Source organism: Embiotoca jacksoni, unplaced genomic scaffold, assembly GCF_022577435.1.
Source record: "Embiotoca jacksoni isolate LCO1_2020_lvr unplaced genomic scaffold, fEmbJac1.0.p SCAF_15, whole genome shotgun sequence".
Lineage (NCBI taxonomy): Eukaryota > Metazoa > Chordata > Actinopteri > Embiotocidae > Embiotoca > Embiotoca jacksoni.
In genome coordinates this window covers 11,945,421-12,058,694 of record NW_027185285.1, presented here as the reverse complement: position 1 = coordinate 12,058,694, position 113,274 = coordinate 11,945,421, and the positions used below count along the sequence as shown (strand labels likewise).

At 40.3% G+C, this 113,274-nt stretch overlaps 6 protein-coding genes and 1 pseudogene across 10 annotated transcripts; 1 reads left to right on the top strand and 6 right to left on the bottom strand.

Moving 5' to 3' along the window:
• Positions 1–34,440: 34,440 nt before the first annotated feature.
• Positions 34,441–59,874, bottom strand: LOC138198312 (myocardin-related transcription factor A-like). 4 transcript variants are annotated; one of them, XM_069149663.1, is made up of 20 exons: positions 59,570–59,874; positions 59,297–59,442; positions 54,225–54,290; positions 48,920–48,975; positions 48,425–48,536; positions 48,174–48,335; positions 44,839–45,005; positions 44,519–44,635; positions 43,916–43,978; positions 43,601–43,785; positions 43,258–43,438; positions 42,550–42,835; positions 42,119–42,288; positions 39,571–40,464; positions 39,144–39,341; positions 38,393–38,479; positions 37,102–37,251; positions 36,902–36,985; positions 36,585–36,633; positions 34,441–36,441 (listed from the first exon to the last, which is right to left on the bottom strand). In XM_069149663.1, exons 2-20 carry the CDS (start codon positions 59,424–59,426, stop codon positions 35,879–35,881), a joined length of 3,720 nt encoding a protein of 1,239 aa, XP_069005764.1. In that variant the 5' UTR covers positions 59,427–59,442; positions 59,570–59,874; the 3' UTR covers positions 34,441–35,878. The 4 variants fall into 4 exon arrangements, with proteins under 4 accessions (XP_069005764.1, XP_069005763.1, XP_069005765.1 ...); XM_069149662.1 differs by having other exon boundaries at positions 59,297–59,874; XM_069149664.1 differs by having other exon boundaries at positions 48,461–48,536; positions 59,297–59,874.
• Positions 59,875–69,120: 9,246 nt separating this feature from the next.
• Positions 69,121–73,531, top strand: ccdc97 (coiled-coil domain containing 97). The gene is made up of 7 exons (XM_069149660.1): positions 69,121–69,545; positions 69,667–69,843; positions 70,320–70,479; positions 70,722–70,810; positions 72,074–72,260; positions 72,424–72,544; positions 73,307–73,531. The coding sequence occupies exons 1-7, from the start codon at positions 69,393–69,395 to the stop codon at positions 73,437–73,439; spliced, it is 1,020 nt and encodes a 339-aa protein (XP_069005761.1). The 5' UTR covers positions 69,121–69,392; the 3' UTR covers positions 73,440–73,531.
• A 47-nt stretch (positions 73,532–73,578) lies between these two features.
• LOC138198309 (uncharacterized) lies at positions 73,579–78,833 on the bottom strand. The gene is made up of 14 exons (XM_069149659.1): positions 78,787–78,833; positions 78,672–78,688; positions 78,347–78,566; positions 78,092–78,154; positions 77,393–77,526; positions 77,246–77,299; positions 77,113–77,155; positions 76,776–76,967; positions 76,571–76,653; positions 76,065–76,110; positions 75,530–75,898; positions 75,298–75,447; positions 75,036–75,147; positions 73,579–74,952 (listed from the first exon to the last, which is right to left on the bottom strand). The coding sequence occupies exons 3-14, from the start codon at positions 78,552–78,554 to the stop codon at positions 74,784–74,786; spliced, it is 1,623 nt and encodes a 540-aa protein (XP_069005760.1). The 5' UTR covers positions 78,555–78,566; positions 78,672–78,688; positions 78,787–78,833; the 3' UTR covers positions 73,579–74,783.
• Positions 78,834–80,167: 1,334 nt separating this feature from the next.
• LOC138198311 (GTPase IMAP family member 7-like) lies at positions 80,168–82,717 on the bottom strand. Its single transcript, XM_069149661.1, has 3 exons — positions 82,663–82,717; positions 82,327–82,557; positions 80,168–81,525 (listed from the first exon to the last, which is right to left on the bottom strand). The coding sequence occupies exons 2-3, from the start codon at positions 82,373–82,375 to the stop codon at positions 80,564–80,566; spliced, it is 1,011 nt and encodes a 336-aa protein (XP_069005762.1). The 5' UTR covers positions 82,376–82,557; positions 82,663–82,717; the 3' UTR covers positions 80,168–80,563.
• A 1,181-nt stretch (positions 82,718–83,898) lies between these two features.
• LOC138198308 (uncharacterized) lies at positions 83,899–88,147 on the bottom strand. The gene is made up of 4 exons (XM_069149657.1): positions 87,893–88,147; positions 87,662–87,730; positions 86,321–86,613; positions 83,899–85,205 (listed from the first exon to the last, which is right to left on the bottom strand). Exons 1-4 carry the CDS (start codon positions 88,122–88,124, stop codon positions 84,342–84,344), a joined length of 1,458 nt encoding a protein of 485 aa, XP_069005758.1. The 5' UTR covers positions 88,125–88,147; the 3' UTR covers positions 83,899–84,341.
• A 996-nt stretch (positions 88,148–89,143) lies between these two features.
• On the bottom strand, positions 89,144–101,327 carry LOC138198306 (autoimmune regulator-like). 2 transcript variants are annotated; one of them, XM_069149655.1, is made up of 17 exons: positions 100,798–101,327; positions 99,395–99,569; positions 97,957–98,202; positions 97,254–97,439; positions 95,795–95,914; positions 95,421–95,554; positions 95,277–95,321; positions 95,123–95,162; positions 94,142–94,222; positions 93,895–94,023; positions 93,609–93,748; positions 92,221–92,289; positions 91,792–91,925; positions 90,955–91,072; positions 90,779–90,853; positions 90,443–90,586; positions 89,144–90,304 (listed from the first exon to the last, which is right to left on the bottom strand). In XM_069149655.1, the coding sequence occupies exons 1-17, from the start codon at positions 100,939–100,941 to the stop codon at positions 90,206–90,208; spliced, it is 2,079 nt and encodes a 692-aa protein (XP_069005756.1). In that variant the 5' UTR covers positions 100,942–101,327; the 3' UTR covers positions 89,144–90,205. The 2 variants fall into 2 exon arrangements, with proteins under 2 accessions (XP_069005756.1, XP_069005757.1); XM_069149656.1 differs by lacking the exon at positions 97,254–97,439.
• A 1,518-nt stretch (positions 101,328–102,845) lies between these two features.
• LOC138198307 (extracellular serine/threonine protein kinase FAM20C-like) lies at positions 102,846–110,921 on the bottom strand (annotated as a pseudogene).
• Positions 110,922–113,274: the final 2,353 nt, after the last annotated feature.

Sequence of the window (113,274 nt, the reverse complement as noted above, 5' to 3'; positions counted from 1 at the left end):
CATTATCCCGTTCAAAAATTTCAAAGCTCTTCTGCAATGGGTTCGTCACAAGCTCCATCTCCACTTTTCACAAACAATCTGTGAGATCCTCCTTTGTAGCTAGTCGGCTTATTCCTCTTCCAGCTCGGAGAGGAAAGAGATTCCATTACTATTTGGTTTCATTTACAGTCAGCTACACTGAACACATGTTTTTTGTATGTAAGATATTGACCCTGACTTCATTGAGTGACTTGAATTAACCTGCTCTACAATACACCTGCACGTAGACATTTCAGTCTGACCCCAGGTAGCTGTTACCTCAAAGCTGGGGTCGCGTAGGGTTACAGTGCATGAGTCAATTTACGCGGCAGCGGGACAAAAACATATCAGGTTCCATTAATCCAGCCGTGGTTACCGGGGCACGGCTGATGGAGCATTGACCGTCATGTCATCCAGGATGTCTGAGGCAACAAAGGAAAAACAAAAGCAGCAGGCTGCTGTACCTGAGCGGAGGCCACCAGTGATGCATGGATGGTAAAGGAAAAGATAAGAGTCAGCAATGATGAATTAAAACAGAAATGAGGAAACATTAATACAACAATCAGAAGGGAAGTAATATCGATCATTTTTATTCAGATTTTCTTCTATTATTTCTTCTTGTTTAGACTATTTCAAAGCTCTTTTTAGCGGTTTAAGTCAAACCTCTTTGAACCTTCTCCAAACTGTCCAAAATACAGCTCCTCGACTTTTAAGTGGACACATGGACATAACAAGAGATCACATATCACTCCGATTCTATCTTTGCTTCACTGGCTTTAATTAAGTTTTGCATTCAGCTTACTTGTTTCTAACTTTTGAAACTCTCCATGGTCAAACACCTCATGCTGATCTCCTCCTTCCTTATACTGTACGCCCAATCGTGCTCTTTGGTCTGCTGATAAAAAATGACTGTCCGTCTCTTTTATTTTGATAAAACTACAAATAATATGCTTTAAGGGTTAACTGTTGGGGGTATTTTCTGAGCTTCCCTAAAGGATTCCCCTGTTTTGAAAATGAAAAAACAAAACAATAGTCTATGGGTCACATCTGTCATTCAGCGAACCTAAAGCAGATGTTTTTTACAGGCAGACTTAACGTCTCCCGGTGGACCGCAGCACCAACACATCACAGAGATGATTGAAAAAGAATCTGACAAACACAGCATTAAGATTTACTTGGCTTGATAAGATCTATTCAAGTACCAGATCTCATTATCCTATCACACATATCTCAGTCAGTGTTCACACCCACACACAGCTTCACAGAGACACTCACACCATATGCCATTTCTATATACAAAGTGTAGGAAGGTATTTTAATGCTGTGTGATTTCACCGGCTTTTACCACAAAGAAATTCAGATTCAAAGTGTCTGTGGCGAACTCATTAACTCACCAGCACATAGAGTACTACAGTATTTGTCTCTGTCCCTCTCTCACACTCACACTCACACTCTCTCTCTCTCACACACACACACACACACACACACACACACACACACACACACACACACACACACACACACACACACACACACACACACACACACTCAGACACTCACACACAGAGTCACAGTCTCTCTTTGCATCCAGTTAACCCTTGAGCCATAACATCATTAACGGCCTTTACAAGGTCATTGTAATGTCTGTAGAGACACTTGACACAGAGACACTGTCTGACACACACACACACACACACACACACACACACACACACACACACACACACACACACACACACACACACACACACACACACACACACACACACACACAGTTTCACTAACGAGTGAGGCCTTAAATTTTATACCAGCACCATAAAGGTTTATCTGAACTGCGATCAATAGTGTATGACTTTCATTATCTTTGTGGTTGGTAATGTAATCACACTGAGAACTGCAGCACAATCCTTTATTATCATAATCATTGCTGTAATTGTTATTGATGTAAGTGGATGGATATTTAAAGCACAGTGAGGCACTGCTCTCATCCTCTGGAAGATCATTCAGTGTGAGAATCTGTGAAGACACAAACTGTGGCTGTGTCTCAGGCTATGCATTACATTAAACATGACTGAGCAATGTCAATAACATACAGAACTTCTCATGTGCAAATTGATTTATCAAAAAATGTGGTTTAACAAATTATTACCTACTGTTCATTATTAAAGTCTATTCATATCTGTGTTGAGGACCTACCACACTAATCATAATTACATTTTACTTTGCTTTGATAATGAGCAGTGCAGGTGTTAACCTCTACTTTCACTTTAAATAAGTTTAACAATTTGGACGTAAGTTTCTCTTTTCTTTCATGGGTGAAGTTTAGGTGCGTTTCTGGTCTCTTCACCCCGGTCATAAGGGAGTAGTGTAATAAAAGTGACTAAGCTAAGAGGACAGATGGGTCGCTGCAGTTTAAGGATCGTACGTACTCAGTGTTGCCCAGCGTCCCTTTTTATGATGTATTTTGAAGCGGTTGGACAAAACGTACTTTTAAGTGTGAATATACAGACACAGTGAATGCTTTTTTTTGTTTGGATGTAAAAAAAAAACATTAAAAAAAAAAAAGAAAGAAAAGGGAGCAGCAATGTGTATCAAAAACGCAGAAAACCTTAAGTAGCAACACGTATGAAGTAACTTTTTTACTTCTTGAAAACAGAAGCTATTGACTGACTGTGGGAATAGTGAAGGAGAATCTATGCATCTTTTTTTACAGTCAGAGTATTTTTCTATCATATCTGATCATTTAAAAAAATATTAGGGTGCGATCATAATTTTATCACAGCCAAACAGAATGTTTTAATCCTAATTAGCTGGAATAGTGTGTTATAAGGAATTAAGTGAAACTGTTTCAGTCGACTGTATTACACCTTTTGTTACTTGAAAATTGGTGTTGTGGAGTTATAAATATGTGAGCTCCTCATCTCTGCAGGAATGCATGTGATCAAAAATATGATATCTCTGGTTCTGCGGTATTGATTTCGATCCTCTTATTTTTCTTATAGTGCTTGATTTTAATGAGACCTACATTCAAAATATTATAAAAGTAGTATAAGCAAACACTCTTAAAGTGTCAAAACTGTAAGTAATTATGCAGAAGGGTCAAATGTGTTGTTGAGTATTTTATTTAGTTTAATCAGTAATGATACATCATATTTAATGTAGTTAAAGCATTTATCTGCAAGGTAACGTCCAAATGCAACAAGATTAGCTGGCAATTGAGCAAGTATCTCAAAACACTATGGCTGCTAAAGTTCCCAATAAAGAAAGAAAATAAGGGGGCAAGATAGTCAAGTGTTTGATGAGGTAGCTCGTGATTGTTCCAATTATCCATAATGTCTGTTGTCATGTATAGGCTCAAAGAAGTAAAGGAAAACAGTAATGTGATGTGTGAAATAGACTTCATAGAAAAAATATAACACTTTGGGTCTCTGTAATTAATTTAAGTCAGTCAAGGGTTCATGTCTGCAGCTGAAAAACTCTCAGCCAGTCGCTAACCCAGGGTTAAGATTAACTCAGGCTAATGTGTTTCAGTGTGTGTGTAAATCTCTATGACTGTTTTCTACATACAAGTAGATTCCACTGCAAAAGCAAAACAGTATTTTTTGTTATTGTACATGTTATTATCTCTTAATCCCACAGCATCCCCATACATCTGCCTCCTGACTCATCAGTCAACATATGGCACCGTCACAAAACAGCAGCTGGGCATCAAGGTCCATTTCCCAGGCTAAGGACTGCTATTTTCGGTGGATTTCTGTCTTGTCAGGCAAGTAACATATAAGGAGATGATGCCTGACAACATAATTACAGGCAGGAATGTAAAGCAAGTAATCGGTTCCCATGAAAGTCGTGAGTCATCAGAAGGCATTTTCCTGTAAAACAGTTGTATTTTTAAAGATAGAGATGATCTTTCTCATCAAGTATTTTGAAGTTGTATAAATGCATAATTGGGAGCCATTCTGCTGATTGTCAGTGTGGGAGACGAGAGGTTGTATCCTATGAGCAGAGTATGGTGTAGGGATTTAGAGTGTGATTGTATTTGACATCCTGCTAACAATCCCCCTGTTGGTGAAAGCATTTAAAGGTACAAATAGCAAGATGTTTCACTTTAAGCTGGGGGCACATAACACAATAATAGCATCAGCTGTCAGCCGTGAAGACACTGTGGGGAAAGTGAGCTTTGGGCTTGTTGGAGGAGCTGTTGAATTGAGGGAGGCAACACAACACAAAGATGGAGAAAATGTAAAGAGAAGAGGAGCTGAGGGACGGAGAGGACTGGGTGAAAAGAAGGTGCCTTTCAGTTTAATTAGCGGTGGCAAATTAATTAGCAGCAGGATGTGAATTAATTAGTGTTCCAAAGGCAATTTAAAGGTAGTGCCATAAGGAGCCACTGTAGAGGTCCCATAAGACTTTACAGTTTGTTGCAGCCCAAACATTATCCTATTAATTAGCAATTAAATGCTTCTTGAATCCCCCTTTCTATCAGTCTCAGTGTTTTTCTGCTCCTCTATCTATTCTGTTTGTCTCTGCTTTGTCTCTATGGCACCTTGAAGAAAAAGAAATGCCACACTCCCGCTGATATTTACAGTAGGAGTCCTCGTTGAGTGCTTGAATCTGTGTTACGCATTTGTGCAACTCACTAATTTTCTGTTATGCTTTTTTTCTGGTAATCCATTGCAGCATTAAAAACTAGTTCCCCTAGGGTCTTTTTTTTTTTCCACCGATAGAGACACATGGGTTTTTAAAAAAAGAGTAAAAAGATAAAGCAACAGATTTTTAAAAGCCATCTCCTGCCCAATACTCTCACTCCTTTACTTTCTGCTGCCTGCTTTATACATCCAACCTAATCAGGTTTGTGTAAGTGCACAGCACAGTGCACAAAACATTGTCGGATTTGGTTTTCACACACAAAATAAATAAAAATAAGGACCGCACTGTTGCATGTGTTGATGCTGAAGCTCAATTCAATCACTTGAATTTATGTGATTCAGTGCAGTAAAGGAGCACCGTGGGGCTTCTCCACACTAGTCATGTCTCATAGGGACATGACTGTTAAAATGTTGTAGCTTTTTGTATCACATAATACCCTCCTCCTCTCTTCCCTCTCAGCAATATATCCTGCAATATTCAAGAATGTGGAGCAGATCCGAACATAAAAAAGTGTTTTCATAAGGAGACTTCAAATGCGTGTGATTTTTATTGAGGTTAGCAGCAAAGGACTGCAATGAGATTCCATCAATGGAAAGCCTTTTCCTGAACTCTTGGCAAAATCTCCTTGAGGTAAGGATTTATAGTTGGCCTGAAAGACAGAACGACAGAATTGTAATGGCATATTAGGAAGACTAATGGTGTGTTTCAAGTGGTGTACTTCCTGTAGTACACTCACATACAGTACTCTTACATGCCAGTATATTTAAATGTGTAGTATCTATTTCGACAGAGTTGTGTTGTCTCAAATCACAAATTGACGTTCTGCACTTACTGGAAATAACTCTAACATTTGATTGCCTGCAAATTTTTCGGCAACTTTAGTTCATTTACCCAGAAATAAACACGTTTTCTGGTTTACATACACAAAAAACATGGTGTATGGTGATACTTAAATAAACACTTGTGAGATGTTCTATAACAGCTGCAACTTCCTCAGACGCCACAGTTTGAAATACTTTAGGTCGCTAGTTCCTCCCTTTCAGCTATGTAGCCAAGATGGCTACCGTTGAGGGACAAAAGTGTTCATTGTTTAATACTAAATTTGTAAGCGTTTTGAGTGCACCATCCGGGTACTTGTAGTGCACTGCATGTTGCCACACTTCTTAGTGTAAAAGCATTTATGCACTCAAAATGGTGATTATTAGAATGGAAGTACGCCATTTGGGACAAATATAAGAGTCTAATGCCATGCTGATCGCCTGTAAGGCTGCATTAAAGCACAACGGTGCATTCAGATATATACTAACATGAGTATGCTGACATGCTCGTAGTGACAATGCTAGATGTTTACCAGGTATGTTACGCATCTTAGTTTAGTTTATTATCATTCATCCTGAAGGAAACATGAATGTTGTTACCAAATTTCATGGCAATCTGTTGAACAAAGTTCGAGCCATTTTACTCAACTATAAAGTTATCACTGATGGAAACCTTATTGGATCGGCAAAATTATTATCATATACAGTATCATCTGGCAACCTTAAATCACCAGACAAAATGATGTGCTTATAGCAGAGAGATATTTCACTGGATGTGAAAACTTTGTTTTACAGTTTAATAATGGTTGATGAATAGGGAGTAAAAGGGGAAAACGGAAAGTTAATCCTCAATAAATGCCTCCTCAGAATTGCAATCCATGAGGGCAGAAAGATCACTGACACAATACCTCATGCTCGTTGGATTGTCTCTTTAGAGTAGGTATGATAACGTAGGTTGATACTTTTGTTTGACATAATGAATGTGGAGAAAAAGACGTGGCTGCATTGTTGTAGCAGCCATACAGTATATACCACATGGTATACATTATTTTGTCATTTCAAGGTGCACTTCCTGCACTGTCCATCCCCTTTACTCTTTAGCCTTTGGCAGCATTAGCTTTTTCAGGCATGTTGACTCTTTTTTTAATTATTTTTTTTATCCTCCTTGATGATTATTCTCTTTGGCCCCGCTTGGCTCTCGGAAAAGCAGCTCAAGCATCATCCATGTTAGGGTCAGCGAGTTGAATCTGTCGTCTGTTTTCTTCTTCTCTTCCTGACTGAACCTGCGGAAGCAGCGCACCCTCTGCCCTTCAGGCCAAGACATGATTGGTGGCCCTCCAGTAACCATGGAGACCAAGACAATAGAACCAAAGGATGAGGTGTCTCTAAGATGAAACAAATAGAACCATGAAACTAATTGTCATCCAGACTTTTAAAAAATACTTCTTTCCATTTCTTTCTTTACATGTGTGTTTTATATGACCTTATCCTGTTATTGGCGATGTACCATGTAAACCTTTTTATACTTGAATGTTTCCACTTATTATATTTCTGTGATCTCTGTAAATAAATCGCATTAAATCATTAAATGTAGAATAGACAGAAAGAAGTAAATGTGCAGGGGCAACCTGCTTGAAATACTGTTGACATCATGATCGTTATTTTAAAAAATAGCAACAGCTTTTACACATGCAGTTTACCTCAGCCTCCAGCTACATGTAGTCTCCTTGTAGACGGCTCATCAAGATGAGAGGCGAGTGTCGGGTTGTGAACCAACTGAGCAGAGTCTCAGGACTAACAATGTACTTTCTGCCCCAAGGCATAAAGCTGCATTATTCTAGCTTTTAATTCCTAGTCTGGCAACTCTCTGCTGACTTTTCAGAGAAAGTGAAAAGCAAGCAGTTTTTGTTTATTTTTCCTTTCTGGACTGCAGTCAATTTGTAGAAACTCAAGAGGCTTCTTCCCACACATTCGTGTAGCTTGTCAGCAAAGCAGCTGGCTCACAGTGCTCTCTCTCCCTCCTGGGTTTACAAAAATCCAAGAGGAAATACAAAAATGATCAGACTTAATGGGCCTCAGTTTTCAGTTGCTGCTTCATCCGCCAACTCAGAAGTATTACTTTAAGACGCAGCAGCAGGACAGTAAAAGCCCTCATGTGGCAACACGGAGGGCTTCCTTCATCTCTACCAGCTTGTACAGCGTCAGGCTGTGGCTGACAATCGATTCTTACAGCTGACTATGTGGAGTCATGCATGGTCCTCATTCTCACACAGCTGCCACCCAGCCATTGACCACAGTAGACTTTGATCAATGTTAAATACTCATCATGTGCAACATTGCTACACCTGTTACATAACTTCCACATTTTGATCATTTAGCACTAAAACATGACACGAAAATGACTGCTACACTATTTGTGAGCAGAGTATTTTTACTCCACTACACTTTTCTGAAAACGTTTAGTTGCTGGTTACTTTGCACATAAAGATATTATGCAGTATTACATGTTAAACTACCCACAAGCGTACATAGAGTTCAAACGAGCACTTTAAAATGCTGCTTCAATGCATCACCGCATGCATCATCAATGCATCAATAATAATTTAAAATTGTCATCATATTATGACACTCTCGGAATGGCTCACTCTACTTTTAAGATTTATGAACATAACTTTTAGTTGAGTTCAGTACCGTAACATTGAAATTTTGATTACATCTGACACTAAGTGATCACATGCCCCTCATCTGACTGGAAATGTTTCAGTCCAACAAAATGTTTTTTTTTGTTGAATTCATGAAATATAAATTTTATGTAGCTTTGACTAACAGTCATCTAATTATATAGAGTAGAAAATAACAAATGAGTGAAAAAGTACTGTCACCACTGTTCTTGGTTAAATATCAAAAAAGTAAACATGAACTTGAAGCATGAGCTGGAACATGTTTACTTGTGAGATATCTAACCAAAACTTTTCCTGAACACAGTATTTTAGTTTATTATAAATACAGACATGAATCCAGGAACGTGACAAAAGCAATGGCAGTTTCCATTTTACTGTCAGCTCAGATGTTTTCAGATCATCAGTTACTGTATTTGAAGTTTAACCATCATATTTCCCCAACCTGTAAGTGTTTTTTGTTTGTACCTCACCAAACCTTGTCCATAGTGCAAACGTACATGCATGTTTGTCTGGAGGGAAATTAAAAATAGTGTGTTGTTAACCTATGACATCTGTAAGCTACAAGAATGAAACACTTCCTGGTTCTGAAAAAGCCTTTCCAGTCAATAGAGTCCAATTATTCAACAATTGTGTGAACTTTAAAGTTTTATCGCAAAGCCATGTACTTGTGTACAATATTAACATAAGTTATTTATGTTAGATAAAATCATGAAAAAAAAGAACAAAACAAAAAACCTGAGTGTGACTGTTCATATGTGTGGGTCAAGATTCTCCTGTGATGTTGTTTACATGGAGTCTCAGGATCCTCATTAAATGATTCTGATGAGATACAGATATGTCGGGCCAGCAAATCTGTGAGGGGAGGATAATAATACCGCGCTGAAGTCAGCAATAAATCACAGACTGATAAGGTCAGTGTCTGAATAATGATCATAATAATGTGATGAGTCCCAGTCATGAGACGGAGCCGGCGGACATTTTCTTGGGCATAAAATGGCTAGAGTGGAGCTTATACACGGAACACTGGTATAAATACATGTATATATACTGTATGTGTCTGTCTGTGTGTGGCCGGGTCTGGTGCATCTGTATTTGGATTTACATGTGCATGGCTTCCCTGGCACCCACACACACAGACACACACATCACACCCAGCCAGAAAACAATAGCTCTGCTGAATATAGAGCATCTGCATTTTACCTCTTTCCTTCCTCTCTCAAACACTCTCTTGTCTCTCTAACATGTTACAAGATTCCTCCTCACTCTTACTATTTGTCCTTGCAATCTCTCATCTTTTCAGCTATGCTGGAGGCACGGCTCCAGGGAAAGTTAGTCTGAATCCAACACTTTGATCCTCTTGGATTGCCATGAAATTTGGGTCGACTTCTATGATCACAAGCGGATCAGTCCTCATGACTTTGGTGATTCACTGACTTATCTGCTCAATTATACATCCCTTTAGTTCATGACTAGGCACCTCAAGAAGTACAACTTACTGAATGCTGATATAAGCCTTAGTGTCCAAACAGTAGTGCTACATGTTGTTAATCTACAACAATCTGCAATGAAATTTCAAATCCTTTTTATTTTTAAAGAAATATGGCAAACATTCCTTGATTCCAAATTCTCAGGTTTCACGTTGCTGCATTTGACTTTCTTGTTGTGGATTATTTTTCAAAGAAAATTGTTTCCCTTTTTTATGACATATAATAGATTAAACCAATTAATTGTATATATTAAGAACTGTGTTTTCTATCTATCTATCTATCTATCTATCTATCTATCTATCTATCTATCTATCTATCTATCTATCTATCTATCTATCTATCTATCTATCTATCTATCTATCTATCTATCTATCTATCTATCTATCTATCTATCTATGACTTATGTTAAACTAAATTCAACAAGCACATCTATACCTCTTAAGGGACAAACCTGTTGGTCTTGTCAACAGTTGCTTATTTAGTCGTTGAAGAGGAAGATTATGGAGTCCATATACTATACTCTATCATTTTGTGAGGTATTTATCTAAATGCTCCATTGTGTTCCACTAACTGTCTGTCTACTATTTGGTGCTGACAAGATGCTGCACACAGCTCTGTGCTGCAGCCAAAAGTGACACTTTGACATCTTAATGGACCAGACTGCTAATCAATGAGCTGAAACTCACTAAAGCTCTTTAAAACTAAAGGTACTGCAGATTCAGGTGATAATTCTCTGTAGGTTCATCCCTCATATTACACACATTATCATTCTAAACTGATCATTCATTTCATGTATTTGAGTATTTTAGAGTTTCTTGACCTTCATGGGGTTGAAGCTGTAGCTATAATATTGACATGTTATGATAAAAATGTTGTGTCCTCTGGTTGTTTCCTGCTTTGTCCTGTCCCTTTCTGTGCTGTTGCCGAGTTACAATTATTAAAAGCTCAGCTTGTCGTCATAGCAGCCAATGGGGTCACGCTGATGCTAATAGCTTTAATGCGTGTTTTTTTGTTGCTCTACAATCGGCTCCACTGTCCCATTACCATGCTTCCCCCCACCACACACTGTCAGCATTTTCTCAGCCTCTATGCCGCATTGGCATATGCAAGAGAAATGTGTGTGTGTGTGTGTGTGTGTGTGTGTGTGTGTGTGTGTGTGTGTGTGTGTGTGTGTGTGTGTGTGTGTGTGTGCGTGTGTGGGCGTCTGTGCACGCATGGGCGGAAATGAGTTCATTTTACTGTCTGTCGATGTGCATTGATTCAGCCACATGTCATTTGCATACTGCTTTGTGTCTGTCGACTCTGTGACTGGTGAGTTTAGATATTAGTCTGCCAACTGCTCAACATGAAAAACATGCAAAAATAAAAGGCAACCAATTAAAAACTGTTGTAAGTAGGACACTCTCTCTCATCTGTGCTGAGAGCTAATGCACATGAATGTGCTGATGTGGTGGATCTCCATTTTATTTTTATTGAATTCCTGACTGGTACAATTTTCACTTGCTCTCACTGAAGGTTAGGTAATAAGATAATACGAACTGCAAGCCATAGGCAGCAACCCATTTAGTGCTCTTTTCCCTCACACACAAGACTACCAGCTCAGACAGATTCACTTCTACCTTTTACCATTTAATTTTAAAGTCTAAATAAATGATCCTAACACCTTCCACAGAGATACAGATTCAAAGAAGGAAGGCATGTTTAAGAAGAGATTAAAAATGATATTTGATTTCTGATTAAAAGTAATATTGTACATTATTTACAGTTACATTGTTCATGCAGCCAGTTTTATTTCAATAAATGTTCAAACAATCTAATAGCTGACCAAAAATCATATTGAAAGAAAAAAAAATCCAAAAAGATATTTGTTGATCATAACCCTTCACATTTATCTGCTGTCCCTGGATATAAAACTGGATATAAAGTAGATCAAACCAGCTCCACCTGCAGCAGCTACAACAGTAACATGCTGCTTACACACTGATACTTTAGTGTTAATAATCTAATGATTTCATATATGATATCAGTTAGAGGGACCAAACCATTTAACTGCAGCTTCCTGCTTGCTCTCTGCTTTAGCTGTGCTTTGTGCTTTTTCTCCAATCTGCTATTTTTAAAAATATTCTAAGAGAGGTACTATTAAGCACAGGAGGAGAGAAACTTTTGCTCACTACCAACAGGATTTTGAATCATTTTTTTTGTTTTGAGCCGAGCTGAGACAGACTAGCTCACGCTGAAGGAAAAGCAATGCCTCAAAATGCACAATCGGTAAGCTGCGTGGAATGTAAACAACTGCACGACAAGATAGAACAGCTTGAGAAAAATATTGAAACGATGCATCAAATACGTGAGAGTGAGCGATTCGTTGACTCTGTAGCAGCCAACATACAAAATGAAGATGGACAGACAGAGATTTTTATACAAATGTCGAGCCTCCTGCCACAGACATGGCTGACACTCTCCCCTGGATATGTTCTAATGTCACTGGACCAGCTGGGCAGGCTCCCAGGATTTATTCTGACGCCGTCCAAAACTCTGGATTAGCAGCTGAGGCAAACTGACTCAGAATGAAGTGTGTGATAACACTAAGTATGTGGAAACTGATAATTACATTACCAGCAATAAGGCAAATCGAAGCAAGAGAAACAGCCCCAAAATCACCGCTAGATCGAGAGCCAGAAGAGACACAGTTAAAGTCAAACAGGAACCAGGCACTATTTGATAGGGGATACCGTAACCAAGCATGTTAAAATGACATTGAATTTAAGGTCCTCCTCCTCACATACAAAACTCTTAATGGGCTCGGACCGAGTTACATCACTTACTCTCTGGTGAACTATGTGCCTTCAAGAACACTGAGATCATCTGCTGCTGGTTTATTGCCGGTTTCCAGCAATGGCTGAAATTGTTTTGGGGATTCAGCTTTTGTCAGCTCCGCTCTAAAGCTGAGGAACAAACTACCTGTAGATATTGGGGAAGCTGCTCAGTTAATACTTTTAAAAGAAAGCTCAAAACATATCTCTTTACATTAGCCTTTAGATAGTTACTATTGAAACTCTCTTGCACTTGCCTGTACTTGAACTACAGCACCTTTGAAATGCATATTGCTTATTTTATATTTTACCTCTATTCGTGTTTAATTTTATGCATTTTATCTGTTTCCTATGCATTTTATCTGTTCTTATGCATCTCATTTATTTTCTATATTTTAAATGTTCCTTTCTGCTAATACTTTTGCTTGTACACTTGGTTTCGTGGATTTGTCATGCAGGACATGGAAGATTTTTATATCTCTGTATTGGTATTTTACTTAAGTGAAAGAGCTGAATACTTCTCCCACCTCTTAATTATAAACATTTCAATTTGGGTGACATTTAAGGTAAACTGTGCCAAAGATGAAGAACAATAAACTTATGAATGGTGTCATAGTGGGAATTATATATAATTATATAAAGTGAAACAAAAGTTGCATTCCCCTCAATTAATCACCCGATGAGATGAACTATGCCCACGGAGCACATGACCAACAGGTGCATTCGGGTTGAGCTGACTTGTTCATCATCATCATCATCATCATCATCAGCATCATCAGCATCAGCCTTCAGAGAGGTGTTTACCACTTTTACACTGTTTTTTTTTTGTTTTTTTTTACTGTTACTCTCTGTACTTTTGTGACTGTGGAGCATCATTCAACTCAGAAGTGACTGAAAACTTTGAGGAGTTCAGTAGGACAGAGAAGTTGAATTGACATTTTGCACTAAGAATGACTGAACAGAGAAGACAGGGGCAGATTCAGGAGGACTTTGTGGTGCAGAATGAATATCTTTCATTGGGGTATTTACCACTCTTCGGAAATAGGTTGAGGTCCCCAGAGGTAGAGTCTGCTTTTTGAGCATTAGAACTTGTTTTTAGGTTTAGATTTAGGTTGAGGTCAGGGTTAGGGCAATGCTTGAAGTTAGACATTTAGTTGTGATTGTTGTGAGGGGCATTATCTCAATGAAAATTGCCACTGGGATAGTGAAAGTGTGTGTATGTGTGTTAATAAATTTGTGTATCTGTGTGTGTATGTGCATGCACATCTGTGTAACCTTAATCTTACACTAAAAGTGCTAGAGGTGAAGCTCTGCGTCTTAGGGAAAGTGGGATAATAGGACAATTTGTTTGGATGTGAGTCTCTCTGGTAAACAGTCCCATAAACAGGCTTTATTTTTAGTTATAATTTTCCTCAGAATAACAATACTTTTATTTGAGTTCCTCTTATCTTTCCATCCCTACCTGAGAGACCATGTTAACATCTTTGAATTATTATTGTCCCCCTTTGTTCAACATTATAACAATAGATGCATTCATCCCATCACTGACAATTATTTAGCAGAGATCCCTCTGCAATAAAAGCACCCCTGTCTACAGGGGGAAAAGTACCAGACAGTAAGCAGCCTTATTTTTTATTAACATATGGACAAACAACATTTGCTGAAGACAGGCTCCATTAAAAAAGTGATATTTTGTTTGCAATGCAAACAAGGGTATAAAGAATGGTCATTTGCTTTTGAGTCATTTGCATTTTCAATGTACAGCAGAGCATAACAGAAAATTAGTATATATGGAGAACATCTGTTAATAACAACGGGCTCCTGGAAACACAAGGAAGCTTACTTTTAATGATGTCTAAATAGAGGCAACAATGAACAACAACAAAAAAGCCACAACTGAAAACCATATTTTGTTATTTGTTATTGATGATCTGTAGTGTGTTTTCACATGGATCAGAAAGAGAGAAACTCTCAGTTGCGTAGTTCTGCGTCTTTCTGTGCTCGTCTGATTTTGAATCAACTCTAGATTTTAAATAGATTTCCTTTTACAAAGAGCAAACTTAGCAAGCTGGTGGCAGAGAAGATACACATATTTTATTCTTGCCCGGAGATAACAAGGCTTTGGATATTTCTCTGTGCAATTTTGTTTAAAGCTGTTAATGTTGTCACAAATCCGATTCCCTTAATTGTCACTTTTTGTGTGATAGAGCATTCAGCTAGTCTAACTGAAAGAGATATTGTGGCTTTTTCATCACTTATTGCTTGAAGCTGTATTCTTCTTCCCTGGAATAGGCCGAATTCACACTCAGCTTTTTTGTTTCTCAATGTTATCATTATCTTGAGAGATGGCTGCAGAGTTCAGTGTGACTGAGGATGCGTGGGTGGAATGTTTCTGATTTTACAGGGCAGGTAATAAAGGAAAAAAAGAGACGAACACAGATCTTTCTTTATTGTGGGTTAAATAATGTTAATAATACATGGTGAGAAAAAGAGCAGAAAGGGATGAAGTGTGTGCAATACTTTGGTTTGCTGACAGATCCTGTTTATTTATCCAGTTTCATCTCTCTCCTTGTGGGCACAAACCTCCTTAATTCAAAGCATGACAGCAGCATTTTTCAAGCCAGTATTTGCAATATTTTGATGCTGTGCTGGTAATCAGGATAACAAGCAGATGAGAGAGGAGAGGAAAAAGAAAGCAGGGGAAACATGCATTTTAGGCAAAACTGTTGGTTACCTCAAAGAGTATCACAGAAGTAGGAAGCAAACTCTTGGAAAAAAATACTTGTTTTAGTGCAACAATAAGTTCTGCGAGTGCAGCTGACGATCCAACTTGGTGATCGGAGAGTCACCCACATGTAATTATTATACATATAAACATATTTATAAACATATAAATGATCCATAAAAGATTCCCTAAATCAATTCAAAACCACTGAAACGTACAGGTGACATGAGACACGTTTCATTGCAGAAATCGAAACAAAAGTCTGCTGTGTGCTAATTTACGGCATCGCTGCCTGCTCTGTATTCACATGCTCTACTGGAGGTGTCTATAGGCCTGACACTGTGGTCCCAAGTTAAACAGCATGCTGCCTGGCACAAATTCCCCTCTCTGCTGACGCATGTATTGGAAATCAATTGTGTGCAGGCAAACTGGCACCGTAGTGGGGCTTTCCAGCGTCCTTACTTCGACTCATGTGCTGAAGAGGTAAATACTGTTTTTTATACCAAACAGAATGACTAGAATTACTGAAACATGACTAAAAAAATGGACCAAAACAATTTACTTTACTTTTAGCCTTCCCTTTAGGGTTGTAATGTCCAACTACAACTGATTTATAAGTGATCAGTGGCCCTGTGTACAGCAGATTGAATCTCTTTGATTGCCTTCAGTTTTGCTTTACAAATATGAAGCTATCAAGATGATGTGAAAAAAAAAAAGGCATACCACCAAAAAAACCAAAATATTGACCTCTGTTTTTTCTTTACTTTACTTAAGCCATAATTTGGTCTAAGACATGTGGACATTGTACTGAGGATAAGAAGGCATGTTTATTTTTGCAGCTTCTCAGAGCAGTTGTTCCTAAAGGATAAGGTGGCAGATATTTTACAGTTCGTTGCGAACAAATCCCACAAAAAAAGGCCCAAATCAGCAATCCATTCGTCTGCCTCTCAATATTTACTGACTTGCTCAGTCTGTCTCTGGCCGTCAGCACCAAGGCCAATTGTTCCTACTGAGGATGTAAATCTTACGCTTTGGAAAAGTAATTTCCTGGAACAGCTGGGCACTGCAGTTTTTAGCAAAGGTTATTCAAACTGATGTACACTGTGTATTTGTTGGGGACTGTTTTCAGCCATGGGTTGTGTTGAACCAGTGAGTTATACATGAGCGTGGGAGTGACTCAAAGCAAACTATAGTGTGTATGTTCGTTTTAATGAGGGAACAGTGTAGCTCACTGATGTGTTTTTTTGTAGAGCCCAATGGATATTGGACATTTGGGGCCAATGCTGATATCGATATGAGGAAGGTGAAAAATGTGGTTATCATAATATCAACTGACATAGATTTTACCATTCAAAATGACAGTGAACGTTGGGAGTATGATAATTATATATAACTATAAAATTGAAAAATATATACAGACCAGTTTCTAAAATACCCCAAACATCTTTTTATGCACTGTTTTGTTAAAAAAAAAAAAAAAAAAAAAAAAAAAAAGTTTATGTGATAGGTAACTCAGCCAAGCAATCAATTTGTTGGACTCTAGTATTTAGGCCGTAGAACTGTTGGCAAACTCATCACTTTAGTCCTGACCTACAAACTGAAACTTCAAAACTTGAACATTTTGTAGAAGCTGACATTGTCCCCAAAGGTTTTCACCTGTCATCTGAAAACCTAGCCATGAAATTTGGAGCACATATTTGTGTGCTCCTCTGGATGAATTTTGACTGCTTTAATGATGCTGTAACCTTTCAAGTAGTAGCCTCAATGGGCCACAATTTCAGTTTATCTAATATTTTGTGTTTGAATATGTGCCAAAGTTAGTACATTCCCATCCACTGGTAAGCTCAAAGGTATATTTTAACAGTGTGATTGCACATACATTTAATAGAAAGACAGAATTAGATGCTAATCTTGCTGAGGCACTCCACCTGACCTGCTCCTTTATGAATTTGAGTTCAGAGGCTGTACTAAATACACACAGGTAAACTGTACCATTTGCCATCCTGTTTACAGCAAATACAGTTAGTTTGTACAGGTGGGACATTTGCTGTTCGTAGTGAATAAACACAGATAGCTTTGATCCAGAGGTCAAATTTGTGTGGATGATACAAAATTCCTGTCTAAACACACTTTTTTTCCCCTTGTAAACAGTTTGTGGTCAACAATAAAAGTCTACAGAGCAATAAACTAAATCAGACTCTGGGATTAGTTGGTAACAGAATAACATTATTGACGGTTCTGGTCTTTGTGGAGAATTGTCTCCTTTGTTAATCTTTCTAAGAATTTTTGCTCAAATCATTTGCTGCAGTCGAGTAATTCATTTTCTGTAAAGGTCAAACAAGACCTTAGTGGGAAAAAGTGCCATTTTCATTGTCATGCAGACACGAGTTTTACAGCGTCCCAGTTCTGCTCATGTTCAGAAGTTATATGTTACCTGAATTCAAACATGCAGGATGAACAATAACAATACGGTGGGCAATCTGCTGTTCAGTTATATAGTGCATTTAACTGAATGTGCATCATTTCACATTAAGTCTTACCAAACATTTTTGGTCCTCCATTCATGACAGTGATGCATGCAGCAGACATTGACCTTATTATTCATTGTTATAAGCACTGAAACGCATCATATTAAAGTTGAAAAAGCACAAAAAGGTCAATTACAGTGCATGTGTGTACACGAGGTCTCTGTATTCAGAGGATGACTCCAATTAACTCCTGTTTCTAATTAATGATTTTGTCTCTTTCTCAAAATAACTGATTAATTCCTGATAAGTGATTTCAACCTCTGACATGAACATGTGCCACAACAGTGACCCTGGTTGGTCAGACTCACTAATTCTCTTTCCCTCCTCAAACCAAACTATTCTCTTTCTGCACTGCAGTCTTATCTCCAACAAAAGGATTTAAATAATCTGCATGGAACTGGACTTTTGACGACGACCTGTGTGTTAACATCTGACGCGATCATCTACAACTCTCTCAAAAAAAGGAGCTGCTGAAAGGAAAGAATCATTTGTAGTCTGACCGATTTAGAACTGGTAAAGACATTAAAGAAGAATAACTGAACTGTCATGTGGATTCAGTTTAATAAGAATAAATGCTCGAAATGGAATTTTCATATGTCAACAAATGATTCAACATCATCTCCTGCAAAGCCACCTGTGGTGTGTGCGGGGAAACGCTTTGATGTGTGCATATTTTTTCTCCAATTATAATGCAGAAAGTAAAACATATTGCTATGAGAAGTATTGTTCACAATAATGTAATTTTCTATTGTTTCCCTCTCATATTTTTTGTCACTGCAGCTTACAGTCATTTCCTTGATTTCCATATCATTTCACCTCAGTACAAAATCCTCCCAGTGTGTTGTTCTAGCAACGTTGGAACCTGCAGGTGCAAACTTGTTAAGAACGTTTTTTTTTACAAAGTAAAATTGAAACGAATGCTGGTGCACATAGAGTGAAAAAGGGCAAATGAGGTAGGAGCGGCTGAAACAGGAGCGAGACTGAGAGAACATGAGGTGCCTGTAAAGATAAGAATTTTTAAATTATAAAACAAGGAAATTATAATTGGCTGACATGAATAAAATATTGAAATTATTATGGAGAGATGCATGAATTGTTAGATAAAAACTGGGAAAAATTTAACTACAGATTAAGTTTATGCTGTATTCACAAAAATGTGCAATTTGATTTATAACCAATTTGATTTATGTCCTCGTTCAGCCAGATGCAGCCGTAAAGATATAAAAGAAAATAATCTGTCCGAACGAGAGCACAACAAAATGATTTGTCAGTATGAATAATGACTGAACTTCAAATGAAGGTGAATATACATGAAAATCATCTAGTGATATAGTTGTATTTTATGTGCTGCAGCTTCTTCAGAAGGACTTACTGCACTTTTTACTCTACATTTATTTGACAGTTTTAGTTATCACTTCACAGATTCACATTTTTTAAGCACGATTATTTTATAAGATGTTATAGTTTGTAATAAACTAAACTCCCAACAACGTATTCAATAGTTAAAGTTAGGTCCACTTTGACCGCCTCTTTGTCAGCACTTCAGACTTGCTGCTGTTTTAAGGTTGTGCTAATGTTTACTGGGGGGGAAGTATGACAAGTGGAAATGTTAATGATCTGTTATAATTTTAGAAAAGAGTGAATTCATACTCCTTAAAATCCTGTAAAATGGTTAAAAAGATCACGTCATGATGAAGAATGTATAAAATGTGTTGAAAAGGGGTTTAAAACAGCAAGAACTGGTAGTGTGCTGAAATAGTGTAGTGTGTTGGGATAGGTAATAGGGGTTTTCCCAGAATGCCCTGAACTAATGTGTTAATGTTTCGTATTCGGCACCATGAGTGATGTGAGTTTGGCGTTATGGAAATGTCCTCTTGTGTATTTATTTGTACTGTGAGAAATGTATATGACAAGTTTTGAAGTTAAATAATTAGGGGATCCTTTGGGTTTTGGGGTGTATGGGACACAGGATCTGTACTGAGAGTTCAACTCTCTGCCTGGTCTTTGACTGTTGATAATCCTTACTCAATACAATAGATTCAAAATTCTGAGAAAATGTTATCCACTCATTGTTTATTTCATTCATTTTTGTTAAAAGTTAATTATTGCATCGATACAATTACATTATCAATCATCTGCTAAGTAGCCTGATCAGCAGCACGCGCGGAGATTTCGCGGTGTTTTCCTAATTGCAGTAAATGCGTCACCACATCACTTGTGATCATTTTCTCCCCGTTTTCAGGTATGTTGTTGTTGTTTTCGAGTAGTAAAGTGACTGCAATAATTTCCTAAGTGCCAAAAAAAATGTATATGTCCTATTTTGAGTGAGTTAATACAGAGTTTTGTCGAGCAGTGGAAAGTGTATTCGCACGTGTGAAGCGCGCTCCTTAGCTCCGTTCAACCCGGAACTTCACCATTTTGTCAATTCACCTGTAGACCTAATGTATGCATGTAAAAGTGTTTAACACAGTTTATATATTGTTAATGTAGCAACTTTAAGACGTTTTGCATGAGCTAATTCAACCACAGCTGCATGTTAATGGCCAGTCGAGGGATGTAATCCAAACTTTGTGCTCTGCTGTAGCCACGTGTTAAATATTTAGTTAAATTGTATATTGTAAATGTATGTAATTGATTCCAGTAAATGCATTCGCTGAGGAAACATCATCACATCACTCTCCTGATTATTTCTCCCCGTTTTCAGGGGCATAACAGAAGCTTGTGATAACAAGACCAGGTCAAAACATTGTGTACGGCCAGACTGTGTATGAAGTGTTGGAGAGCTTTCAACTTGGAAATGAGGGATTTTAAGATCAAAACTCGAGCAGTATCCAAACTCTGGAATTGTCTCCAATCACTTGAATAATAGCTCGACTCCTGCCCATGTAGTCTGTGGTGTCATTATGAAAAGCTGAATTTAACTGCGCAACAGCTGCCAGCATTCCCAACAAAGGTCAGCAACACTTTCGTAATTCATTACCCATGTTGAAATAATAACCGGTAGTCAAAGCTGATGTTCTTTGTTTACTTCAGGAAAACGGTCATGTGATGAGTCGGTGACGGATTGGTCATGACCGATGAGACCCAATCAGGAAGCGAACGTGGGTGTTTGCGTCAAAGTCTCTCTGTGTTTCGGAATCGAATACTTTCCTGACTATTAGTACGTACTGCGACGACCCTTAAAAAGTATGTTCTGTTTTATGCAGCATGTAAACAATTGGGACGTGATATTTCATCATAAAGATGCACTTTGACCCCTCTGGTCATATCCGTTGCGATCCGTAGCAAGAAATTTGAAGTAAAAAGACAAATTCTGTAATTTGGAACGAGTACGCTTCCTTTCGATGCGTAATCATTTTGTTTTTCCTCTTGCGGGCCGAGCATTAGCGCCACCGACTTGCTCAGCGGCTCAGTCTTTTTCTGGCATACTACAGTATGTTCGCAGTGATATTGGAATGGGTCTGCGTTCACACATCCGGACTCAAACACAACCTTGGGAGTTTCCAGAGTGGAGCTGGATCAGCAGCTTTCTCAGAAGCCTCGGTGTGGTTGTGGGTCAGCTGCAGGAGGGTCTGATTGGGGGAGTGTTTCAGGGAACGCTGCCAGGGAGAGAGTTAATTAGCGCAGGTGCTTGTCTCTCTCTGCACATATACTGGCGGTAGCACGCCGGACGCAGAGCAGCAGGGCGGCTGCAGACCTGCCACACTGTGAGAGATGGTTGTGTTGTTAGAATAAACACATTTGCCGTTACTTCAGCTGTTGCATGTGTCTCTGTGCTGAGGGAACCCACGGAAGTACCAGACCGTGCGTTACACTGTGGACCAAAGTACGTCAGCACACGGAGGCAGACGCGCATCTCGCTCCGGGGCAGATGCTGGGTGAGATTGCGGTCATGCAGCGGGATCACGCCGAGTCCAACAGGCAGTTGTGAGGTGTGTAAACAGTTGTGTATGTTGGTGAAGTTCACCTCAGTCTCTTGCTGCTTAACCTTTTCCCTAGCCTTCCCCATCTAGGAGGATGGATGAATCAGTGCACACTGACATAAACATGCATATGAAGCAAAATGTGTATATAAAGGATATTACAATAAAAAAGGAAAAAAAAAAATCGAATTGTTACATACTTCTTTGAAGGTTCGTAATAACTACACAACACACTTTCATCATGCCGTCTCACTACAGACCGGCCCCATGTAACCATGTATACTATTTTTAAAAAAAACATGACACCTTTCTGTATTTACATGAAAAAGGAAAAAATTATCATGATTTAAACAACCATATAGGAGCTGAGCAGCAGCCACAGAAGCTAATTAGATTTGTATTTAGATTTTTGACTTTATTGATCCCACAGTGGGGAAATTCGGTCGTCACAGCAGCATAGAAAGAACAAAAAGGTGCACACAATATGAAAAAGAGCAATGAATAAATACATAAGCACAGGAAGTAGGACTGGAAATTCTGGCCTGTAGGAGAGAGAAGAGATCTGAGGGAGAATAATAAGATCTGAACTCCACCTTCAATCTGTTGTCATGGGAAATGTGCGTTTGCTGAACAAGAGGAGGATAAGCTCACCGCCTTGATCTTTACTCTCTGGGAATATCACAAATGCCTCCTAATATGCTTGACTGAGAGTACAGCAGGAAACAACGGGCTCATTGATCACGCCAGAGAGTTGTCAGGCAGTGTGGGTAGACTGAGGCTAAAACTCGTATCAATGTGGTTTTTCCTCGTGTTAATTAACATGGTGTTTGCTGTCAGAGGGGCTTCGTAAAGAATGTGGACATGGAGATAAGGTTTTTTTTTAATTTGATCTTTTTATTATTCTTATCAACAATTCCCCTTAAAATCAACAACATATTTATCCTGCCTGTGATGCTTCAACTTGAAAATCTGCTTCTATGCAGAATTTATTCCAAAAACAGTGAAAGTGAAAGGAGAAAACGTACTGCTGTACTTAATAATTGAACACAGTTGATTAGGTGAACTGCAGCACCACTTGAAGTGCCAGTTCATAAATTAGCTGGGCCATAGGAAAGAATTTACATTCTGGGAAGGGATCTTTGAAGTGTTGTAATATGTCTTTAAAAAGTAGTGCACTACCTTTTCTGTTGATGCATTAGTGTGAAAGTGTCCACAACACGGACCATTATAGTAAACTGATGGTATTTACCACTGTTTTCTTGGATTTGTGAGTCCCTGTTTTTATTTGAAACAGGCGTCACCAGTAGTGACAATTTCTTTCCACATATTTTATGTCTACTGTCCAGAAGGTCTTAGTATCTTTATGGATACTTGGTTTTGATTGTCCTATGGTTAGATGAGTTACTGTAACACGTAGGGCGTGGCTCTGGATTTTGATGTTTAGGACTCTCACCAATAAGGGGTAACTGAGAAACCTTGACTGGATATAAACAAATATATCCCAAGTACCCTTACCAAAAAAAAACAACAACATGAGTTCCCTGTGTTTTTCACATGGGACACATGTTATCACGTGTTTATCACATATTGCAACATATGATAACATGGGGGAAATATGTGGAAAAGTCTTCACATGGGAATCTACATGGACTTCACACATTACACCATGAAAATGTTCCAAAACCACGTTTCACATGTGCACAGTCACATGTGTATGTGGTCACGAGTTTTTGTACATGTGAAAGTTTTTTTTACTGTAAGAGTATAGACGTTGTTTGTAGAATCACAATCAATGGATAAAGCAGAAAGTTTACAAATTTGATTGGCTGATGAGAAAGCTGCACAAAGATAAGCAGTTGTTACCTTGTTGGGAGCTCACACACTGGCCAAGTGTGTCATTTTTATAGTAGGAAATAGCAGTGACTTGTTGCTCTTCATGGTACAATAAGAATAAGTTACACATGTCAAATGACGCAAATTGTTTCAAACTGTATTTGTCTTCCATATGGAGCATTAAAGTACCCAAATGCACACTCGGCATAAACCAGAAACATAGATACAGCTGAAGCCATTCACTCCACAACCAAAGAACAGATGGTTATACTGAGTCATGAGCTCAAACACAGAAACCTGACAGAGACCCTGAAAAGGAAAAGTGCACATCACTGTAAACAGATGGAACCCAGAATGCATTGCTGCATGCCTCTGTCTCTGGCAAGGGTTCAGCGGTTTTGTTGAGCAGAGGGAGAAAGTATGGAGGCTGTCAGGGGGCATATGATGCTGCCTCTGCAGTTTACTCATGGAGACTGACTGGGAGATTGATGCAAGGACACAGAGACATAAAGGGTTCTCTCAGAGGACAACGAATCTCAAACACGGGGTTGAAGGAGGACATAAAAGACACAAGCCAGAGTGGGTTCATATATTTTTTTTTAACCCCTTACTTAATACCTGTATTTTGTTTTTTCAGGTAATGTGTGTTGTATTTGATAAAGGTCATTATTGTCTCCCATCAGTTGGCTGCCCTAGATGGTGTGTGTGTGTGTGTGTGTATGTGTGTGTGTGTGTGTGTGTGTGTGTGTGTGTGTGTGTGTGTGTGTGTGTGTGTGTGTCTCCTGACACTGTCTCTGTATAATCCCTCTGGTAGCATTTGGTTTCAAGCATAATTCATAGAACAGCCAGAGACTCAGTTTGCAATACGCCTGACCTACATCGGCTGCTCGCAGTGTGCTTAAGACGACACATGAAGTCACACTTAGTGTATCTTTCTGCAAAATGTCTGCTTTTAAGAGTGTGTGTGTCTGCTTAAACAAACACAACACACACACACACACACACACACACACACACACACACACGCACGCACACACACACACACACACACGCACACACACGCGCGCACACACACACACACACACACGCACACACACGCGCGCACACACACACACACACACACGCACACACACGCGCGCACGCACACACACACACACACACGCCTACACACACACACGCCTACACACACACACACACACACACACACACACACACACACACACACACACACACACACACACACACACACCAGGCTCAACAGTTTAGTAATGATGGGAGTTTCACAGAAATGCTGCTGTCACATTAAGGCAAGGATTAGATTCTCCTTAAGCTTCTCTCACCAGGCAGCCTCTCTCCAGGTGGTTAACAGGAGAGGTATAATCTCCACACACATACACACAAACACAGACACACAAAGAATCACAGGCACTGAAACATCGTGACTCGACACGCAGAAACTGTCTTGTAAAGGCACAAAAGGGGGAGAAAAAAAACCCACATCTTACACATGAATGCATACTGTACACAAATACAGCTACACAAGGACAACACGCGCACACTCACACACACACACACACACACTTGCCCGACTGTGCGCTATTCGCAGCAATGTGGCAGCAGTAATTAGAGGTGCGACAGCCAGACAGGTAGAGGTGATGATAATGGGCCGCAGCTATTTCTGTTCTCCATTCTCCTGCTCTTCACCTCGTTGTCTTCCTCCTCTGTCTCTGCCTGCGAACATTTCCTCACATTTTCAAACACTCGACTCTGGTTCAGGTGAAACTGAAATGTTCCTGTGCGCGCGCACACACACACACACACACACACACACACACACACACACACACACACACACACACACACACACACACACACACACACACACACATCCTCTCGCGTCTTATCAGTCTCCGTTTCATTTATCTAAACTGCATAGTCTTTGTTCCCTTTGCGTGTTGAATTGAAGTGATGTCAGCATTTCCTGCATCATCATTACATTTTCCAGTTATTTAAGTTTTACAAAGGGCCAAAAGATAGACACTGAGGTACATAGTATTAAAATAGAAACACTCTGTGTGTCAGTGACTATTGAGGTAATGTCACAGCCTTGAACAGAGGCCGACTGGCAGACAGAAAATATGCTCTGTGCTTCCAGCAAACACATGCTCAACATGAGATACTCTTATCAAGGAAATTCCTGTTATTGCAGCATGTTGTGACAAAATGACACAAAAATGAACCCAACTCACAGCTGAATTTTACCACAGTGTTTCAAATGAACACCACCAACTTTTAAAGGATGTCATAATTAAAAAAAAAAAAAGCCTGCGGTGTGAACACAAGTACCAATGCTTTGGTAAAAACTTAAATATATTCAGGAACTCATTAATCTTTATAATTGTATATTAGTGATGACTTTAATATTTCATGTTGAAACCTGTAACGATTTGGTTTTTTGTCCATTTCTGGGCAACACAACAAGCAGTAAACACAACATTGCCATGTTATCACCTTCTAAAGTTGATATGGTGAACGTATCAGCCAACAGTTTCATATGTAGAGATCTGACGGACGAGCTCAGAGCAACGCAATCATTGATCTGATGACCTGTTTCTGTCCACCTGACTCATGCAAGTCTAATATTCCCTTTCTCTTTCCTGTTTTTTGTCTCCTAAGGTAAATATCCATCTCTTTAGCTGTTAAATGCTCCACCACGTTCACCAGCTGGTCTCCAAATATGTCTGTGTGGTGCTGGGCAGGTAAGTGTACATACACTAAACCCTGCGGCAGCTGGCATCAGTAGAGAGCAGTGAGATTTAGTAAAGTTGTCTGCCATAAAAATAAGTTAAACGATGCCCATAACACATCTGATCTGTTGCTAATGTAAAAATATTGCCTGATTTTTTTTTTTCATAAATGGTTTAATAACTGTTGAAATTAGGCCACTAATAATGTGACTAATTGAACTAAATAGAATGAGTTAGAGGGCTCTTACACACAAAATGTTCTGTGTCATCACTGCTCATTAGCTTAGTGTAACTTTGCATTTGGCTGGTCTCTTTGTCACTTGAGCCGTGCCAGGGCCAATGAAGCCCGCAGCTACATGTGGTGTTTCAGCTAATAAGCCAATTAAGAAAAGCAGGCCTAACTATAAGAGCTGCACCTGAACTCATTGATATGGATTAGACACATTAATAGGCACTCATTACCTATGATTTAGCTTTAATTTTTCTTTTGTCACCTCTACATGTCTTTAGATCACCATGTTGCCATTTGAATTAGCTGAGGATCCATGTGAATAAGGCATTGCAATGAAGACATTCTCATAAGTCTCATAATTCTAATTCTATAAGATCAAATGTGTGAGGCAATTGGCTGAAATGATCCCTCATGTAACCAATTCATGAAAATACATTGCATGTTTATGACCCCAGCTCTTTGTTTCTGCCCTTACATGAGGCATTAATCTAAAGGCAGCTGTGGAAACCGCTGGCAGAGCCGGGCTGAAGCATCTGGGTGCTCGTTTCAGCCAAAAAGAGGAAATAATAGTGAGGATTCATGTTGGTTTGCATCAATGATGATATATTTTCAAAATTGAACTTAAATGCATTATGTTCATCATGTCTAGCATCATCAACACAGAAACAATTCAAACCCTTAACCCCTTAATTAAAAACTGAAATGATGTCATTTTCGCTTTGGAATGAGGACAGGCTTCACCTTTCTCTGGAACCATTATTATTCAATGAATAGTACCATGGGTTATTAGCTAACATAAAAACATATTAAACAATTACCTCAAATTAAATTAACAACGACTAATGACATATTTTGCTTGGGAATGAAAAAAAAGTTTGAAAATACTGGTATTTCACAATCAACTGCGCTGCACTCGTTCAGCACCATCAGCTCTACGAGCCTGTAGAGACAGATTGGAGAACTAGCAGAGGGGGATTGCTGGAAAATTAATAAGTGGGTTGCTGCCTCATCACGTTAAGTGAAATACGTCGTTTATTTTTTAAATATTTTTATTACTAACTTTATCTCTGCGTCGACTTACCGTTGATTCAGTCTGAGATATTCCTCTGTCTGAAACTTCAGCCTTCTATGCTGGAGTGCTGAGAATACTCTAATAAATTCTTCTTTGTCCAACGATCTCTTGGTAATCTGAGCAAGAGCTGTGTGTCATCTTTGAATGAAGTAACCACAGCAGTTCATCAGTCAAAGACAACACAATGTATATTTTTTAAAAAGCTGGGTTGTTCAGTTGTTCCATGTCAGTCGGGGCCCTTGGAGGCGCAGGGCCTGTTTCAGCTAACTCACTGCGAGCCCTCAGTAGTCACTCTAAAAGCCTTCACCTTGGTCCAAGCAATAACACATCAAATACAAGAATATGTGTGTATGCTTGTGTGTCTGTGTGCGTGCTCATGCACATGCAAGCACATTTTACTCGTGCACATGTGCATCTGACAGCCAGTGTCAGCAGTTTTGTCTGCCCGTGCAGCTGGAGCTGAAGTCTGCCACTAGTGTGTGTGTGTGTGTGTGTGTGTGTGTGTGTGTGTGTGTGTGTGTGTGTGTGTGTGTGTGTGTGTGTGTGTGTGTGTGTGTCAGTTTGAACATTTCATCACAGCAGGTTGCCATTAGAGCGCTCCAGATTTAGCATATTATCTGTCATCGGGGGTGAGATGTCTTTGACCTTGAGGATGTCTCTAAGAGTACATGTTGTACAGTTTTCTACTCTGCTGCTCTTCTTCTCCTCCTTTCATCTTTTCTTCTCTCTGTCAATCATTTCTACACCTCAATGTGTGAGCTTGAAATAATGACGCTTCAATAGTTCAATCATTTTTACTAACTAGGAATTAATTTCACTGTCATCCATTATGGAAGTGTCATGATGTTTTGGGCTGAAAATATGAGCTTTCAAAGGACTGGGAACGATTTTGGGGTGATGACTCATGGAACCAAGTTTGACTGAGTCTGGCTGAATTAGAGTTGACAGTCTGCAGATCAAATCATATATACTGTAGTGTGTGATATGTCTAGCATCTGATATCCTCAAACGATGATGTCATTTGTAGCTGAGGGAGAAAAACCTTTGAAAAAAAACAGCTACCTAAACATCTTCGTCCTTTCACGTCTAGTTTCTTCTGTAACTTCTACATTCCTACACAAAGTCCGAGCAACCGTGTCTGATCAACTCTGAGCTTGTTTCCTCTTTCGCATTGTCATGTAACCAGTTTAAACTTCACTAGATAAGATGCACAATTCTCCTTCGTGTGTGTGTGTGTGTGTGTGTGTGTGTGTGTGTGTGTGTGTGTGTGTGTGTGTGTGTGTGTGTGTGTGTGTGTGTGTGTGTGTGTGTGTGTGTGCATGCGCGCGTGTGTGTGCGCCTATGTTTTGCTCTGCTATTCTCCATCACAATAACACTACTTGCTTTACTGCCAATAATTTGGCCTTGGATTGTTTTCGATTTACAGTAACTTTCCCAAAAACACATGTATGTGCTTGTGTTAAAGAATAAATCCCCATTTAGATTTTCTGTATATTTGTGCACACGCATGTCGTGTGTTTGGAAACATTGACATACTTCCACATCACAGGCAGACCCCCCACTGTACTGCCGAGATGCATCAAAGCATGAGCAGTGACTTCGGCCTGTGATGGCAAAACTTCCTCTAAGCTCAGTCCAGCTTTAGAATGCTGGATTTAGTAGTGTGCGAGTGTGTGAGTGTCTGCGTGTTAATGAATTTGTGTATATGTGTGTATGTGTGCATGCACATCTGTGTAACCTTAATCTTACACTAAAAGTGCCAGAGGTGAAGCTCTGCGTCTTAGGGAAAGTGGGATAACGGGACAGTTTGTTTGGATGTGAGTGTCTCTGGTAAACAGTCCCAGAAGTGGAGCCAGTGGTGTGGTGTGAAAACACAAGCTGCTTGGTGTCAATCAAAGCAGATTAAAACTTGAACCAGGATTTAACACGGCTTTTGCTTTAGTGTATTTCAAAACTGTTGATTAGATGTTGCTCAGCGCTTAAGTTACAGGAAAAGACATGCATGTCATTAACTGGAGGGAGAAGAGAAAAAAACTACAAGAAGGCATATAGAGTTTGTTTAAGATACCTCATCATAATGTGCATGACTACTTCAGATAGTTGAGCTTTTATCTTCCGGCGTTTTTCTGATTGACCTTAGAGCTAAAGTTTGCTTCTTTCCCAGAACGTTAATGAAATGAAGCAAGAGTATATAAAGAGCAATGAAGGTGTAGGCTTGCCAACCTGTTGTGGGCTTCATTGGGATTCCCACTGTGGAGGAGATGTTAGCCCGGCACCTCCTGCTCACATGCCCACACATCTCCTGGTCTGGCAATGGTGTGTGTGTGTGTGTTTGTTACTTTTCATAAGCTGAAGTGTGTGTGTGTGTGTGTGTGTGTGTGTGTGTGTGTGTGTGTGTGTGTGTGTGTGTGTGTGTGTGTGTGTTTCCCCTCCCCAGAGCTCTAACTGTGCAGTCATCTAATTTTACGCCTTGTTGTAACTATTTTCTTACAAAACTCCACTTCTGTCATCCTCCTCTTCAAAGCATGTTTATACCAACCAAACGTGTGTGTGTGTGTGTGTGTGTGTGTGTGTGTGTGTGTGTGTAATGAATTCTCGTGCATGTGTGTATCACTTTGTAGTGACAACATATGCATGTTGTATTGCTCACTCTCATGCAGGCTTAAAGCGGCGTGAGCTTCTGTGTCTGTGACTTACTGCATCTTTAAAGATAAGCAGGAAGGTTGTGGGTGTGAAGATGACTATAAGTTGGCATGCAGTTATCTTTCAATGTCGTTTGCTTTTCTAATTTCACAGAATATCACTCACAAACAGGAACCAATCACACATAGATCTCACGGACAAATTATTTTGTTTGCGTTGCGTCTTAAGTGATCGAAATGTCAACGTACGTTAGTGATTATCTCATCAAGCAAATCCTTATCTGTGACGAAGCCATCTTGTAATGTCCATGGAATATGCTTTAGCTTGTCCCCACCAATAATGAAATAGAGGTGCAAAGTGCTGTATCACTAACATACAACATGGAAAAACTGAACTAGGGCAATGCTTTGTTGAAGTATAGTTTAGAAATTATTCGTCTGTTTTCTGTGTCTGTTGGATTAATTTTTGCAGACAGTTACCTTCCTGTCTTTTAGAAACATCCACAGTGTTCACTTTGTAGTTAAATTAAGGCTGGATGACAATTCAGTTATGATGGGATACATTGTTATACCAGAATCACCAATATCAATACCATAACTGATATTGTTAATATTAAAATATGCTAATGTGGTAACGTAGAGGAGAGCGGCTGGCCATAATTTATGACGTTAATGCATCATTAATAGACTACTTCTGACTACTACGTCTGTGCCGCAGAACATGAATGTTACATGAATGTAAAACGCAGGAAAAAGTCGGAATAGGAATTGTAAATAACAATTGTTTTTATGTGAATTATAATTAATTATAAAGTAGGTGATGGAGCAATGAGAAGAATTTCCCTCAACCTACAAGGTAAGTAATGGGTCACAGATTATTATTGTTTGTATCTTTTCGATTAACTTAGTATGAATATTTTCACTATTATCAGTTTATCTGAAGTTACAGGAGATGAAAATAGACGAGACAGCACATGTCCCATCCATGTCTCACTTTTAAGACATAACAACATGGCAATGTTTTTTTTAAATGTATTAATAAACTCCTCTTTTCGAAAAAAAAAAAAAATGCTGCATTAAGAGTACACAAAAAGCTCAAACAGTTTGTCCTAAAACTATCCAGGACTTTTCTCAAAGCTTCTGGCTCACATTAATTCACAGCATAAACAGCCTCATTTCAAAGGCTTCATAACTTTGACAGAGCTGAAGTGCTCTTAATATCCCAAGACAAACACTTCAAATTAATGAAAAGTTAAAACAGAACTTTACATGAGAGGAGGACATGCGATCACAGCTGTTTTACTAACTGAGTTTACAGTATTTAGCCTTGGTTTGTTGTTCAGTAGCACAGTAATGATAGTGTTAGTTTTTTTAAATTTTATTATATACCTGTTGTACATAAAAAAGTAACCGCTTTGATCCTTTAAGTAGACAGAAATGTACAAGCAAAATTTTAAAATCCGGGAGGCTGCACTGAACAAACAATATAAACTTATGTGACTGTTATTCCTCAGAGCAAAACAAACAATTAGAGATAACACATCTGCAAAATTCAGTAGCACCATTTGAATCACATCACATTGGGAGATGATCAGTAAAACCTGTAAAATATGGCGACCACTGAAAGCAGTAATCTCGTATAAACTCTCTTAGTTGTCTCTGAACTCATCATCTATTCAGTACAAATACAATCACAAAATGTACAGTATGGGTCAGTATGTTTGTCCTGAAAAATGAAAAGATGTGTATAATGATAAATGAAATTGCAGTAACATTTTTCCTCAACACGTATTTTTTTTTTGTCAAAATATGAATTCACATAAACCCGTATGACCACAGTGTTACAGTAAAACGGGGCAAAACAAATCTACAGACAAGTGTCCAAACTTGCCTATTATCTCAGCGGCAAAACACTTGAAGTATTTCTTCAGTACTGATACAGAACAGGGCAGCCAAAAAAAAGTTACAACAATTTTTTTTATTCAAGTCCCTAAATAGAAGGCACCTCATCAAACGGAAACATGTCAAGAATCTAAGATGCAAGAGTTTCCCTTTCATTATATATTCTGTGTGTACTTATTAATTAGAACCAGTGCAGAAAGGGAATAAATAAAGTGTAGCAAGAAATCCTCTTCAGCGCAGAGAGCATCCAGTCATCCTGAAGTCACAAGAACTTATGACGCAGGACACCACAGATCTACAGATAAACTCCAAAAAGCTTTCACCGAATAAAACTCCAGGCCGAATAAACAAACATCAACTCCCCTTTCAGCTGACCTCTGACCCTTCCATCAGCCCAACAAGGGGAAACTATCCAGACAACTAATGTCTGCTGCCCTATAATGAAGAATTGTTACAACTCCACAATGACAAACTCAGTATTCAAGCTGAAACTATAATGCGCATATAATGTTTTATTCTGTTTGTTTCTCATGCAAATTAATAACACTTGTACATATCATAACATTGATGTTTATAAGAGAGTCTGCAGATTAACTATATAAGCATTTATATAGTTAATCTGCAGACTCTCTGCCTGTCTTTAGTCACTCATATTGGCTAACAATATAAACTTGTATTAAGTATTTGTGTTACTGATAGCAACGAGTGTTTAACTTTAGTCATGGTGGACGAATAATAAACTTTTATTCTTCGCCGTATCAAAATTAATAATTAGCCCTTTTCTTAAAGGAAATATTGTCCCTCTTCTCAGAGCGGGCTCATTGAATGGTCATCGGACACTTGACTCCGCCTCCAACCTGGACGTTCATAAAAACTGTATTGCTCAGACTGAAAACGGGCTTTTTCTCTTCTGATCAACCTTAATATTGATCATTAGTCCCGCTCTGTTTAAATTAATCTCACACTTTTCGATCGTCGTAGAGTTACCACACTCTATATTTGTATTAACCACAAGTAAACTTTAAGCCAAGTGAAGAACGCATACTTTTAATTGGACTAATTGAGTTGAATTAATAATTATTACAATGCCGTTGTTTTATTATTTTTCTCTCTCGGCTCACAAGAAGTATTTTTGATAATTTAGTAAGGATAAGTCAAGTTATCTCTCAACCCGAAGAAGCTCAGAAGATCCTTTTTGCCAAAGCTGACAAGTGTTGCATCACTGCACCCTGGTAGTCGATCCTAAACGAGACCCAACGGTACCAGCAGAAGAAGCCTGGACGGGACGACAGCTGCGGGAATCAACACCCACAGCACGACACCAAACTCCAGACCCCTGACATCTGCAGGAGGTCCGCAGGAAAGAGGCTTGTCTGGACGACTGGGACCACCCTCCTGTAAAGATAGGACCACCCTCCAGTAAAGATAGGACCACCCTCCTGTAAAGATGGGACCACCCTCCTGTAAAGATGGGACCACCCTCCTGTAAAGATGGGACCACCCTCCTGTAAAGATGGGACCACCCTCCTGTAAAGATGGGACCACCCTCCAGTAAAGATGGGACCACCCTCCTGTAAAGATGGTACCACCCTCCAGTAAAGATGGGACCACCCTCCTGTAAAGATGGGACCACCCCCCTGTAAAGATGGGACCACCCTCCTGTAAAGATAGGACCACCATCCGGCAGGCACAATCTGTCTGAGTACTTTGATTCATTGGGTTGATGTCTAATAGTTGATTTATCCAATTCTAAATTACTTAAATCTCTAATTTACATCAGGAACTAGCTCCGTTTTCAATAACCTAACTATTATTCTTCCCACCATCACTCCACTGTAGTTTAGAAATCCTGTTCATCACATCCAGGATCCATACACTACAATATATATTCATATAGTTTATTCTTGGTTTAAATATTGTTCAATAAATATCCTTATCGACCAAGCACTTGTTGTTGTGTATTTCCTGGAAGAACTTGAAAGAAATCCCTGAATGCAGAAGTCACGGTTCAGACTATGTTGACTGATCACTTGTATATTGGCCTATACAGCCTATTAAAATAAAATCTTAATTGTTTCCTGCTAGACAGAAAGTGGTGCCCCGAATATAAATCTAATCTGCTACAAAAGTGGCAGTTTTCAAGACTGAAGTGTCTAAAATGACCACAAAAACCTGTTTTTACCTCCCTGTATGTAAACATGAAGCATGTTGAGCATACATGTAGAATGTACATCAAGCTGTGCAGTTCATGAGATTCAAAAGTTCATACCAAGACCCTCACATATGACACATAAATACAATGTGTGTAGGTTTTAAAATGCACATACTATAAAACAGAATTAAGTAGAATAATAAAACAATGGGCTTCACGTAACATATTCAAAATGCCAAAAATGATGAATATCAGTTTAATATTCCCTTTGAAATTGTGCCAAATAAGTTTGACCATTTAAATTTATTTTGCTGTGATTAGGCATCACAAATTACATTTCAGAACTTAAGTACACGTTACATAATGCAGGAAATCATCTCAGAAACATTCAAAACTGGTGAGTAGTCTGCGGTGTGTTGTATTTTTACGTAAAAAGAAGAGTAGCTGTGAATGAAATCATGATGGACTATTTAGAACACATCCTTCAATAGTTTTCCTCATAACATCATACGTTGTTATCTTAATAAATCAAGGCACTGGTTTGCTTTTATACATTCAGACACAATGAGGTGTTTTATTTTATTTTTTTTAAGTTTCTTGCAACTCTCATTTGGACATGTCTGGTAAAACTACAGTACAACCTTCAATTAAGTTATGGCCTGAGGAGGTTCTGTGCACTGAACCCTGTCACATAGGATGGTGACTATCTGTTTTGTGATGTCAGCATACTGCAAGACTAAAACTGGAAAAAGATCCGAATGCAACATTTCAACTGTCAACTGTTTCAATGCTGTAAATCAAGATTTTGAATTTATAATTTTGGCTCCTTTTATCCTTAATTTTGAATTATCTTTTGAAAGTTTTGACTTTATTGTTAAGCATGTTCAAACATATTTGTATTTTAATGGAAAGTTGACAAATGTGTGTAACACTTTTTCTTTACCAATGAACTGTCACTGGAGTGAATCCACGTTAAGCAGTAGTTGAGGCATAATGAATGCATGTAATGTCATTTTCATTAGTATAAGAACACGATAGATTAACATGTTCATTGATGTAACCTGTCCAATAACCCAAACATGGAGATAAGTATAGTGTAGCATCATCCACCTCAAATTACAATGCATTCAAAAATGATGCGCACATAACATCTCCACTCTTCCCTGTAAATGATTGTCTTTCGCCAAAACTTTAGTTATTGATTACCTATCCTCATTTGATGTGGTGGGAAAATATTGATTAACTTTGCTACAAAATGCAGCTAAAAGAGTTTGCATTCTAATTTGACAAAGATCAAATTAGCCAATATACCCACCTTTCCATTCTAACTTGGTGTTTGTACAAAGATTGAATGAATGAAGCAAAAGGTTCATGTTCCAGTTAAATGTTCTTCTAACATGTCAACAAAACATTTGCTAAACAAGCAAGATGAGATACAGTATAGGACCTGCCTAATAAGTGCACACAAATCAATATGGCAGTGTGTAAATGAAATAAATAAAGGTCAAAGTGCCGGAGGATTTGATATGCCAGCATGTGAGAAGATACAGGCTCTAATCAAATATTGAAACCTTGGCAACCAATTACATGTTTTAGGGCATGTGTGAGCTGTGTGAGTGCATGCAGCTCCACATTGGATGTTAGATTTCCGACTGCTATAGGCAGGAGTCCCAATGTACGTGCAGGTCATAACTATCCAGGAAGTCCGTGGAAAAGACACTCGGGGGCGTTTGAGGGGCCGGGGGCTCCAGTGTGGGAGTTTCCTCATCCCTCTCCGCTCCCATTGTAAGGTCCAACCAGTCCATACTGTCTAGCCCTTGCTCCCCCTCAGTCGCCATGTAGAAGCTATCCATGGGAGACGGGGGGTGGTCAAGGATGCTGGGAGTGCACAGCATTTGGCTGTGGAGGTCATCGATCAAAGTGGACAGGCCGCCAGGCTCCACCCCCAGGAGAGGCGTTCCAGTGGTGCTTTCCAGGAAGTCCTCCAGGCGTCCACCTCCAGCGTGACCGAGGTGTTGTTTTTCTTTTGTGGTGTCAGCCGGAGCCTGAAGCTCAGGCTGCACAGAGGGGGCGGGCGTGTGTGGAGTGTCACAGCTGGGAGGGCTGGGGGGAGACAGCAGCAGCTGGAGGGGTGAGGGAGGAGGGGAAGGAGCCGAGAAGTTTGAATTGAGATGGTCCAGAGAGGGGTCAGGCGCTGGTATGAAGGTGGTGGACGTTTCTGAAAGAAAAACCATGGAGCAACCATAAAAGCATGAATTTTAGGCATGTGCTCACTCCCAAATGATTTATTAATTCATTAAATAAAAAAATTAAAAAAAAAATGATAGAATAGACAGAAAAGACAGTGTTATAACACTTTACCTCCTGTTTGCAAAATGATGTCAATGAAATCATCTTCATGCTCTGTATCCTGACAACAAACACACAGAACAATGCATTGTCCTTCAAAACTGAATGAAAAGTTCACACAACACACAGAACTACTATATAACAGGAGGGCTTGATGTGGTTTGCCGTGATGTAGAGCTGAATATATGTGTTACTGTAACAAAACCTACGAAGCAAACCCCACACTAAAAAATAGATCATGAATTTTCAGTTAGTTTTGCAGCTTGGTGCGTTACTGAAATAATGAAATGGCTTGTTGTGGTGTGACATAATCGGACAGTGCAGCGTACTTTGTCATCAAGCGATGAGGCGGCCGTCTGGATGGAAGCTGGAGACAGAGGACTGAACAAGACGTCCGGAGTAGAGCACACCTTCTGCAGGAGAGACGAGCAAAGTGAGGGAGACCGGATTAAAGAAATCAAAAAAAGGTTTCCACTCACTTTACAAAGTAACCGTCAGAGATTATTCATGTCACTGTTAGATAACTTGCCATCTGAGAGGATGGTGATGAGGTGTTTTTCCCAGAGGAAGTGGTCGCCTGGTTCTTGAAGAAAGGCAGCAGACTGAGTGGTGCTGACAAACACTGAGCTGCTTCCTGTTGCGGCTGCGCTACAGATACTTGAAGGGCTCCATTCTGCGTCTTCGATTCAATAAAAGGAACGGAAAAATACTGTTAGTCCTCCTTACTGAAGAATCGGCAACACTGGTATGATCGTCAATAAGTTGGACATTCTGCTGCTAAAGACTTCTTAAACTTTAGCCCAATGCCACTTCTGTATTAAGTGTCACAGCAGCATAAATAGACAAGGAGAAATTGCTGATAACAGCAATATACTGTACTAAATCCTGACGTTTTTCGAGGCAGAATTTGCCCGGAAGGCCGAGCGCTCCGGCACACCTGCACTCGGCAGGAGATACTGTACGTCTCAATTAGCCGAGATGCGATGGAGTCTTTGTTCCTCCTCCGTTAACGCCATAAATCACAGTAATGGAGCACGTCGTTGGAGTAATTAGCAAAGCAATAATAATCAGCACCAGGCCAGTGTCAGGCATTTATGAAGGAATGCTGTCATTTTTTTTTCAAACAGCATACATCATTAATTCTCACTGCGATTGGACCCACTGGAGCAGTTCTCCAACTCTCTCATGTTTCTGTCTGCCTTTGAGGAGCGTTAGCAGACTGTGCTGTTGCTGCACTAGAGACAGGAAAAGAGGCTCTGAGGTTTGGTTGAGAATACGTTTTATGACCGTGATGCATGAAATGTATAAAAGAGATGGTATGAATATTTAAAATTTCTCTCCCCGGCTTGGTGTGAGGTTTAACTTTAGCTGTTCTGAGGCTGGCAGGAGTGTCCCGGTTAGAATTTTGAAAAGGTCAGTTCACTTAAAGCAAATAAAAAGCTGCATTTTCCAACACAAACATTGTCAAAGCTCGCAAAGATGATAGTGTGGCTTTTATTTGTTGAGATTTTTTTTTCCAGCCCTTCAGTGCCATAGAGGTGGATGAAACTTTGTTTATTTTACTCAGAGTAGTGAAAACATACATGTGGATGTGCTGTTTTGAAACATTGCCCTTGTTCTGATAGGTAATCCATATACCTCACTGTCAGAAATGTTCCACTACCATACTGTGTTACAGAAGAAATACTCACTAAGCTCAAAATCTCTTTATAGTGGCATATCATATTGTCTGTTTTTCAAGTGTTTACAATCTAATGATGCTACTCTGGCTACTTTTAAATGGGCTGCAAAATCCGATGAGAAATGTCTTTGCATTTCACCTTTGAGCTCTGTTTGGTTTTATCATCAGCTCTGGTCAGCTGAGCAGGGTTGTGGCCGGGGAGTTTGGCTGGACTTGAATGAAGTCGCTGGAGGGGAAATGCAAAAACATAAACAGTTATCAATGTAAAGCACTGAAAATGAAGGAAATCAGAAAATGAATCAAAGCCTGTGAGCTAAATTTAGGCAGCACAACTGGTGCACGAGCCACCAGTGATCTGTTCTTTGTCTTCGGCATGCCATTGTACAGCACTAACCTGAAACCTACGCTGCCACTGCTTACAACATTACAAAAGCCCCACCCATAACCCCCAATAACCCAGCCTCCACCTTCAGGCTCTTGAGTCTAGCTTCCCCCTTTTTGGGGGGGGTGCTGATATTTCCTTGTGGGAGGGAGATCAGTCCTGGATGCCAAACTTTAAAGTGGTGCATACCATACGTTTACATACTGTAATGTGAGTTGGCTGACTGAAACAGCTGTTATGACTCTACATCGACACACCACTCTAGATTATTATTAGTACACCCAATCCATGGAAAAATAAACGTATCCATAATGCTGACATGTTAGACAGAGATACACAATCGTCAACATTAAAAACTGGTAAACCTGTGATTGTACTTCTCGACCATCAGGTCCGCAGATTGTCAGCAGAACATACAAACATTTTCAGGCACAAGGAAGAATACCACCCCCCCCCCCACACACACACACACCCAACCCCCAAACCCCCCAAAAATGAGTATATGCACCTGCAGTGTGATGTGATTGGTTGCTTTTCCCTCAGAGATGTCAGGTCTTTGGTTAGCAGTGATGTGGTTGGTCAGGGCAATCAAAAAGTGGTTACCGTTGCCATCGGTGACCAGTGTAGGGGTGGATCCACTCTTAAGGAGGTCCAGTGGGAAAGAGGGGGCGGAGCCTGACTGCTGGTTGAGGTACGCTGGAGACACCTGTATAAAACCAATGATAACTTTTAGAGGAAGAATCTTAATTTCTGTGTAGTTGACTGTGTTTTACACCAGCAGCTTCTCTTATGATTTGGCAGTTCCCTGCTGTGCTGATTATATTCTATTTATATCTGACCAGATCGATTGTTTCGGAGCATCTTTAAAAACAGAACTTTACTGGTATATACTGTTTTATAGAAATCTGACACCATATATAAAACCTACTCCTGACCTGTGGTGACTGCTGCTGCACCGGCTGTTTCTGGACTTGCAGCTTAACTTCCTGTTGTATCAGTGAGTTTCTTTGCTTCAGTAGAATCTGGTGCTTCAGTTGCATCTGCTGCAGATGTTTTGACTGTTGTTGTTGTGCCAGCGACGGTAGCTTCGGCTGCTGTTGTTGTCTGAGCAGCAGTTTTGGGGATTTCTTCTTTCTCTGCTGACAAAGTTTCTGCGGGTTCTGCTTGTTGTCCATCATCTGGTCGTGGATCAGAACTTTCTGCTTCTGAATGCTGTGCTGCTGCTGCTGCAGGAGTTTCTGTATGGCCCGCTGCTGAGCCGACCGCTGGAGGCAAACATGTTCTTGCTTTGTCTGGGTTGAAGGCTGCAGTAATCCATGAGTACATGGTGATTGTACAGTTGTTTCAGGTGCATCGTCCTCTCCCTCGATGACTTCCTGTTTGACAGTTACCTTGGTAACATCAATTTTAGTTGAAGCACATGTTGTGTGAGGGAGAAGTAGAGGATTTCCAGTCGACAGAGCAACGCTGGGCTTATCAGGAGGTTCTTCTTTTACTTTGAGAAGAATCCGGTGCTCAGGAACTCGTCCTCCTGTGTTCACATGCTCCAGCTGCATCTTCAGCACCTCCACCAGCCTCTGATTCTGCCTCAGCATCATGGTCAGCTCCTGTATCTGCTTATCTTTCTCTTGGAGCAGTCTGTCTTTGTCAATAGTGACGACTGCAACTGTGGCTGTAGTGATAGGAGCAGCTGAGGGAATCGAGCTGTGTTTCTGCAGAGAGAACTGACAGGGTGCCGGGGCAGAGCATGCAGGCTCTTCTTTAATGTTAGTGTGGAGATGAGTAGTTAAAGATGGCTGAAGGCTCAGCTGAGTGAGGGGTGAACTCATCTAGAGAGAGACGAAAAATAAGGATTCTTTTAGACTGTTAATTAGCATAGAATATATTTTGATTTGACTAAGAAGTGTGTAATGATCTCTGTATTTAATCTGTGCTATTTTCTAATTAGAGTATTAATGAGATGTAAGTAGTGCACCTTAAAATATATTTGACTCTAATTTAGTGTACGTGTCTGTGCTCATTTGAGACCATTATGCTTGGGCCACCCTGCTTACTTTACCTGTGTTTGACGGCTACATTGCTGAACTGCTGCATCTCACACGCATGTGTGTTTCCACACTGCCAGCGTAGATGCTGCAGCGCTGCTGCTCCACCAGTCCTATCTTTCTACACGGAGACTGCATTTGATAATGTCCATCAATATTAGAATGTTTGATTTAATTTCATTGTAAAAGTAATTTTATTATAATTATATAGATATATACTGTACTGTATACACTGTATATACTGTGCATTTTGTATTTTATATTTTATATTTATATTTTATATTTTTTACTGCTATTTTACTGCTATTTTATTGCTTTTCTATTATTCTATTATTATCTCATTGCTTCTGTATGCTGTTGTAGCGAAAAAAAAATTCCCCTCGGGGATTAATAAAGTAACTACCTAACCTAACCTAACCTAATTAAGTTTACCCTGTTCAGGATAAAGTGGGTATAGATAATGGATGGATGGAAGTAATTAAGTTTAGAAAGAAAAAGGTTAAGAGGCATGTGCTGAGTTGTAAAAAAAAAAAATTAAAAAAAATCTATATTTATATATATATATATATATATATATATATATATATATATAATATTTATAGCCTAGGCATTGAAACTATGGTAAAAGGCATCAGTTATGTAATCTTGCTGGTATGATATCACTATGACTATCAACAATTCTTTCACTGTCAATTATTGCTGAGAACCGGTCACCTCAGGCATGAAAAATAAGCTCCACATTAAAATTCGATATGATTGATGTTCAAGCTGCACGTCAGAAACTGTCGCTGCTCTGTGACTGTCACACACAGCTGAAGTGAAAGGTGTCTCACTTTGTACTTACATAGACATTCTTTAATTGTAACCAAAATGCATTGTATTAACTATGAGTAAACCACAAACACAGTTCACGTAAACTTTATGACTGATACTTTGACTTATTATAACGTTATTATTATAGAATGCAGAATCATAACATTACTAAATGATACACGTTAGTACTGTATAGTGAAATAGCTACATTGGTATATCAACGTCTATATATCCCCCCCATCTCATTCCTAACTATCACAGTGTATTCAATTATCCTACACTTATCACGCAATCCCATAATACTATGTACTACTTGAAGTATAGAATTCTATTGTTCTATAACTTTTAAGTAAGTATAAAGAAGTCATTATATTACACGTAATTATAAGATAACTAATGGGTAAAAAAAAAGTCCATCATTATTTCCAAAAACATTCTTAAAATACACGTACAACTTAATAGTATCGTGTCTTAAAATGTAAAACTAGTATGTAAGTACATTAAGCATGACTGCACATTGAATAATAGGAAAATTAGGTATGACCTTGATGCAAGTGAGGTGTAATCAAATAGCCATACTTGTAAGGCTAGGTGGTGTGTTACAAGAACAACAAAAATATCTGACCAGTTCCTCCGAGGGGTTGCTGTTAAAGCTGGCGTCCTCTGGGCTCAAGTGGGCCAACGGGCAGTCAGAGGGGGTGAGGGAGACGGCTCGGGGGGCGACGCTGGCACCACAGGTCATGACCTGCTGAGGAGCTGCTACAGCTGAGGTGACACAACTACTACCTGCATCAGCTGAACAGGAAGGTTCAGAAAAGGTGAAATTACATTAGGAAATGACATTCATTTCCTGTATATACTGATTTCTCTGTCTGCATTATTCTTTTGCCACTTGATTTATTCATAGAAAATAGACTGAGCGTGTATATTCTCCATCAGATATTATGTAGGAATAATTATTTCCCTGTTGACTAATAGGCCTACACAATTCTGTCACGTTTCTTAATTACAAAAAAGGTATGACGTGTATTTACAATCTCTAATCACCTTACTGACCGGTCAGAGACGATGTCTGATGGCACTGAAACTGCTGCTGTTGTGATTTGTTGTTGTTGTTGTTGGTGGTGGTGGTGGTGGTAGTGGTGGTGGTGGCTGCAGCAGGTCTGGAGGACCTTCCTGCTCCTTCAGCCCCTGGCCCTGTGGTACCCCCTGCTGTTGGAGAGCAGGTAGTGTTGCTGCCTCGGCTCACTTCCTCGTAAGCCCTCAGCCTCTCAATGAGGTCGTTTTTGGTGCCGGAGACGGGCAAGCTGCGCAGCTTCAACTCAGACTTCAGTCCCGCGACCTGACAGAAGACAGAGTAAAAGGCAAATAGAGATTGAAGTGTGAGGACGAGGAAAAGCAAAGAGACGAGGATGAATATGAAAGGAAAATTGAAAAAAGATTAAAAGAAAAAGAGGAGAGAACAAGAGGACAGAATAATCCATCAACGTCTCTCGCTCTTTATCCGCTCTGAGTTGACAGGCCACTCAGAGCTTTCAGAGACAAAACTTTGTTAACAGAAGATCTTTTTTATGCTTTACCAGTCACTCCATCGACTCAGCAGCTCGTACATAACACAGAGAGCCACTGATCTACATTATATCCATTCTATACTGAATACTGAGTGTTCAAACATCCCCTGTGCTGCTCACCTCATGATAATGAGACATAAGGCAGGAATAGCTGCAGTTTTCTTTGGGATTTGCATGTTGCCGAGCAACTAACCTTCATTTCATCCAGGTTTGAAGGGAGGGCCAGTCTAGTCCCTCCTATAGGAGCAGAACTCAGACAGCTGTGCTTATGCTGGTTAGAAGGGATTGTTAAAGATGCGGGTCGAGGTGGGGAGGAGGTGGGAATGGAATTGGAGGATGAGGAGGAGGAAGATGGCTGCTGATCTGTCTCAGGTCTGTTGGAGAGAAAGATAAGGTCAAACAAGAACAACCTATAACAGGTCCCCAAACACCCCCTTAAACGTCCCATGTTCCTTCAAAATGAAGCCTATGTTAAACTCTTATAACTCTAAGAAGTGGCTAATTTAGCATCCTGACAAACCCCCCACTCAACTCACTTGGGCGGCGCTGGCAGGATGGTGTGGTAGTTGTAGTGCTGCTGCTGCTGACTGAGGATCTGGAGCTGCAGGAAAAGCTGCTGCTGCTGGAGGATCTTTGCATAGGATGAATCCAGATGTGGAGGAGGCTCTTTATCTCCCTTCTGGTCAGGAGGGATGTACTCATGGTACTTTAACTTCTTTATCTAGACGGCAACACATTGATGATACATCACGTTCTTATTTTAGAACTACGTTGCTGCTTCTATGACAATTTTAGTTTTTTCTCTTAGATTTAGATATTCTGTTTTTTTAAAAAGAACAAAAAAAACCCACCTTCGGCTTGTTGTCTTTGGTTTTCTTGTGTCTCTGGGCGGAGCGATCAGAGTTCAGTTTAGGCTGTAAAAATATGACAGGTGATACTGATTAGTGTGTTTTGTAAAGCAAACGTGTTGACGAGCAGTTGCACTGCGCAACATTGTCATTTATGTTGACTTGCGTTTCTAGCTACATTATGAATTTAAGTCCTGTATTCACTCCCCTCGCAGCAGTGGTTTGTCTCTACTAACTCCTGAGGAAAATATTCTGCTATTTAGCTTCTAAACACAATAACTCACCAGCAAGTTGCCAACTTTCTGTCTGTTTGGGTAGATAGGCATATCAAAGTGGGTTAAAGAGTTTTGGGCTGAAAACAGGTTGGAAGCGAAACCAAAATAAGTAGCAGAAAGACACCAAAATGATCCATAGCTTGAGTGGGAGTTCCAACTTTACGTTTTTAAATATTTAATGTTGTATTCATCACTTCGAGCAACCGCTGTCGTACAACATATGTCGTGTTATTGATATAAAATATTGATTAGAGCAGCTTTAAGTCAGAGCACAGACAGAGCAGCTACCGTGAACGGATAGCCAACACATGTTTTGATAGATGTCACTCACCTTGATGTGAGAGTTAACACCTGTCCTCTGGACAGATGATGTCACTGTCTCATTGGTCAGCTTTAGTGAAGTGGAGGAGCTGGAGATTGGTGGAAGAGGAGGAGCTGGAGGAGGGACCTGAATGACAAGATGAAAGCTTCAGAGTGATCATAATCTTACAGGTCTGGCACTGTAACATCATACAAATAAAGCTTTGGAAAAGAGAGGAAGAAATTACAAAAAAAGTGCATGTGACATTCACTTTGAGCTCCAAGTTTACAACCTTGGATCCACGCTACACGACATGTTAATCACTAACTCCCGCTCTGGAGTGATCCTACCTGTGTAGGAGACGGGATGCTGCTCCCAGCAAGTGTCTCTGCCGGAGAGGGCAGAGGTCCCAGGCTTAGAGGGCACTCTTGACTGACCGGCAGTCCTGGACTCAGACTGTCATTACTGTCCTCGTCACATGATGAGTTCTCTCCTGAGGCCTTTGTATACTGTGTCTCTGAGAAGGAGGGGGTTTGAGAGAAGAGGTGGAAAATAAATAATTGATGTCGAGCTAAATGAAACCATAAAACAAATATCATTACCGGCTACTGTATCTACCTCCTTGCGTGGTTCTTGTGTCCCTCAAATACCGAGCTACATAGCTGCCCCTGCTAATGCACTAACATCCTGTGAGCATCCCCAAAGTCTGCCACATCATCACCAATGCCTCCTCTACAAGGATTGTCTCCTATACTACAAGAAAATACACACAAGAGAGTTTTCTCCAGTGTCTGTCAGCCAGTGCGGAGATAGATATGACTGCTGCAGGACAACCTAAATGCTTGTCCTCTCTGCCTTCGCATCATAAAAGCCAGATTGCGATGACATCTTCTCTTGTGTCCATGGTGTGGCTGCGATAAGTCAAAGCTTTACCCGAGCAATTGCTTTCATTCATTCTAACTTCATCTTCAGCACAGCCAAATGAGGCTGGCCACCTCATTCATAGCGCTTTTATGTGACAGATGGCCTCTCTCTGAGGATGACATTACGAGACTTCTGGAGAGGACCACTTGTGTCATTTATGCGCTGAATACATTAGCTGTTTATGTGCCGGGTCCTCCTGAGTGTGTGTCCGCTGCTAATAATATCCTCCTTACAAAACGTTTTTCAGGCAACAAATTAACGCTGCTGAGTGGAATAATAAAAAAAAAAAAAAGCTGATGTAAAGATGAACGTCACAGAAACTTGTCAACCACAGGGCAAATGTTTCCATAGTAACCAGCATTAGAAAGATTGAGACATCCTACAGCACAGCCATGGGTCCAAGCCATAATCCTCCTGCTAATTTTCACCTCAGGCATATCATATAATCATTTCATTACTATGCAGATTTATGAGTCTTCATAGGGATTTAGGGAATAACGGTACCTGCTAGGCTCCCCTGGACCAGTATAGAGACTTTTTTTTCTCTAAGTAATAGAAGTGTGTTATTTAATTACAGGAGCTGCTATGCGCTGCAGAAGACAGCGATGTAAAATCCACTGCTGGCCATCAATTTCCCATCAGCAGGCAATGATGAAAAGACAACATGGGGTTGATTTAATATCCTCTGATCCAATAAGGTGATGACTTACCTACTGCTGTGCTGTGCTGTGTGTGTGTGTGTGTGTGTGTGTGTGTGTGTGTGTATGTGTGTGTGTGTGTGTGTGTGTGTGTGTGTGTGTGTGTGTGTGTGTGTGTGTGTGTGTGTGTGTGTGTGTGTGTGTGTGTGTGTGTGTGTGCGCGCGCTTGCACTTGCTTGCTTCGTGCCTTGTACGGTATGTTCATATCTTTGGATGTCCACTCTTTGTGACTCTTGTGTGGCGGTAATGTAATTGTGTTTATTGTGCAGTGGTGACAGAGATGGATAATCCACTGACACTATGTTATTGAATCTCAGCATCTTCCCTCTGCACATCAATCAAGCTGCTCGACCCACTGGACTGAACACACACAAGAAAGTTGTTTGTGTTCTGTATACGAACTTCTTTTCAGATCATACTGATCCTTATTTCTTTTGTTGTTTATGTTTACAGAACAAAAATATTACGTTGGGGTCATTAAATCTCCCACAATCTCCAAATTGCAACTGAGGAATCACATTCATTGACTTGGAGCGCCAACTCTTCAATTAGCATGTGATTATTATTATTTTTTTTATAAAACATAATATCTTTTATTTGCAGATGCTCTGGCGCTTTTATTTAAGCTTACATAAGAAATGGAAGTGTTGTCTTCTCCTCCTGTCTGTCAAGCAGGGATGACAGGGCATACATGATTTACTACCTCACTTTAACCTTTCTAAACCCACAGAAGTGGCTGTTTGAAGCACGAATACACATGTGGGGGAGTTTCTGTGTCACATGGTTCTTGTGGGCATATTGGATGCGCGTGTGCGCCTTTGTTTTGAGTGTTGGTACTTGTGTGTGTGTGTGTGTGTGTGTGTGTGTGTGTGTGTGTGTGTGCGTGCGTGCGTGCGTACGTGCGTGCGTGCGTGTGTGTGTGTGTGCCAAGCACAGCTGAGGCCCCTGAGAGAAACTATTGGTATGTTTACGATAGCTGGAGGAGGGGGTCAGGGGGGACATCCTGTCAGGAGCCTTAAAGTGTGGGTGTGTTGTGATAGATCACACTTTTAAAATGATATCACACTTCCTTCCTGCACATTTATACAGGATATTAAAAAACAAGATATTGCATACAGCTGCTATGGCATCAAATCGTATAAAGTTTCCATGGCTAATGTGTTATCAGTTGTTTACTTATATCCAAGTTATATGGAAACTATTATCACTGATTTGTGTGTTGTACAGACTAAATATATATGTGTGAAATGACAAAACATGAACAGAAGCTTATCAGATGAAAGGGACAGTATATTCCCCATCACTATGTCTGTATTCTTAGGCCTGGGACACACTGCCTTCGTGATATGTGGCCTGGTTGTGTGTGTTTGTCCACACCGGCTGCGTGTCAGCTGCGGTGCTGCGACTGCAGGTCCTACCCACTGAATCAATTAGTTTCCCTTTGATAATTGCCATCATTATTTAATGTTTGAGGTCCAACAAGTGATGAGTTGTAACCAAAAATCTGTCATGTGATCTTTGTTTCCCCTCGTTCAGAGCGAGACACACAGACACTCAGTCAGGAGCGATACAGAGAGGGACGGACAGAGCAGCAGGGGAAACGCCGTCCTTCGCCTGGTAAATTGTCGTTATAATGATCAGAGCCTGCACTGTTTTTTTTTGCTGTGATTATACAGTGCACATGTGATCACAGATCGTTTCCCTGTATATTTTCGCTGGGAAGCGCGCACGTGAGATGTCTCACGCAGGCAGTGTGGCTGCTCTCATACATTCTTGGTATTCAAAGCGTTAGAGCATGTGGTCGTCTTATAGTAATCATTCATGAATAATTCCACCTTTATAATCAAGCTTATAATTGGCTCCACTGGAAAGAAGTAATTGTGAGAGGGGTTCATTATGGTACAGCCGAAGTTGGCAACAGTCCAAGAAATAGCTCCTTTAGTGAAAAATAATTGTGGAAACATAATGTAAATGACAAATGGAATCTGTTCTGGATGTTCAAGACCGCAACTATTATTTTTTTTTTAATACAAGAGTGCCATCTAAAACGTGACCTGGCTTACCTATGATGACCTGTTTAATGCTGGAGTGAACAGGTAGGATGTTTTTGTGGATCAGTTCCATGGGCCCTGGCCGGTGGGCGATCTTATCATTCAAGTCATCAGCAAGGCGAGCTCTCTTCAGCTGCAGTTGCTTGGCCTGAAGCGATGACTCTGCTGACATCTCTGGAAAGATGCGCAAAACCAAACATGGACATATTTATTTTTACAAGAGTACAAAGGTCTTTGGAAGTTTTTTGTTTGACTTTCCTAACCTTCGGACAAGGCCGGCGGCACAATGAGGCACGTACCCTCTAAGATGTGCATCTTGATCAGTTCGGACCTCTCTGGCCGTCTCCTAATCTTCCTCTTGAGATAGTCCTCAGTCTGGAGAGAAACAGAGGAGTCCTTCAGTTTCGCAGACATGACCATCATATACCATTTCATGTCGTGATTGCTCCTTTCACTATTTATGGTGAATATTTTGAATATTTCCAATATGTGGATGAAAAATCTTTTCAAAGTGGAATTTCAAATCAGTTGAACTTGTGTAGATGATGTAGCCTCTGGAGCGATCACAGATTTAGTGGGTGCTTTTACATTGCACCTTACAATCCAGTGAGTGTGTTCATCGTCTGTGCAGATATTCTCATCTCCACTTATTTGTCTTTCCCAGATTTTCTGCATTACATGATATGATGTCAAGTGTTACAAAGCCTGAAACAGGCCAGCTTTGACTGCAGTGACTGATGTGCGGGTGGAAGACTCACCCGTGCTCGTTCCAAGCTTCGTCTTTGTTCATGGAAGGCAGCTGAACTTTTCAGTGCTTGAAGAATAAAGAGAAACAGCAAAGCAGAAGAGATATGGCATCAACAAGGCATTGTGCGAATTCATGCTACGGAGGAGAGCAAAATGGCTTTCAATGGCTCCACTCCTCTTGAGCTTAGTTTTAGTTCGGTATCTATAGGTTTATTGATGATGATAATTATTGCTCATATATAGCCCTGGCTTTCCCTGAGTATTAGTGTAGTAAATGTCTGCTATGACTCTATATAACTGTAATAATTTAAATTTAGGTATTAGAATTATAGAACCGTAATCAAACAGCTGAGCAAGCATTTTCCTCTATAAATAACTGACCTACTGCAAGGAGTAGCATGGAAATGTTTGGAGAACTTTTATTTCATATTTATACAGAGATATAGAAAATTCTAAAGGTTTCACAAACTTTCAGGCACCACTGTATTTTGCTTTGTTTACACTTTTATTGTTCATACAGGACGTCATAATGATGAGATATATTTTGTTCTTGTGGCTCTCTAAAACACACACAAGAAGAGAAGTGAACCAGGAGTTTGGTGTGTGTCCATACTGAGTGAGACGTGTATGATTCGTAGCCCTTTGCATTGAATTTGAACTGGCTTGTTTGTATCCTGCACATACAGACAAGGCAACTAAAAAGTGTTCAGTCTCTAAACAGTGATATATTCATGATTGCCCATGCTGGCAATCTGATCAGTAAAAGATGCCAATTTGCTTTCGATATCACACTGCAGTTTTAAATCCAATGCGCAGGAGCTAACAGAAAAAAGTGTCGCTGTCCTAACACCGTCTCGCTGCATTGTACACACATACACACACACACACACACACACACACACACACACACACGCACACACACCATGGTGTGACTGGATTAGCAACCCCGGGGCAACACTGCTGGTACCTGCTCAAGCCTCAGTTCACGTCACTGAGCACTGTCACACTGCTGGTACACACTTGCTCTTGCACACCCTGGGGACATTAGCTCTCTTAGACCTCTCACCCGTCCACAAGGAGGTTGTGTGGCCTCCTTGTGGGTGTATGAACCTGCCTGTCAGTCAGCTACATTGGAAATGAGTGGTGGGATCAAGGGAGGGATGGATGGATGAGCACAGAATGAGGTTTTAGAGGCAGAGCTGAAAGTGAAAGAGATAGAAATAGATAGCAGGAAGATGGATAATCGTAAAATGGATAGACAGGGAGAAAAGATAAATGGGGCGAGGCAGCGGCAAGAAAAATGGAAAAACAGACTGAAGGGCGAAATAAAGAGGGGTGAACAGAGAGAAGTGGGATGAGGTCAGAGAGAAAAGACCCCATTATGTGGTTGAATAGCTTCTTACCACCATGCTAAAACTAACAAACATTTCCCAATCTGAAAAATATGGAAAATATACACAATAATGGGTGGAGTAAATTAAGAAATGCCACTCCAACCATATTGGTACTTGACAATACAGCCAGGCCAAGAGCATCTTTAGTATAGAAAAAAAAATTGGCTGAAAACATTCTCGTCAATTATTGGGGAAACAAAATGTTTTCACCAAAAAAAAAAAGAAGGCCTTTGACAGAGTCATCTGATGGTGTGATGAAGGGGGAAACAGGTCATGAGATACAAAGAGACATTGAGGCAGGTGGACAGAGAGAGAGGGAAACACCACCTCTGTAAAAGAGGTCAACTGGCTGTTTGTGAGACTATCGCCCCAGAACGAGAGAGGAGGTTTTCCTCTGAAGCCTAATCTGATGTTTTACGAAAGAGAAGAGGACATGGTGTTAGGAGAAGTACTTTGATGGCTAAGAAGGCGGAAATAATGGCTGTAGTGGAGCGGGGAACAAAAGCAGAGGAGAGACGGAAGAAAGGAGGTTAATGTTGAGAGTGCTGGCCTGGGAAACACTCTTTTAAGAAAGAGTCAGTAGATAGAAAAAAGGAAAAGGCAAAAGAGAAGATAGAAAAAAGTTAAGATGGGAAAAGAGGTTACAGCAATTAAACTAAAGCTGAAGGTGAAAGAAAAGAGAAGAGAAGAGAAGAGAAGAGAAGAGAAGAGAAGAGAAGAGAAGAGAAGAGAAGAGAAGAGAAGAGAAGAGAAGAGAAGAGAAGAGAAGAGAAGAGAAGAGAAGAGAAGAGAAGAGAAGAGAAGAGAAGAGAAGAGAAGAGAAGAGAAGAAGACATAAACAGGACAATGAGATAGGTCAGTGGGAACTGTAGAGATGTTGTGATCACTGCCCTTCTACTGTGTGTAACAGCTCCTCCAACTGCTCCCTGTCAGACTGAATAGACTATTATGATTAAGTGTATATAGCAACACAGTCTGGTATGAGTCAGAAAAAGTTACAGGAGTACAATACTAACTGGAGCAAACCCTTTCAAACAATAAGTAATAGGTTGTTTGTTCCTACCCCAAAAAAGGACTCCCAGAAATGTGTCCTAATTCTTGCCAGGTTTAGGGACAAAAAAAACAGTTGGTGAGAAATAATAATGAGTTGAATTCAAATGACTTAAATCGTGTTGTGCATTAAAGTTATGCAACCTTTGTCATCATGGCAGCAGTAAACGGCACATTAAAAACTTTTCAAACTTGTGGTTAGAAATGGGGAGTCAACAGCGGTCTCTTGCACCCAAGTTTCAGCCAACCATGGTGTCACCAATTGGTTTGTAAACTGTCATTCTGAAGCCTCCAGTTCGGCATTTCAGCCTTTACCATCTTGTTATTTTGGAGCCAGAAGTGACCACATTTGGATGAGCTGTGGAGAAGCAAGCAGTGAACCTAACTCGGTCTGATTGACTATCTGTCACGGAAACCTAACTGCACCACAGGCCCGTCTGTCAAAAAGACACCCCCCCAATCATACCGCTTTTAGAGGGTTAATATCTAATTAGTGATTGGATTAATTTTAGATGGACCGCCAGAAAACTAATAGGAAGGAGTGACTTCAGAGAATGACAGCATTAAGACTTGTGGAAAAAATGTATTGACTTATTGACAAAGCCTTTTTGGAGCCAGCCCCTCGTGGCCCTTTCAATTTAGTTGCAATTCAGCTACCTCTCAAACACAGAATTCAGTTTGTTTATGCAGAGTTTAATCAGTCTGTCCAGGCTAAAAGAACCGTGCTGGAGTTCCTCTGAACACCGCAGGACACATCAAACAAGGTCAAAACAAGCACCCAATGAAGCAACAAGCCTCTGCTGAGGGAGCATAAAAAGTCATGAGCTAGCAAAAGTAAACCATGGAAGCAAAACATTTTGATCTTCGTCCCAGCCAGTTTCTACAAAGAGGCCGAGCAGAAGACACACGAGTCAAGACAGATAAGAGCTGTGATAACATTAACTCCTCCGGTCACACTCGGCCCAATCACAGCTGGACTGCGGCTCTGCCTCGCTCACTCTCACACCCACGTGTAGCATTAATCCTCACTACGCAGATAATGAGAAACTCGACATTACCATTTGTCCCCTCATTGTTACGAATGGCAAATTAGATTTTATATCATTTCATTTTAGAGCAGCTCTCCAAGTGGATGAGGTCTGAGTCAGGCTTATTATTGATGCCGCCTGCCCACGAAGACAAGAGCTGGTTGTTGCAATTTAACTGTTACAAATAATGATATAAAATTGTGTTTGCACATATTTGTGATGCAGAATTTATTCCTTCAACAATAAGGTGAATACTTAAAAAATGTTCACGGAAATAGTTTTCCGGTTGCTAATTCATGCATTTACCACAGGAGAATGATAACAACAGGAAATACTAGCAGATAAGGCACAGCACAGTGCACTTCCTGTGTGACAACGTGTGAAAATAAGTGTGCTATGACAGTAATTCACAAGCTCATCCGTCATAGGCAAAGTATGAACCTTTATAGTAGTGAAAATAAACTGGTAGTGTGAGATCCCATGAGCATAACAAATAGGATCATTAAGTCATGAGTTATTCTCTTATACAGAAATGTAGGTAGAAAATACTTGTATTAATACATGTGCTGAACAGCAGCATAATGGTATGCTCTCCAAAGTGCTACCTAATGAAAATTAAACACTTAACTTTATACTGCAGAAACATTTTCTGTTGAGCAGAAATAAAGCGATGTTTGTTAAAAGGACCTAAACGTGTATAAACAGTCATTAACAAGCTGGAACTTAAAACATCTACACATTTTGAGTGGAGGAGGAAATCTCTCGATCAGATAAAAGAAGCAGTTAACGGATATTCATGATGGCAGTTGAAGCATGACCTTGTTTCCACTTACTGATGGTACCATCCTAACCACAATTCAAATCACTTCAGAAGCTGCCGTGGTGCAACCAAGGAGGCTAAATCTAAAACAACGGGACAGTTTCTCAGAGGTTGCTGAATGAAAAACTTCACCATGACACACTGCACTATTGTCCTTTTGGCTTTTGTAGGCGCACAGAGCTACAACTAATTCAGTGTAATGCTATTTATAGAGGTTTTAATTCAACATAAATGTCGTAATCTAAGATGTTGAATGGCATTGCATTATACTAAGAAGTACCTATGACAAAACTCCTTCATTACAGTATATTGTGTTGCTGATTTATGTTTTGTTTACAGTATTTTGTCTGTATCTCCTCACTTATGTACTGTTATAGTATACGTCCACATTTGTTCTATTCATTTTCAATATTACAGATTCTTGTGCCGCGTGAATATTTTGATAAACCAAAGATAACGTTACACTGTGGTGGACATAGTAGTTGTATTGTTTTGAATACTATTCGAAATGATTAACAGTTGATAGAGAAATGAATCAGTAAGTTTTGAGATTTGTGAATTTTTTTAAAACATTTTTAAGCAATCATGGCAACAATTCTCTGGTACAGGTTTGTCAGATGTTAAAAAAGAGCTACCTCAATACATAATCCGAGGGCTGTAGGAAAGAACAGGCTTCATTTACCATGTAATGACATTTTATACAAGACTCTTAAACAATCACTTCTGGCAACTCTGTCTTGTGATGTGGTCAAATAAAACTACTTTTTCTTTTTCAAGTTAAATTTCAATCATTTAAAATAGTGGAATAAATCACATCAAATATAAACTTAATCTCTTAAGTCCCTGTCATGGCAATGTTCACTTAAAGGCTTACACAGTACTGTATCTTCCATTTTTCTCATGAATGAATGGTTGAAGTTTACCAATTATTATACAGTAAAAAGTGTTTTTCACAAGTTGCATCAGGTACATATGACTGCTCATCCCAGCATGTTTTCTCTCAAATATTGTGTTGTAAACTTACGTGGCATGATCCCCTGGCTGACCAGTTCTTCTCTGGTCCTTCTCTGTTGCAACTTCAGCTTAAGAACTGAACACCGAGACAGACAGACACACACAATAAATAGAAGAGGGAAAAAAAGTCAGTGATACAGAATGAATGGAGTGCATCATCAAACCAACTGTGCATCATCTTTACCTCAGTTCTCAGACATAGAAAACCACAAAAGTAGAGATATTACGCAACATAGGCGCAGGTTAAAGTCATAATCGGACAAAAATACTGTTGAATAAAATTTGGAAGCAGTAAATGTTGGTGTGCTGTTACATCTAAGCCACAGTATTGAGGATTTGATATACCCTGTAGTTCACCCTGAAATTCATGGTTTTCTGTCACACAGTGAAAGAGAAGTCAAACAAATGAACACATATACTAGCAGTTTCCTGTTCCAAGTCTTTGATTAAATAGCAGCATACACACTCAAGAAATTTGATCATAAAAAAGCACACGAGAAAAAAGAAATAGACATTAGAATGCATATATATAAAAATATATATGAATATATAGAGAGAGAAAATGTATTCTATCAAGCAACTGAAAAGATATAAAACCTGTTCTGAAACAGCATCACGTCTCCTCAGAGGAAAACATATTTGTGAAATGTTTTGAGGACAAGATGATATCAAAGTATGAATTGATAGGGAATTACTTTCTGCACATCAGCAGTTCGATCTGCGTCGTGAAATTTGCACTGAAGTGTCATAAAATGCTGCATCTGGAAACATTTTGGTTGGAGAGGTCTTTTACACACCCTGACCATCTGTGGTTTCAATAATAGCCTACACCTTCGCACTGCAGAACTGAGGCGTGGAGGTGTTGCACAATGTGATATAAATTGTGACTACCGCTCAGTACTAAGACTTTAGTTAATGGTCACAAAGGTCATCCAGTTATGTTATAGAATATAGGAGGTAATCTCTCCTAGAGTAGAGAGTAAACTGGATGCTGCATCCACGCAATTATTGTACATGTTTTTAATGATAATATTCAGTTCCCAATTTCTTAAACCTGCACCAATAAGAGTATCTGTCTCTCTGCTTTAAGTCCAAAGCCAAAAACCCCAAATTCATTGCTCGGTCATTACGTCTGATCAGTGATCTGAGAGGACAAATCCATAAAGTCAAAATTTACTGCTGTACTTTCTGGGCTGAGGTTAATCGCCCCAATGACATTCATACTGTAGCTCAACTTCCCTCAGCAGAGAGTTCCTTCACACATGAGGTTACTTGGTCAGCAGCCAAGTTCATAAAACCAAAATTAATAAACTTATCATATGATTGATACAGGATCTGCATCTAAAAGGAGGGCTAGGTAGGTTATACATAAAATTAAATGGAAAACTACAGTCATTTTCAATATTCTATAAATAGTTCTACCAATGTATATTTGTATTATTTAAACATTATAACGACCTCTTTGCAGTTGTCGGCCTCTGCCAACCAGTTAAGTTGCAGTTTACATCCATATCTGTCCAGACTCATATCAAATATGTAGTGAAAACTTCTGGATGAAGTGTTCACATGATTGGCCAATAAAAGTGATCAAGAGTAGAAAATAGTTCAAATATAGGTGCTATAAAGGAGTTACAAATTCTAATACGTGGATGCTTCTGAGTGTTTATGTGACATTTAAATAAATTCCCTCACGTTGTTCCTGAGATATTGCATTCACAACAGAGAATGGAGGTCACAGTGACCTTGTCTTTTGACCACCAAAACTGAATTTGTTGATCCTTAAGTCCAGGTGAACATTTGTGCCAAATATGAAGTAATCCCCTTCAGGCATTTCTGAGATGTCACGTTCCAGAGAATGAGTCAACATGAGGTCACAGTGACCTTGACTTTTGACCAACGAAATAAAAATCAATTCATGCTTGAGGCCAAGTGAATGTTTGTGCCAAATCTGAAGAGATTCCCTCAAGCTGTTCTCAAGGTATTTTTCATGAGAATTGGATGGACAGATGGCCGTAAAACACAATGCAGAGACATAAAAACAAAGAAAACAATAGGCTGGAAAACACTAAATCACTAAACACCAGCTGACAATCTGCAGGCTTTGAATGATAATTCTCAGTCAAATCGTAACCATTTTTATACTACACATTGTAATTGGATATATATAAATAATGAAGCTTGTTTTAAAGGCATGTTGTTTAGGCACTAACATCTCAGTTGATGATTATTTTTACACTATATAAGGAGCTTATCTGAATTGCTTGCATAAAGAATAAAGGAAAGCTGATGCTTGGTGAGTCAGAGTGCTGAAATCACATTAAACTGATTAAATGCCATTCCTTAAAAAGACTATACGATACTGTAGGACTGAACAAGTTTTGGATTTGCCCCTCAGATTTTGGCCAAATCTTCCCCAAACTTGAATCCGAACCTCCACATTACTCCTGACGTCTACGTGGTTCACATCCCTGAACCTCTTTCCCTCAAACCAACAGTAGTCCTCATCAACTAAAACATGTCTGTTTTCTTTTCTTTTGGTTTCCCTCATGTCAACTGAAACGGTCTACTATAGCTTTGTCATTCATTTATTCCTCTGCCATGCTCTTAAAATCTCACTTTGAGAGAAAACAGAAGGAAGAGCCTCGTCTCTCAAACATCTGCCCTTCTTTTCTCCTTCTTCATCTACCTCAGGTCTGTATAACACTCTACGCTCTACATTCCTGTTTGTAAAGTCATGTTTTTCTAGACAGTAGAAAAGTGTGCATTCAGATTTCCTGTCCTCCAAGTGTGAAATAATGAGAGCAGGCTCTGTCGCCGTGGCCCATTACAAGCAAAATGTGCATAGAGTCCCTGTGTGTGTCCTACAGTAGCCTGAGATAAAAACATTCATATTCCTTTGATTTCTGTGATGAGGACGTTGCTGACGCAGGATGGTGCAGCTTCTCCCCTTGGCAGCAGGAAAGATTTAACTGGCTCCTGCAGGCAAACATGGGCAGACTAACAAAACAAACACTAACACAGATACTCATTACAAGATGCATAATAATTGCAAAACATACACAAACAACGACACACATTTTAATGCCTCCACTTACAGCGGCAAAATGAGAATGTACATACACTGTCACGAAACATGCCCACACACACGATGCACTCGCAGGGACTCACACAAAACACTTTATGAGGCAGATGATTTGTGCCCAGAGATGACGGGAAAGTGATGCAATGTGCTGATATAGAATCTATTCTGGGAAAGTGTGCTCATTGCTCAAATGCCTCTACATTATAGTCAGTGTACCTTTACTCAACAACAGTTTATGCAGACCAATGATCAGACAGATACACAGATTCAAGAGGAATCCTGATTTGTCTGCACACAAGGTAAACAAATGAATAAAATACTCTGAATCAATTACACATATTACTACAAAGGTGAGTTTTAAAGGACCAGTGTGTGGGATTTAGGGGGATTTATTGGCAGAAATATGATATTCATCATTATATTTGTATTGGTATATAATCATCAGAAACTAAGAGTTGTGTTTTTGTTACCTTCGAATGAACCCTTTATATCTACATAGGCCTACAGTAGGGAGCAGGTCTTACATGGAGCACGCCATGTTGCACCACCATATAGCCCAGAAGGGCCCAACCCTGTGGCTGGCTCCACAGAGGGCCTTTCGAGGCGAGGGTGGACAATTGGTTGCAATCTTCCACCTCACCAGCAAAGGTGATGCCAATAAATCCCACACACTGCTCCTTTAAATCAAGCTAAAAGCCAACCCTCATTTTTCCTCTGTAAAAAGAAGTTTAGCAGTTAGCATAGATTTCAAAACAACTTGAAACAGGTTGCCAGATCATGGCAACATATTACAGTCATCATTTGTTAAACCCCTCCCCTGAAATACATTTGTCCAATCACTGCTTGTCAGCTGTAGTTAGGCACTCAAGGCTGTCAAGGTTTTGATTTGACCACATGTTGACATGCTGTGGGTGCGATTTTTATAAGATCAGTTCTGTGTATATTTAGGTGTTCTTTTTCTGAGCTCTCCAAAACCAGAAATATAATATAAATGTGCAAGGAATGAAAAAAAACGGTCTTTGTCTGCTTTCCAATAGGCTACAAATGTTAACATATCCTGCGAACCAGCTTACTACTTACAGTAACATAACTCCATTCGTCCATATCCTAAAAACTTCTACTCTAAACTCATTTTCAGACTGTAATGCTGTTACTGTACTTTGAACTTCTTTCTCTGCCCTTCACCTGTGATCCTAACTCAGTTCCCCTCCCACCCCCCCCACCCCCACCCCACTCAGTTTTCTATTTGTGTTCATGCTGTAACTGTAACCCCTTTGGACAGCCAGATAAATTAAAAGGAACATTACTGTAAACTGCCTCCACTCCCCACCACTTCCTCTCTACAACACACACACAAACACACACTCACACTCACATGGATGGAGAAAAAGGAAGACAGAATAAGGTCGATGGACGAGTTGTCCTTGCTCACCGTATTTAAATTCTGTCACTGTGCAAAGTTATCTGGTGTGTCCGACTAATTGTAAATAGATAATGTGTAAGAATATGTCTTTAGAATAAAGGCCTTTCAACTGTAGCCTAATGTCAGCTTGTAAAAAATCTTTAATGAAGACTTTTTCTTTTCTTAAATTGGTCCAAACTCCTCTGTCCCGCTACTTCGGTGCCACTAAAGTCAACAGGTTCATGCAGTGGAGGCGAAGTGTGCTGTGCCCAGGCTGGCTGAGCTCCAACTGTAACCCAGCCACCTGTAGAGTATTTGATCCACTTAACACCTCAGCCCAGAAAATAAACCTGGATGACATTTGGAGAAAGGTCCGTAAAACAGTAAATCCAGTTTCTAACATGCAGGTTGTTTTTTTGTATAGTGTACATTTAGGGAAATTACGGCATGGTAGCTACAAAGAACAACCGATTCTGTCAAAGCACCCACATGCTACAGTGCAAACATTTCAAAATCATCACATGCTCGCGAGCGTGACTGTAAAAATGTTTGTGTGCTGTAAGTGCACTGGAAACATGACACACAGCGGGTATCCCACCTTGTCTGAGACTCTGACAGGCCTGGCGCTTTAACTCAAACCGTATGGCTCTCTCATCCATGTTGCTGCTGATTGGCTGCGGCCCAAAAGGGGCGGGGTCGATGCGGACACACTGCAGGTGCTCCAGCATGGCGAGCGTGATCCAACTATGAGTGAGTCATCCACGAAAGAGTAACAACGAAAACAAGAAGCCTGGTGGTTAGCCACAGCTGAGTCCAGGTGCTGGGTTTATGCAGCTGTCACACAAAACGGAGCGAGGCGAAATCCTCTTACAGAGCTGAACATCCTTCAGAGTAAAAACACGAGAGGAAGAGGAAGACGAGGAGTGCTGCAAAGTTTCAGAAATCAGAGATGATTAAGAGATTTGTCTTCATCAAAACAGCCGTTTCCACCCACTTGTTCTGGAAAAACTCCTCGGTTAGATTCAATAAAAAACATTGTAATAAATGATTTAAATGCAACATAGCACCAGAATTAAAAAATAAAAAAGAGCTCAACAATACAAAGTGTCAGATCTACTGTGCAGCTTCAGCGGAGCTTCTCCTGTATTTGCTGTTGCTGCAGGACTGACTAAGACGTGCGTGAGTGCCTTCATGTGTGTCAGATGTCGGTGAATCCGTGATCGAGCAGTCTGTCACAGCTGTTGCTGTACTCAGTCATTCAGCTGTTGACAGACAGAAACAGGCGCACATGAATACACACACACACACACACACACACACACACACACACACACACAGTCCTCCTCACCAAATTTCTCTCACTTTGCACTTCTGATCTCAGCTCAGTGTGGTGTCAGTGATATGCACCTGTGTGAATAGCTCTCTAACGCAGTGCCCTTCAGGCCTAAAATCATTACACACACGCATACAAACACACCACAACACCTTCCGCCACGCCGCACGACAGCAATTATTTCTGTCTGCCTTAGCGTTTTTCTGTTGGCGGTCTTCGTACCCACCCGTCTGACTTTTATGTTCTTTCTCTTCCTGGTAACCACGTTTGAAAGCATTTATTCAGACTGAGGATAACATTAAACTGTTTGGATGAAGAACGCTGAAATTAAAGATCTTCTGTCGAGCGTTTCAGATGTAACGATTCAACAAGGACTTGCACAATTTCAGTAATGCTTTCATCAGTAAAAAAACAAAAACGATCCATGTTTATATCTGACAGATAGCAGCTATTCATGCATGCAAAGCTCGGTGTGTAAATGACATGGGGGGCAGGCAGCAGTCAGGGATGCAGCTAACGTTCATGAGTCATGTGTTCTTCACAGGGTAAATGAAGGAGCACAGATAAATCCTCTGCACCAAGCTAAAACGATCAGAATTAGTTTTTTTTTTTTCTTATGACTCTCCTGAATGTGATACTGAAATGCCCAACTTGTTGTGAGGACAGATGTCCCTGAAAACAATCGGATAGTAATGCGACAGATTTTCCTGAAAGGCCACTCGGTTTTTGCACGAGAAGCCAAGAACACAAAGCATCACAGAAGGTTTAACTAACCCTCTTGAGAATTAATACTAAGTTTATAGAGCAGTAGCTAACTAGCACACAGAAGAACAGTGACATGAGATATAAAGAGCTTCATTTCTTACAGGAACGTTTTCATTGATTTTGATCAGAGTTTCCTCTGCGGTGGCTTTGACATTTAGCTATAGTACGTCCCACGTAGGAAACACAAGGTATGACTGCATATCCAGTCCAACAACTGTTCTCCTGTTGTGGGTCAATAAAGTGCATATACCTGCTTGCGAGCTTGTATTGCATTACTTTGCCTCCTCCTCTGTGTGCCAGTGCAAAACACTTGTTCCGACACTTCCATTCATCTCCATTATTAAGGCTCTGTCTCAGGTGACATCACATAATATGACAAGACATTAAAAAGGTGAGAGAGGGCTCTTTCAAGGTGAAAAAACAAAACAAAACAAAGCGCTCTCTTTTCATCTGTCGGTTAGCATTACGAAGAGCTGGTGGTTCTTGTCATGTTCGCATTACGTTGATGAAAGAATGATGTATCAGCAGCGGTGCTTCAAAAACAAAGCACACGGTAGAGAAGAGAGCACATGATGCAGCACTGGCCATCTTAAATGATTTGATTATCAGTAACTCTATTACAAACAAAAAGCAGCAACCTGTGTGTTTGCGTTGAATAGGCAGCATGATGTGTGTCTGTGTGCATTCCCGTTACAGAGGCTGTTAATATGCAAGAAGTGTCGTCCCCAGGCGAAGAACTCCTCACTCTGACAAGAGAGGGGAAAACGAATCGTGACTCTGATCCGCCATTACTTCAGATAAGGCCCCGACCGAAACGCTGGCAGGGATAATCCTGGTGTGTGTTTGTGTGCTCGTGTGGAGGTGTGTGTGATTGTTTCGTCTCTGCAAGAGTGTATCTGCGTGTGCGAGGTGTTTAAATCTAATATATCTGTATAATTTACGTAACAAGAAGAGTGTATCTAAAAGTGTGTCTTTGTTTGTGCGTATCTGAGTCGGTCACAGTCTCAATTAAGTGTGTGTCCTAACATGAGCCATAAATGCTGAGATAAAAAGCCAACAGAGTGGACTGTAAATCTCTCTCTCTCCCTCTCTCTCTCCCTCCCTCTCCCTCTCCCTCCCTCTCCCTCCCTCTCCCTCTCCCTCCCACCCACAGAGCTCTGTCTGGCTGTTTCAGCAGAGGCAGATATTAATCTGTTTATTAATAAACACAAACAGATCCCAAGGAAGTGGTTTGGAGAAGTGACATCTCTCGACCATTAAAACTAAAATTACGGATCAAACAAGGTCCGTGTTTTGGATTTTCACATCACCATCAGATGTCTGTCCCTGTGGGGGCGAGGGAAGTGTTTCTTCTTATAGGAGTACAACTAATATAACGTCTCTAGTGAGACAACATTGGACAGAAACAAAAAGCTTTCAACTAATTCCCATAGTCTTCATGCCCACTCAGCTAACATGGAGCTATTATCAGATGTATCTATCTGTGGCACTTCTACAAAGGGCAAGAATGAACTTCCAAGTTCAAATCCCCAAGGTAACTAAAATCCATCTAAAAGAAAAAATAAAGACATTATCCCTCCTATAATGACCATTAAATCTGATAAAAGGCTGATCAGGTAAACATGCAGCAATTACAGAACAACATTTTTATTCATTTGGAGTCATGTGTGTGGTTAATGTAAATCTGACATTCACTCTCCTTTTGGTCTGTATTTTGTTCTCTTCCAACTCCTGGGGGGAAGAATTGGCTCTTCAGCTGCTGAAAGCTCAACTATGTTTAACAGTGAGTCACTAATTGGATCTGTCTGGCAGTTTGGTGCTGAGCAGGTATACAGTGGGGTGTCGGAGCCTTTTTGATGAAAACAGCTGCTTGCTATGGCTGAAAACATGCCATGAGAGCAGTGAGGGGGAATCTAAACAGTAGTTGTGGCACTAGAAGCTAAACAATGGGCTGAAATTCAGTATAAAGCTTTATGAAGTTGAGGGGAACAGCAGATTGAGGTAATCATTCTCTGCAGGTTTACACTTCAAGTGGCCTTTTTCACGTAGTCACATTGTTTTCATGTTGTGCATAAAAACACAAGTTATAGAGGCGTTGATGTTTCCTTAGCAGAAGTACTCGCCACCCATAGATTATGTATAAAAGTGAGTGCAGCTTCTGGGGCGGAAAAGTGAAGCCAATGCGGAAATGCCCTAACTTTCAGGGCTGCTTGGGGTTGACTCCAAAAAGCCTCTAAACACACTAAATTCACTGCTTCTGATTAGCTTTCTTGCTGATCATCTGAAATTATTCATTATTAATCAATTAATTATTATTATTAATTATTTGCATGTTAGTCCTCAAAGAGCAGCGTATTTGGAGGCATGTCTGGTTTGATTGACAGGCCTGGGTCAGGCTTTTGCTACAGGCGTAGTGTCCTCAGGTTCTCAATCATATCGAGTCCAATCCACCTCTCGATCCTCCCCAGCTTGTTCAAATCTGGTTACCTCTCAATCGAGTGAGTCAAAAAAGAAAATCAATGAAGGAAATGAAATGTATGATTACGTCCACTTCGTTTATATCAATGGAGGCACATTTAATGACAGAAATAACTAACAACGTATAACACAATACATTTCAACAGCACCACAAACTGCATCTTCCAACATAACTATACAGCTGAATCATCGCCTCTCTAAAACAGCTTCAACAAAACTGAACAGCGTCATGAAGGAAGATGTTAATGTAGGCCTGTTGTTTTAAATTACATTCGTTTTGGTTAGGTGTGTAACAAAACCTGTCAGCTGACAGTGTACAGAGTAAAATAATGCACGGTATTCCATCCAACACTTGTGACAACATTTCACTCCGAACCAAAAGATTTCAACTTCTTGGTGTTACCAAGGTCATATGCTAAAGATAATCTGGGAACCATGAATGTCTGTGCCAAGTTATGTGCCAGTTTTTGTTGAGATATTTCTCTTGTTAAGTGAAAACTGTGACCTACAGGTTGGGTTAAGTAAAATGTAAGGGGGTTATCAAAGTCCTAAGGATTCATCCTCTGGGAACATCAAACATCTGCACAAATTTCCTAACAATCAATCCAGTTGTTGGAATATTTCAGTCTGGACCACAGTGGTGGTGAAAACCCAGTCAGAGCCCCGAAAAAGCACATCTTATTAAAAACAGTTCAAATATCAAAGAGGTTTCTACCTAATGCTTCTGTTTAACCTCGCAGCCTTACAGCATGTCTGGCTATGTGTTCATCACCGTCATCTCTCAGGAGGTAGACCGTGGGTTTATTAATAGGATTCACTGTTGTGTGGGAATTATAGGACTGTAGGTCAAAAGGCATTGCCAAAAGCAGCTGCTGTAAAGTAATGCGTCACTATGTGTGTGTTCATTAAAAGGCTGACTCAGTACTTCCGAGAGAGAACCCACGACCCTCTGTTCAATAATACAGGAAATGAAAGCATGGCTCTGAGGCTGCAGCACACAGAGGAATAGTTATGCAGGCTTCAAGACATTGAGCTAAAGGCACTAGCAGCAGGATACAGTTCATTTCAGGCCTTTCATTTAATATTTGGTTCTTGTAAAGAAGCCGTTTAATAGGGTCGTACAGGAACATGGGTAAACTGTCACACGTAACTTTTAAGGGATAAAGAATAATATGTATGTAACGTTTTTCAAGAACTAAAGAAAGAAAATATGCGTTATTTTTATATTGTATTTCCCACTGTTATTTGCTGCTTAGAGGATTTACCCACCTTGTCTTTGGTTTCATTTCTTCTTCTGAAAACAGGACAAAGCTGTAAACAAGTGTCAAATTAACTCCAATCCGAGATGCTCCTCTTCCCCCTGGTGGCGTTGCCATGGTATTAAAGTACAGTAATCATATCTGTCACCTAAAGTCTCTCTTATTGCCCGAAGAAAGTTACAGAGCAATTATTTTTTTAATTAGCTGCTGACTCAATGATATCCATTTTTGGCCCAGGAGATAAAGTGGATAGGCGGCTGCTCCTTCTTTCTCTCCCTTCAGGCCTCTGAGAAATAATTCACTGCAAAATAAAAAATATAGTTATTAACTATTGATCCACATGTCAGTCAAACTGAAGCCTGTGTAAAAACCAAAAACAGAATGATTTGGGTCCATCTCACCAAAATTGAAAATAATGAGATCCTGTTTTGACAGCTCCACAAGATGCATTCAATTCTGTAGTTATGAAAATGCACTTTGGGTCCAAACATTCTCCAGGTTTACCAGCTTGTTTTCCAGATTTTATTCACCATTGAATTTTATGAGCAAATTTGTAGTTGTGTGCATCCTTTTTGGTTTGTGTTTTCACAGGAAACCTCACCAACATTATAGTATGTTTCTGTTGTGTTAGAAGTGATATTTTGACAGGTGAGTTTTAATTTTAAGGTTGAAAAAAAAGGCTTTGTTTGACTTTATATTCAATTGTATATTAATATCACAGTTTTATCTGTTTTCCTCAGCCAATACCGACCCAGCATCCAACATCACTCCCCCACACAACTCTTCTTCTGATATTACATCTCTCTTTCCTCTTAACTTCTGTACTCTCTGCCACAGGTTTAAATAGCAGGACCAGCTGGCCTCATTGCTATATCCAGAACCTCTTTATCTGTGCACACTGGGGCTAAGGTTGCACACATACCTTACACACATACACACAGAAACATGCGACCACGTACAGAAAGGTTAGGCCGATTAATGGGACCTGAAGTGGACTAAATGCCAACTTAAATCTATCAGCTGGTATTCATGAAGCAGACACAATGCATTTACATGTTTTTCTATGTTGTAGAAATCTATATTGTTCTTGTAGTACTTGTACTGAACAGGTGGTGTTGACCTGAGCCATTTCGATAAGGGTATGTTCCTGTCTTGTCCACGTTTCAGATTGCTGTGAGCTGTAACTTACTGTAGCAGATATACTGATTTATGAAAAACAAAACAAGAAACTTTGCTGTATGAAAAGATAATCATGGAGAGATACAAATACAACTTTGGCATTTAAGAAGCTATGTCATGTATGTGCTTATTGGGATTTATTTCCACATAAAATTGAATTCCTCTCCACAGTTTACTTTAATTGGTCATATGCTCATGCATCCAGATTTCCACAGAGTGAGAAGGTTATTGCGTCTTACACATTTATCGTCATTTTAACTCAGAATTCAACTAAATAAATAATTACAACTTTATAATGCAGGCAGGTAGAAAATAATTTATAGTTTCTCTATGTGAAGGTGACACAAAGAAAACACTTATATACAAATGGCCTGCACACACACAGGCCAGCTGCATCAGTCACAACTTCAAATAATGCAACAGTTCCATTAGTTAGTTAGACAGTTAGTAAAACTCTATTTTTGTAGAAATGCAAATATGCACAATATTTTCTGCAAAACACAATGGTTTGTTTTTGTTTTTGTTTATGCCTGTCTTCTGTATATCTCTGCTGTACATAAACCACCCGGTATTCTTTCTGTTTACTGCATCATCAAATACAGGAGCCCACAATACACCAACTGCATGCCTCCAGCTAGTGCGGTCTCCATATAAACTGAAAAAGAAGAACAGCAAGCATTTCAGGATGCCAACATCTCAGCAATCATGCCAGGCAAATATGCAAAAGCTGTACATATCGAGTGGAAACAAGAAACATCCCTTTTTAGCTGTGTGGGAAAGTCAATTTTCTTTTTCCTCAAATTATACACAGAAATTTAGCCAGACACTTATAAGCACCAGCACTTAATTTTCTACAAAATGCAACAAAAACAATATTGTGCTTAAGTTTGGGTAGCTCAGTTCTCATGGTCTCTGTCTTTATCATATTGATTAGAAAAAAAAAAATAAAGCAGGTGCGGCAGAGATTCCAGATACAGAAAAACAGTGTTCAATAAAACCATATTTATACTTGGCCTTAAGATCAAATGTTTGCCTCTATATCTGTATATATGAGGAACAATGCAAATAAATGCCCGTGTAAAAGCATGCAGAATGAACTAGCTTGATAACATCTGGCCAGGTCTTGCTTGCATTGTGATGTGATCACAGACAGGCATCAATGTAATCCGTACAGAAATAAAAATCTGCCCAACATGTTGAATGGTCACCTCTATTTGTTAAGATAGAGCTACAAGAACAGCTGCAGCTATAAGTCTTCACTTAGAAGGGATTTAAAAATGCAAATAATAACAGAGAAGATGTGGCCCTCCACATAGAAACACTTGGAGTAGAAAGTAAAAGTTAGTTCAAATTCCACGACTAAGCTCTGTACTTGCAGACACACTCATTCCCACGTCTCAGAGCCTAGGTCAAGTTTAAGGTCAAATTTTCAGTTAGCCATTGTTTCAGGAAGTTAAATATGGTGTACAATATCAAGAGTGTGTGCATTTGGAAGACATCACTTGCTGTTTACAATGAGGTAATGTGAAGGGAGGCCTCATTTGTCTGTGTTTCCTCTCTCTGATTGGCAGAAGGTTGAAGGCAGGTTGCAGAGCCAGCTCCTTGCAGCTCATTGGCTACAGCTTCGCTCTGAGGGCTGGGGATGGAGGAATCTGCATTTGGTTTCTCTCCAAACCTGGTCTCCATGGTTACCAGGGAGTGAGAGTGAGGCTCGAAGGCAAACCTAAAAAGTGGGAAAATACATAAATGCACACATACATACACTTTATACTTTCTAAGCCAACTGTACAACAAACACAAGTTGGTGGTATGAGGTTTTTGTATGAACGTTTGTTCATGTGTGTTGTCCAACCACGTGTCTCCAAATTTGGTGATTTTGAACTTGAATTTTATTGGTAAAATGAAAGATTCCTTTATGAGTTGAGGAAATTCTCCTACTTCTTTTTTTAAAAACCCACTTGGATGAGATGGCAAATGTCCTAAAGCTGAAAACGGGGCTGTTTTCCTGAGCGTGTTGACTTTTTAGGGATACGTAGTTTTCACACTGACGCTACAATCATTATGGTCTTATAGAATATAAATGGTCTTGTTTAGCGCTCTGTCGCCGTAGCGGTTTCAAAGCGCTTGTGATAAGGTATTACTTTAGACAAAACTACCCAACTGTCTCTGCAGCTCACCAATGAACATGTCATATTCCATTTGTCATCATTCCAAAAAGTAAAATTTATTAACAAGAGCTTGCAGTTAAATCTGCTACCTCTGGTTTGAGGAAGGGAATGAAGGAGAAGGGCCAACTCCTATTCCTACCTGATCACCCCCTCCCACACACACACACACACACACACACACCCTCACAGCTGGTGTTATCACTGTGACAGACCAAAGCCGACCAGCTTACTTCTCCCTGTGTCTGCACGGCTTTCCTTTCGACTGCTTTGGTGTCTTCCTACACTCCACAGTCATTAAATTCACATGAACCTACTCATCAATTACTCCCAATTACTGGGGCCTAAATACAAAGTCAATACAAATCTTTCAAAATAAGAATTCTGTCTGCCAAGATGCATGTTGTTGTAGTTGTACAGTATATGTGTCGGTGTTAAGTGTTGCAGCAGCAAAGCATGATCACTTCCGTTTCCTATTAATCATGAAGTGCATTTATTGCCACTGCTAAAATTGGCCAGACACAAAACTTTGGGAGGCTCAGGGTGAGCTTAAAGTCTACTTGACAGCTGTATCATCCGCACACAGGAACAGCTGGCATCACACAGCGTGCTGTGCGAGTCAGCTGGAAACTCTGTGGTAAACACGTACCTTGTTTCTATCTTTGTTCCAGCCTTCAAATAGGCTACTGATGTATTAAAAACGAAGGCCCCTTTAGCGCCGAATTTTTGACTTGCCTATATTTGTGTCTTTGTGTGTGGCGCAGCATCTTAAAGTACTCAGGGACAAATCTCAGTCACATTGCTGGACCCACCGACAGGCACCCGTAGAATCTACTGATGAGAGTAAAGCTGCGACCTACAGTCTATGGCTGCGTCACAAACAAATATTTGTCTTCTTTTTTTTTTCCTGCAGGTGGTTCTCTGCTGCTGCGTTGTTCTTTGCTTTACAGTGAAACCTTAATATGAGTCCCACCTGTCCTGTCACATCATGCACCTTACAGCATTTTGCGGGTTACTTATTTAGCTTAATATTCAGGGGGCGATTGTTTGAAGAAATGATGTAAAGTGAAACACATAATATACTAATAAGTGCCATGTAAATACATTGTGAATACATAAAAATGAAATTGAAATTCTTCAGTATTTCTTTCTGTGGTTAAACGTTTACCACCAGATGGCGACAAAAATCAAAAGCGCGTGGGCGGCGGAACCTTTCTTCTGGATGCAGAAACGGGGGTAAAAAAATGATGACGGACGAATATGGTGTCAACACAAGCCGCAGTTTGCAGTAACGTAAAAGCCCATGTTTAATTAAGCTTAAACTACAATTTATGATGCGAGAGTGTTCACATTAAGCTGTGGGAATCAGCAGCTCTTTCCGAGAGCATATCGAGGACAGTGAATTTACGCGAAAGACGAGATAATCTGACAACCGACATAAACGGCAGCCGAGCAAGCTGGTTTACCTCCAGGTCACCGCAAACAAAGTTGGCGAGCCGGTTTACATCGTTCAGTATGTGGGGTGAGATCGACCCTCCTGTTAAGACGCAACCGAGTTTATTCGAGCGTGAAGAGAAGATCAAACTGCCGGAAGAGCCGGTGGGACGGTCCCACATCTGTGACTTTATCATCCCCAAAGATGTCCGGCAGCCGCTGCCAGAAACACAGGTGACGCGCGCAATCTTGTTGTTGTTGTTGTTGTTGTTGTTGTTAGTATTCGCCCATTACGGACAGATATCCGTCAGTTGTTGTGCTGCTTCACTGATAATAGTTTCTGCTGCCCACACAGGACGTAAACCAGGCTGAGTCCAGCTGTGTTAAGAGCATGGTGGAGGCAGTAGCCAGGAGCGGAAGCCGGGTGAGGAGCCAGCAGCTTGGAGACGACGAGCTGACCTTGGAGCAGCGCGTCCAGGAGCTGCTGGGACAGTACCGGAGCAGACCGCTGGTGTTCCTGGAGAGGTACCATGTACGTGTACACGGCTCAGTACTGTTAAGTGTTTCATTTGCTCTATTCAAAGTATACATTTAAAGTACAGCGATTACACCGGAGGTCTGGACAAACCCCCCGCCCCTTCTTTGGATACGTGTGTACCTTTTTCATTTCTAATTGAGTGTATGTTTAATTGTTCTTATCTTTTACACAATGTGGCGTCTCTTCGCTTCTGTGTCAGATTAATGACAAAAGCTAAAGAAAGGTTTGGTCAAATCCTCTCCCATTAAATTGTCTCTTTTTTTTGGTGAATTTTCAGGAACGTCAGTAACTTCCAGTCTGGAACCAGAGAGTTTGATCATTATTCACTTTAAAAGATGACTCCAAACACTTTGTGGAATATCAAAATAGTTGACGATTCATTTTACGTCAAACGGCAAATCAAGGAATTGTTTCAATTCAAGAATACTTCCATTGTATTTGTTGTGTTGTCTTCTCTCCTGCATTTACAGGCTTGCCTGAAACCCCAGCACCTGTCAGCGTTTGGCCACGTCAGCTCGGACCCGCGAGCCCTGCACTACAGCGAGGTGATCCAGAGACGGACCGCAGCATGCACCAACAGGACCAGAGTCAGAAACCAGCGCTATGCTGCCCTCAGGGCTCTGCAGAAGGGTACGCAGTCTGTTTGTCAATAGCTACTGTCAACATATCGATTCTTAAATGGTCCCGCCAAGTGTACCCTTTCTTTTTAATGGAAGATCAGTTTTCACAAATCATATTTACGTGTCTTAATTTCCCCCTCATGCAGATACATGATCAGTAGATACCTGCTGCCACTCCAACAACCTTCACATTCATCACTGGTGGTCTTTTTCTTTCCAACATGTCATCCCTCTGTTCTTTTCGTCTTATAGAGGGTCAGTATTTCAGCGAAGAACAGATGCGAATGAGGGAGCCACTGCTCTATGAACAATACATTGGACAGTACCTGACGGACGAAGAGGTGAGTTTCAAATGATTTATATTTTCAGGGTAATTTCACTACCTTTACTTTTAAGCATGTTTCTCTGTAATTATAAGGGCGGATTTGTTTATATTAGTCTTTATATCGAGGAAGAACAATATTGCATCTTATAAAATGTTGATATTTTTACATGTATCTTACCATAAAAGACTAGCAGAAGAAACTTCTTTTCATAATTGTGTAGTGATCGTCTACAATCTGGCAATATCAGAACCACGGTGGTGGGACACTATGAATCAGCTGTTTGAGAAAATATGTCCCTAGTGTCTACCTCAAATACATGTCAGTATTGTATTCACCTAAGGCTTGCACGACCTTTGACCACAACTTCTGAATCATTGCCATAAACAGCAAATACATTATTTATGGTCAACGTATGCCTTTATTTGACGGTGTCAGTGGAGACTGACAGGAAGTGAAGTGGGATTGTGAGCACGGCCCAAAATGGGGACTCACTGCTTCGAGAAAATGAGCCCACGTGGTTTGAGCCTCAACCTCTCATCAGCTGGGTTGACCCACAGATACATTTTATTCTGGTTTATTATTCATACAAACTGGGTTATAATGTCATCCCGATGTTGGAGACAATGCAGAAATTTGCTGTAATTTTGAAACCGATCACTCGACAACACTTTCATCGCGCAGAGAAGCAATGAGTCATCAGAAAGGGTAAGTTCTGCGGTTTGTTTTGATATGTGGTACGATGTGAAGCGGTAGAGACTTTGGGATTTATTCCACTGTGAGGCAGCCGTTTGAAAATCGGTGAGGAAAGATATTTCTTGGCAGATGTTTGACCCGTCTTCATAAGGTGATTTATTTGGTATACAAATTTGTGAGTGTTATCATTATAAAGCTCCAGTTGAGCTCTCGTTTGTGGTGTGTGTTCTGTATAAATGCACCGACGATTCATGAGTGCTTCAAACAAGACTAAGGGGTGTGTAGATGGTGGCAGAGCTGCAGACAGATTGTAACTATGATTTCATTTGATGCAAATTTAAAAAGATTTGTTTTTCAGCAACAGTTTTTTTTCACAGACAAGCAACATGCATCATTAAAAAAAAGGTCGTGCTGTTTCATACGAGCTCCACTTCTCTGGGACAAGTACTTCCAGAGCAATTCAACTGACAAGGGATGTGAATTTGAAAGCAGTGAGCATTTGTCGGGTTCTGTGGGTTGCGTTTCTTTTTCTTTTGGGCTATTTTTGAAATATTTTCTTTTTCTTGATTTTATTTTCTTCTTTAGGTGCTGGAGCGCTCCCAGGAGGCCATGTTGGATGGTGCAGAAGGAGGGCCGGGGGCACAAGGGGCAGGCACATCAGGGCTCGCACACCTCCTCCTCAACTCCTACCAGGAGCGGCTCATCCAGAGCCGTATACAGGAGGAGCAAGAGAGAGAGGAGGGCGCGCTGGAGGAGGACGAGGATGACGATGGTGAGTAAGAGTTGGGGTTGGTGGGAAAAGTTTAAAAAATGAATGTTGTTTCTGGGCTCTTTTGGACTGAAGTAAAGAGACTAAGATGGAAACGGGGGGTGTTTTGTTCTTCTTTGTTGCGCCTCAGCTGTCTAACTCCGACTGCTCTGTGTTCATACTGCAGATAATGTCCAGCAGAAGGACTGGGAGCCCACCTCCGAGGAGAAGGCTCTGCTCAGGGAGGAGTTCATCAGTCAGATGCACCAGCGGTTCCTAGATGGCAAAGACAAGGATTTCAACTACAGGTCAGCAGCACCACCACTGACTGGACATGTATATTTTCAATTATAAGCATAGCTGCTGATTAAATGCTGCATCTGCTTTTGAATTTTTCTATGGCGACTTCCTGCTAATCAGGCCACACCATAGACATATAAGGCTATAATTATGAGTGACCATCTTGAGTCAGAGACTTTATGTGGGGTAACCTTGGTGACAGGATAGATCATGGAACCACTGTGTGTGTGTGTGTGTGTGTGTGTGTGTGTGTGTGTGTGTGTGTGTGTGTGTGTGTGTGTGTGTGTGTGTGTGTGTGTTGGTGACAGCATGTGCTGTCATTGACCAGTGTAGTGATAAAACAATGTCATTAAGCTCCTGCCTGAACATCACTACAAATACATATGTCTATTATTTAGGGTTGTAAATGAGCTCTGAGTGAACATTCTTTTTAAAAAATATTATTACTGACTAAAAAAACATTGTTTGGTTTTGTTATATGATTAAAGTGTAAGAACTTACTAATACAACAAGGTATCTTAATTGGAGGTGAGCTCACAGAATAACAGTTGCACACAGAAATTTGACATTTGTAGCTAATAATGTTCAAATAGTGTTGAAATGTAGTCTTTCATGACTCAAAGAGGAGTTAAATTATAAATGGAAAATTTCACATTCTCACACACAGTAGTGAAGGAACCATTTAGTAACTAGTGACTGTTTACGTTTAGTTTGCACATTAACTCCGGAAAGAAAGTAGAAAGTCCAAAGTGTTTGTGTGTCTGTTACAGCGAAGTGGACGAGAACCCAGACTATGACAACTTGGACATAGTCAGCCGAGATGCAGAGGATAAATATTTTGATGAAGATGATGAAGAAGAGGAAGATGAGGTGGAGGAAGAGGAAGAAAATATGACAGAATAGTATCTGTTTTATTAATACCAACTTCTCACTGCTCTGACTGATCTGTAAATAAAAATGTACAAAACAGGAATATGTATTCAGTTTTTTTTAAGTTTACTTCTGAATGCAAACAGCCTGTAATAAATATTGTTTTGGGTCTTTTGCAATTGGTTTCAATATGATTTTTTATTTCACAGAAACCCGAGGGCACCTTTGCTCTATTATTTTCTACTGAAATTACATAAAACAGCGAATAGCCTGAGAAATCCCTCTGCAGCACATAGCAGATTAATTAGGAGTGTAACTCTCCCACACTCCACCTGGTTTTCCTCCCAGCCTGGACATGGTGTGTCTTGCTTCGGTAATCAAAGTCTTATTCAACAGTACAGAGAAGAAACTGAAGAAACCTGCCATTCTTTTTTTTTTTTTTATTATGTCGGCCAAGTCATTTTGACAACAAAGCCGTTTGTGCTGTGGTTCAGCTAGAAGGGAACAAATCATGTACACTTGCTTTCTCACTAATGACCTCTGAATTTATGCCCAGATGAGATATACCTTTTCTATTTATCTCGTACAAATAAAACACATTTCTATTGCAATGTGAACCGAACAAAGAAGAAGGATATTATCATCTTCTAAAAGGAAGTAAAGTTTTGACCGACGTACACAGATGAAGTACTGAATGATACTCCTGATGGATTCACCACATTTCTGTTTAGGTAGAGATTTTTACCAGATGGATTTCCTCTCCAAGAGCTGAAAACATGAAAATATGCCTAAAAACTAGATATAAACTCAGCCCAGTAATAGAGCCAGTAAATGATTTCCCAGTTTTACATATTGCAATATTTCCAAAACAACAGTGTACACGATACATTTTTCATAATTCATGAAATGCTCTCGGTGGTTCTCCATATCTGCTCGGGTGTGTTGTGCAACACTTAACTTAATATGACCATAACCAAAAGTTTGAGTGAGGTCTTCTCATAAATGCATGACGCATAAAACTTTTCCTGTCATCCATTTGTTTCTATTTGTATTATTTTGTTTCCTCTTCGTCTCGTGTTCAGTTTGTTCTGCAGTCCGTAACCCTCCGTACCGTCAACTTTACATTCAGGCTCCAGTGCAGCTAAGCCGGCGTCACAACAAAGTGTGTAACGCACCCGTCGCTCCACTTCAGCAATCATGTCAGTGTCACGTTTTGCCTCCCTTAGGCATGAAAAAGCACATGACCTTCGTCCCAACCTTCTTCTTCAGTGTCCCTGTCCTGCCGAGGCGAGGCGAAACACAGCACTGACACAGTGTCCTCTACTGGACTGACGTGTGTGTTCCATGTTTTGGTGTGACACTAGGCCCGTGAGAGTTTCACTTTTTAAATTCCTTTATTTTCAAACTGTAATATTCCTCTTGTAGTTTTAAAACTTTCAGTTGCATTTTTATCTTTTCTCTCTTCAGTTGATCGAGGTCCATTGTATCCTCGTTGGAGCTCGATGACGAGGCCGCCACCGTTGACCCGCGGGTGGTTTTGGGAATGCTGCAGAAGGAATGATCTTTTTAGGCCGTGCAAACAAATCAAGAATCTTTGTTGAACTAGATGATGTGACCGTTCCAGATTACCTTGTATCTGGTGTCATCGCTTGTTGCTGTGATGCTTTGTGGCCAGAGGGGGTTACATCTGTGCACCCCGGATTGTCGTGTACATACCCAACCTGAGGTGTAGAAGAACGATCTGTAAAGTTAAGTGGCACATAGTTACAATTTAAAATGTAATTGTGCTCTTGTACAAACAATCAGGCAAAAAGGCAACAAATTAAGCAGCAGGTTTTTTTTTGTTTTCTGAACAACTCCCTCGTTGAATCGATAAGTTCTTCCTGAATACCTGTCAGTTGAGCTGCTGGGCTGGAGGTCACATCTCTATTTCCAGTTGTGCCAGTTTGCCCACTGTCTTCAGGTCTTGACATGTCAAGATCCTCTTTTTTGTCCCATTCGTTCTCCTCCTTTATGTAATGCAGCATCTCCAACTCTCCATCTTATGTTAAGAAAAATACAAATAAATGTTACATTAAAGTATAAAAAACATGCAGGAACTGATGGAACTATTTGACACTAACCTGTCACGTTGCCAGGAAACCCTGCTTCTGCCACAGTGTATAACAGGACAGGGGAGGTACGGAGGCCAGCAGTGTCAGCAGTGCTGATTAATCCAGTGGCTTTATTTTGATCTATGATGCCTTGGGACGAGAAAGCTGACGCAGAATGAGGTGTTTCAGTTTCGTTTTCTCTTTGTTCATCTTTTCGTTCAGAACTTTGTGCAAACTTCTCTCTTTTTACTCCGTAAACTCCAGTGATTAGTAGGTCTGAAATCTGTGGAGGATCAACATTCGTGGCTGCTGCGTTTGTCAGGTCACCTGTTACCAAACCATTGGGTTCTCTCTCCTCTTCACTGCACACACCCTGAGCAAAGGGCTTACACCAACAGTCTGTACACAAATCAACCTGAGGTTACACAGCACAGTCGCTCCAGTTAAAGTCCAGTTAGCTTTATTGACTTTCAGCTTCATCGCGCAAATGAATTAGACTTAATTATATTTCACAAGGCAAAAACTTTGCTTAGCAAGGACAATTATTACAATAATATTCACACACCTTCTTTTGTATGATCCGTGCAGTTGGTCAGGCGATGACTCTCGGCCTGAGACAAGCACAGTGTGAAGAGTGAACAGATTCTCTTTACAATCTGGAGGTGATTGTGTACAAAGTCAATAGAAAATGCAGTTTGCAGTAAGGTCGGTACTAATGTAACCCTGCCAGCATAATGACTGGCAGAAGTTTTCACATGCAGTGCACTTAACATCAGCATACTAGTGTGTCCACAAATGGCAATGTAGTAACACGGACATATTACCATGCTGACATTTGCTTAAAGGACCAAAACACAAGTTGTTGTGTCATTAGTTTTGTAGCTATTTATTACACCAAAGTGTTTGACAAATACAAAATTTGACCTGATGATGATATTATACAAAGTCATTAGGATTCACATGGGAGCCACACATGCCAGCACAATGGAGTGAAAATCAAACCGTCAGACCATCAGGCTAAAAACTAGAGAAATGCTTTGACACATACTAACACTCACCCCTCCATCTTACCTGTGGAAGCCTGCAGATGGTAACTTTTGCTTTCTTCTGAAATCGACTTTTCTCGTGTGTTAAAATCATCAATTCCTCGCTTTCTGAAAAAAAAATGAGAGATACTGATACATCTACAACTAAAAAACTTAGTATGCTAATATGACAACATTAAATTCAATGATAAACTATTTCTACAGATGATGACTCCTGTCAGAAATGTCACCTAGAATGACATTTTCCATTTGTTCCTCCTCTTCTTTGCTCTTGGTATCTCCTGACTCTACAACCTCTACATCATTTTCCGCCCCAGCTCTTTCTTCCTCTGTCTCCAGGGCCAGGTCTTCACAGCCTTGAAGCCATTCTTCATTCTTAACACCCTCTTCCTCAGTTTCCTCTACAGATTGTTTTTCTGACACTTTAGGGATAAAATAATATGTACACTTAAGGATTTTTGTATTAATTAGTACCTAGTTTCAAATGAATAATATTATGTTGGCATGCACTCTGATGAATGTTTTCATTTTTCAGTTTAAGTTACTGTTACCAAATTGCAGACAAACCTTCAAAGAGTTTCACTGGCTCACGATTCGATGGCAGGATCTCCTTTTGTGAGAGGAATAATGAAAAAGAAAAAGCAGCACTGTCAAAGTTGCATGAATTTATTTTGCAAACAGTATTCCAGTGCTCATTTACCTCTGTTGTTGTGGTTCCTTTCTTTTTATATCCTTTCGTGGCAAGCTGACCTTGCTGTGATAATTTAGTTGGCAGTTTATTTATTGTAGTCAGATTTTCTTGAATAAACCAAAGTACATAAAAGATGAAAAGAAAAAAGTACCTTACCTCAAACCAAAACTGCAGAGATTTATTTCCAGAGAAAATACTTGTTTTCCATTTTTTAGCAGCGCTTCTCCCCCCAAAGTCCTCAAAGGCATTTGGAGTAAGCCAGCAGCCCTCACAGATAATACATGCCGCACCTAAAAGAAGCATTCACATTACATACCAAAAAGTTACAAATAAGTATGGAAAATATCAAAGGATTGAGAAAATTGCATTTAGTTGTTTAGTCTTTTTTATGAAGTTTTATTTGGTCTTTTTGACATACTGTACATGCAGGAAGGATTGTGTCGGTACCTTTTCACATTACAAAGAAAAACCCACAATTTTCTCTGAAATAACTTGAAACTGGCAAAAATCAATTGGAATCCATCGTAATTGTAGCAGGTGACATCTTGTTGCTTTCGGCACAACTCATACTAATTGGGAAGTAAAGAAGGTAGAGCAGAGTGGTGGGTGGGTATTAAGGGGGACGCCCGGACTACAGTTGAACCTTCCCGAGGTGTCATGGGCCTAACTCGAGGAAACACCGGAGGAAGGGACGTGCTCACTTGATAAGCCCTTATGTCGCATTTGCATGAGTATGTCACCTTTATCTCTAAGGCATTGTGTCGCGTAAGATCAAGTGTTCGCTCATTCCAATAGTTTAAAAAAGTTAACAATTTCCATGGCATGTATTATTTTCAGATAACTATATGTGCTTACCTCTGTCCAGCTTTTCTACATCCAGGACACCTTTTTTGGTTCCACAGGTTACAGGTAAGAATCCTAGATTTGGCATCAACACAAATGCCACAGGTGTTACACACATGTTCATTTCCAGCATCTTAATTAGCAGAACTCTACAGAAGAATATTTTATTTTGCTATTTGTGCTTGGAATTTGTTTTCAGGATTATGGAAACCTATTTTAAAAATCTGATACGAGTGTTTATTGTAAAACAGGACTTTTAACACTCACTATGTTCTGGTGTCATCTGGTTGTGTTTATCTTCCGTGTCTTCTTTCTCCTCCTCCTCGTCCTCTATCTCCTCTTCAACATCATCTTCAATGTATTTGATTCTCTTTTTTTCCCTTAGGCTTGTTCTTCTGACCCTCCATTCTTCTTCGTCGTCCTCCTCCTCTTCTTCTTCATGAATGACTCTTAACCGAGTTCTTTTCCTCTCCATTTGTTCTTCTGTCTAAAGTAGATACACACTTCCCCTTAGACTGCCATCGCAGTTTTTAGTTATGTTGTTTAATTCATAATTTTATTCTATGCATTTCTGCTTTACATCTGAGCAAACCTTTTTAAAGACCCAATCTGAAAAACAAAAGAGCAAGACAATATTTTTGTCCTGAAAAGTGTGCTACATCTTTTGTTAACCTGGGTGAAGCAGGGGGAAAAAAATATTTGCCTACCACAGTACAAATCCAGGTTCAGTTCATGACACCGGTGCTTCTGGTGAGCCCCTGAAGAAAACAGTTGTCAGCATCAGTCCTTGTTGTCTGTTTACACTGTGTCCTTTTTGCTCCACAACTCAGAGACCAAGACAGTGAGGAAGTGCAGTGGGCCTCCAATGGTTTGTACAGATTGGAGGTAGGAATAGGGGAAACAATAAATATTTTTTTGTCTTTAACTTTTCCCCTGGCAATAGTTTTCATGCTTTTATTATTTATTTATTTATTATTTGTTTGTTTGTTTTTTTCGGGTCTCCAACCTTTTTTTCTTCTTCTAAGAGCTTCTCGATCCACTTGGTACATCGAGGTCTACTTGGTTGGAGACGCCTGATCCAGAGACTTAAAATGTAACTTCTAACATCAGTATTATCTATACGGAGATGTAGATACTGTGTTTAACACACCTGGTGCAGGTTTTTTAATCATCTGCAGTAGATCAGTCCTGCATCCAACAGAAGCTACAGGCTATTTAGATGAACCCAGCAGTAAAGGTGAATTATAGGCAATATTTTGAATTTAAAATGCAGAGAATGGGCACAGGTAGCCCATTGTTTCCTTAAGACGTAGATGCAGTCGCAGCCTAGTGTCTGGTAAGTTCTGTCTTCATGTTTTGAAGGCCTCATAAATGCATTAGGATGACTCCCGAAGGGTACCAAACACATTACAGTCATATCACTGACTAGGCCTATTTTATCATGATATTATTGGCCTATAGGTGACACGCCTATTTCTGTAACTAACGAATCTAAAACAGGAGGGAGACATTTATCCACATAACTTCACACACAGCAAAATGTGGCATTGTGGACAAACGTAATGATCCAAAGTGCCTCATCTGACAGGGAAAACGGAATAAAGCCCATGTAGTCTTATGTATCTCTCACAGGCTGCACTGATGCACTATTTTCATTTTGCTTTGTGCAATAACACTTTAATCCATCACTGAGTGGAACTGACGGGCATGTTTATCTGCACACAAACGTATGTCTGTTTGTTCGGCTATATCACCATAAAACAACCATAAAATCGACACAAAGCTACATAAAATCATAATATTAACTTTATATTTGTTCAAAAAAACAACAACATCTGAATAACCTCAGAAGAAGTTAGTGTCTTACCTCCGCTGTCCCCGAGTATGAGAAATGAAACAGAAAGTAAGAGTTGTAGACACTCCCAAAAAATGATTCAGGCACTTTGACTCGGACTTCCACCGAGCCATGTTGTTCCGCTAAAACTACCACCAGAGGGCGCTGTAACATGAAAATCAGACGTCCTGGAAGGGGTAACTCTGATGCTACATAGAAGGACACAAAAGCACAAGTTTCTTCTATTTAAACCATTATAGTAGTTATAGTAGTTTGTGTTTATTATCAACGCAAGATCATTTGCCTTTATTTTAGTCACATTACAAAGGCTGTCCCATTTTCACTGCAAAAAAAAAAAAAAAAAAAATACTAGATGCATCAAATAATTACATTTATTGAAAATAAAACAGTAAACATTAAACTCCCCTCAAACCGTATAGCTGAAATTATCATTTAGCATACAGTTGAATTACCTGATGAATTCAATTTGAATCATGGAGGAGCAGAGAAGGCTGTAAATCATTTTATCTTTGTGGACTAAAGCAATATATAACCAAGCAGTTACTTAGGACTGAAATACATAACATTCCTAATGACCATCACTGAGGTGTTATTAATTGCTAACAATGCTCCATTATCTGAAAGCATACCTATTGCATTTTTTTCTCAAGCCATGACATTTTTTCTGGAATAGATGGAAACATCCCAATGAGGAAGAGCACAATCCAAATGATTGTTGCAGGTATCAGCCACCCAACTGATACCTGCAGAGCCCACGCTATCAGTAGACACACTAATAACACCAACAGGATGGATCCCTTAGAGAAGAAGACGGCCATGACGCTCTTACGCTCAGCAGCTTTTCTTGCATCCTCCTCCTCTTTTCTCCACAGATCCCTGATCTTTGTGTTGAGCTCCTCGTCCTGGAAATGCTCCTTCAGCTGTGTCTCCTTCTTGCTGATGTCTTCGTTTCTCTCTGACAGGATGTCCTGCTGTCTCTCCCTGATCTTCCTCTCCTGTTTGGGATACAGCTCTGTCTTGTAGTAACCCCCTCCATTCAGGGCCATCAGGGTCTGGATCTTTTCCATAAACCGCATCACCTGCGTCTGGTCCTCCAGGTTTTTGTTGTTGAAGACGTGGAAGCCACCGCTGCACTTGCGTATGAAGTTGCGCAGGTTTTCGTCACTCTCTGTGATGACGTCGTTGATTGTTTTTCCTTCCAAGCGATCCCCGTGGGTGAACAGCACCATGGTGTAGTCCCACACTCTTGGACCAAACATGTGTTCAATCAGCATGTTGGTGTTCTGATCTTCCTGAGTCATCCTTCCCAGCGGGATTACACACACAAAGACGTGAGGTCCCGGTTCCTGGAGTTTCACACGCTTCAGAATCTCTCGAACAGTTATCTCCTTCTTGGTGTCTCTCTCAAAAAGCCCCGGTGTGTCGATGACAGAGACGGGCGTATCCTCAACAGTCCCATCCTCCTTTTCGCAGTAGGAAGTGATTCTCTTCAGCTTCATGTCTGATTTAAACACCAGTTTATTGAGGATGGTGTTCCCACTTGAACTCTTGCCTGCGCCGCTCTTTCCAAGAAGCATGATCCTCACACGCTCTGCAAATCCAACAAATGACAAATACTCTTATTACACAATCATTTTGGTTCATACAGTCTTCTCTCACCTTCATTTCCTATTCGTCATCATTGCTCATCAACATTGTATGTTTATATTCAGCCTCTGTTGCTAATGATAATAATTGCACATTATATGGTATGGAAAACACAGACAGTGAGGTCTTTACTAAAGTACAAGTTGTCCACAATAGTGCCACACATATATTTGCATTATCATAAAACAAAATGAATGACAAAGAGGCACAAACATAAGTATTAGCAATAAAATGTTGTTAAACTATTAAAGTAAGTGTACTGGTCTGGTCCTGCTGACTGATACATTATATATGACATCATTAGATTATGAATAGTGAGTGTGTAAGCAACATGTTACTGTTTGGTGCAGCTGTTCTTAATTCATGGAAATCTGAAATGTGACCCCGACTGCACACTGGGGTTTTTTGTAAGACACCAGCAGCCACACGGATGGTTAAATCTTTAGCAGTGTGTTTGGTTTAAAGACTGATTCAAAGTTACTACAGTTGTCAAATAAATGTGATAAAGTAGAATGTACAAAAAAAAAAAAAATGCCTCTGAAATGTATTGGAGTGAAAATAGTTAAGTTAAGTACCAGAAAAGTGTTCTTGAATAGGCTTAGAGACGTAACTTTAGTAAATACAGGCTACTTCGTTAACTACTTTCCAAACAGTGCTCACTAGAGAAGGTATAACAGGTAGAATGAACACAATTTACTTTGCAATATGACAAAAAGCTTAAATTAAAGTTCATTTTCAGACTGACCTTGGCCCTGATCCTCTTGCTCTACATTCGACATGCTGGGAAGGCTCATGGCAGACGAAGGTACAGCGGTTGTCTCCCACCAAAGCTGACAAATACCAGGTGCGCTCAGGTAATGTCAGTGTTTACACCCGTTGCTTTCGCCTGGAGTGTATTTATTCTAAACGTCCGATTAAGAGGCTTGTTTGTCAGGCAAGTTCTCGCCCCAGCTTTCTTCCTGCGGCTGCGAGCAAACTGAAAGTGAAACAATACAGAGTAAGTTGAGAAGGACAGAGCACTGGCGCAGTGATTTGGGTTTCACTGGTTCAAAGGTTCAAGTGTCTGAAAATGAGTACTGACGTAAAAAGCACGAGTTGACGTGAAATGAAGCCTTTAAAAGAGCAGTGATTTGATGGAGGACATGCAACTATTCTGCCGCATTGGTTGTCATCTCATGTGAACCAAATGACAGCCACATATTGAATCCTGTCACTCGGTGTCAACGGCCTTTGAGTTGTTTGTGTTGTGTTGTACTGTCAGGGTCATATGGGGAAATCAATGAGGAAACTATTTGAATATCATGTGACAGCAATATGTTGTACCTCTCCGATACTGGACACGCTGCAGAGCATGAACAATGTAGCAGTCAAAAGGCGCCATCTAGTGGCGAATGCACTTCATTGACTTTAGAGGTATTAAAACCTTTGGGAGATCTGGGTGAATTATCTAAGAATAAACAGGATCCCATGCCAAAAATATCATTTGTTTTGTTTGTCATTCACTCTCTGTGGTGGAAAGTATGTACAGTATTTACTTAAGTAGTACTGTACTTAAGTAACAGTTTGAAGTTTACTTGAATATTTTAATTTTAAACTTTTTGATACTACTCCTCTACAGTTTAGAGGGAATTATGACTACATTTACCTGATGGCTAAAGTTACTTTATTTTTAATTTTTAATTAAGACTAAAGTAAAATAAATAGTTTTATGTTTCCATGAGGTGTTCACTGTTCCAAAAAAGAAACATTCCCCAGTAAACTAACTTCTGAAGACCCAAGGCAGACGAGGACATTCCACCTCTTCCCCTCGAAAGGTGTTGTGCTTTCATTGGCCGTGTGTTTAAAACCGTTGTCCTGCTGATGAAATGTCGTCCAATGAGTTTCCATGCATTTGTCTGAATCTGAGGACATAGAATGTTCCTGTTTTTCTGAATTCATCCTGTTGCTGCTGTCAGAAGCAGCAACATGTTTGAGAGATGAGGCGGTGTGCTTTTGGTCATGAGCTCTTATTTTTTTCCCCACTCTGTTTGATTGAGGTAGATTTTTGTTTCATTTGTCCAGAAACTTTGCTCCTCCACTCTACGGTCATCGCTTTACTCCTCGTATTCACAGACAGCTGCACCTCAGTCCGAACAGACACTATGCAGACTTTTGTGCACAATGTCGAAACAACACACAGCTGTCCATGAACGATTTAGCGGCCGGATTACTTTGAACACTTGTACTATGCATGGAAAGTACTATGACTTTCACATTCTTGCAGTATTCACACAAAAAAAAAAAAAAACTACTCAAATTTAAACCGAGACAGTTTATTTAGATTTCTGTTTATTTTGTTTATACAAAAAATGTGCAACCATCTGAACACTCACAGTTTAAACTGTAATTTCAACATTTTATTTAATAAAAAAAGGAGATCCAGAGGGAATTATGTATTTTACTTTAAACTTTGTAATAGCTTTTACTAAGAAAAGATGTTTGCAGTTTGGACCAAATCTTATTAGCTGTGGGTTTGGAGGGAAGGATTTTATTGGTTGCTAGTGCAGCGAACTGTAATACCCTGAAATGCAAAGCATGGAACAATAACATCATTTTACTTGTACGTAATTTAGAAAAGTGAGAAGTACATTTTTTTAATTGATTTTTATGTCAATTAAGCAAGCCTCCTTTTCAGTAGCATTGTATGCTGGGTCACGATACGTTTTCATGTTTTCAGGTTGGGACAAAACACAAGAGTCTTTTCAGCCTTTCAGCCCCAAATCACTTCCGATCAGCAAGTCTCTGCAGGAGGGCGATGACTGTGTCCTGTTTGGAGGAGAGCAGCTCCAGAGCCGTGGCTATTCTTCCCAGGGACTCTGACATTCGCACCTCCCTCCTCTCGCGCCTCTTCTCTCTGGCTTCGACCCGGCGGCGAGCCACTCGGTCCAGGTAGGCCTGCTCCTCCTGTCGCTTCAGAATCTCCTGGAACAAAGTGTGCTCCTTGTTTCCTTTCTGGTTCTGCCCTTCAGTTCCTGACATGGTTGTTGCGGATAACGAGGCGGCGGCAGAGGACGTGAGACAGGGAGACGTCGGGGCGAACGAGGAGGAGAGGCCGAGGACACTCTGATTGTGGGTAAGCGGCGCTGTACTAAGGCGAAAGGGTATGACACCGGGTGAGAGGGATGGAGCTTTACGGCTTGTGTTGAGGTCTGTGTTGCTGGTGGAGCCGAGAGACGGCGATGTGGAGGCCGTTTCTGTAAAACAAGGTGATGAGATAAAAGATGGCGCTGGTACAATAGTGGCCGGATGAATACTGGTGCTCACAATGTCACCATTGAGAACAATCAGAGGCTTGAGCTCTGGAGCGTTTGTCGGGCTAACGGTGGCTGCACTCATTGAGGTAGTGGCAGCGGTGCTACTGATGATTTGACTGGTGGCGGCTCCCTGACCTACTAACTCCACACCCGCGGTTGAAGCAAAGTCACCGTTGGGGCGGATGATGGTGGTCGGCTGTGGGAGCTGCTGTTGCTTTGCAGTGATCTTTGTCAGAGGTCCAGGCAGTGTGGAAACTGTGCTGCCGCCTTTGTTCCTTTTGTTGTTGAGGATCTGAGTGCCAATAGTGTCACAGAGAGTGGCGTCCATCAACTACAGTGAGAAAAGAGACACAGAGACAGAGAGGACAAAAATAAATACACGTACTAACTTGTGTCACCCAAATCAGCTGAGGATCAGCTGATCTCTCTCAGCACAAGGACCCTTCACGTGACGGATTAGCCGACTCAAACATCAGGCCTCATACAGTATACAAGGGTGGATCAAAGAGTCTGGAGTCTGCTCCTGTTGTGCGTGAATGGTGAGCAGCACCGTGAAGTACCCGGAGCGGCAGGAAGCTATGACCTTTGGGAATTAGTATTCCAAGTTTTTTTCACTTGATCAAAATCAGCACCTGAGTAACACCCGTTTTTGTGAATGCTGATCCAGACGCATGGCGATTTCTCAATGGACATCAAATTTTGTGTCAAACTCTTGAAATGCTTCAGAAAGCTAACGGCAATAGCGCCATGAGTCAAGCGAGGTAAGTATCATTCACGTTTCAAGAGTGGCAGAATGTCACTGGTAAAAACTGAAAAAGGCAAATCCGGTCATGAGCGCAACCAGGTGGGTTTGAATTGACATTTTTCAGGGTTGCACACCATGAATTCGTCCCCCAGGGTCAGACTGTCAACACCAAGTTCAGTCACAGCAATCATAGCTTGCCGCCACCTCTACTCCTGCATTTGCTTCTCTGCAACTTCTTTCTGTTACTCAAAGATTTGAAACTAACCTTGATGTGCACTCTCTGCTCAAGTTTCAGTACCAGTGGTCACAAAAACATGTGCAACAAAGTTTCCTGTTGCTCCGCATGTGTCACAGTGCCGCGCACCATTCATGCGCCACAGAAGAAGTCTCTGAACTTTTTGGTCCGGCCTCGTACTAATGCTGTGGCGGTATCCTGCTGTTGTCTGTGCTTTCTTTTGAGCCATATTGTACCAGTGTCAGCGTCTAGGTCGATCCAGTTCTTTCTCCTGAGCCATTTGCAGGTCTACATTAACTTCTATAAAATTATGAATAGGATACAAGAAGTGCCTGATGTTTTCCTCTATACTATATCTTTACTTATTTGCTCCCCCTTTGGAGGAAATGTCATTGTGTGGTGTTTGATAAAGTGCAGGAAGGAAGCACTTATTCTGTCCCCCGGTTTCTGTTGCTGCTGGACTTACATCAAAGAACTCCCACGACGTTTTAGCGTGTCCCGTCTCCCGGCTGCGGTCTTTAACCCTCTTGTATGTGACAATGAGGTTGTTCCACTTGCGGCGGATCTTTTCGACAGGCAGCATGTGGCCCTTGGAGGCCATCTCCTCCTGGACGCTCTGGAAGAGCTGTGAGCGTTCCCGGGTCTCATACAGACCCCAGCGGCGCCCGACCGCCTCAATCAGACACAGGACGGCTTTGGAGGAGAAATCCGAGCCAGAGGGGAGCATCTTCTCTGACGAGGCAGGTGGCATCACTGAAGCTGGAACAGAACAAAGGTGGCTTTGATTACTTTGCATCATTTTATGTAGATGGGTTTGACGGAGATATATCTAACATAGACCTGTCTGTATGGTAAAAAAGTTTAAACGCCCTGCGAACACGATTCTCTCCTGAAGGAAAACTTTTGTCATTTCTCATGAGACGGTTTCTGTGATAGTTTTCACCGCTCTTGTCACTGCCTTAAAGAGGGCACTGCCAGCATTGGTAGAAAGTAACTAAGTACATTTACTGTATAAAGTACAATTATTAAGTACTTCTACTTTACTTGAGAATTTCCATTTGATGCTACTTTATACTCTCCCTCTGCTACATTTCAACAAGACACATTGTACTTGCTCCACTACATTTATCTGACAGCTTCAGTTATTTTTCACATGAAGATTTGACATACGACACATTGTTAAAGATTAGTTTTCAACCTGTTTGTGTTTTGACTTCTTACAAAAATCGGTGTGTAGTCGGTCCCACATGTTTAGGTGTTGTTAAAAGCTTCACCAAGTAGTGATTTTTTTTTTTTTCCCCTCCGAGCTTTAATTTCAATAAATGTCCAAATGATCCAATATCTCACAAAAAAAAAAAAAAATCAAAGATTGGAGAAAAGCACAAAAACTAAAAACAGGTTTGAGGATCAGAACTGTTTTTTCTTCTTTCCTCTCCCAGTAATCATCTGACGACCCCTCACATTTATCTGCTGTCCATGTAAATAAAACTGAATATAAAGTAGTTCAAACGAGCTGCACCTGCAGCAGCTACAACAGCAACATGCTGCTGACACATTAATAATTTAATGATGTCATAAAAAAAATATATAACCGTCTGAGGGACCAAACCAGTACTTTTACTGTAATACTTTTGCATTTTGATGCTAACACTTATGTACATTTACATCAGTAGGATTTTCCATGCAGGATTTTCACTTTACGTTTACTATAGTAATAGATCTGAATACTTCTTCTTTTCACCAGAGAATTCTCATTGTATATGTTTTGTGTAACTTGCATGATCCTCTCACTTTGAAGCTTATGTACCTGGAGCAATCTTCAGGTATGTTTTTCCATCCCCGGATGTGGTGAAGAACCGGTCTGTGCTCACAGAATCTGATGACAAAGACATGTCACCTATTGATTAAGCAACCAATTTAATATTGGCAATTCAAATGTGGTAAATAAGACGACCTTGACATGGAAATGAACCCCCAGATCTTCTGATTTTTCGCTATAAAAGGGAAAAAGAGAGATAAAGCCACATGATGGACTCACACAGTAGTACAGGAGTACTTGTCGTGGCAGCTTGCAGCTCTGTGTCAGCCAGCTCCTCTGCAGTCTGTTCCCCTCCTCCTCCTCCTCCTCCTCCCCTGCATGCGGTATCTCCGCAGGGCGCAGGCGACTCCTGACTGCCCAAAACCAGCGCAGATGTGTTCTCGTCCACGGCTTCAGTCTTCACATGCATCGCTGCTACGTCGCTGCAGCTTCCTTGCAGATTCCCCTCCATGGCTGACACACAAACAAAATAACATGAGCCAGATGGAGGGGAGTTTCTTTTGACTGCGCAGGCGTTGAATTGGGAGAAAGTTTGGAGATCGCGGCTCTCAGTCGGTGATGCAGACTTCAGCCTGAAGTCACGCTGCCGCAGTCATGACTCCCGCACGTCTGCTTCGTTGTGTGCGTGACGGACAAACGCCATCCCGTGCATGTTTTCGCGAGAGGCAGAGAAATGGCTGCGCTGTCCACCTCAGCTCAGCTGACGGATGCGCAGGGCGGCTGCGCAGCTCTCCGCACAGATTTACTGCCGGCAACGCTGACAGTGACGTCATCTGACCGCACATACGGTACATGTCAAGCGAACAATAAAGCGTCATAATAATTTAGTCAAGTCCCGTCCCGCTCTGTTTTTCATGTTCCATATTTTTTTCCTGTTTTATTTTGTAGACTCGCCTCTCACCTCGTTTCATACACTTCGCTTCCTGTCCTTGCACGTTTCCCTCCACCGTCTATTGATTAGTTTCCGCTCAGCTGTCATCCACGAGTTTTATCTGTCTGCAGACTGCAAGACGGGGGCGGGACGTGTAGGACGATCCGCGTCCGCTTCTTTCCCGAATAATACCGAAGAACTACGAAGATGTGTCGCTGCGCAGAGGTAAGACTGTTTGGTCAAGTTAACTATATATTTTTTTTAATTGTATTTAAAAACTATTTTAATGCAAAGGTAACTAAAATTGTAAGCATATCGAAGTTGATAATTGATTTATATTGTCGTATGTTGAAATTTGACTGGATAAATGAAGTAAAATTCTGATATTTGTAATTCATTTTAGTTAGGCTGTGACACAAACAAACATTTATTAGCATCCAGCTTTACAAAAAATAAATCTTCGTAGTCTACAGGTTAAGTGTTAGTTTGATAGTTTGCTGTACTTAATAGGAAAAGAGTAGCTAAAATGTGGAGAAGTAAAGTTTGTCTTAAATTGAATGAATGAATGAAATTGTCAGTGCAGAATAAACCAGATCATGAACTGAAAAAAGTTTTTTTTAATGACATATAAATGTAACAATGTTTAAGAGAAATGTTGAAATGTTTTATTTATTTATTTAAAAGTTTTGTTTACTTCCAGCTTCATGTTGGGATGATCGGCCTGTTTGTGTCTCCCAGACCAAAATCAAAGCCACGCCCAGGAGAACCTGCTGTTAAACACGAAGGTAACTGTCATCACAAAGTCAAAACAGTCAAAAGTAAATCTTATAATTTGTCACATACAATCTCTATTTATAACATATTTCTAAGTGATATTTTTTTTTAATTTTTTTTTTTTATATATAAACAAATGTGCAGATCATTGTGAACATTGTCACAGGAAAAAGGGGAAATGCTGACTTGTTTGTATACATTCTTCTCCTGGCCGGGTACAAAACATGCTTGAATGAACTCTTTCTCCAGAATGTATCACACCAACTTGAAAGTTGTCTGTATCTTATTAACAGACATCGACATACAACAGATCAGAGATGATAAGACATCAAATTAATTACTGTAGAGTCACATGGAAATCCTCTTTAGACCTCTTCTGACTTTTAATACATATATTCTATACATATAATGTAAAATCCTCCTCACATGATGTACAAAATTATTGAATAATGACAATTGAATAATGTTGGTTACCTCACGGTACAACATTTTTGAAAAGTACTGATTATATGAAACTTTGGTTATTTTTGATTGCAAAACACACAATGATGGACTATTAATGCACTACGGCAGAGTTACATTAAACTAAACTGTCTTATGGTACGTCCCAACATGACATGTCCAGGATTACACAGTATAGTACTGTGACACATTTTCAAAGTGTAACCTCTATATATAAGCACTTTAATATATCACTTAAATTGTGACGTTGGATAATTTTAGCCTGACTTCAGACAGTCTCCTAATCTCTTTGTTTGGCTAATTTTGAACCAGACACATGGGAGTATGTCCCAAAAATGCACCTGTAAGCCATCACTCTAATGTTCATATTTGTTATTTGTAAGCTTTTCCTATGTTTGAACATTATGAAAACAGAACCCCCTCAATCAGCCAGCAGTCTCTTCATGGATGTTGAAGGCCTTTTCAAATTCTCCATCAAATAACTTCTTCAGTCGATCGCCCATGGCAAGGAATTCAGCATTATTCTAAAAAAAGAACGTAGTCATCATTGCCACGTATTTTCAAAAAAACTACTGATGAGAACCTTTTAGTGCCACATATGAAACAGATAGAAACTGACAACCATGCATGACATCCGAAAACTATTTTTCATAGTTTCTTACCTGGTTGTACTTTTCACAGTTGGTGAAAATGAGCTGGACGTCGGACACAAACTTGCCAACAGTCAGGTATTGTTTCTTACTGAGTTCCTCTGCGACTTTGCCCAGCCACATCGGAGTTATGATGAAAGTGGAGTAGTTTTCAACCTGTGGGTGCCAAACACACATTATGTTTGATTTGCATCCATTTCACATTAAATTATGAAAAGAACTGTCGATAGTGTGATTCCTCCAGTAGCCAGACCTATAACGTTCACTTTAGCTCTATGAATATATGCCATTCTTCAAGACTGGGGAGACAGTGAGCATGTGCACTGAACAGCAGATAAAGAGACTTACATGGAGACTTGGGTCGTTAGTAAATATTTGTTCCTCATCAGCAGTGCACAGAAGCATGAGGAGATACTGGCATTCCTGTAGATGGAAGAACAGACATATGAGTGACAGCGGTGCGACAGAGAGGCAGGCAGTTTAGTGGACAGACATAGAGGTGGAGAAAGATGGAAATTGCTCACTAGCATGTGTTGAGATATTTGTCGGGACATGGCTGCTTCCCTCTCCAGCTCATCAGCGTAGCGGTACTCCTGACAGGTTCTAAATATACAGAACGTGCACATCCATGGTCTGTCATCCCTGCTCGAACACACAGACACAATATATATCAATATGTACAGCATGTATATATACATATATAGATATATACGTGTATATATCTGTATATCTATATATGTAACGTGAGTATTTAGGTCGTATTTTATAACCCCAATCCCAACGTAATTATTAAATTAAATAATTAAGTTAAACTTGTAGAGCATTTTATTTAATTTAGTAGAGCAATTTTTAACTGAATTCCATCTGCTACGAATCCCTCCATTTTTCATAAGAAGAGGGAGGCAGAAATCCTGTAGGAGGCGTGTCTGATACTTTCCATATTATTGGTGACATATTATTGAGTTTATATTGACTTTTCTGTTATAAACACTTCTGTTACTGCTGTAAGGACAATACTTTGTCATATTCAAAATGTAAATATATTCCAAAAAGAACCAATAGGAGCTTTGACGGTATTGATAAAGAACCAGACTGATAAAGAGTACAATACAATTTTAATCATACCCGTCTCTATAGCTGCCTGCTGAAGTCTCAAAAATGTTTTCGTCAAAAAACTGCTAAAAGCAGCATTTTTCTTCAGCTCACCAGAGTGCTGTAAAAAAACGGTTTAAATTTTTTTTTTTTAACTCGTTCTTAATCTAAAAAACAGCTGACAGCGCAAAGAAAATAAATAAAGTAACAACAAAACTCAACATTTATGTCTTATTATGTCTTTCATGTCCTATTCTGGCAGAGCTCACCCCAAAATGTTGTCCTCTACAGGAGGCAGGTGACACGTCGGGTGGAAGGATCGAGGGCAGTGATCACACTCTACCACCTCTCCATCCTCTTCACTTTTACAGATGCAACACTCATCATCATTTTTCTGATCATCCTGCCAAGACACAGAGCACACGACAGCACTTCAGTTCAGACACTTTCATTTTATGTTTTACATTTCTGCAAAGGTCCAATAGACTTTGATAGACAACTGAGAAACAGGTTGCTTGTCTCTACAAACTCAGACTTGTACAGTACAAGTCTGAGCTACAGTAGCTCACTATGAGAGACACAGGTTGTGCACTATTTAAAAGTAGCTTTTTGAATGTAAAATGAATTGTTCAATTTCCAAAGCAGAGCAAAGACCAGTGCAGGATTAAGACGGAAACTGAGTGACGAACGAAACTCACCAGGTCTGTCGGCTTTTTGCTGCAAAGGCTGCAAGGACATAACAGTGAGTGGATCATTAAGACCTTTGCCTGAAAAAGACAAATTAACATTGTTTCATATTTTATTACCTTTGGTATAACATATCTTATGGCTCTCTCATTACCTCCCCGGCTAATTACACTCATTTCTAGAGCTGAAGCAGTTTACTGAAACAACATCCTTTATGCTGTACTTGACTTAGTTACGATCCTTGAGTTACGTCCTGTACCTTAATTCCATACCATTTAAATTCATCATCCATATTGATTTCATGATTCCAAACCCCATTTTTGGTACTATTTATGGCTGGTATTTTTCCTGCAATATCTTCACCATGTATTTACTGTTTTTTTTTCTCTTTATATATTTCTTATGATTGGTAGTGGCAGAGTTTGCCAGTCCACTCTATTATTTAATGTATTTCGGTGGTTAGGGCTTACCATGATTACTCATTAAAAATGTTAGTACACAACAACTGTCGTTTTTGGCTTTTACATTCTTTCTAATTTGTTTAGGGATTAAATAGAAGAACTTAGGGACATATTGTATGTTATTAAATAGTTTATTTCCGTCTCTTTTATTTGTGTTTATTGTTGTTATTTGCTACTTTCTTGCGTTATAGCCTACAGACAAAGTTAACAGTTTGCTGTATTTTAGTTCAAACAAAAATTAATCTTCATTATTATCTCCTGTGTATTTCACATAGTGTCTGTTAGCAGGCAGACAACACATTTCTTTCCCTACTTCAAAGACCAGGAGGTAGACATTGAAGTATTGATGATATACTGTCTGTGCTGGGAGTTTTATTTTGAAAACTGACCGGATTCTCTGTGTGACTTCTGTGTCTGACTTCCTGCCCAGCTGATCTGCTCTGTGCAGCTTAATGTGGTCTCTGTGTACAAAAGATATGACACGTATTTTTATTGAAGTGGAGAGCCGTTTCAGGGACGCCTCTGGTGATTCCACCAAGCATTTTCTAATAAGTCAGTGATCAGCTCCAGTGACCGTCTCGCACTCTGAATGTGACATAGCTGGTTTCGGTAGAATCCATCCTTTAGATGTCAAGCTTTAGTCATGTGCAGCATAAAATCAATCACCTTTACGTGACTTCTTTATGAAAATGTGATTGTATTTGGCTGCACTGTAAACAGATGATGTTGTATTTCTGTTAGCTGATCATGGAGCGTTTGCTCAGTAACTACAGGTGACAGCAAATCGACCAGAATGTAAATCTTTAAAACTGTCAGCCCTCCCTCTCTCTCTCCGAGTACAATCAACAATTCAACAATAAGATATTCAAATTTGATTCAAGATACATATTGTTTGGGATGCCAACGCACAGATGTTGTCATCATGTCATCATGGTTACCTCTATGAGAACACTGAGTGGTTGTCCTTGCCACAGGATGTCTTTCTTCCAGGAGACTCCTGTCTGACCTGATGCCCCATTCACGAAGTCCACTGGGCTCATCCAGCTCGTCTCAGTGCGGATACTCTTCCCACAAGTGCCTGGAGGTGGAAGTGAGTTTAGAGGAGTCACCTCTCTAAATCGAACTGAATACTAAATACCATGTAATTACAGTGTTCGTCAGAGTCGCACCTCTCCAACAGCAAAAACAAAATGCAGAATTGTTTTTTTAGCGAGATATGGCTACCTGATGCAAATCGTTTTTTGTATAATTTCCCAGCTACAGCTCCGCTTGTAACTTCGAACACCATCTTGTTCTTGTCAAGGCCGACTCCAAGCTGCTGCTCAGTCTGTTCCTCCGTCTGTTCTTCTTCATCTGTAATACACACATGCTGTGAATATGATACATAACCAAACCAATTCTATATTATAATTTCTATATTTTGGCATGAATGTACTTCAATCCAGAATACCAGTTTATAAAGAAACAGCACCTGTGGCACTTGCTTTTTCACTTGACGAAACCTGGTCTTCCTGGTTACTCTCTTCACCTTCATCGTCTTCTCCCTCAGACTCTAAAAAAGGAGGATTTTAGCATTTCAAGTCAGCAGTTAAGAAGCACAATCTGCCTGCTTTTTTCTTAAATATGTAAATTTGAAACTCAATTTCATCAACACAAAAATAAATCTAAATCTAAAAGAAAAAGAGATAAGACAGACTGTTCTCACCCAAAAAAAAAGTCTGTTATGGCTGCCTGTAGTCTCATTATTAGTTTTTATTATTTTAATATTTAATGTGAGGTACTGTATCAGACACTTGTTATAGTTTGTAGGGAGGCATTGTCTCTCATAAGTAGGGTGACCAACAAACCACATGTGGGGTGAAGAGTGTGTTTGTGTGGGACAATGTGGAACAATGCTGAGATGTAGTCTAAAATTTGGATATGTTTGTCCAACTTAGAAGATAAACAATAAATTGTTAGACCTTTTTCATGTAAAGGACTAAAGAAATATACCTTATTTGAATGCAGCTTTCCCAACCCCCACTCTAAACTATAAGCATAAACGGAAACTAAAGCTTCACAGTTCTTATGGTCTTATGCGATGCTAGCTTACTACCAGTCTGCTGACCTGTATGATTGGGATTGCTGCAGTCTGCTAAACGTGAGTTATTACAGCTGCTTATCTGACATCGAACACAGCCCCATGATAATAGGCTTCCCTGCTTCCTTCATAGTCTTTGAAAAAAAAGCCATATTTTAAGAAAAGTGTCTGTCCCGCAGACCTTTGGAAAAGTTGAGCCAATCAAAATGTGGGACATCGTTTCAATATGCAGGACGTGGGACAAAGGATAAAAATGCCCTGCAGTCGCACATAAAGTGGGACACTTGGTCACCTTACTCATAAGCCATCCAAAACACCCACTGGGTCTTCCTGTAGTTTCCAAAATCTGAGTTTTGAATCAGTACAACAAACCTGTGGTTAAGTCTTCAGAGGGAAACAAGGATTTCTTGACCTAGCAGGAAGAAAAAAAAGAATATGGTTCAAATCGGAATAACCCAGAAAAAAAAGATACACAGCTGAGTCAGAATTTATTTATTGATGTATTTTCACCAGTTTTTGTTATTACCTTTTTACTTCCATGTCTATAGTTCGCTGCTTCCAGGTGACCTTTCTGCAAGGAATTTAGAAGAACAACAAAAACAGTGAGTGAGGTGATCTAACAAGGCACACAATCATACGGAAAAGCAAGCCAAAACACTTTGCAACAAACCTGTATAAGTTTGCCCAGAGGGATGTCCCTACATCGAATGCTCAACTTCCAGTTCCTGTTGCCCTGCTTCCCTGCAAACCTCTCAAATTCAGAGGGAGTGAACCACTGATTCTTGACCACAATGCATTTCTCTCCTGAAACATTCAGAAGAAGTTGTTAAAATGATGCTTTCACACACTGAAAGTGTTTTACACAGTTTACGTCACTTTTATTTTCCCCATTTGTAACTTTTTCTATCATTTATCCATCATACAGTGGAGCATTTTACTGCACCGCTGTTGGACAAAGTACATATATCCAGACTGCAATGCAACCTTAGTTCCACATATGCAGTCAGTCACTTTAGACATTTGATTTTACTTTGCATGCCGGACCTTTAGCCAGTCTGTCTCTTTTAAGAAATGCTTCCTGGTCTCCACAGGTCACAGGCAGCTGGTACTTGTAGATGGGCCAGGTCCAAAAGTCAGTCTTCTCTCCCTTCTTCAAGGGAGAAGCTGGTAAAATGAAAAAACAAAACAAAACATTCACACTTTTTTCATTAATACATTTGCTGAGTCATACAATCTCCTCATTTGCCACTATGTTGACTCTATTGCATAAAAAGTTGTTTGACATTTAGACTTAGTAACAAACTGCAAAGGAAAAACACAATTTAAGAGTGACAGTCCAGTCTGCATGTGTTTTGTGGAGCTGGAGAAGGTTTCTAACCATCTTCCTTCGGGAATCTTATAAAGGGTACTGCAGAAGTGTGAAGCTGTTGCTATGGCCATCTAGCTCATAAATAAACTAAATCCGTATTCTCGACAGGAAGTCCAACATGTTTCCGGTTGAGGGTGGCCTCTGTCAGAGCTGAACTTTGTCACTGATTCTGTGGTGCAACCCGGCAGAGGTTGGAGACATCAGAATTACTTGTCAGCTCTTTGCAAATGACGTGTTTCTTTAAGTTTCAACAGGCTGCGATGTGTAACTTGCACTGGAGGGGTTTGTAGTTGAGTTTGAAACAGGAGAGTCAGCTCTTCCAAGTCTGAGGCCACGGTTCTCTGCAAGAAAATGGTGGGTTGCTCTCTTCCGGTTGGGAAGAAGTTGCTGCCCAAAGTGTTCATGTATCTTGGTGTCTTGTTTATGAGTAGGGGTAAAATATACTGTGAACTTGAATAATGGAGAGGGAGCCGAAGCCAGAAGGCCAACTTTTTATTTACTTGTTGATCTGTAGTCCAACCATCACCAACGGTCATGGTGGTTGGGTAGTGACCGGAGATCGCCAATACAAGCAGCTGAAAAGACTTTCCTTGGTTTTGAGCAAGCAGCAACCAACAGCAACATAACCCATTGGTTTGTGAACGGCTGTTCTGAAGCCTCGAGCTCAATATTTCGTCCATTGAAATATTGCTATTATTTGGAGCCCAAAGTGACCACATTTGGACGAGCTGTGGAGGAGTGAGGGGTGGATATGACTTGATCTGACTGGGAACCCAAGGACATTACATCCGCCCACCTCGAGCAGAAACCTGACTGCACCACAGGCTTGTCAATCAAACAGACACGCCCCCAAACATACCGCTTTTTGATGTCAAATATCTAATTAGTAATTGTGGTTATTTTCAGATGGACCACCAGAAAACTCATCAGGAGGGACTGTAGTGAATAACATCATTATGACTTTTGGAAAAACTGTATTGACTTTGTTTTTCATTAGAACATTTTAAGGGTATTGCACTTTATGACACTTGGCCTCAATTGTTAGCCCGGGAAGCTCAGTCCACTTTTATACATGGTCTGCTACGGTATTGAGGCTGGGCTTATCCATAGAAACAGGGTAAGGAGCTCAGACACCTGGAGGAAGCTTGCTCCTTCGCTGTGAAAGAAGACAATGGAGGTGGTTTAGACATCTGATCAGGATGCCTCCTGGGTTTCCAGGCACTTCCAGCCAGTTGGAGAAGTAAGGGGAGAGTCTGAATACATTGGACAGATTATATATCCCATCTTGCACGGGAAGGCCTTGGTGTCCTCCAGAAGGACCTGGAGAATGTTACAAGGAGAGGGGAGCATGCTTCAGTGTCTACTTTGTTTCGACTGTTAACAGTCAGTCTACATGGATGGAAAATGGATGGATGGAAGTAGGGCAGGGTATTACTCAAACGTTTCTGATAGCAGTACTTTAACTTCGATACGGTTTCCTAAAATATAATTTTTTTTCTGTACCAATTTAATAAAATCCGTTTTAACAAAAAAGAGACTAACATTACACATTATGGTATAATTTGTTTGGTTTTCATGCAAATAACCACAGGTTATTTTCTGTGATTACATTTTACCGATGTCCGGTAAAAGCCTCACGAATGTGAGGCTATCGGTAGACGCAAGCTCGACGAAGCCTCCAGGTCCCACACAGGAAGTTCATCACACACAACTCAGACAGGTGTATGGCCAAAACTTGGTGTGAAAAGTGCTTACGTAAGTCATGGATTAATGGATAGCAGCAGCACAACTTTCAGGTAATTTATAGTCACTTTGATAAAAGTGAGAGGTGACTTACAGAAACATATTTTCTTGGCCTTTTTCCTCTGAGACAGAGACACCTGGGCTGATGCACCAGGCTGTTCCTCCTCCTCCTCCTCCTCATCCTCATCATCATCATCACCACACATGCTCATGTGTTTCTGTTTCCTCTTCTTTTTTCCTGACTTTGTCGTTGTTTGCTGCTCATCTGCTGAAAGTTCCTTTTTGTTTCTCTCTTCCAGTTCCACCCTCGGAGGCAGTTGTGCATCACAACGGTAAGAACCTGCAGATAAATTAAAAGTCCTAGAATATCAGAAATATTAAGTACAGACAATTCGTAATGTTTAGATCAGCTTTATACTGCTTCCATTGGAATGGAAAGAAGATGGGTATTTTAACTATTTGACCTGCATATTTTTTGGACAGCTCTGGAGGGTGGTTAGTATTTTTGCTATCCCAACCAGTTATCAGTTGTGTCTGTCTGTTTAACTGTTTAGACTTTCCTGCTAACTGCTAAGTAGTTTACTGGTGTTGGGGTTTTTGTTCATAACTTTTTTTTGGCATTCTGCCTTTATCTTGTCAAAACGTAAAGATTGCATTCCTGCAGTTTGCACTATCACCAGATTGCATGCTGACTTGCTAACAAGTTTTTACGCACTCTCAAACACAACACATGATCACTTAGTATCAGGGTTACTCTAAAGGTTTAAAGCACTGCATAGATTTAGTTTGCTGGCCCCCACAGAACCCTGATCTTTACATGATCATGTCTGTTGAACTGCATGAATAGACAGAAAACCCATCATCACGTCAACCATTGGTTTGGTTGAGTGGTATTGCACTTAAAGTCACTTCCATTTTTATATACGCTACATGGACAGGAGCAAATGAGGCAACCTGAATCCACAGATTATCTGTGGCAAGTTCTCCAAGATGCTCGAAGCAGCCTATAGCTTGTACTGAGGAGAAATGGTGCTGTTTTGTCTTTCCACATCGCGTCCAGCAAAGACAGAAGTACTGCGGCAGGAAATCTGTTCTCATCCACAGAGATGGTGAGAAGAGTGCCATCATTTATTTATAGCTATAGTTTGGGAGTGGACATTAGACTTCTGTGAACATGTGTGAACACCATGCAGCAGAGTTTTATAAACCGGAACCAACGATAAAGTATATGCAGTGTTCAGTTTGGATAACTATTACATATTGTTTTTGGCTGGACCCCTACAATGGGGGCCGCTCTATACATGTGAATTTATCAGTTATACAACTTTTCGGTCGAATTATGCAACTTCGTTTGCCTTTCAAGTTAAAAGCCCTCTCGTATTTCACATACGGTCCAGCCATGTACTATGTTTTGACAGTCTTGTTTTTCAATTCATTTGTCAGGGATCATGTAGAAACAACAACAAAAATCATAAACATAGCAAGCAGAATCACAATCATTTGACACCATGATGACCGTAAAAATGTCGCACCGTCCATGAGGCTGTTGCGTAGTTCTCTCAGTTTGGGGTACTTGTTCAAGATAGTCTCCTTGAAGACACATGTCCAGAACACGGTGATGTGCTGCGATTTCTCTTTCTCCAGCCAGTCTAGGATTTCATAAAGGGCTCTCTTGATGTTTTCTTTACTCTTCATACGGCTCACCTTCTGCACACACAAAAGTATGGAGATTATAGATCATATTATTGGAAGATATGACCCATGACTAAACCTAGATATGTTAATGCTGCTTCACTTCTGATGTCTTTGTCTTGGTTAGTAAAGTATTATCACTGAGAAATTCTGGATTTCTGGAAGAGGCTGTGGGTTGATTATGGCAGTTGTAGCTATCTTGCTTTGATTAAATGGGACAATTTATTTATTGAAAACTGCAATATGAGTAATGTTGGCTCAGTGAGAGATTTATAATGTTTTCTTTGTTGTTTATTGACGTAGCATGGAGTTGTAAAAAATACAATCATAAGTTATTTTCAAACAAAAGAACATGATGTGCCGACAATAAACATGAATAGCTCATACAAATAGTTTACTAATTTACAAGCAAGTCACTATTTCGCTATTTAACGACATACAAAATGCATTGAGAGGAGAAAAATGGGGTCAATAGGGGCGCATGACTTGTGATGTCCTGACCAGGAACACTATCACTGTTCAGCAGCACCTGTAATTTACAAGCCATGCTTATTGTACCACAAATATTCTCCCCATTGTCATGACGCAGAGTGAGACATGTTTTGCAGTGTAGATTTTAAAAGAGCGTGAGAGTGTTTTGAATGGAGACCTAGACTCCTCAAACTAGGTGGCGTTGTCAGGCAACCTTTTAATTTCTATTTATTTCATTTTATAGCTTTTAGTCTGCTGAAATTATTTCTATTTTAAACCCCCTCCCTACTGGGCTGACACCTTAATGTTATAATGTGCATACTTTAATATTGTGTTGGCATAATTCTTACTCTTATAGTCTACCTCAGGGTGCAAGTATGGAGGTATGCATAGATTAAGTGAAGTATAGTTATGTATAAGTATGGACATGTGGGGGGCAGGGATATGCCGTGTTTGTACTTGCCTGACAAATGTAATTTGCATATCAGTTTCATGCATGTCTATCTCCTTTTTTAATTTCATATGTTTCACTCGATGTAACTTGTTTGTTTTAAGTATATTTTACTAATAGATAGGGAGAAGTCAAACTAAGAATTCGACTGCATTGGTGACTTGTTCCTGTATGACGATAAAGCCTTTATGTAGTACTGTGGGGCGCTGCCGTCGTTCATTTCCCGCTCTCACACCAGCGCCCACTCAAACAGGACCCGGATGAGCAGATGAGCAGATGAGCGTGACGAGTAATAACAAATGCAAAACTGGGGTGTCTTACCTTGTATCTGTCCTCCGGGACCAGGTTGTGGTCCCTGAGCTGACTGAGGAAGGTGTGCGGGTTCTCCATGCAGGACAGCTCTGTTTTTTTGCAGTGGAGAAACCGCAACAGTTCATCCGGATTGAAGAAATCCAGCGGGTCCATCAGGTTAATCGGCGGTCAGTACAGTTTCTTCACTGCACTTTACTGAGAAAAAACGTCTTCAAAGTGATCAGGCTAAATGGTCACCACGTAGCCATTAAGATAAAACAGTGCAAAAACCTTAAGAGTGCCCCTTCTTCTATTCCACCATGCAGCAATTCTCAAACTCCTGAACAAGTCCCTCCTCCGCAGTTTGGACATCAAACGCGCACAATCTATTATAAGCAACACAGTTTATGTTAAAAAAAAAAAAAAAAATCTCAACATTAAACGAAGGTCAGATTTAAATAAATCTTCCCTGACTGATCAGCTTCCTTTGGAGAACTGCCCATATTCGCACGGTTCCTCCTACCAGAGTCTCTGCGGTGGCGTTTGGAAAGTGAAACTGTTTTCTGTCCACGAGACCTCTCCCTGCTCACGAGAACTTCAGGGAATCTCGCGGGAGCGCGCACAACACCAGGACTGCGAACTGTTGTTTACCCTGTGATGTAATAACATAATTATTAATAATAATAATTATAAAAACAATTTACCTGGCGCTTTCAAACATACTCGAAGACAACCATCAAACCAACACAATTAAACTGCACATCACACGTAATTACTCACATATAAAAGAAGAGTAAAACAATGAGAATCGCTCTAAAGAGGTGCATTTAATTTTAGGGTTGAGTTTTGAGTGTGGAGTGGAGTTGAAAAGTGTGCATTTGATGTGGAGAAGGTTTGGTGGGAATGCTGCCTTGTCTGTGCTCCTTTTTAAGTTCCCTTTGTACCCTCCTCAGCTCCTTTCTGTCCCCAGATCTCTTCTTTTCATCGAGCAGGGCCTTCAGCTCAGAGGTCACCCAGGGTTTGTTGTCAGAGAAATTGTGTGGTAGGCACAGTGTCCTCCACATAAAACCGAATACAGCAAGTCAAACTGTGTTTGTCCTCCACACGGGGCTGACATAACACGTCCCAGTCAGTTGTAGCGGTTATTCCCCACAGTTATGCAAAGATGTGGAGCGCTGTGATCTGAGCAACCCTGCAGGGAGGGGGTGGAGATCTGTATGTGTCCTAATTGTTTGCCTACAGTAAGTCCATTGTTTATTTTGCCCGTGGTGTGGCGTTTAACATACAGAGTGAAGGAGGGGGAAGTGGAGGCCATTCACAAAGTTAAACAATCAGAACCAAACTTTTTTTTTTTTATTTGAACTGCTTAACTGTGTCCAGACGAATCACAGGCAAACACATTTCACAATTGAGGATACTCATCTAAATGACCGTCTCACGGTTTAGACTCGACACACAATACATTCAACTGAGTCATTTTGTTCATGTTTGTTCATGGGAAACTTAAGATCTGCAAACATGTTGCATCTGTATTATTACTTCTTTTCAGTGTAACTGAGGGTGACGACTCAACTGTCTTCTTTTTTCTTCATATCAACCGTCCGAAACCAACTTTGGCCTTTAAGGCAATCATGAACAATTTTCTCATGCAGCCTGCAAATTACAAATTTATTTTGAGACTAAATTTGAGACATAAACTCTGTAACAGAAGTGTACTTTCCTGTGAAAAGACCAAAATAAATCTAGATTGAGGTCCGTCAGCCAAAAATAATGTTTATGTTATGTGAAATTACATTTCATTCAAATGTAATACATTGTACACAAAATGTATTCTACATCTGAAATAATATTTTGAATAACTTAACCAATATATTCTTTGATTTGCTCAATTGTAATTTGATTACTTTGCAGAAATGATTTTCAAAAAGATAAAGCATCCATATGCTTATCTTGGGAAAAGAGTTTTGGTGTTCCAAAACAAAGAAAGTGCAGATCAAACCTGGCCCCACGGCCCCCAACTTGAGCGGCTCCGCTCCGTAATACATAATTGTTACATAATGTATTGTTTTTCATTTCCCTCAGTCAGGTTGTTGGTCATAGTCTCGATCATATTTCTCCACATCATTGTAAATGACATCCTTGTGCTTTTCCTGACAGGTCTGCACCACCTGCAGGACGGTTTCAAGCCGTGGGTCCAAAGCAGACAGGTGTGAATCAGAGAGGAGCGGCGCCACACCTGCCAGAGGATCCTGAGCCAAAGATTCCCGCATCATGTCACTCAGACGAAACTCAGGGAGGGACAAGAGGCGTAAGCGGAGGAGGGTGGAGCGACGGATCCTACGGAGGTAGATGGAACAGGAGGGACAGGGAAAATATTTTCAAAAAAGGAAGTAGTGAGAAGAATCTTGAACAACTGAAACCCACATTTTGCAAAAGACTTTAAGTTTCAGAATTCTTTATGGATCCTTTCATTGTGTGCACTAAAATGTATGCAGCTCTATTATTTTCTTGAATGACATGGTCTAGGCACTGCTGCAGGGGAGCGAGAATAGATGGCTCATCCTGAGAGTGACGGCCAAACCTGGAAAGCATAACAACAACAGTTTAAAGTAACATGAATGAAATGTTATCACAAGGATTGACACCAGGGTGAGAAATTAAAAGTAACAGCACAAAATTATAGCCGGCCTGGGCCAAGACGAGCTGAGAGATGTTCGTGGTACTCACGCCCGTCCGTTATCAAGGTGCAGCAGAAACATCTCATTGCCAAATTTCTCAAACGTCTCATAGTGATGTCTGTCCATGTTGCCTTTAAGTTAAAAAAATATATATTTGATGTTTCACTCGTGTATCATTAGTCTCTTACTATAAGAGGGACTATAAAAAGAACACATACGCAGTTTATATCAAATTCTACTGAAAGCATCCTGAGTGCATTTAAATGGGAGATAATTCTCTTATTTACTTATTTTGTAGTTTGTTGAAATTCTGTTGTGACTGAGTATTTTGCTGTCAAGTCATAAAAAGAGGAAAGTGATGACACACAAGTGAGTGACCTCCATTAAGTTTCAAACCAACTGACTCATGAGGAAGTCCAAGACAGCCATGTCTATGAGATCCACCAGTCTGGTGCCGTGGTTGTACGGAGGCGTCTGTTTCACTGTGTCACAGTAGGCCGGGTCCTTCTCCCACCTGGGAACAACAGACCAGTGGCATTCACTCACACAAGTTGAAGAACAAGGATCTTAGACTCACTGCTAACAGTTTGTTTTTTTGTTTCTAAATTGATGTTTCTGAGGCCCAAGTCAAGATCATTTTCTTTTTTTGTTGCTTCATTTTATAATTCAGGTTGACTCAGGTGTCTACAGTTTGAAACTAAGTAGAGTGCAGATACTGTGCATATACATTCTGCGTCAGTGTCTTTTGGCACAACCTCCATTTCAACCTGCAAGCTCAAATGAGATCAAACTGGTGAGGTTGCCACAGGAAATTTATCAATCAAAATAGAACTAAATCTGAATGGTGCCCAGAAATGGCACAGTGACAGCATCATTTGCTGCCAAGTTATTTTTGAAACATTAAATCCTCTCTGCAGGCTTCAGGACCAGCACCTTGAACAGCAATGTTAGTACAGTGAGCGGAGTGTAAAATAAAAATCCATCACCAGGTGGGTGGTCTGCAGTCTCTACTGTGACTTAATACAATCTAAATTATGAGTAGGAGCAGGGGGAAAAAAATGTACTCATCATCTTTAAAGATATACACATGAACAGCCTGTTGTTGTTGTTGTATATAATTTTGTCTTTTAACTGCAGACTTCCTCGTTTTTGTGATTTATGTTACGAAGCTCTTGCAACACAGCAGATTCCCTTTGGGACTCATAAAGAACACTTTCTATCTCGCCACCTTTGCCACTCATGTTGCAGTTCTTCGTTTAGACCACTGGAGGCCACTAAGCCCTCATGAGTCTGCATGCACTCATCAAAAGCTCCACGAGGTCAGAGACACAACACAAATATTTGAACTGTTTCTTGTTCTGTCAATGGCTTCTAAAATAATAATAATAATAATAATAATAATAATAATGTTATGAGGTAAGATTTAACATAGTTTTATTACATGGCTGGTTATTTGTATTTCATAGAGCAGGGGCTCAGATTATTAATGCCTATATTTGTACTCGTAAAAAGAAAAATCTAATAAAAGGCTTTAACACTTAAACCACTGCCAAGGTTTCAAAGTGGGCCACTCTACTGAGACAGCCATCCCTGAGATAACAGAAGGGCTCCGTCCTGCTAAAGCAAACTCCCTCTTCTCTGTCCTCATACTAGACCTGTCTGTTGCATTTTAACCACCAGGTGCTTCTCTGCACCCTCAGATGTTTGGGTGTCTCAGGCTCTGAACTCTCTTTGGCCAAGTTCAGACTGCTAGCTCAAATCTGATTTCTGTCATATCCAGATTGTATACAGATTGATTTTTAAAAGTCTGAACAGCAAACAACCACATGAAATGCAACTTTTTGCAATCCAGATCCAAACCACGTTTGGAGGTGGTTTGAAATGTGATTCCAATTAGATTTCTACGAATGCGTCTCAGTTTGCTGGCTCAGATCGGATTTCTTGCATCACTCATTGCGAGTGACAACGTCATTTTCAGAGAGACAGATTGAGCAGAATCTCAAGCACTCTGCTTGTGGCTGCAAAGACTCTGCTAACAGAAAGTGTAGTTGTTGGCGCTGTGGAGGGCAATGGTAACAAAACTCTGTGGACAGAGGCCGAAATACACGTCTGCAGCCACTTCCGTGTTGGAAAGCCGTGTCATCAGCGTAGCTGCACGTACATCATCACCACAGCAACCCATGCAGATAGCTTGGTGATGTCCAGACACCCCACTCCAATCTCCTCACTTGCAAATAGCAGTGCGGACAGTCTATCCTAAAGATCTGATTTGAGAAACAAATTGGATTTGCTTGCAGTCTGAACAAAGCCTTTGTTTGGATCCATTTGATGGGTTTTTCCCACCAGGCAACACAGAAAGGAGCCTGACGATAGGAGAACCACAAGGCTCAATAGTGGGCCTCCTCCTCTTTTTACTCTGGTGATGGCTGCATGCTTTAAAACTTCTCCTACCACTAGTGTGTCTAGGGGAACAGTTATTCTTGTCACTTCCCCCACATTTGACACTCAGGTGGGCGCTTGCCAGGCTGAGATCTTGGAATGGTTTTCAAAGCACCACGTAAAATTCGACAAGACTAGCACATTTTCCTCCTAAGAAAAGGGTCCCCTCGCTGAGACCTGTCCATCTCTACTGACAATACTGTGATGGTGGCAACTCTTACAGCGAGGAACCTGTGAGTGACCCTGGATGATTGCAACGGTAGCTCGCTCTTGACAATCTTACAATCTTACAACATAAGGACGATTCACTCCTTCAATCCTTCCAAGGTTTCCTCATTTCTGTTCACTGTGCTGGTTCCCTTCTTGCATCAAATGCTCCTTCCTATCTCCAACCAAGCTATGGTCAAACCCAATTCTCCAGCCAAAACATTGTGCTCCTCTGCCTTTGGATGTTTAGCCATCCCAATGTAATGTAAATTTGAGTTTTAAGTGCACATAATTGAACCATGGACATGACCGACTAGGTTTGTTTGCACAGTGTACCCACTTTGCCAGCTTGGTGCGGCTGTAGGATCTCCTCCATGGTGACCTCCAGGACCTGCGGGGAGCAAGGGTGAGGTCAGGTAGCATGGCAGCCAGGGAAACCTCCAGTAAATGTGGCTGACCTCACACCGGGTGCTCGGTTGAGCAGTAGTATTCACACTGGCCATAGAAACACACGTTACCGGCTGGACAGAGTCCGAGAAACGACAAATAAATTAGGGCGTACAATATATGCTGTTCTTTTGAGGAAATTATAGATTTTGTCTTGTGAATATACAGGACGCATGATACTCACACACATGCATGCACATACATACCAGGGGAAGTGAAGAAGGTCCTAGACAGCTTGTGGTCGGTGGTAATCTCTCTGATCTCTGAGGTGACATTGATGAGTCGACCGACCACTGGGGGGATCCTACTAAAGCCCAGCAATCTGAGTTGACAAAAGAGAGAAAGATGGGAACAGACACAAATATTAATGAAAGAAAAGTCAGGGGAAAAAGACAGAAGGTGGCAGCAAGAAAAAGTGAGTTTGTTTTATTTATTTTTTTATTTTTTTTATTTTACGAGAACGTGCCGATCATATTTACACTTTTAGACAGGGCTTGTCCAAGGGCACCAGAGTGGTGTTGATGAGAGAGATCAAAGCACTGATTTTTCTTTCTTTTTTTTTTTTTATCCCTTGAAACATGTAGAGTAGTAAACCCTCTTAAATGAATGATTCCCACACTCTAAGGGTCACCTGTTGGTTGCAGAATAGTGTATCCACCTCCTTCCTGGTGACAGAGTGTGTAATCGTGTACCTGTCGAGGTGAAAGGCACTGATCTCTGCGTTGTGTCTTTCAAAGTCTGAGAAGTAGAAGAGGTTTAAGTCCGTCTCTGCATGTCTGGATTGTCTGTGCAACAAAAACACACATGTACACATGTTTTATAATACCTCTTATTGTGATTTACCAGTCAGGGTAACAAAACCAGAACAAAACAAACGGTGTCAGATAGAATGTTTTCAGTCAGTCACCACGGTGACATCTTACTTCATGGGTTTGAGCAGAGCTTCACCATAATTTGGGAATGATAATAGCAATTTCAGCTGGGTACCTCCAGTCTTCTGAACTAATAGAGAGTACATTAATAACACAAAAAGATAGAAAAGATCACTACTCATACACTTGCTGTGTATAATATTTAGAGGCCATAATAAAAAAAACACATCACACACATGATTATTACAAAAATAATTAGATGATGTTACTGTTAGTACTGCTTTGAGTTTTTCTCAAATTGCATTACACCTGTTCATCCACATGGTGGCTTGTTCCATAGTAAAATCACCAAATGCCACTGGAACCTCCATTTTGCAAATTACTGCAATAAGACTGCAATAAAACCTGCATAAATTACTTAGTAATGAAAATTGATTAGTTTAATGGCAGCATTTTAGGCCTCATTTGTGGATTATTTTTTTTTTAGTCCATACTCATTGTTAATGTAAATTCTATGAATATATCTGGCTACCTTGAAACAAGTTTGCACTGCAGCTCATAGACAAGTAGATTTGATTAATTTAACCTCTGCTGAGATCTGTATATTGTGAAGGATTTTTTTTATTTCATCCTGGGTGAGTACAAAAAAAAAAAAACGTGTTCACACTCTTTCAAATGAACAAGTTCAAATAAAGTTGAACAGACTTTCAGGAAAATAATTTGATTTAATTTGTTGTATGCCATGCTTGTATGAGCAAGTCTAGAAGATAAATCAAAACATAAATTCTGAGATATAAACCAAATCCTGCCATATTTATTCATTTTTCCAATTATTTTCTGATTAAAAGAAAAATTTTGCCAAATGTGCGCGTTTAAAGATCTACTGTATACACTGTGGTGAGAGGAGTGTTAAACATGAAAAAGAAGGGATGACACAGATAGAAAAAAAATCAGCCTGTAGCTGAGATTAGTGCTTAATCTGCACTGTGTAACACAAATCTCAATACATTATTCATTCTGCAGCGTGCTGAAGATGGCGTGTCTGAGATGAGCAAACAAAATGAGCATGTGTGCGTGTGTGTGGATGCAAGTGAGGTGGTGTGAATGCATGTGTGTATGTATGTGTTCGTACAGTATCCATATGGCACTCATGCAGATGGGTCACTTTCTATTAGTACGTGTCTGCTGTGTGTGTGTTGGTGTTGAGATTGTACTGACATAGTTTGTGGTAGGATTATATTTTGACCCTAAAAAATATCACATTAGCAGCAAGTTGGAGATGTTTAATTATCTGAATGTCTCTGAGCTTCTACTTATTTGCCTGCAGTTTTAAATAATTACATTTCATTTTGTATTTTGTGCTTATAGACATCAGTGTGTGTCAGAATGTGTATGTACTAATACTAGCACCCAATACATCAATTTATAGTCTGCATACTTCCTTGCTGTTGGCTTTAACACCTCGCTCACACAACTGAATCCTCCTGGGTTTCATAAATATGTTTTGTAATGTCATTTCCATCCATCAGTGTTTTCATATAAAGATACATCATCTTTGATGTGTGTCTTGAAGTGACTGTGAGGATGTGTTTGTAAAAAATGTTTTGTTCACTGTTCTAAATATGAGCTTCTGCACAGTCTATTGTACTCACTCAGTGAAAACATCAGTGAATACTCTGTCTTGCCTCTGGCCCTCTCACACACTAGCTTGTTTGTATTAACGGATTAGAGTTAAAATGAGAAAGCAGCATGGTTATGACTTTGTAACTGTGTCAAGAGGAATATGAATGTACATACTTAAGCAAAGCCCCAGCACTACTGAGACAATCGGGGTAATGATAAAGTCAGGTTTTTTTTAATTTAAAAAGCAGTGCAGCCCTCTGAAGGGACTTATTTTTCGACACAAATGAAAAGCAATTCTACCCGGCTGACACTTCAGGATGCAGTTTTTAGGAACAGAAAGATCAAATGGAGAGTAATTAAATTGCTGGTAATCCTCCACCTTCCTCACCGTGCACCATCTAATCGTTCTGCTTTGTTTTGGATATTTTTCCCCGGCCCTGTCCTTTCTCCTTTCTGTCATCTGAAATCTTAGCCCCGCCTCCCTCCCCCTTATTTCCTCACCAGCACCAAGGATACGCTGTGTTGCCAAATAGTGAGTCAGCTGGGCCAGGTTGGGGTCTTTCCTGTTGTACAGCTCCCAGCGAGAGATGCCCAGGTGGAACCGCAGCCAGGGAGGGTGGGTCTCCACGTTGCTTGTCCAAAAAACTTTGTCGTAGCCTTCCTCCTCCTCCTCACTGTCACTCTGCCTGAGAGGATGTGCAGGTGATCAGTGTTGTTGAAATGTAATAGGTTACAGATTACCAGTTACTCTGTTAAAAATTTACAATGTAATATAACTATCTTCTGATTGTTTTGATAACTTTTCCAACAAATGTTTTAAACTAGACCATGAAGTCGAAAAGTCCTAAAAAATAAATGTAAACTAGTCAGTGAAAACTGACAAAGAGTTATTTTGACAATGTCATCTGTTTTAGAGCTATAAACCAAAGTGGCAATCCTGCAGTGTTTGAGACAAAAAAAAAAACAAAAAAAAAGGCACGGTGGTGTTAGAGGAAAAGTCAGGCCTCATCCTCTGGGCAACATGAACGTCTGCATACTAGTTCTTCAACATCCATCCTGTAGCGATATTTCATGGCTAAAAATAATCGAATGATCTCATCTTTAAAGCCAATGTTCACACTTATATTCAAGATTACAAGAAATTGGACCACTGGAGCTGGGTGCTTCTGAAACTCCTCAGCCTCATGTGGAACTCATCTTTCAGAAACCAGTGTTAATTAATCCAGAGGACATTCATTAAAAGATGCAGCACAGAGGATAGTTTCTTTTCCTCAGAGGACTTCTTGTTTGTACTTTATTGATATTTTTTCACCATGTCTTTCACTTACCACAGACCATCAATGGAGATGGTGTCTTCCTCCTCCTTTTCCTCACTTCCTGTTTTCTTTTTATAACTTCTTATGTCCTTTTCATTTTCATTTTTCTTCAACGTCAGCAACAAATCATCTTCTTGCAGCTCTGGGCGTGGCAGGTTGTACAGCAGATGCTTGAACAGCACCTCCAGCTTTGAATGATCCTTGACTTTTTGAATCTCTTTTCCAGCTCCAGTCAGATTCTTTGCTTTCTCAGTGGCTTCACCGAATGAGCCTTTTTCTTCATGATGTAACTTGTTGGCAGGAAGTTCTTCACTCCGTGGGCTCGTTTGCAGTTTATTTGAGGAAGAGGTAGCAGAAGAAGAGGAGGAGTGGGAGACAGACTGATGATGATGCGGAGTATCTGTTCTTGGAATGGAGGAAGAAGAAGAGGTAGAAGAGGAGGTGGGAGGGACACAGGCGGTCTGGAGGACTGAGAGGCAAAAGAGGGCCAGAAGGACGTGGAGAGCGAGGGACACACAAGCCAGACCCAGATAGATGGAGCGAGTGGTTTGAAACAGGTTCCGTCTCATCATGCTGGAAGAATGAAAGGGAAAAACAGACCATGGAGTCCGGCCAGCACTTCAGACCTGAACATGATGAAACATTTTCTGCTCAGAGAACTACACATACTGTATTCAAATTGGAAAAACACCACTGAATCCAGTGAAGGCCATGTCTGGTTTTTTTTCCACTTTGAATATAACATAACACATAACATGGCACAACCAAGAGTGTACTAACTGGTCACAGCTAGCAGTTCTCAGACATGGCAGCAATTTGAGCTAAATGCTAACGCCAGCATGTGAACTATTTTGAATATATGTCCAGACATTTTACTCAAACACAAATGTCAACCTTGTGGTGGTGCAAAAGAAAAAAAAATCAGGGATCACCAGCGTCATTAAAATACATGATTTTGGAACTACAATTTTTGACCCATAACAGTCAAACATTGCCTCAAACCATCTCAAGCTGTTTTCAGTGTTGAGTATAGGAGCCAGTATAGGGTCATTTAGTTCACTGAATATCTGCATGGTTGTATAACAATCTAACAAGCAGACACCTTTCACAAAACCCGGTAAAGCAAATGTTGTTACCACGTATACTTCCACAATAATATCCTACTTTTAAAGAAATTCAGCAGCAGTTGTATAGTCGTCTCAAAGCCGTTAAACCTGTGCTTTGGGCTCCTCAGTTTAACCATAAATTAAAGCACATTTCCGCTCCACTCATCCCTCAGTAAACTCGATAAGGGTGGAACAATATCCCGACAAACCCCAACTGCAGATTTTCTGAGGACAAACAGTTTCCCACCATTATCATATAGTACGTAATATATACTATATATAAGAATCCATACAGTATTTACTCGTATAAAGCAATTACTGCCAGACAGACTGGCGGAGAGTCAGACAGGCATTCATTCACGCTGCCCAAGTTAAGCAACAAACTCTCAGATCATCATTTCCATCAAATCCTCAAAGAAAGAAAAGCTCACTAAGAAAATCAATACATTATTGAACAATTTTCTGCTCCCAAATTCCCTCTGAGGGGCAGCAGGCTGGGGGAATTACTTACATCTCTTTTCTTTCAAGACCTTGTTTCTTCCCCCTCTCTCTCTCTATTCCTCTCCTTTACTTATGTCAATGAGATGGAAATTCAGAGTTATTTTCTGTCCTGCTCTTTCCCAGGGAGATTGCATTTGTGTGCTTGCTTGTTAACACGTGGTCCCTGCAGTGCAAGCAGAAGTTAGAAGGCTGGCATGTTACGGTGACCTGTGTCTGCGTGACCCACTCACAATACACTGCCAAATGATCTTTTAGTCTGCCTGGATCAATGCAGGTTGGTGGTGCTAAACAGGAGTCTAGTGCACAGGGCTGGCAGAGTATCAGCAACACATGATATTAATCTTAAAGCTATAGTGCGTCACTTTAATAGGTGATTTTGAGGATACGTTACATTTAAGCCTTTTCCAAACGAGTTCATACAATGCTTATTCAAGTTATCACCATAAGATGAATCTCTCAGTATTTCACAGTGTACTTAGTTTTCAAATCTGGTGTCTGTTGAGTCACTCCTGCATGGCCCGATGAATGCATACTCATCAAGCTTTATGGGCAGAGAATATGTACTTGAGACTTCTGCCAGTCAAGTCAGCTAACTACTGGTTAGCCCTATGCTAACTCACAGGGGGGGGTGAAATAATGCAATGGTGCAGCTCTTCTATACTTTTCCATTTTTGAAACTCTAGGTTTTCTCCATCCAACCACCTCTGACCTCTCCCTCTGCAGACTTCACCCCCTTTGCACTTTGTCACATTACCATTTTTGACCCATCTTGTCACGGTGCATGACACATATGGTATCTTGTGCGTTTGTCTATAAGGACACCTGGTTCATCTTTCTCTGATACCAGCGGCTGCGACATAACAACAGTATTTGATGCCCTAGGATTGAAACCTGAGTAGGCATATTAATGTTTACCTTACAGACATGATGGTGGTGTTAGTCATAAATGTGGTAAATATGCCCTAAAATATGGAACTACTCCTTTATCCCCTTCTGGTCCACATTTGTTATTCTCTTCCTCTTTTTCCTTTTTAATCGTGTCGTCGGCCCTTCATCCCTCATGTCCACGGTGTCTCTTTCATTTTCACATCCAATAATTTCTGTCTCTGGTTCTGACTTTTCGAGATGTCAGTTAATGTGGTTTGTGTTCATTTTGTGCATCATTAAGATTATTATGCACAATGGTTTACCTCAACTCTCAATCAAAATGGAAGAGACAGCAGTGAGCAAGATCGTCACAAACAATTTGATTCTGGCAGTGCTTTACAGAGCACACACACACACACGCACACACACACACACGCACACGCACACGCAC

Excerpts from the sequence above, each read along its gene's own strand:
- LOC138198312 (XM_069149662.1), bottom strand. The coding sequence starts at position 59,426 with ATGCTGGAGCACCTGCAGTGTGTCCGCATCGACCCCGCCCCTTTTGGG. Across the intron at positions 48,976-54,224 it reads CAGCCAGGGGATCATGCCAC|CACTGAAAAGTTCAGCTGCC; the intron begins GTAAGTTTACAA and ends TTATTCTTCAAG. Across the intron at positions 43,979-44,518 it reads GTGTTAACTCTCACATCAAG|CCTAAACTGAACTCTGATCG; the intron begins GTGAGTGACATC and ends ATATTTTTACAG.
- ccdc97 (XM_069149660.1), top strand. The coding sequence starts at position 69,393 with ATGTGGGGTGAGATCGACCCTCCTGTTAAGACGCAACCGAGTTTATTC. Across the intron at positions 72,261-72,423 it reads GGAGGACGAGGATGACGATG|ATAATGTCCAGCAGAAGGAC; the intron begins GTGAGTAAGAGT and ends TTCATACTGCAG. Across the intron at positions 72,545-73,306 it reads GACAAGGATTTCAACTACAG|CGAAGTGGACGAGAACCCAG; the intron begins GTCAGCAGCACC and ends TGTCTGTTACAG.
- LOC138198309 (XM_069149659.1), bottom strand. The coding sequence starts at position 78,554 with ATGGAGAGGAAAAGAACTCGGTTAAGAGTCATTCATGAAGAAGAAGAG. Across the intron at positions 77,156-77,245 it reads AAGGAACCACAACAACAGAG|GAGATCCTGCCATCGAATCG; the intron begins GTAAATGAGCAC and ends CTCTCACAAAAG. Across the intron at positions 75,148-75,297 it reads CCCAGCAGCTCAACTGACAG|ATCGTTCTTCTACACCTCAG; the intron begins GTATTCAGGAAG and ends TTAACTTTACAG.
- LOC138198311 (XM_069149661.1), bottom strand. The coding sequence starts at position 82,375 with ATGAGCCTTCCCAGCATGTCGAATGTAGAGCAAGAGGATCAGGGCCAA. Across the intron at positions 81,526-82,326 it reads GCAAGAGGATCAGGGCCAAG|AGCGTGTGAGGATCATGCTT; the intron begins GTCAGTCTGAAA and ends TTGGATTTGCAG.
- LOC138198308 (XM_069149657.1), bottom strand. The coding sequence starts at position 88,124 with ATGGAGGGGAATCTGCAAGGAAGCTGCAGCGACGTAGCAGCGATGCAT. Across the intron at positions 87,731-87,892 it reads AAGTACTCCTGTACTACTGT|ATTCTGTGAGCACAGACCGG; the intron begins GTGAGTCCATCA and ends CTTTGTCATCAG. Across the intron at positions 86,614-87,661 it reads ATACCTGAAGATTGCTCCAG|CTTCAGTGATGCCACCTGCC; the intron begins GTACATAAGCTT and ends GTTCTGTTCCAG.
- LOC138198306 (XM_069149655.1), bottom strand. The coding sequence starts at position 100,941 with ATGGACCCGCTGGATTTCTTCAATCCGGATGAACTGTTGCGGTTTCTC. Across the intron at positions 99,570-100,797 it reads TCCCGGAGGACAGATACAAG|AAGGTGAGCCGTATGAAGAG; the intron begins GTAAGACACCCC and ends TTGTGTGTGCAG. Across the intron at positions 90,587-90,778 it reads CTAACGACCCAAGTCTCCAT|GTTGAAAACTACTCCACTTT; the intron begins GTAAGTCTCTTT and ends TGGCACCCACAG.